Here is a 144,179-nt window from a genome sequence, read left to right as displayed (position 1 = left end):
CATCATTTCAGGCCATCTATCAATTACCTTTTAAGAGAGTTCACATATATAAACACATCTCACACTTGGTATTTAACCAATGTGGTATCTAAGCTTTTACTTTTCCTCAACAATATTTCCAAGTAGCTTACTTTGAGCATTAATTTCTCATTCATCACTTAACCATTTTGAGCATATGATATACCGTTGTAAAGGTCTCATGGAGTAGAATATGAAATCATAATTTTATGATTCAACTCTCCACCTTTACCTATTGAGAATATGCCTCAAAGTTCCCATAAAAGTAATTTTTCCAACAGTGTTCTCCTTCATAAAACAGGGTAGCAGCTCCTCTAAATGAAGCGTCTGGAATTACTTAAATTATTAGTATTTTAGATCAAATAATCGAGTTAAATTCTAGATTGAATTATTATATATTTTATTATAATTATATAACACTCCCAATGCTGTTTTCTAGAATTTGATTTGTAGACCTTTGGTCTTGACTTGTTCTATCTCTAAGATTTGTATCAGTCTTTGTGAGTATGTATATGTAGTCTTGTGCTTTGTCTGTATGTATACGTAGTCTTGTGCTGATTGTAGATTTGCTGAGGGCTTTCCTTTCCTATGTATGGTTTTCCCACGTCCAAAAAAAGACCCACTTTGACTTGGCCAAAAGAATTTCACTAAAAAAACAAAAGGAGAAACGAAATTACCTTTCTCAAGTCTCACCGGTCACTTCCGAATACTTTCTACCTTTTTTCTCTCTTCTTTCCCGCTTGCCAAACATAAAAATGAGTGCCAAATTTTCCTTAATATTCAATCAAGCTTTATATATATATATATATAGGCTTTAATTCAGTGTTTTCGAATTTCATTATTTTCGCTTTCCTCTCAACGACCAATACTTGAGTGACTTTGGATCAATCAAAGTCGAAGGATTGGCGACGCTGTGGAGACTTAGCTCTTTACATCAAAGCAACCAAAAGGAGAAAAAGATGGAGCGGCTCATCTCTGTTTGTTTATGGTTGATTTTGGCGTTGCATTTGGTTCTTCGAGTTGCCGGCAATGCAGAAGGTTCTTTACCCTTTTTTTTTTATTTGTCTTTTTCATTTTGTATTCCAAGTTTTTTATTTCACTTTTTTAAAATTGAATTATTATTATCTAACTAAACTTATAGAATTCAAATTAACAACCTGAAAATAGAATAATTTTTATTTATTGGTATATTATTGGATTGCCGAGAAAAGATAGTATGAAATAGATATATTATATCTTTTAATAGTTTAATGGTATCAACATTTTGAACTTGAAAAAATCAAATCTAAATAAAAATTTTAAAATGCAGAATAAAATTACTGATATGGCATTAAACTATTAGAAATGAATAATATTTCTATTTTATACCATTATTTCTCTGGTAAACTTTGATTGTTTGTTGGGATACTCATATTGATACCATTTACATTTAATTCTGAATTTGAAGTTGGATTTAGAATATTAAATTTTAGATAAAATGAAATTTGGGAATTAACAAGGGCATTGATTTGATGAAAAGTACAAAATTGATTAAATCAGATAAAAATCAATTGAATTGACTCTTATAAATGATTAATACTTTTGATTTTTCAAAATTTTAATAATCTATTTGCTTTTAGCCAATTAAATTAGTTAAACTAATTGAACTAAATATCCAACTTCCAATCCTACTCTATTCCATTATACCAACTTATTGGGGGTTTTTATTTTTGAGTGATGTAGTGAAATAAATGGTTTTTTCTTTCTTTCTTTTTTTTGAAATCTCCCACTTTCACAACTAGAGAAATAAAATTCTCTGAATTGCAATCATCCATAATAGATTGGTTTTGTGATGGTAATAAACAGGTGATGCTTTGAATGCATTGAAGAACAATTTGGCAGACCCTAATAACCTGCTTCAAGATTGGGATCCAACCGATATCAACCCTTGCCAATGGTACAATATTACCTGTAATGGTGAAAATAGTGTGACAAGAATGTAAGTTCACTCGTCTTTTATGCTATTTCAGTAGCCATTTTCTGGTTCGATGTCTTAATTTTTTTTTTTTTTTTGTGTTGTTAATTTAGTGATCTTGGGAATGCAAAATTATCTGGGAAATTGGTTCCAGACCTGGGGCTGCTTTCCAATTTGCAGTACTTGTAAGTTAATAATTCTAGATCTGGTGTCACTATTAGCCCACATTGTTTTTTTTTTCTTTCCTTTGAATTTGATACTTTTTTTTAATTTCTTTTAATTTTTTATTATGTTTTATATACATTTTTCATCACTCTAAATTTTCTTTTGAAAATTTTAAATTTCATTGATAGTGCATCAAATATTTTCTCATAAACTATTAATAAATTATAAATATTTTTAAATTTTTAAAAAGAATTTTAAGTAATGATAGTGGTACAATTTCAAAGTATCAATTCGTTATAGTTTAAGGAAATCCAGGTTCAGAGACCAATTTGAGAAAACCTCTCTATTCTAAGATTAATTGAATAAAAATTAGGGTTCAAAGTGGAATAAATTTTCAAGTTTAAGTACTAAATGTTGGTTTATCCCTCAGAATAATTAAAATAGAAAATTTGGGTTTTTTTAACGCATTTGTCACCGTGCACTCGTTGTAATTTGTACGGTACATCGATTCTTTGGGAAAAAATTTGCAAAGTATCGTGGGTTGGAAGTTGGTAAGCCTCAACAATATCCATCAAGATTTTACAGATTCAATGAAGTGAGTTTATTTTATATGACAGGGAGCTTTATAGTAACAACATATCTGGGGAAATCCCAGAGGAAATTGGAAATTTGACAAACTTGGTGAGCTTGGATCTTTACTTGAATGTTTTAACCGGCCACATTCCGGCTACTCTGGGCAAGCTCAGAAAACTGCGTTTCCTGTAAGAACACATTTTTTTTTTTTTTGCTTTGTTGTAATGGTTGTTTTGGTATATGGATAAGCCTTTTTATGCATCGATATGTTGCTAGCTAAAATTAGATAAGTAAATTGTATTGTTGTGGTTTAAGGTTTATCTAGCGTTTTTTTTGAAAAATGCTTTTGAGATAAAAGTATTGTTAAATAAAAATATTTTACAACAAATATTTTTTGGCAGCAGAAATATAAAATTTTAATTTTTGTTTAAAAGTATTTTTGACCCAAAAATATTTATAAGAAACAATGTTAAACTGGCCTTAAATTAGGTGAGCTCGATCACTTGAATTGTTGTTAAAATTTAATCAGTTCAATCACTATTTTTTTATTAGTTCACAATTTGTTTTATTTTCGATTATATACTGTCAATTAAACTGGTTGATGGGTCTTAGAAGAGTTGGTGCCATTGCTTGTGCTAGCCTAGTATAATACCAAAATGTATATTAGATTTAAAATTTTATATAAAAATTAATTAATATTTTGGTTATTATAGTAAAATTAATTGTTTATTATATATAGTGTTTTGGGTTTAAATATTATTATGATCAAATTTTTATTGATTTATTAAATATAAAATAATAAAATATCCTCATCATATTTTAATAATTTTATAATTAGTTTAATCGAAAATGGAAGGTTTATATGAAAAATTGAAAATAACTTGAGTTGTTTAGAAGATATGTCGAAAGTTAAATTCAGGTATTAATCTAAAAAAAAAAATTAAAGATAGGAATTTAAAAATAAAAAATAAAAAAAAATGAATACATAACTAGTCATCTTTAATGTGGCATATAATTGATGCTTTCTTTTTGTGGAACAGGCGTCTCAACAACAACTCCTTGACAGGTCAAATTCCTATGGCCTTAACTACTATTGATACACTGCAAGTGCTGTGAGTGTTGCTATCATATATATATATATATATATATATATATATATTAATCATTATTTTTGGATTTGGATATTGTGGGTATTTTACTTTAGACAATATAAAAAAGATTACAAAAATAAAGATTATTTATAAAAATAGTAAATTTTTATAGTAAAATTAAGTGTTAGGCAACACCCATTTAAAAATGATCTCATCATTATCTAATTAGTCAAACTGAAAAAATTATGTGTCGTCGCATTATCAGGTATAAATATTTGTTTTTAAAACACTGAACAAATATCGTATGGTAAAAGAATATATTTTAAAGTCGATGAGCTTTTGGCTTATCCCAAGACCAAAACGTTTGAGCGGGGAAAGGGTTTTTATTGAGGTTTATTTCTGCTTTTAGTTCCTCTACTTTCTTAATTTCTAAAATTTATATTCTCTACCTTTATTTTGAGAAGTTTAATTTAAGAATGTTGCATTTTAATGTTTAAATATCTGATTCAAAAATTAAAAATCAATTGATTCATTTGGATTTCAATTTTTAAATCAAAAGTAAATAGATTTTCGAAATTAAAAGTAGAGGGATTGGGAGTTACATTAGACCACTTAATTTATGTATTTCTTTAGGTATAATGACTTATTTGGCCCTCCAAATTACAAAAAAAAAAACAGAAGGTTATTTTTTACCCTTTTAGTTCTTAAACTTGTATTTCGTCAAATCATTCTAAAATAAATGAAAAAATTATTATTTTTAAATTATAAAAACTAAAACGGATGATAGTGATTTGGCCCTCCAACTATGGAGGGCTAAAAGATTTTTTTTTAAAGTTAGAGGCCAAATAAGTCATTATATATGAAGGAAAATAGGAATTCAAAAATCTAATTTAACTATTAATCCTCTACTTTTATTTTCAAAATCTATTTACTCATTTGATTTAAAATTGAAATCCAAATGAATCAATTGATTTTAATTTTTAAATCAGATATTTGAAATTTTAAATTAAAATTTTCAAAATAAAGGTAAAAAAGTAAATTTAAAAATTAAGTAAAGGGTCTGAAAGCAGAAATAAACCCAAATAAAAACCTTTTCCCCACTCAAGCGTTTTGGTCCGAATATCCATTTCAGATAAGTACAAAATTTTAATTACATTTGGTTCTTCAATGTGTTATGTGGTATCATTTTAACATGCTAATTTTCTTTTATATTTGCATGGTATTTGTTGAATATTTAAAGAAAATATTTGTATTTTTTTTTGGTGTTGCTTTACGACGGGGAGGCACCATTTAAAAAATTATTATTTTTAACTAAAATGATTGGATAATAATAGGTTTTATTTGGGCAGGTGCTGCCTGACACATTGGCGGCACTTAATTTTATTATAGAAAATATATCATTCTCGTAAATAATCTACAACATATCTTATTTTCATAATTAACTTTTATTGTATTATCTAGGTAAAAAACCTGAATATTGTTTTTGGTTTGTCCAGTTCAAAGCAAAATAATAAAAAAAAAATTATAAAATTCGGTTCAATCTATATGTACCAGTCTGTGAATCAACCAGTTTTTTATCACTCTCTGGATCAATACTCCAATCGATTTTTTTATCTAATTAGCGAATCCAGTTCAGACAATACTGATTTTAATCATGTGATGCAGGGATGTTTCAAACAATCAACTAGAAGGAGATATTCCAGTTAATGGTTCCTTTTCACTATTTCAGCCTATCAGGTTTTTCTTTTGTGCTGATCTCATTTCTGCTATCACTCTCTTACTCGTAATTAAAATGGTCAGTCTTGCAGTGATGATCACATTATTTCTTCTGATATTCATATAAGCCAGAATTTTCATGGATGCGATTCTATTTTTCTACTGGAATAGTGCGCACTAATCGAAATGAATAACTACATTGCTTGTAACTCATGACCCTAACCTCCAGTGCCTGTTGTTGCACCTCTTTTCCACAGTTTCAGTAATAATCGACTCAATTATCCTCTTCCTCTACCACCACCTCCTATGCCATCTACAGCTTCAACTTCATCAGGTTTGGTCTCCATTTTATTCTTATATATGAACTTCTATATGATATATAATATAATACATGGATTTGATTGCGCAATTGGATAAATATAATTGTTTATATATGCAATATGAAAACGTAAATTAGTGATACATAAATATCGGTGTTAGTGGTTTGTGAAAATTGAATCTCGTCAAATTATCGTGTATACAATTATATAGAATCAAAATTCATGTAACATATTGTTTATTAAATCTAAAGTTCATTTGTAATTTTTTTTACTAACTTTAAGGCTTAAATTTGAGATTTAGTGGAAAAAGTTAAATCCACTTTTTTTATATGGGTAAACTACAAAAATAGTCACTTTCGTTTGTCTCAGATTACACTTTAGTCACTTATGTTTGAAATGTTACGTTTCACTTATGTTATTGTTTTGTTACGAAGTGGTCACTCTACCGTTAAACTCCATTACTTCCCTAACGGCAGTCCAAATGGCAGTCCAAATGGGTTTTAAGTGCCAACTTGGATGTCCAGTTGTTGAGATAAAAATATATTTTTAATTAAATAAATTTAATTTGGACTACCAAGTAGGACATCCAAGTTGACATTTAAAACTCATTTAGACTGCCACGTAGGACTGCCGTTAGGAAGGTAATGGAGTTTAATGGTAGAGTGACCACTTCGTAACAAAACGATAACGTAAGTGACAAATGTAACATTTCAAATATAAGTGACTAAAATGTAATCTGAGGCAAACAAAAGTGACTATTTTTGAAATTTACCCTTTTTATATTTAAAATTCTAATTCAGCCATTGACAACATTAGATATGTTTATTCAGAAGTTAATATAATTTCTTAATTAAATTAAATTTATTTTTTAAAAATAACAATATTAAGTAAGAGGAGTGGAGTAAATCCCGAATATCTGACCGTCGGCATATTTTGTTAAAATGTTATCTTTGTATTGGCAGGTAATAGTGCCGTTGGTGCTATTGTGGGAGTAGTTGCTGCATCTGTTGTGTTGTTTTCTGCTCCCGCAATTATATTTGCTTAAAACGACAGCGTCTTTCCTTTAGTGTAATTGGATTAGTGATTACATTTAATATAAAGTTAAATTACTGTTTTGCATAATGATAGATATTCAAGAGTCCAGTGTAATTACACAGTCATCGTAATTACATGTCAAATTTAAATATGCACTTTGTTGAATTTACATTCACTTTTTTAATTTATCAAAATATCTAAAGCCAAATACAGATACAGACCAGACCAGACCAGACCAGACATTGTTATGCTTTTGAATACTAAAATAAAGCAACATCTCCTCTGTTTCTAAACAGCAAAGTATACACTTTAAAACCAAACATAAAGGAGAACAAGAATTAAAATTAAAAAATGGTAGGTAGATAGCATGGTAAATGTAATTCTCAGAAGAAAGCTCATATGGAGATAACAGTACTGTTCCTTGAGATTAGAAAATTAGCCAATTCAACAAGTCTATAAAAACAAGTATATTTGGAGAATTTCATTTCTTTACATTATATACAAGTATATAATATCGATACTTCTGGTAAAATAATCAAGTGCAATAGACATACAATAGAGTATTGTGTTAACCAATACTTAGAAAGTTAATGCTAAATCAGATTCCTATGTATGCTGATGATGGAACTAGATATTAAGGGCTTGACAACTTACTAGTTCAGAAGATCCGGCCGTCCTTGCCGCTATAACCCTCCAGGGATTTATTTGGAATGCTGCAGCAGATTCCACAGGCTCAGCCTGCAGACTGGAGGAGTTAACTGGTGAAGATGACGAAGCTGATGGTAGTGAAGTTAAATGGTTTTGCACATCAGTTTGCAGGACTGAGATATTGTTGTTGGAATCTTTAGTAATTACATGAAGCTTTCCTAGTAAACCGGCAAGCAAATATGGAGTCTCCAAATCTGTGAAGTTTGGAATGGGGACCTCTCCTACGACAACTTTCCAAGCATCGTCTTGGTAATCATATACCTTGATGGTAGCATTTTGAAGAGAACTAGATGGATCAAGGGCATACAACTCACCGCCCACAATGACACTGAATTTTGTTCCTGCCTGTTTTGCAGGCCAACCGTTGCCCATGCCGACTGGCATTTCAGCCCATGAATTTAGTTCAGGATCGTATACTTCCCCTCCAACATCGACAAAAAAAGGCCAGCAATATAAACTCTGAGGCACAAACAACCTTCCCTTATATGATGTCATACCTGTGGCGATGGGTTTGAGTAGATCAGCCAGAAAGGCAGTAGGTAGAAACTGAGCTTTCGAAAATGGCATGCTCGGTATTTGGGACCATATACTGGTATGAGGATCAAATACCTCAGCGGACTGAAGTGGAGTTAATCCACCACGACTAGTAACGCCTCCGACAACATAGAGCTTATTATTTAAGATACCAGTCTTACAGTAGGCTCTACCAGTCAACATTGGACTTACTTCACTCCACGAGTTTAGAACTGGATTATACTGCCAAACACACCTCAAAGCTGAAGCTTTAGAGAATCCTCCTAACACATAGAGGCAGCCATCAACAGCACCAATGGAGCACCCACAGAATCGCATTCTGTCCAAGCCATCCTTCCTCCCAAGCCAACCCCTTATGACATCCGCAATTTTTATGCTCGATCCCACCACGTTCCACATCCGAAGGCTAGCTAGACCTTTCTTGGATTCATCTTCAAAAGCAACATTTGGCATTGGAGGCAACCTCTGCCATCTTCTAGACAAAGGGTCCAAACCATACCACAAAAGCTTGTCACCTTCAATCTTAGTCAACAAATAGAGCCATTCCTCTGTTGTTCCAATTTCTTTCCTTATACTGAAAAGTTCAGAACTCATTATGGCAGCTTTCCAGGCCCTTGACACTAACCTTACATTTAAGTAATTAATCCTTGGAATTCTGGCAAGAATCTGATAGGATATCTCATCAGGAAGGCTAGGAATCAATCTAGGGTTCTCCTCACAAAGACATGATGACAACTTCTGCCTCTTGCATGTTTCATCACGTGAATCAAAGGGCTCACTCATTCCAGTCCTAGAACTATTTAGGCTTAACAATGCCCCCATTAATATCTTACTGCTTGCAATATATTAATATATCAATGCCAGGCAAATCTACCCAAGCTTTGATGGCTAGAGATTTTAACCAACACTGAAAATATCCAATTTTCTACATGAACCTGCTCTAAACTGCCAGCACTCTATCTCGTATCTGAGGTAAAACGATCTATTTGAAGGAAGATCGTCCAAAAATAATCTGAACCACCAAACTAAAAAGAATTAGAATTTAACTATCATCTGTAGAATGGAAGCTCAAAAGAAGGGAAAGATACCATCCCCTTTACGAATTATATAAGGTGCAAAGGAACTCGAATTATGTACAATCGGAAAGTTTTCTAAGAAAGCAGATGAGCAAAAAGAGATCCTCTTTTTCCGTAAAACTGAGAATTGAAATAGTATCATTCTCAAGTTAAAATTAGATAACTAAGGGCAGCAAAAAATTCTCAGCTTAATTTATCACAATAAAAGTGGTCTGATTTCAATCTCTCTCAATGCATTTGCCATTGCAACCTATTATACCACTAGCATCAAGCAACCCCAGAAGGAAAGAGTGCCATTTGAAGTACAACAACAGTGAAAATGAATGAGCAAATAACATCTTAAGCTTCTTAGAGCTCTCAGAGACCATAAAAAATGGTACCCCATTTCTTAATTTTGCCGATATAAAAGCCAATTAGACTCAATGTTGTGCTAACTCAGGCAAGTGCATAAGATTTTTCTCCCTAGATGTTAACCAAAATCAGAATAATAGCGAAAGAAAATATTATGAATTTACTACTTAAGTAATCACCAAAAAAAGAAAAACCCAAATTCCCAATTACAACAATTCAACAACAGTTCACAAGAATTTCTCAATTAATTATAAGAAAGGGGAGAAAATCAGGTAAACGGAAGTAAACTACAATTATCCACAATCAATTGAACACCCATGAAACAAAATGAAAAAAATAAATAAATGAAACGATCACAGTAGTTCTTTCGAGAAATTACTAATAAAACCGCTTGAAAATTCATATAAACATGAAACCCAGAAAACCAAAACTGAAAGATAAATTTTTCTTAAAAATTGGAAGAAAAAAACACCTTAATCGTTGCGGGAAGGGGAGACGCCAAAAGACGATTTGTTGAGGAATTTCACGCCATCAATTCGCAATTATCCGATAAAAAGAACCCAAATTCTTTTTTTTCCCTTTCCTTTTTAATATAAGATTCGATTCTTTCTTTAATAAATTTGCATTCAGCTAAGAATAATTCTTTTTTTCTTTCTTTTAACAAACGGTAAAGGCTTTTGATAAGTTAATTAGGGATCGAAACTTGAAAACTCAACTTATTATTTAATAATGAATTTTTATTTATTTTATTTTAATTATAGAAAGTCTTAAAAATATTAAAATTTTTTATTTTATATCTATTCTTTTGATATAATGACTTATTTAGCCCTCCAATTTTATAAAAGAAATTATTTTAGCCCTTCATTTATTTTTTTCGCTTCTTTTAGCCACTTGAACTCTTATTATTTATCAAATCATCCCAAAATGGATGAAAAAGATTAAATTAACATCATTAACTTTGCTGACACCCATGTGGAAGTACACTTTATTTTACATTAGTAATTAGTTATTTTACATTAGTAATTAATTAAATTTTAAAAATTAAAAATATTTTTATAATTTTATGCTTTTTCAAATACTTTTATATTTTTAAATTTTTATATTTAAAAATTAATTAATTGTTAATGTGGCAATCCATGAAATCAATAAAGTTAACAAATATTAAATTTTCTATCATTTTAGAATAATTTGACAAACAGCATAAGTTTAAAAGTTAAATTAAAGAAAAATTAAATGGCAAGCTAAAATAACTTATTTTTATAAAGTTGGGAGGCTAAGTAACTCATTATATATATTTTTTTATTTTTTGCCTAAACTGATAATGATGTTAAAAGAAGGATTGAGATGAAGTCGAACTAAAGCATATGTGACACTTCCAGTCAATTTGAACACTGTAATGGCCCAATATTGCCCGGTCCTATAATAAAATAATAAAATAAAAATAGTCCAAAAAACCATAGTGTCCAGATTACAAAACTAATAAGCCCAATTTTTACAATGGCCCATGTCCCTAAGCCCGATTATAGAAGCCCAAGTAACCAGCCCGATAGCCCTTGGAACCCTAGCCGTACGCCTCAGCGCCGCAGCGGCTCTCCTCGTTCGCTCGTGCCAAGCCTCAGCCGCCTCCGAGCCGAGCCGCGCCACCCACCTCCCTACGCACCTGACTCTGCTCTCCGTACCTGCAAGAGACGCACAAAGCGCAGCAGAAAACAGACCACAAAACGAAAAGAGGCAAAAATCGACAGAGAAAAGCAGAAAAAAGAAAATAAGAGAAAAAATAGAAAAAATTTTGTATTGATTTTTATTTTATTTTATTTTATTTTCGGGTTATAAAAACCCCAAAGTTGTATCATTTTCGAGGATGTAATCAGAATATAAAAAAACTTACGAAATCAATACAAAAGAAAAACACAAAAGGTGATTTTCTGGGTTTTTGGTTCTTTTTCATCTTTATTTTGCTATTTGTTATTCGTTTTTTTCTTTTTTTATCTTGGTATTCATGAAACATTTGTAAAAGAGGGAAATAGAAAATAAAAGGAGAAGGAAAAGGTTTACCTTAGGGCCGAATCCCGGTTCTCTCTGTCGCAATCGGAGCAAGAGCGAGGGTTCGGAGACCTTTTCCGATCTGTCTTCGGTAGAATGGCGCGACTGGAGTGAAAGGACTACGTTTCATTTAGTTTTCTTTTGTTCTGTTTAGGGTAATATCAATTTGAATGTAGGTTTAAAGGGAATCATTGAAATGACACCGTTCGGGCGGATTAAATGGCCCTGAAACGGTGTCGTTTAGGCCTTGACCCGACCCAAGCGATTAGATCCGCGTGTTCTGGTGTTGGGAGGGATATTTGCGCGGTCAGCCCCTTCCCTTTTCCAGTATTTTCAAATCAGGCGTTTTCTTTCTTTCTGATTTAGCCCCACGTTTTGTTTTAGTTCCATTTTGGTCCGCGCAAAGACGTTGCGTTTTGGGGATGGGGAATATTTCCCTTTTGGTCCCCGTGTCATTCGCACGTCGCGTTTTGACCCACCGTTTTGTTCTATTTTTTGATTTTTTCCTTAGATTTTATTTAACTTCTAATCTAGGTCCTATTAGTTCATCTTAATTTTATATATATATATATATATATATATATATATATATATATATATTCTTCTAGGAATTCATTCCTTAATCTTATAAATATTTCCATGATCTTCTTAATATAATTTATACATCCATTTTCGTTGTTTTCATTCTCGCATGTATATTTGTGTATAAAAAAATTCAAATTTCTGACGAATATGCTTTATATTTTATATATACATATAGTATTTTAATAGTATACTTACATGTATAATAATATACTGTTAGTAACTTCAAATGTTTTTCATAAAAGCTTTGCTTTTAAGTTTGTTATTTTCATTTTATTTATTTAACTTTTGTACATATTATTGTTGGGTATATACTATTAATTCTACTAGGTTTTATTCACATAAATTAAGGCGTATACATCAATTTCAAGTTGTTTTGCTTTTATTTTACTGCGTTTTATTCTTTAGGGTTTTTAAAATCCTTCATTATATTTTATATATCCTTACTAAATTTGCATCAGATATTTGTGTTATTTGTTGTTATCGTTCTTTTCTCGTCTCATTTTTATCGATTATGAATGTATGAGCTGCTTAAATGTTTATGAATGTTTGTATAATATGATCAAAGTTGATACTAATATTTGCTTTATTAGTTTAATTGTCACTAGCTTAAGTTTAAATTTTATCATCTTTTATATTACGTATGTCATTGATTAATCATATCCTTTTTGTGAAAGTTTATTTTTTTAAGCTCTTAGTCGTTTTATTTTACGATCCTAAAAAAGGGGGCTTGGTGTTTATTTTCCCGAGAGAAACGTGCCCTAACTTACTGGGCTTCGATTCTTCTCGATAATATTAGACAACCAAGTGCTCATTTTTATTAAAGCCGTACAAGTATTTAAATAAAATTCATAAGATTTCAGAATGTTAAATCCTAACTTATTGGATATGACGTTTTGGTATCTCGATTTCAAAAACAAAGGCAATATGTGATGTTTAAGGATTTCGAGAAATTGAACCCTAACTTACTGGGTTCGGGTTTCCCAAATTGACTTGAAAAATCAACTATCCTTCTTAAAACACATGATCTTCTTTAAAAGAGGACAAACCTAATTTCGAAGAGTAAACTGTCGCGCTCTAACTTACTGAGCGTGGCAATCTATCTCTTTGGAATAGGTGAGTCTTATCACCCAATTCACTTCATTTGAATTTTCTTTTTAAATGACCGTATTTTAAAATATTTACAAAATTTCGATATTAAGACATTAAATAATCAATTCGGTACCAATTTTGGACGTCACGAGGGTGCTAACTCTTCCTCGTGCGTAACCAACTCCCGGACCTATTTTTTTAAAATTCGCAGACCCTAAAAAATATTTTTAAGGTGACCCGATCACACCCAATAAAGGATCGATGGCGACTCCATTTCCATTTTCAAAAATCGATACCCATTTTTCAAATTTCAAAAAAATGGTTTCGACAAACACCATATTTGATTTTCTTGTTAAAATATACTAAACGAGTTCTGATGATCTGAGGATTAGATAGAAGTGAATGGAAGTAAAATTTTGAAATTTAATTTTTTGAAAATTTAAATTTGTAAACAAAAACTAAATTTTTTTGAAAATTTTGGAGTCGTATTTGGAGTTCCGATGATCTGGAGTTCTATTTTGTGTCGTATTTGGAGTCGTGTCTTTCATTACTAAATTGAGAGCCTTTTATAGAGGCTCTTACCTCATTACATTGTCTTTCTTGGGGAATCTAATCCTATACATTATTTTTCTCTTCCTATACAATTATTATTTTGAAGACTATTATTACAACTGCAGAGATTATATTCTCTGAATTACAAAACTTTTGTAGGTCGTTTTTTCTTTGTAGTGAATCTTTACAATTCATCTCTGTCTTTTGTTTACAGAGAATCACATCTGTCATCTTCGTCTTTTTTTTGCAAAGAACTACTCATGTTTATCTTCACCTTTTATTTGCAGAGAATCACTCATGTTCATCTCCTTATTTTTTTCTAGTGAATCTTTGAAGGTTGCAACCTTTTTTTTTTCTGGTTTTCGTGATTGTCACCAGGGATTTAAATTGCGGTCGCGGTCGCGTTTTCGGCCGCGTCGCGTTTGTCGCGGTCGCGGACATAACGGACGCTATTGCAGTCACTGCGGGTATCGCGATCGTAAATTTTTTTCAAATTCGTACAACTTATTGTAAAACATAGTAATTATAATTATAATTATAAAAATTCACTTTTAATGATTTTTAGAGTGTTTTCTAGCACTTATAAATTTTTATTAATATGATATGAGAACACAACTTTATATATAAAGTCCATGTCATATTAATATATATATATTTTTAAATTTAATAAAGAAATTTTCAAATAATTATTTTAAAACAATTTTTAACAATGGACAGGTGGATAAAAGCACAATTTACATGCCTATTTTCTAGTGGTTAAAATGGACGGTGGCTGCCCCTAATTAATGAGTAAAACAAGAGTCAAAGAAGAAACAAAACAGAGCAGCATGCCAATTGCCAATAAAGCCACAAACCAAAACAAAAACAGAAAAATTAAAAGAAAATGAAACGATTCTTTCTATTCCCTAACCCTAACCAGTAGCCTCCAAGGCTCCAAGACTATCAACAAAAATGGCCGAATCTCTACTGCTGTTGAAACTTGAAAGTGTGAAAAACCAGGTAAAGGAATACTGGCTTAGAACTTAGAAGGGCTGAGAAAGAACTGGAAGAAACCTAGAAGTACTTCGAAGAGGAAATAGATGGGTTTGCTTTTCAGATTCAAGTCCTCGGCGATCGGCTCGGCTCCTTGCTTTCATCTGCTTGTTGTTTGCCCATATATAAGCAATTTCATATTTCTTTTCTATTGCTTTTGAGTTTTGATTACTTTTTTGTTTCTTTGACTTCTTTTTACTTTTTTATTATTGAAAGCTCTCGATTTTGCACTTTGCGGTAGGGAATATATTCCTTTTGTTTTCAACATGTTTACATCGATTTTTGTTTGAGGATGACTTTTTTTAATTTCTTGTAACGGAAAATAATGGGAATAGCGGCCCGTTATTGCCGCAATTGGCCGTTACCCGTTAAGTTGCAGCCGCGACCCACCGCTATTGGTGTGACTCCGCTTCACACCGCTATTTTCAGCAAAAACGGTTTCGGACGGTGCCGCTACCGCTATATAACGGCCGCTATTCTGATATCGGCCCGCTATTTGAATCCCTGATTGTCACTGTTGTGGTGTCATTTGCAAGATCCACTATTTTGATTGAAGATGTTGAAGATTTCTTATTTCTGCGTCAAAATCCATTGAGTTGAGTATTTCAGCCATAAGCTTTTTATATTCCTTTTTGGTTTTGGCCTAAGCCAACAATGTGCTAACAACCAATTTGGTTTGAAGAAAACTTGCAATGGTTTGGTCCATGGTAGCGAACTTGCATAATCTTGAGTTTTTGTTGAAAAAAATTCAAATATTTGGAATCATATTTTTCATCATTCAATTTGTCCCACCATTTCATTCTGAAGTTTCGAACTAACAATAGGATTCTCATGTATTGATCTTGTTCATAAACATAATTCCAGAAAGCAATCCAAGAAATACACAATTTTGAGAAAAAAATGAATTATTTTGTATATGTGTTTTTGGTCTAGTCTGGTTTTGGCTGGAACTTGTCAAAAAACTTGGGTCATAAAATTTAAAATTGTTTTGGTAGGATATCTAAAGAAGATGGTCCGTACTAGTTTCACCATTCTTAAAACCAATTTGGGAATTTGAATTGGGTGTCACACTTGAAATATATGAGCCAATTGATGCGTCGTGAACCAACTAAAAATTTGACTAAGGCAAGTACACCTATCAATAAATAGTATAACTACAATGAGTAAAAATATCATTCCCACAAAGACTAAAAGTACTAGTAATTACTGTCTTTCTATTATTTAATCGAATAAATCAAGTGATTGATTAAAAACTAAAATTAACTAAATTAATTAATTAACGAACACAACAAAGAACAAATCACGAAAATAAACAAATAACAACCAAGAAGCGAAATAATACTTGGCTAAATTTGAACCTATGCTTGATCCCTTTCAAGAATAAGGTCTCATTTTAAATTCTTCTTTCGCAGACTTGAATATGATACTTGGCTAACTGAATCAACACCCTTCATTTTTCTTACCAGACTTATAACCGAATTGTAACCCCAAAGTATTTAGTCACCTTAGTCTAACCTATTAAGATATTATAGTTAATAGATAATTCTTAGCGGACTAATGCCTACTCTGGTATCCCTTAGCGATCTCCACCTTTGGTAGTCATACATGGTCATCCCTGTTGGACTTCTATTTCTTCCGCTAGTTTTCGACAAACTTTCCACTTAAAGTAGTTCTCCGCGGACTTCCTCATTTGATTGTCTTCACGGACTTTCTACGTTACAAAGTTTTAACCTAACATCCTCTTTCTCTGTAGATCTCTAGCAAAATTTACCAATTAGACAGTTTGCGTGACCATCACCTCAAAATGATTCTTAGCGGAAGATTTCACAACATCTCTAGTGGATACTTGTTCAAGAGTGTCTCCGTAAGAAATACCCATTCTTTCCCTATATGTAGCGATAAGGCCACTTATACTACTTCCTCTCACTGTCGACATTTGGCAGATCCCATTATAACAGGCTTATCTGTATTCTCAAACACTTCTACCCGCTTTTCTTCTCTTCTTAGTTTGGTGGATTCTCTTACTATCCTATTTGCTCGTATTCTCAGACGTGCCACAATCATCCTATTATGCTACTTGTCACACGAGGCATATAGTCATTTCCCTTTTTGTGCCCTATCAACTTCCTGGTCCATCGTCTGGCAGACTTCATTTGTTGCCATAGCTCAGCTATGGTCTTACATAATATGATATCATGTTTACTGTCCTAGCTATGGTCTTACATAATATGATATCATGTTTACTGTCCTGGTGGACTTTATTTGTTGTCATAGTTGATAGACTGTCGTCACAATGTCACTCTAGCGATCCAATAGATAACCACTCCATGATTCTGCCAAACTCTATTAAATCCCATAACAATCCACCTATACCTCCAATACGCCCATTTTTCTACCTTCATCTACCTCGCCTAACTAGCTTACAACAGCCCGTTTTCAGTGAAATAAGAACAGTGGTTTCAGGACCACAAATTTAAGTCCAGAAGAAGATTTATTTTAATATTATTTTATGGTCTACCGTATGATAGGAATATCGTATAAAAATTTTGTTAAGAAAATTTTACCGATTACATGATTAATTGATAAAAGGACCAAATTGCATAAAATGCAAAAGTTGAGTTCTAGTATGTATAAGTATCAAATAGCTATGGAATTCAAAATTTGAGGTCCTTATATGGTAGATAGACCATTAAGAGGAGTTAGTAGATAAGTATGATGAATCATCCATGGAAAATTAAATAAAGAAAATGATAAAATTGGAAAGTAAAAATAAAGATGATAAATAATAAAATAAAAGAAAATATCATCATATTATCATCTTTCCTAAATTAAAAATATGGAAATCCTAGTTATGGAGACTTGAGTTCAAGCAAGTTATTTTGGCTCAATTGGGTGAGTATTCAAGTCCTGTTTTTAATGATTTTCATGTTTTCAAAATCGTAATAGCTTAATCTAGCTATCTCGGGGATTAATTTGTAAAGTTATCAAAGTATAAGATTTTTGCTATTTTATGAAGTTTTATGGTAGAAAATGAAAGGTTGTTGATAGATAAACAACTTTTGTAAAGTGAATTTTGATGAAATTGTGATTTAGGGACTAAATTGAAAAGATATAAAATTCATGGAAAAGTTCTAAATTTTATAAATTGCATGGGCTGCAAATGTTATATGTAAAAATCTGCTAGGCTTGAAATAAGGATTAAATTACATAAATTTCATTTTTGAGCCTAGGGATGAATTTGTAATTAATTAAAAGTATAGGGGCAAAATGGTAATTTTGCCAAGAATGTGAATTGAATTGAATTGAATTGAATTGAATTGATTATGAATTGTATTAAACTGAGTTAAATTTACTTGTATAGATCCGGATAGACTAAATACGGAGTTAGATCATGGAAAAGAAAAAGTATTGGATTAGTGGAAATTGCATACACGAACACTTGTCGAGGTAAGTTAGTGTAATTAAATTGTGTATACTTATATGTTTGAATTGAATGTTGTATATGTAAATTCTATAAATGTCACATATATGAAATTGTTCACATATCCGAAAATGTTCAATAAATATTAAGTTTCATTTGGATAAATGATATTCGATGGATACAAGGTTTCTGAATTGGTTGTGGTCCTGCATGTGTTGCAGACACACCACAGCTCGAAAGAGTGTCCCGTTAATAGCTCTCATGAGTATCCCGATATATGGCCCTCTCGAGCTTCCCGTTATATGGTTTTTGCGAACTTTCTGTTAATAGCTTTTTGGAGCATCTCGATTGGTTGTGATCCTGCATGTGTTGCAAACACACCGCAGCTATTATGAGTGTCCTGATTAAAGGCTCTTTCATGAACTTCCTGATATATAGCTCTCCGGAGCTTCCCAATATTGGCTCGTTTAAACTTCCCGATTATGGCTCTTATAAACTTCTCGTTGTATAACTCGAATGAGCTTCCCGTTACATGACTCACATGAGCTTCCCGTTATATGGCTCGAGAGAGAGCTTCTCGTTTATGTTCTCGTATGAGCATTCCCGAATAAGAATTAACGAATTACAGATTTGTACACTTCGTATGTACTACCCGTGTAACCATCGATATTTTGAATGATTTAACGGGAAAAGTTCTGACATGAGATATTATGAAATTGAGATGAATTGTTACAAGTATATATATACTTAGAATACAAGGATATGATGTATACATGTTTCATGGACACTTGATATGAAAAGTAAATGTATATAGAAATTGGATATGGATGAGCTCATACATATTTCTTGATATTCATATGAATTACATGACTAACATGCTTAATTAAGATATGTGTTTAGGCGATTGGCCAAATTGGTTTGAGCATGTTTATTTGCTTACATTAAATGTGAATTAATTGGTAAGTTAAATTCCTGTTATACGAACTTACTAAGCTTTAAAGCTTACTCTATTTTATTTCATCTGTTTTATAGTAATTCAGAAGCTCAATTTGGTTGGAAGCTGGTCGGAGCAACATCACACTATACCTCGGCTCATTTCGGTATAATTAGTAAATTACTTTTGGTTATAATGGCATGTATAGGTTGAATTGGGCCATTAATGGCATGTATGTGATTTTGGTTGTAACTAGCCATTGGAATGGCTTTTGATAGATATGTTTTGAAGAGTATATAAGAGTCTATACATGGTTGATATGTGTTTGAAATGGATGAGTGATGGAAATCATATGGAATAACTGATGAATGGATGAAATGGCATATTTAGTACAAAGATGTTTTTATATGTATTAGGTTAACTTGATAAAAATGAAGACTTGGTCATATGTATTAATATGTCATAAATGATACTTGGTATTGGCTTGATTTGGACGTATTGTATTGGCTTGAGAATATGTTTAAGTGTTTATGTAGGTGGAAGGAAAATTTAAGTGAGAAATATAGCTTGGAAATAGCCCTATTTCTTCCACACTGGCAGAGACACGGGTGTGTGTCTCAGCCGTGTGTGACACACAGCCTAGCACATAAGCGTGTGTTTTGGCCGTGTGTCCCCAGCATCTTAAATATTTTAAAACAGAATGCTCAAAATTGATCACACAGCCTGGCACATGGGCGTGTGGCTTGGCCGTGTGACCTAAGTCAGAGAGTTATACGGGTACGAACACAGGATGGGACACGGCCGTGTACCCTATTTCGAATTCCCACACAGCCTGAGACACGGGCGTGTGTCCTCTACGCCTTGGAAAATTTTTGAGATTTTGCGAAAAATTCTCTGAGTACCCGATTTAGTCCCTACTTGTTTCTAATGTATGTTTTGGGCCTCGAGGGCTCATATAAGGGACTTTATGAATAATATCTAATATGAATGTTAAAAAATATGAAATGTCTGTATTTGATCTGTATATTCTAGTAATGCTCCTAACCCTGTTCTTGTGACAGATATGGGTTAGGGGTGTTACATAGCTCTTTCATTACTTCGCATACAATAATCATGCATATCACTCAAGTCATTAAACTTATTACTTATTACTATATCAAATAGTTCACCATTGTTTACTTAGTGAATTCATATACATTTAACATCTAGCATACACATTTACATGGTAATGTTCATACTCAACATGCTTATTTACCATTTCCATGCACAACAAGAGTTTCAGACAAACTCAAACACAAACAATTCAAATATAGCATTTTTAACGATAATCCTAGAGGTAGAGCACAGAAACTCGCTTGAACTCATTTATCCTCGTCAACTTAGCTTTTCCAAATACCAGAGCCTCTATTGTCCTGGATGCTAAGCGCGAAAACCATATATCGGTTAAATCGAAGGCATTCAAACCTTAAAACCTAGAACTCACTTTACAGAAACTTATTATGAATCCTTACTCTCACCCTTCCTCGAATCCACAAGTACAAAAAGATGAGAAACTTATCAATTTCATAGATTCTCTACTTTTAAACCTCAAATCTCACGACTACTGCTCTATTAGCTAACTATCGACAATCATTGTGTCCTCCACTATGGAACCAATCGGTTCTATCCTATCCCAACATGAATTGAAACTTAACTATTTGCCCGTCAATAACACACTTATGACAAGGTCATTAGACGAGAAATGATCGAGTAGCTTTTGTAATGATAAATAATTGGGGAGAGCTCAGTCACGATACTATAGTAGAATGACTTCATAACTAAATGAGTTTATAATTAATAGTTTAATGACCCAAAATTCATGGGCATCAGAAAAGTGCAATATTGGGCCTCCGTCTTAGTGAAATGGGTTCGTAAATAATTATTAAAAATATTTATGAGACTAGTGGTGTGCCTAATTAGGTGAATTTAGCTTAATTAAGAGTAATTAGGAAAAAGGACTAAAGTGAATAAAGGGTAAAAGTTGAATTGTCGATTAAAAGAAAATAAAAGGACCAAAATGGCAAATAAGCCATTTAGCATAAGTTGAGGCGGCAAACAATTGTTTAATTAATATAAAAAATAAATTAGTTATAAATTTAATTATGTTAAATTATAATAATTATATTATAATTAATAAAATAAGGACAAGTGTATGGTGATGATAAAACACATGTGTAATAAATATATGTAAATATTTGTAGTATAATTATTTATTTACTTATATTTTAAATTAAAGATATTTATTATTAAATTAATTTATTATAAATATCATATTATGAATTGAATTAAATTAAAGCCAAGTGTATGGTGATAAAAATATACAAATGTAATAATAGTATTTATACATTTGTAATATATTTATTTAATTACTTTTAAGTAAATAGATATTTATTATATTATATTATTATTATTATTATTATTATTATTATTATTATTGTTGTTGTTGTTGTTGTTGTTGTTGTTGTTGTTGTTGTTGTTGTTGTTGTTGTTAACTAATATATATATAATAAAGTAAATTAAAAACAAATGAGAAAAGAAACAGAGAGCAATTCGAAACAGGGGAAAGAAAAGAAGAAAATAAAAAGAAAAGGAAAAACTAGGGTTTTGAAGCTTAAATCTTTAATTGGTAAGTCAATTAAGTCCTTTTTACTTAATTTTGATGCTTTAGAAGCTTTGGAACAAAGTTTTGTTGAAATCAAGTTGAAGTTTTGGAAATTCTTAGGTTTTTGAATATAGTTCATGTTGAACAAATTGATGAATTAGGGTTTAATTGATAGAAATTTTAGTTAGAATTGATTAAAGGATTAAATTGTAAAGTAAGCTATAAGTTTTGCATGGTAGGGACTAAATTGCAAGAATTTTGAAATTAGGTATTTATGATGAAATTTAGATAGTTATGTCTAAGTTTGGTTGAAATTTGAGTAGAAATAAAGTATGAATTAAGATAGGAAAGTAAGTGAATTTAATTAGGACCAAATTGAATTTACGGTAGAAATTGAATAGAAATTGAATTGGAAAATATAAATATTAGACTTAAATTAATATTATATTAATGATTATGAAAATTATCCTAATTTTTCGTAGCTAATATCGGACCCGAGGTATCCACGAAGAAAGGAAAAGAAAAAGTGGACGAGGAGTAGACACGAGAATCACGGTTTGTATTACTGTAATTCAAATCTAATTATTATTAATTATTGTGTTTTAATTGAAATGCATGGTAAATAAATAAGATAAGAAATTTGGTATGATAATATTGTTTTGAATGGAGTTGATTTCAAGTGAATATGATTATTGAAATTAAGTATTGATATTGAATTGAATGAAATTAGATTGAATTGTGATTATATGTGAGCAATTGAGATGAATATTGAATTAAGAAAGTGAAATTGAAATGTGATTATTGAATAGAAATTGAAATGGTTTGAATTGAATTATTGAACTATTGTGGTATTGAACTGGAATATTGAAATTGGTGATTGATATGGATTTTATTGGAATTGAATTGAAAAAGTGGAAATTGATATGTGATACTGATGTTGGAAGTGAATTTGCTTATCGAAATTGAATGAAATATTGATTGAAATGTGAAATTGAATCAAATGGAAAATATGAGATATTGTGATTGAAATGGCATTAATTGAAATTGAATTGAGAAATATATATATTGAATACCCTATTAACTAGTCGGGCTGAGTCGGATATAGTTGGCATGCCATAGGATTTGGAAGAGTACGAGATTTATCAGCTTTGCCGATCAGGCACTTTATGTGTCGTATTTTAAGCACTTCGTGTGTTGTTTCAGGCACTTATGTGTCATATACTGATCAGGTACTATGTACTGTTTTAGGCACAATGTGTCGTACTGGTGTGTTTGGTTGGATCCGTGTATCCACCAAAGTCCGAGTCATGTTAATAGGGGGAAAATAAAAGAATTGAAGTAAGAAATGATATTGAATTATGAAATATGTGAATATTTGAAGGTATATTGATTGGAAATTAAAAGCGATTTGAATTGAACTAAATTGATTTGAAATGAGACATTGAATTGAGATGTGAAAATGAAATATAAGAAATAATGGTTTGATGAAATGCATGAAATGGATATTGATATAGTAAGAAGATATATAAGTTAAAATGAAGAGAAGTTATTTAAAATACATATTATTAAAATAAAATTAAAGTTTAAATGCATGAATGATTTATTAAAGGTAAAATAGTGGTAAGATTTAATGTGTATATATATATATATATTGTTTTTACCTTAAGTATTTGAATTATCGTAATACCACTGGGTGTATACTCAACGTACGGTTTGTTTCCATGCGCAGATTAGATACATAAAATTTTTTGAAGAGTTGAATTTGAGATTACAAGCTTTCGTCTCATCACATATTCAAGCAACAACATGGTATGTTTTCAAATTTTGAATAGAATGGCATGTACTTAGGAAAAATATTAAGTATGTTCCAAGTGTCCGTTTTTATGTTCAAATTTATTAGTAATTAGTCAATAATTAATTCGGCACCAAATGTAATATTCCTATATCAAGTTCCTTGAGTCGAACATGGTATAGGGGTGTTACAAATAGGTGAAAAGCTAGAACTTAATTATAAATCATTTGAGCCCTAATCACATATGTCCAATCGGTCCTTCCGCTAACTTGTTGAAACCATAAATGAATTGCATGTTGAATCAAATGAACAAAAATGAATAGAAATGAGTTAGAGAAATGTGTTATATTTGGAAATGAATGTGGTTTCTCACTAAGTACAAGAATGACACGAGAATTAATTTAAATTTTTGAATTATTATTTAATTAAATAATTGAAGTTCGAAAATGAAATTAAATTAATTGATCATTGTGAATCCATTAAAGGTATAAATTAAATATAATTTATCATAGGTTCTTTTACGGTAAAGTTGCCATGATTTTAACGAATTTAGAATTGGGTTGGAAAAATTATTTAATTGGAAAATTAATTTAAATTAATTTAATAAATAATGTATATTTTGAGAAATAGAAAAACATTTACTGGGTTGAATGAAATTATAAAATGCTAGATTAAAATTTTATGAATCACATATAATTTGACCTAATATAAGAGAGACTCGAATCTCCATCATAATACATATGAGCGGAGCCACACTCTATTAGCAACCCCTCTTTGGGATTGGTTTTTTCCTATTAAATATACATTAAATACATTCTACTAATTCAACTAGGGTTTCACTTTCTCTCATTATAAATAGATGGTACCGGTATGACTAAAAATATAAGAAGTTACACACAACTTTTGAAATACCGTTATTCTCCCTGAAAATAGAGAGAATTTATCTCTAAATATAAATTCTATTTTCTAGGAACAACAAATTTACAGATTTCTATAAGAAAGAGATATTTACTTTCCACCTGAAAGTAAACAAAAATCATTTTTGGTTCTGTGTTTGATTCAAAAGTGTTAGAGCCCACACTAGAAGTAGTTCATGGTACGAGAATAATGAAGAAGGTCATTCGGTTGAAAGTCAAGAATGACAATGATCAGTCTAGCCTAAAATAAAAGTGTGATTTTGGGAAAAAAATATTATTATAAATATCACAAACCGACTCGATTTTCATATTTTTATTTTTCCGCTGTGCAAGAAAATCATTTACGAACTGAATTTTTTCTAACATAAACACTAAGTGGTTTGAAATCGACTGAGGCTAATCCAAAACATATATATTTATAATTTGTTCTTTAAGCTTTTTGATGATGGCTCTGTCTAAGAATTGGATAGTTTCATATTCCTTTTGGATTTGTAATTTTTTTTTCTTTTGTTTTTATAACATAACTACAAAAGGCATTTAAAGTTCGAAATGTTGTGTTTTTATAAATTTGGTTTATGGGAACTCTCGGAAGAGTTCAATTATCACATTTTTGGGGAACATTTCCATAATGTTGTAGTTCACTAACAGTGTTATTGGAGGTAAGCTTCCAAAAGAATTAGTTCTCCTAAGGGAAGGAAACATCTTTTTGTTTTCAAATTTCCTACAAGGGGATTCTACTATCAGAACTTTTCGATTACTAAAATTGCGTACAGAGATACTTTGTCCTTAACACACCTATCCCATGGCTAACTGGACTGTTTATCAATATTTAGCAAAAATAATAATACAATAATAAAGATAGTTAAACTAGAATTCAGAAATATTGAAAACAAATTTGAAGATTTTCAAATTTTAGAATTACATATTCCTCCTTGGCTTGGATACCAAACGAATCTCGAGGATCTAAGGATCAGGAGATGAACAAGAGTGATTCCCTGCAAACAAAAGAGAAAGACGAACACAATGATTATCTACAAAGAAAAGATGAAGATGAATAGTAAAGATTTTCTGACAAAATTCTCTCAAAAGAAAAACGATGATACACAGTAGAGATAAAAGTTTTATAATTCAAAGAATATATTCTTTGCAATTGTAATAATAGTCTTGAAAAAATTATGTAAGAAGAGAAAAAAATCTTTATAATAATGTAAGAGATTAAATTCCTTAAAAAGACGTTGTAAAGAGGTAAGAGCTCTCTATAAAAGGCTCTCAATTTAGCAATGAAAGACACGACTCAAACATTCCCTTGAGTAAAGTTTCTCCAAAAAAATTCTTAACTTTAAAATATCTAAGTTTTATTTCAAAATTTAAAATAAAAAAATCAAATTTAATTTTTCAAAAGTTTGTTAACTTTTAAAATTTTAAGTTTTTGTTTTTAAAAATTTAAATTCAAAATAAATCAAATTTAAATTTTCAAAATTTTAAATTTCAAACGTTTAATTCCATTCTATCCTCAAATTCTTGGGACTTGTTTAGTACATTTTAAAATTTAATCTCTTAAAATACAATTTTGAAAATTGTAAAATATATCGATATAATTTAAAAATAAAAATAATGAAAAATTTTATTAAAAAATGAAAATTTTAGTTAAGTTTTAGAAAAGTTCAAATAATAAAAATAAAAATTTAAAGAATTGAAAATTTTAATTATTAGAAATTATGAGAAAATGTAAAAAAAGTAGTATATATAAACTCTAGAAAATTACGATAGTTTAAAAGTTACAAACATTAATAAAAATTCAATAATTTGAAAGAAAATTAAATTAAGAAAATTCAAAAGAATTTAAAAATTAAATATATATTAGAAAAAATTAATATTTTAAAAATAATTTTGTAAAAAATAAACAATATATAATTTCTAAGATTTTCTTACAATTTTAAAAATATAAAAAATTAAATTAATATTCACTAAACTAACAATGGTCAAAGGTGGTAATTTTCTAAAATGTTTGATTTTTTTATTCTTTTATAATTTTTGAAAGAAATTACGTCAGGTGTTACATATTAGTTGGCTGAGAGTGTCATGTGGTACGTTCTAATTGGGCCACAAGTCAATCGATTTTTGAACACAATTGAAACTAAACCAATTAATGGAATGTAACTTAAAATATCAATATGGACAAAAAATAAATAAATATTAAAGTGAGAAAAATAGTAAACTTTATGAGCCAAATCATGTTTTAAATCTTATAAAAATATTTAATTAGTAAGTTATTCGACTTGAATTAACTTTTTTTGGTGGTGACAAAACTTATGAATATCATTTAGACTAAATCGAGTTAGTTTTTGGTTAGGTTAAATCGGGTTTTAAATTTTTAAATTACTTCATGTATGAATCAAATTTGGTATTTATCATTTCAAATTCGAAAATTTAAAGATCTTACTATTTCATATTCGGATCATTCGGATTTTCCAATTAGATTTTCCTTAAATGGGTCATTAGAAGATTAACACTTAAGACAATTAGGTCTAGTTTAAGTTAGATTAACTTCGTTTTATAAGGAAATTAAATTAGGTCCAATTCAAATTCGTATGGGTGAACTTAAAAGTGCAAGGAGGGACCTGGTTCCTTTATTAAAATGGTACAATTCCATTTCTAGTACCTCTAAAAAAGTTAATAATTAAATTTAAAATTTTTAGCATAAAATTATGATTTTGATCTCTCCAATAATTTATATTATTATCTTGACCTTAAAAAATTTTAAATTCGCCTCTACAGATTCATATTTAGATTGATTTTTCGAATTTGAATAAAAATTGATAGATGAACAAAATTTCAGGAGCATGGTAAAGCTTTTACCATTTGGCACATTTGTAAAATCTTAGTGACAACTCCCATTAGTGTAAGTTGCAACTCTTAACTTCTATATTTCATGATTAAGTTTTTGTTTTGGTTATTTAACTAAAAAGGTTATAATCTGGTCACAAAATTATTCAAAAGTCTTCATTTAAGTCACCAAGCTGTTACAATTGATTATATATGGGTTTCTCTATTCGCACTGCATGCACCAATTGAAAGTTTTCTTTCCTCTTCTCTTCTACAATTTAGTTTTTATTCATGAAACAACTTTTGACGTTACATATCTACAAATCAAAATTCAAACATTATTTTTCTCTGATCTCTAACACTGATCGTTGGATTAACTTAGATCTAATATATGTTTTTCTTCTTGTCGATGGATACTGATCTACCGTATTAGTTACAAAATCGTCTATATATATATATATATATATATATATCATGGCATATTCCACATATTTTCAATCTAAACTTTTTATATAGAATTCAATAAAATGGGTGTATTTAGAGGATAGCATTACATCAAGACAAAAGGAAAAATACACTTTTCGTGGATGAAACAAAGCAATGTACTATTTTTTCAAAGGAGAACGACACACACCACTTTCAGAGGCCATACATTTCTTTTCCATTGGTGCCATCTACTATTTTTTTTTGTTTCTTTAAACATTTATATTAATAACTAATAAGATCATTTTTCATTTTTTTAATAAAATGAAAGATTTATAAATATTTTTAATAATTTTATTTACACATAATTACATAATATTGGGGTAAATTATACTACTAGTCACTTAATTATTAATAAATTTTTTCTTATCATCCAATTATGAAAGTTACATAATAGTCACTTAACTATTCAATTTTGTTTTTTTGTCACCAATTAGCTAATGATAATAGCTTTTAAATTGGCATAATAATAACTTTAACTCTCAATATTTCTGAATTATGTCAATTTAGTCTTAATTTTTTATTTAACCATAAACATTTACATAAGTTTAACCTTTTTTACTATTTTACTTTTTGTGACATTTAAGTAAAATGGGTTTTAAATATATACATTTTTTATTTTTTTAAATTTTTATGATTATTTATTTATTGTTAGTTCGATGGTCGAACCGGTCGAACTGATTGAATTGAGAATTAGTGGTCTAACATATTCAACCATCGGTTCAATTATTAAAATACTGAATATAATATTCTGATATTGTACCCTATCATCATTTATTTATTTTTATTTTTCAAATTCAGAATGTCACATCATCAAAATCTTAGAATTTTCAAGATTAAAGATCAAAATAAATCTAATTATCAAGTTTAAATATCAAAATGAGAAAAAAAAAACATGTATCAAAGCAAACGTAGCTATTAAGTTCGGGGGTCAATGTCTGCTAAGTTGAAAGACAAAAGCTATCCTTTTTTTATTTCACGATCACTACATTCTTAACCAGTGAACAGCTGTTTGAAAAGAAATAAAATATTTGTAAATTGTAGGTAGCAGTTAATTTAATAAATGTCGGGCACAGCTTCATCATTGGGATTCTCAAAAGGTTTTTGAAGTTTTTTTATGGTAATTGAAAGGTTAAATTCTGTTTTTCCATTTTCTACCATACTCAATTTAATTTTATATTTTAATTTAGTATAATTTAGCCTTTATTTTTATAATGCAAATAGTTAATATTTTAATTATTTTAATTAAAATAAAATGATGTTTTAAATAAAATTTCATGTTAATATTTTAATGGAAATAATTAAAATTATTAACTATTTAAATTAAGTGATAATGAACAAAATATGTCAAATTAAAAAAATATATAGTTTAAATTTGAACACAATAGAGGACCAAATCAAAATTAACCTATCTAAAATCACAAGTGAATTATCGATAAGAAAAAAATCCACCATATAGTTATTTTAATTTTCTACATTTTATAATTAATTAGAAATTCAATATTTATATTTATCGATGGAAAATTGGACGAAATATAAAGAAAATAATTAATATGGAATAAAAATATAAAAATATGTTTCTAAGAATGCCTACAGATTTAAGAACATCCTTACGACTCAAGCAATCTTCATAAAAGCATTAAAAAAACCGTCATTTTATTAATTAATTTAAAAAAATGTTAAAAATATTATTTATTGCATTTGTAGTTTTGCATGCTTTCTCCACTTTTTTTTTTCTCTCTAATTTTTCAACCTTTTTTTTGTGTGTGTAATTCCTTAAATAAAAGTTCATGAAGTGGTGCAGCAGTTCATGCAAAGATTTCTCTGTTCAAGGAAAGAAAGTTCAAATTTATCTCTCTGTGTTTGTCTCAGATTCAATGAATCTGGACATGGTTTAATCTTCAATTCCTCATGTTGGGACATTAATATATATATAATGATGATGATGATGAATGCAAGCTTCGTGAATTGTAAGTAAAATTCCTTGGAACTCTTTCATTGTCAGAATTTTGTTCTTTGACTTTGCAACTCATACAAATGCTTTCTTTTCTTTTTTTCTTTTTGACAACTTGGCATGATGATGATGATTTCACCATGGATGGTGGTCATATAAAGTTATATATATATTTTTACAATACTGAAAAGAACAATCTTTTAATTTGGGTGACTTTTTCTTTTATCCCTTTATTTGAGAATGTGGGGTTGTATATAGGTTTCATTTGTGTTCATGCTTCAGAGTTCATAGGATTAAAGAATGAAATAAAACATTTGTTTTATGATTCTTTTAGAAAAGCTTAATCGAAACCCACTTTCAGTTTTTTACCTGTTTGATGATATTACCCTTAAGCTACTATGAACTTGTCAAGAGAATACAAAATCTACCAGACTTGTTAAGGGTCTATAACTATTTGTTGATTAAAACATGGGCAGATTGTTGTGTTCTTTCCATCTGTTTGAGGACATTACCAATCTGTTGTGTAGGACAATATTATTCTTAACTATTATACATTGACTGTCTTGAATATATATTTGTGTCAATATTCTTTTTGCTTATCAAAATCTGAAATTAGATATCCCCTACTATGATGTAAAAGCCTTGTTGTAGCGGAAGAAATTAGGGGTAAGTTGGCTATTTGACTTTTATAGGCCTTAACTAGTGAAGCACCAACTCACAAAGTCAACACTAAACAAATGATATGGTTTATGTTGATTATGCAAATATAATTAATGATTCAACATGGATGATCCCCTTTCAAGTAATACCAAAACAGCTGTTATATTCAACTTGTCAAAGTTTATGAATGTAGAATAGATGAGAGCTAGATTCATTTTCTTGCATGACAAAGTCTCCTTTTTGACATTAAATAGTTCAGAAAATAGGGCTTCTTGAACTCTTATAAATAGGATCTCTCCCCTTCTATGGTCATCAATTAGCTGCATTGATCAAATTAGACCTTTTTATGTTAGTATGTTTACTTAAATGCATTTATGTTCCTTAAGTTCAATATGATTAAAATTGAACTGTTGTGTACTAGGCTGCTAGTGTTTTCTTTACAGGTCTTCTTATGAATAACTACTTCAAATCATGTAGGTCATAAACTAATCTCTAGACGGAATGAGTCATCGAGTCGCTGATGCGCTTGGCTACAAGGATATGGATAACATCAGTGCTGCTTCATCACGTCACAACTCGGAGAATTTGCCATATGTTCACAAGGTAGGGGTACCCCCTAAGCAAAATCTGCTGAAAGAAATTGCAGGCACCCTGAAGGAAACTTTCTTCGCCGATGATCCTTTACGCCAGTTTAAGGATCAGCCGAGGTCGAGAAAGCTTGTGCTAGTCTTCCAAGCACTGTTTCCTATTTTTGAATGGGGAAGGAACTATAGCCTTTCTAAATTCAAAGGTGACTTGATTGCTGGACTTACCATTGCAAGTCTTTGCATACCACAGGTATCCCTGTCTGCGAGTTAATGTAGTTGAATTTTCCATTTTCTTCTTCTTTTTGTTTCTAATATACTGTAATTTACATCAGGACATTGGATACGCAAAGCTTGCCAATCTCGACCCCCAATATGGATTGTGTAAGCTTCTTTCTACTTATTAAGACTGTATTTCCATGGTGGAGTGGGAGGGAATCATACTGATTTTCGGATTGCATTGCAGATAGTAGCTTTGTTCCACCTCTTATTTATGCATTCATGGGAAGCTCACGGGATATCGCTATTGGACCGGTGGCTGTGGTGTCTCTCTTGCTTGGTACTCTCCTGCAGAATGAGATCGACCCATCTGAAAATCCGGTGGACTACCTACGCCTTGCATTCACAGCTACATTCTTTGCTGGTATCACTCAATTCACACTTGGATTTTTCAGGTAATATAGCCAATGCCTTATGATTTATCAAATACCTGTTTTGCTTTATCCTTTGAATGTTTCATCATTATGGTGAAAATCCGGGTTTATATTGTATATGCTGAATGGTTGGTGTGATCAATTTCAGGCTAGGATTCTTAATAGACTTCCTATCTCATGCTGCCATTGTTGGCTTCATGGCTGGTGCTGCTATCACCATTGCCCTTCAACAACTTAAGGGTCTGCTCGGCATAAAAAAGTTTACGAAGAAAACTGATATTGTCTCCGTCATGCGCTCAGTTTGGAGTGCAGCACATCATGGTGTAAGTGATTACCATCATACTTTTGAGGCATTGAACATGTTTGAATTCGGCTAATCGTAATGGAAACTTTGTTGTACAGTGGAATTGGGAAACTATACTAATAGGAATGTCCTTCCTGGCGTTCCTCTTGGTCGCAAAATACATTGTAAGATCGTAGTTCGTAATTTTTTCGTTCATCGTATATGTAGAAAGCTTTCTTCATGTAATCATGACGCTGTATGAAACTGAGCAGGGGAAAAAGAAGAAGAAACTATTTTGGGTGCCCGCAATTGCTCCGTTGATTTCGGTTGTCCTCTCCACCTTTTTCGTGTACATCACACGAGCTGACAAGCATGGTGTTCAGATTGTATGCATAATCCTTTCTTCTCTTCGATTTATTTACGAGCCTTGGCTTGTTGCAAAAGTAATGAAGATTCATTTTCTCAATGTTTATCTTCAGGTGAAACATATTAGGAGGGGAATCAACCCATCATCTTTGAATGAAATATTTTTCTCTGGAGAATATCTTGCCAAAGGTTTCAGAATAGGTGTTTTAGCTGGTATGATTGCGTTGACGGTATGCAAATCCAGCCCCCTTATTCCTTGATTTTGCTTAAGGAGATTAGATCGTAATAGCCGTGTCTTTCATCTTTTAGGAAGCTGTGGCAATTGGAAGAACATTTGCTTCCATGAAGGACTACCAGTTGGATGGAAACAAGGAAATGGTAGCATTGGGAACAATGAATGTCGTCGGTTCGATGACATCTTGTTACGTGGCCACAGGTACGAAAACAGAAAGTCATATCCGTCACGATTCATCACCTCTTTCAGATTTATATAATCAAATAAAATGTTCCAATATCAATCATCTACATGCTCGAGCAGGATCCTTCTCTCGCTCGGCAGTAAACTACATGGCTGGATGCAATACTGCCGTATCTAATATCGTGATGTCCTCTGTCGTGCTACTAACATTGGAACTCATAACTCCATTATTTAAGTACACTCCAAACGCAATACTTGCTTCCATCATTATATCTGCAGTGATTAGCTTAGTAGACATTGAAGCAATGACCCTAATATGGAAGGTCGATAAGTTCGACTTTGTTGCTTGTATGGGAGCCTTCTTTGGTGTCGTTTTCTCTTCCGTTGAGATCGGCCTTCTAATAGCGGTGAGGAACATAAGTAGATTGTTGACATATTCTTAAGTTTTTTATTGATTTGCCACACATATCCACCTATATGATCCATGTTGTTGTCGCAACAGGTCTCGATATCGTTCGCTAAAATCCTCTTACAAGTTACAAGACCTCGAACCGCGGTTCTCGGAAAGATCCCGAGGACTACGGTCTATAGAAACATCCTTCAATATCCAGCTGCAACGAAAGTTCCTGGCATACTCATTGTTAGAGTTGATTCTGCAATTTACTTCTCCAACTCCAACTACGTAAAAGAAAGGTTAGCTTTTCCACATACATGAAGTAACAAAAAGGATGTATAGACATTGACAGACTGCAAACTTTTTGCAGGATTTTGAGATGGCTGGCTGATGAAGAAGAACAACTAAAAGAAAGTTCCCGACCCGGAGTCCAGTATCTCATCGTCGAAATGTCACGTAAGCTGTCTTCGATTTTTCGTTTTCCGGGTTCATCAAACTGTCACTTACTTTATACATTCTTTTTCAGCCGTTACTGACATTGACACTAGTGGCATACATGCCATGGAAGAGTTATTCAGAAGCCTTGAGAAGAGAGATGTTAAGGTAACATACATCAAGATTAAACTCAAAAGATTTGTAATGGCATCCATGCCATACGTGCTTTTTACTAAGTACTATCGTTCATGCATCATACATGCCATACTTTAAATTGAGTACTATTGTTCATATCATACATCATGCATGGCATACATTAAACTAAGTACTATTGTTCATGAATCATACATGCCATACATTAAGCCAAGTAATATTGTCCATGAATTATACGTTCTTTTTGCATCATCCATGCCATGCATAGTTTAACTAAGTATTACTGTTCATGCATCATACATCATACGTGGCTTACATTAAATTAAGTACTATTGTTCATGCATCATAATACATTCTTTTTGCAGCTTGTTTTGGCAAATCCAGGGCCAGCTGTGGTTGACAAGCTCCATGCATCAAAGTTTCATGAGATGATAGGGGAAGATAGGATCTTCCTCACCGTGGAAGATGCAATTGTAACATGTGCTCCAAAAATGGATTTGGAACCATAAGTTACTGTCGAACTGAATCAGAATCCAAGTTATTCGACACGGTTCGGTACACAAGCTCACACAAAGAAGCTTGTTAACGCAAAATTCTGAAGATACTCATATTGAAGAAAATGGGAAAAATAAGATTACAGTGAATAAATATCATACGGGGCTGGGATTCAACAGAGTTTGTAAAAGTGTAAATTTTACTAGAGGGTTTTCTTTATTATTCTCAGGTTTTCCTTTAAAGGGGGCATTGGGAATTTTTTTACATTTTCCTTTATTTACATACATGCCAAGTGAATTTACTTAACTTTTGATCATATATAATGTGTGTTTTTAAGTCCATATCCTAAATCCCCATCTAAATGTTAATCAATTAATTTATTGATATAATATTTACTTAACAATGGTTGTTGATCATCCATGCTTGCAAATTGTGGTGAATATTGAAATATAATTAAGAGTAGTACAAACTCCAATTTAATACATATCGTCTTTTTAACAAAAGCGGCAAATGAAACCTTATATAATTTTTCATCAATCATCATTTCATCCTCATAATTCATTCCTTTAAATTAAACATTAAATCTACTTACTTTCATGGATTGTTAATAAAATTTATGATTTCTCTTGAATCCAACAAAGCAATATAGCTAACTCCCTAACAAAATAAAATGAGCTTTTATTAATTCAAATATCCGGTCCAAGTAATAAATTTATATGAAAATAATAATATTAATAAGTTAATTTTATTTTAAATAATTAATTGACCAAGTAATTCGGTTTTCTTTTGCACCTCAAATTTAAATTGCATTGAGACATTTAGCATTAACTTCAAAACATAAGAAAGATCATGTCATCAACTTTTACATATTATTATTTCGTAATGAATTTGAGCCAACCATTTGATATGCATCAATGAAGCATAGAAATACCTAAGCATTATTACATTCATGTAAAAGTAATACTCTTTCATGCCTTTTTGTTAGCAGTTTTCACATAATTTTCATGTCCCAATCTTGTTGTAGGGTCAACTAGAATGGAAGAAGTTTCAATATGGGGTTTGACCCATGAGAACATACAACAATCGATCTATCTTGGTAAACTCAATTGCGCATATGCTCCCCTAGAGTTTCATTTTTCTAACTTTCACTTTATGTCCCTACGATTTTCTTTTTATTGAAATTTAATACCTCTTGCGCTATATCAGGTTATGGGTTTTATTTTTAATCTTTTTTTCTTCTTTTCATTGAAATTTTGTTCCCCACGTTGAGATCATATTTTAATTTTTATTGTTCTATTTATAAAATTTCTCAATATAAAGGTAAAAAAAAAGTTGTGATAGGGACCTGTATTTTATTTAGTTGGATAATTTAGTTGGATTTCATTAGAGTAATAGAATTAATTAAAACAGATAATAGGTTTTGTTAAATGACACAAACCCCTCGAAGTTGATCATTTATCAACTGTAATTAAATCATTTTCAATAAAAACAAAAACACTTTAATTGTAATTTTTTGTAATCTCTTTTATTAATTTAAAATTAATATATAATAAAATGATGATAATATATATATTTTTGTGTTAAAACCTTTATGCTATTAAATTTGATTTCTAATAATAATATTTAATATTAAAATTTTGATTTATATATAAATTGTTTTTATTATTATTCTATACTTTTTGTAAATTATTTTTGAAAAAAAAATCATTAACGCCTCTAATTGATGTATCCAGCAAGTTGGGTGTATCCTTAATCAATGACTTGACTATTTTCTTCGTCTATAACTTTGATCAAGGCAAAACCGAGCTGCAAATTTGGTTGGACACGAAACAACCAAATTTGGACCACTGCGTTTGGCTTCAGGCTATCCCTGTTGTTCTTCAACACCTTACTGTAATCTCCATTTATAATATATGACAGGCTCGATCCGATGTTCCACTTAGCCAAGTTCACTGTAGATACACTAAGGCATGGTTCTACAAAAGCTACTGCCATTTGTCTTTTGGCATTAAGCATTCTCTCTTCATCTTCATTTAGGAATGTACTCTTAATTTGTTTCAAAGATATTGAGAAACGATTCTGTTGAGACATCAAATCAGTAACTTGAAGAAATTTTTGAATGATTATCTTTATTTCACTTCCACCCAAGTCTTGAATGCAATCATTGAATGATTGTGGCATATCCGAAAGTGGTTCCAAACCCATTTCCATAAACTTTTTCGGATCTTCTCTCTTTCTCTAATTATTAATCTTTTGCTTCTTCTTTTTGTTGCCGCTCGTCTTTTGATTCTTCAACTCCAACTTCATGACAAGATTTGAGACCCTCTTTCTCAACCATCCTCTTGTTCTTCATCTCCGTGACTAGACGAGCTGTAAATTTGGATAATACCATCTAAGTTAATTTCTATAGCTTCTCGCTTTCACTAGAAGTAGATGCTTCAACACTATTCAACAGCTCCAGCCATGGACGATCACCATCATCAACTTTCTCTTTACCCTTTAACTTGAACATCTTCGATTCTTCAAAACTTATTTCAACAATTGTAGGAGCCCAATTTTGCCCGAGCCCAATAAAAAAAACCAAATAATAAAGTCCAATTACAAATAGCCCAAAATAAAACAAAAGAAATCTAATGGCCCAGTGGCCCACAACCTAAACTAAGTTTTCAAAAAATAAACAACAAAAAACCCTAGCCGCCGCTCCTCTCTCATGTCTGAGGTCTGCCACCGCCAATTGCCCCTGTCCCATCGTTGACTCTAGAGACGCCTGCAAATACGGAAAAACAAGAACAACAAACACGCAATGGCAGCAAGAACAGTAGAAAAATAGAAAAATAACATTGTAAATCGGCTATAAAAAGCCTAAAAAACAGATTGTAAGGAGGTTTTTTTTTTAAAAAAATCGAACAGAGATGAAAGCAATCAAAAATACAAAAAAGCTAATACAAAAAAAAGGTGATTTGTTTAATTTAATTAATTTATTTTTTGAAAACAAATAGAAAAAAAAGAAAAGGAGTTTTTTTTACCTGTTTCGGTCGTCGGAGGGATGCAGAAACCGAAAGGTCTCTTTACTTTCGGCCCGATTTTGTCGAGATTTTAGGTTTTTTTTGGCCCAAAACGGAGTTCTTTGTAAAGAGAGGGTTAAAAATGGGTTTTGGTAATTTTTTAACCACCGAAGAAGGCGGTCACCATTGCTGCCGACCGGCAGCCACGACGGAGGTCCGTCGTCCCCATGGCCGGCCTAAGAAAAAACTTTAGAAAAAAAAAGAAGGGTTTTTTTCAAAAACAAAGGAAAAATTGAATTTTTTGGGAAAATTTTAACTTAAATAGGGTATTGAAACGACGTCGTTTTGGCCTGGTTCTATAAACCCCAAAACGGCATCGTTTCGGGCAAGATCTGCCAACCCGACCCCTTCAGGATCCACGCGTTTTTTAAAAGGGGTCTAATTTCTGCTTTGGCCCTTTCGCTTTTTTGCTACTTTTCAATTTAGTCCTGTTCATTTTTATTTGTTTTAATTTTCTGCCCATAATTTAAATCCCTGTGCAATTTAGTCTCCTAACCCACTGTGACCCCCTTGGGGAGTGACGCGTGTCAATATGAGGGGGATAATTTCCATTGAACGCCCCTAAAGTTTTTATCTTATTTTAATTTAATCCTTCAAGTTATTTTTCTTTATAATTTAGTCCTTTATTCCCTTTTCTTTATTTATTTTACGATTTATGCGTCAAGTTTCTCTTAAATTTCAATTTAATCCCTTATTTGGTTAATTTTGCTTCTTTATGTACTATATTATTTATTTTAGTATTTAACATTTATGTTATTTATATTTTCTTTTATTTACACATTTTATTTTTATGTTATCCTTGTTATTATTTTATTTACTCGTTTTATTATTATGATAATAGTTACAATATGATTATCGCTATTATTATAAACCGATAGTCTTATTACTATTATAGTTGCATTATTATTTACCAACATGTTTCTTTTATTTTTATTTTCTCATTCATTTTATTTCTTTTATTTATTTATTTATTTTTGCTTATTATCCTAATATCGTCATTTCACTTTTTACCTACATGACTATTTCATTTTATTTCGCTATCACTATTCCACGGGTCATATCACAATGTATATATCATTTTTTACTTTGCCCAAATAAATGTATATCGTTTTAAAAGTTACATTCGTTTTACGTAATGCATAATAAATATTTAAAACCGAGGCAATGTTCATTATTTTTGGGATTCGAGGAGTTGTGTTCCTAACTTACGAAGTCTGACATCTTTCTAAAACTAAAGTAATCGAATATTTATTTTATTTATTTATTTTTCTAAAAAAGAATAAAAACAAGATTTAAAATAAGATCAAATGGTGATTGTTCTGGTTTTCGAGGATTCCAAGCATCGTGCCCTAATTCACGGGGTACGATCTTTTCTCCTCAAATAACTCGTAATAAGGCCTTTTCGTAAAATTTAATTTAGCTAATTGATTTTAAAGAACATCATGCAAACAAAGAGGGATCATGGTTTAATTTCTCTTTGAATTTTCAACTTCCAACATCAAAACATCAAGTAATCAACTAGGTATCAATTTTGGGCGTTATGAGGGTGTTAATCTTTCCTCATACGTAACCGACTCCCGAACCCTTTTTTTTGGATTTGTAAGACTAAATATTATCGTTTTAACAAATCTAACGTTTTATTACAATGACCGAGTTTTGAGGTGATCCAATCACACCTAAGTAAAAAAGGTTGGTGGCGACTCCATCTTAGTTTTCAAAATAAAGTCGATTTCAAAAAGATTTCGACAACAATGATAGGTTTGTTCACAAAAAAAAACTTTAGTATGAATAAATTAGTGCCTGTTTATATATATATTCGGAGTTCTAATCCGCACCTAACTTTGACTCCTATATCGTATTGAAGTGTAAAAAACCTTTTATCTTATCCAGACTATTCGGTTTTGTTTTTCTCTAACTATATAATATTTCCCATGATTTTTAATCTTCCAAGGCTTCCATTTTTATTTTTAAAAATATTTGTTAGGGATTTGAGGGTTAATTGTAAATTTTCCTAAAAGTTTTTTTTTTATAATTTACGTGATCATTATATGGCCCAATATAAACTGATTCTTTGGATGAAATTTTTGACCTTGTTCTCTAGACACTATAGATTGTAGGCAGAGTTTTTCTTTTCCTTTTTATTAATGATTATGGTTAAAAAAGTAATGACATGTAGAAGAGCTATGATATAATTTCTCAAAGTGGGGTCATAGCCCTCTAAAATTTTGGGAAAATATCATTATACCCTTTAAAAATTTTGAAAATATCATTAGACAAATATATAATGTATGACCATAAAATAACAATGTTCACGCTTTGTCATTTTGATGACTTTTCTAAAGATAATATTTTATTATACTTTTCAATTAATGTTAATCAGCTCTCACATGTTCAATATAATCTCAAACGATTTCATTGAACAATTATTCTTCACATATTGATCATAATCCCAAACGATCTCATTGAACAATGATCCCTTCTTATTACATCATTATAATCTCAAATGGTTGCTTCGCCTTCGAGGCAAACTTAATTTCAAACGGTTGTTTTATCTTCACTATGAGCGTAATTTTAAGTACTTACCAATGGTTGCAATGCTTACGATGTCGGTGTAATTCGAAATAGTTAATTACTGTAGAAATTTTATATAAAAATTGATATCATTGTTATGCTCTGCTTGGTGTTTAGTGGATTGTTTCTGTCAGTGTAAAACATAGACAGTTACTAGGCTTCATTGTATCATCAAAGTTTATTTGCCAGTAACTCTTTTGCAAACCATATATAGGTGGGGGCAAATAGAACCTCAAAAAAAGTGGTATTGATCTACGCCTCGAAACATTCATTAAATTCTCATAAGTTTGTTTTTATCCCCATGCTCTAACAGATTTTGATATTAGTATCCAGAATTGTCGGAATCTATTTATAAGCATTATTGGAAATTATCAAGATTAATTTTGTTTAATTATAAATTTTAGCTTTTTACTTTATTAAAATTGAGAGGTAGTCTTTATATTTTAATTTTTCAAATCTTAGTTTTTATATTTTACGAAAATTAAAAACATATAAAATTTAGCTTTTTCTTCTTTCTTTTTCATTTAAATTGTTGAATTATTGATTTTTCCCCTAATTTTCTTATGTTAAATAGTTTCTCTTCTTCTTTTAATATTAAAATTTTGATTTTAAACTTTGATAATGATATGAATAAATTGATGAGTTGGATTTTGCGATAAATGTAACACTCAAAAATAGGAGGTTAGAATTTTAAAATTTACATCAATTAAATCCTAACCTGGTTAAGAGCTTAGAAGAATTTTATCTACTACTTTCCTTTTAATTTTTCTGCACTAAGGAACCATGGTAAAAATAGATTATGTATTCATTGTTGTAGAACATGACCATAAATGGTCAAGCATGACTTATTCTACTTTTCTTGCCCAATATCGATTCACGCCTCTTCCTTTATATTTCCTTTTAAATCCGGTCAGGTGGCGCCCCAATTTTGGTAAAATTTCAGTAACGCCCTCAACTTTGGAAAAATTACAAAGTTATTGCTTCAGACTATCCCTATTGTTATTCAACACCTTAATTTCCATTTATGATATTGTAATACCCATTTTTGCCCGGCCCATAAACCAATCATAAACCCAATAAAAAATAGTCCAATTACAATGGCCAAATTCGTATTGAAGCCCAATCACTAAATCCAATTACAATACCCACATAACCCAATATCCAGAAAACCCAATCAGCCCAAACCTAAACCCAACTACATCTAGCCCAAAACAGAAAAAGAACCAGAAACCCTAGCAGCAATGGCTGGCCTCCAACGCCGCAGCCACCAGGGCTTTCCCTCGGCCTCACGCGCGCCTCTGTACGTGCCACGTCCACCTCCGTACTCCAGTACCTGCAGCAAACAAACAAGCCAAAGCAGCAAAAACGGAAGAAGACAAAAATAGCGAAAAGGGAATGAGATTTTGATATTTTTCTCTTTTTATTACCGAGTATTTTCGATATAAAAAGGGATGAAACCAAACGAAAGAGGGGTGGGACGAATATTGTATGAAATCCTTGAAAGAAAAGCAATAAAAAACAGTTCTTAAAGGTGATTTCAAAGTTGTTATTTTTCTCTCTTCAATCTGTTCTTCGTTTTGATGTATATATATATAAGTAATAAAATAAATAGAGGAAAGGAGAAGGAGTTTTACCTTCGTGGGTGCGCCGATGAAGCCTTCTTCTCCTCTGGGTGAATCGGAGTTGAATGGGCTGAGGCCTAGGATTTGAAACGGCAAAGAGCGAGGGAAAACGGAGAGTTTCTGGATTCCCGACCACCGCGTACGGCGGCGCCGTCGCTGGCGACCGACGGCCGACGCAGTGGTTTGGTGAGCTGGCCAGCCGGATTCTGGGTTTTGAAAGAGAGAGAGAGAGAGGTTTCTCTGTTTTTTTTTTGGAAAATAAGGGAAGAAATGAAATTTTTAAGAAAAAATCTGGTTTTATAGAGGACCTAAACGGCGCCGTTTTGAGCCTCAACCTCAATGGCCAAAAACGACGCCATTTGCCCATAGCAACTCGCACGGTGACCCGACCCGGGGAGGATCCACGCATTTTTGTTGCGTGGTCTATTTGCGCCTTCGATCCCTCCACTTTGCTCCATCTTTTTAATTTCATCTTTGTTTTTTTGTAATTTTCCCGCACGAATTTTGAATTTATTTCAATTCGGTCTTGATTTAAATGCTGCGTTTTGAGGGCACGGGATTATTTCCCTTTTTGGTCCCCAATATTACGTGCGTATTCTAATACGACCCTTAGACATTTCTAATTGCATTTTCTTTCCCTTAAATTCGGATTTAACTTTCGATTTAGTCCCCCTTGCGCTTTTTAAAATTACTTAACTATTATTATTATTATTATTATTATTATTTGTATTAGTTTATGTGTTTATTTATTTATGTACATATATCATTATTTTATTATTTACATTATTACCTTAAGTTTTGAATTATTATCATATATTAATAGTTAGTTTCATTACGTATTTTTATGTAGTATTATTTTATATTATAAATAAAATTGCATTACCACTTTGGATTTATTATACATTTGTTTCAAAATTTATTGCGTATTATTGTTTAATCTTCATTATATATTGTTATTATAAATATACGTATATATATGTATTATTTAATGTACTTTGATATATTTTTATATAATACTTACTTTAAAATTTATTTGGACATTATTATTTTATGTAGTATTTATCTTTAACCGTATTTTTAATTTATTTCAAATTTTCATTTATGTATTACTTATTTTAAATTTATTTTAATATATAATTTCCTTTCTTTCATATTTTTAGTTATTTCAAACTTGTACATTGGGTTGGTGTTTGTATTAATTCACTTGTTTCTTAGTATTTTTATTACTATTAGCTTTTAAATGTTAATGTTGATACCTACATGTGATGTGAAATTATTGTCTTTATGCGTATGGTATTTGTTTATTGGCATTCATTTATTATTAGTGTTTATTAACTTATATTTTGGTTTATGAATTATCGCCTCACGTCGTGCATTGTTATTCCATTGTGCTTTATTCGTTCAAAAAGTCGTGTTTAATATGGTTTAATATCAAAACCGATTTATTCAAAAACTTTCAAGATAATGCAAAGTTCGGTATTTGGAATCTTCGAAAGAATTGAGCCCTAACGTATTGGGTTCCAATTTTCCTCGTTGAATCTAAATAATCGAAGATTTTCTTTAATTAAAACATAAATAAAAAGCTCATTCTCGGGAATTCGATACGTGGTGTCCTAACGCATTGGATGTTACATATTGTTTTCTCGAGACGAGGATTTTTCTAACAAATGAAAATAATGGCAATATTCGATATTTAGGAATTTTGTGAAATCGAACCCTAACTTACTGGGTTTTGATTTTCTCATTTGACCCAAATAATCAAATACCCTTCTTAAAATGCATAGGTTTTGAAAATCGAGAGATAGACTTAATTTTGAGGATTTAAAATGTTGCACTCTAACTTATTGAGTGCGACAATTTATTGCTTTGAAATAAGTGAGTCTCATCATCCAATTTATTTCATTCAAATTTTCTTTTCAAAGGATCCTATCTTAAAATCGTTTCAAATTCTTGACACTAAGACATTAAATAATCAATTCGGTACCAATTTTGGGCGTTACGAGGGTGCTAACCCTTCCTCGTGCGTAACCGACTCCCAAACCTATTTTCTCAAGATTCGTAGACCTAAAATCGTTTTTAAGGTGATTCGATCACACCTCATTAAAGATCGGTGGCGACTCCCATTTGCATTTTCAAAGTCGATTCCCGTTTTTTTTCAAATTTTAAAAATGGTTTCGACAAATATATGACAGGCTCAATCCAATGCTCCACTTGGTCAAGTTCACCATAGATACACTAAGACATAGCTCTGCAAAAGTTATTGCCATTTGTCTTTTGGCATTAAGCATTCTCTCTTCATCTTCATTTGGCATTACCCCTCTAAAATTTTGGGAAAATATCTTTACACCCTTTAAAAATTTTGAAAATGTCATTAGACAAATATGTAATGTATGACTATGAAAATGACAATATTCACACTTTGTCATTTTTATGAATTTTTTAAAGATAATATCTTTATTACACTTTTTCAATCAATGTTAATCAGTTCTCACATATTCAATATAATCTCAAACGATTTCATTGAACAATTATTCTACACATATTGATCATAATCCCAAACGATCTCATTGAACAATGATTCGCCTTATTACATCAATGTAATCCCAAATGGTTGCTCCATCTTCGAGGCAAACTTAATTTTAAACGATTGTTTTATCTTCACTATGAGCATAATTTTAAATACTTACCAATGGTTGCAATACTTGCGGATTACCATAGTTTTTGTAAGAAGAAATATATGTAAATTTTCTTAAATCAAATTGACCTCATCCGCAAGACAAAAATTTTACTGTTGCTTTTATCTCAAGAAAAAATCATGTTGTAATGTTTCCTTCAATTAGAAGAATTGTTATCATAAACATCTTAGTCACATTGTGGGTCTCATCAGGGACATCTTTATATACATTTTTCAAAATTAGGCAAAGGGAATCCAATCACCATACACATATTTGGGCTCATTCTCTCATCAAGGGAGCTCTTCAATACTTTTCTTCCTCATTCCAATCATGGATGGATCTATGCCTTACACTAGTGAATCATTCTAAAACCTCATCACCTTCTCTACCTCATTGAAACTTTACATCAACATTAAGCCTAATCCACATCAAACTTGGTTTACTAAATCATAGTTTTGTGCAAAAAGACTTATTTTATTCAAATTGATTTGAAAATAATAATATTTAATACTAATTCAGAAGATATTTGATCCATTATCCATATGGGTTTTATGCACCATTAGTGAATAATAACATGACATTTCATCATTGAATAAAATAAAAATAAAACTTATAAATAAAAATAGTAATAACTTTATTTAAATATAATTTAATATTAATTTATTATAAATAAATGCAAAAGTAATCCTAAATTCAAGACCCTAAACTTTAAATTTAACACCTTAAATCTTAAACCCAAACTTTAAACATGCAGATTCATAGAACTTCACAATCATAGTGGATTCATACAAGCGGACTTTGCCGCGAACTTCATTTGGCAAAATCTCATATATAACTTTAACATAAAGCTTATAAAATAAGTCCAATAGACTTTCATATCTTTCACAACTTTCATATGCCTTGACCATGGACTTACTTACACATATGTGGCTTATAGCCTTAGACTCCACAGAGTCTCATACATACATAAAACCCACATTGGTTTATCATAATTATTTGCGCATATATCTCCATACAATCCAACTGAACCTCTGCAAAGCCTAAAACTATGCATATACATTATTCGTACTATCCATCCGAACCTCCACAAAACCAAATAACATGTGACAAAGAGTGTTCAACATGACATTTCTTCATCTTTCATCCGCCAAAATAGTCCTCCATATCATTCATAATTTAAACAGGCTTGTAGCAAGCATTCAACTGATCATTTTATCGAAAACACAACACATCATACCAAAACATAGCATCATGTGAACCATGAAGAAGATAACGTCATCAATAATTATTTTTCCCAATGAAAGTTTATCAAACAGTGATCTGAAAAGTATAATCGAACATGCAATTGTAAAACAATACTTTACATAAACCATCCATGGTAATACAACTCATCATCAGCAGAGCATGAAAACAACCACAACATGGAATTACAATACTATATAGATTTATATAAAATAACCATAGAAAGTTTGAGTTTAGAAACTCACCAACAAAATACCTAGGTTGACACAGTTTACACCTGCTTAGCCTTCCCTTTATCACTTGAACCTCCTCTTTCTTGGTTGGCTAAATATAACAATTATATAAAGATCAAAACGAAGATATATATATATATATATGTAAGAAACTTTAATCCATATGCATGCAAAAGAATTATAATTGATAACTACAACTTTAACATCACAGTTCAAAATTATTTATGTTGAAACCCCCAGACTTTTCTTCTTTTTTCTTAAATCGAAACGTACATAAGAGTTAGAAGGATTACCAGATTGCTAAATTCTCAAGTATTTATGCTAATAGCTCAGATTCTTCCTTTCATGCAACTCGTTTCTTAGTTTTTTTAACTTGCAGAATGAACCAGAGAAGAAAGAGATAGAAGAATAAGAGAAAAAATGAATATCAACATGAAGAATCCTTCTTATATATAGTCTTTCACCACCGCTTCCTTTAATCCCAGGTCAGACAGTATAATTAATACCATTAATCATAATTTTTTCCACTAACAAAAACTTTTAGTTCTAATTTAACGAAACTAAATTTTAAGATCTAACTATTTACCCAACCAACCCACAAAGTTCACATAATTACTCTAAAACCCGCTTGAATAGAAAATTTTCTAATTAAGTATTTAGAATTTGAAGTACTAAGTACAATTGTAAGTTGAAAATTCTTGAATATAAACAAACTTGAAGGACTTTTATGAAAATATAACTTGCAAAATGCCATTAAAAATTATATTACATAGATATATAATAAATGATATGCTATATATGATAAAGTAATAGTGTAACTTTTTAATTTTACAAGGCTTCCAAGTTTTCTATTTTAAATACTCCTTAGGGATTAGGGGTTAATTGTATATTTAAAAATAGTAATTTTTAATTTACCTGTTCTATATATGGGTCTAATTTTAGTTTTAGACTTTTAATCATGACATTTAGATTTAACCTTTCTATTTTAATTTGGTATAATTTATTTATTTTTATTTTATAATGTTATTAGAAAGTTTAAATTGATAAAATATTAGTTACTGTCATTAAAGTGATGACATGATATTTATTATTTTATTAATTTGGATATGCTTACAATCTTAAATAAGTAAACGATCAAGATGAAATCATATGCATGGTTTTTTAAACTGGACTAGTGGTCAAATAAGTTAGGCCATTATAGTTCCTGAATCGATTGGTCTGATTGTCGATCTGATTTCAATTAAAAAATTATAAAATTTGGTTCATTTGATTTTATACTAATTTATAAGTCAATTGTTTCTTTTCTTATTTTAAATTGATGTTCCAACTATTATGATTATATGTGAAAAGTAAAGTAGAGACTTAAATAAACAAAATCTCTTCTATTACAATGGAATGCAGAATTTATGGGGATTTTTCTTTAAAACATTTTAGATAGATTTTGATATTAGTATCTGGAATTATCCGAGTTATTTATAAGCATTATTTGCAATTATCAAAATTTATTTTGTTTAATTATAAATTTTGGTTTTTTATTTTATTAAAATTGAGAGGGTAGTCTTTATATTTTACGGAAATTAAGAAATTAGTTCAATTATTAACAAACACAATAATTTTAGCTTTTCTTTTCTTTCTTTCTTTCTTTCTTTTTTTTTTTTTTTTTTTTTTCATTCAAATTGTTGAATTATTGATTTTTCCCTAATATTCTTCTGTTAAAAGAGTTTATTTCTGTATTAATGATTTAATGGTAAAGTTTAAGACTGTTATTCAATTAAATCCACTTTTTAGTTTTCATAAGTTACAAGAATTAAATTTTGACAATTAAAGTAAAAAATTAATTATTTGATTTTCATAAAATAGTAGAGTGAAATTTTAGAGTGATTTACCAGAAAAGGCCCATTTTTTAAAAAAATTCTGGAAATGAGTCATTTTTGTTGAAATTTACGAAAATGGGCTGATTATACAAAAACGCGCCAAGCTGGTGTCGTTTTCAGGGGAAAATTAGAAAAGTGCATCCAACTCATCACTTTTTCCCCCTGACCAGTAAAACGCGTCCAAGCCAGCGCGTTCCCCCCTACGGTCACTTGCAATGGCTATAATAATTTTTTATTAAAAATTTGTTCGTGTTCACTATAATTTAGCAATGGCTAGTTCTCTAATCCATCTTGATAACAAGCACATCTTCGTCAACCAATTGCAAATGGTAAGAAAAAAATTTAATAATTTTTAATCTTTTTTAAATTTTTTTATTTCATTGTTATATTTTAACTTAATATTTTTTTATATTTTTTTACGTAAATAGTTGGAAGATCGAATTTTACAATGTCATATTCGTAATTTACCCAGTCCTCCATCACCGTTGATCGAAACATACTTGAGGGAAGTCGATTTTTGACACGTAGCTCTTATAGGCTAGGGGTGTAAGTTGGACCCAAAACTTATAAGTGCATTGGTGGAGAGGTGGAGACCCGAGACGCACACATTCTGTCTTTCATACGGCGAGTGTACTATCACTTTGGAGGGCATGTATTTATAGTTGGGGTTACCCGTAGACGGGTCAGTAGTCATTGGGTCTATTCAGTTTGCTGATTGGGGAGTCGTATGTTTAAATCTTTTGGGTGTAATTCCGGAGATGATTTACGGAGGTTGGATCAAAATGGCTTGGATACGAAAAAGTTTTGCGGAGCTGGTTGAGGATTCGACTGAAGTCTAAAGAGAACGATGCGCTTGGGCGTACATCCTTCAGATCATCGAAGGTATCCTGATGCTGGATAAGTCACGAAATCTCGTCCATCTAAGGTGGTTGCTGAAACTCGTTGATTTTTGAAGAGCGGGCGAACTCAGTTGGGGGTCCACTGTGTTGGCGACATTGTACCGGGAGATGTGTTGAGCGGAGTAACCAGCGAAAATCAAAATTGGTGGTTACCTTTTACTACTACAGTCATGGGCAATCGAGCGAACTAACCGTATACATTCCCACTCGTAACAAGGTAAAATTCAGTAGATATCGCCATGATTAAATTGATTTAAATTTAAATTATTATGCTAATAAGTTATTTAAATAGGTGGAACCATGCGTCGAGTCACGTGGGATTACCTACCGAGCTTCAATATATACGCCTTCTATTAGACTAATGATCGGAAGCGGAGGTATGTATTTATTTAATTTTAAACTATATACAAATAACGTAGTCGATTTTGTATTTAATAGTATATATATAAATAATGTTTTTTATCACGTTAATACAGTTTGAATAGACACCATATGAGGATCTGAAAATTTGAGCAGTAATCCCCGAGGAATTCTTTGTGGTAGTGTACGCAACCGTTGAGATGCACGAGACTGATAAAGTGTTGCGACAGTTCAGATTCTAACAGTCGATACCCGTGGTACCTCAAGAGCTTGATGATCTGCATCGTATCGACTTACGATGACTATATGAGAATTGGCCGGTATTTCGCTCGCAATATATCAACATGTAGAATAATCGATATGATTTTTTTACCTACTCACGAACCTATTATTATTTCAGAGTTAGCATACAATCCGGAGTACATGCCATGGTTTAGGATCCATAACAAGCCATATTTGTACAGGGAAGAGGCAAGGTGTCAGCATCTCCATATGAGTAGGCCACGACTGGGCCTTTTAAATCCAAGGGGTGGCAAGGCGAACCCATCATCAACGCCCACGCAAGAACTGGCCCCGATGACCTCAACATCGATGCCCACACCACCCCCCGTTCAGTATGTACCATCTTATTCTAGTGCGTATCCTAACCTTTTTATTTTCACACAAGTATAATATATTGCACCACATTTTTTTACTTCTAATCCTATGTCAGGTTGGACTGTTGGTCATCCATCCTCGATGTGGCACACGCCCGAGCCATCTCATTTCTTGATGATGCTGATGCTTACGATAATGTATAGGCCATCTATGCATGAGGCACCAACGAAGAGTCCACTTGTTATCCCATTGGTTTATGGAACTCAGCATAGTTACACACATTCGTCGTTTATGACGCAAACACCTCCAGAATCTTTGTTCTAGCAATGTGAGTCATCTTTCCAAACACCTATTTATAGACCGGAGGATACATGATGGCAACCGATAATGTAAGGATCACAATTGACCGAAGGCGAAGAAAAGGAGCAACTAAGACCACAACCCCACCCAGAAGTTAAACCCAGAAAGAATTCAGTGCGTAACCGTCAACCACCCCTATGTGGCACAGATTCTAACTGGCATATGCATTGATTAATTTTATATTGTATCATTTAAGAAAATAGAAGTTATTTTGAATCTTTTTGTACACTGTCTGATTTTTGTACCATTCACATTTAGTCAAAATGGAAATTTACTTTGATTTTTTTTTCACATATTATAGCAAAATGAAAATTTACTTTGATTCTTTTCACATATCAAATCATTCGAATCAAACGAATGACTTGTATGGCCGAGCCTCTTGTGTGGTAGTTCTGCAAACTCCAACCCATCCTCTGTCGATAGATCGACATTATGCATGTGGGCTGGAGAAGAGTACGCCGTGAATCATGGATATTCTTCTTCTTCTTCTTCTTCACCCCCTTCACCATCTTTGGTTCAGTTAGAACAGGCTCTGTTTCAGAAAATAATGCAACTTTTGAACCGTTGGCATTGGGCTCCCGGGATGGATCCATATCAGATTCATTGTCATCTTCATTCTCGAACCTACCAACATCTGCCATGTTGGAGGTCCCTTCGTCGATGGACGTCGTAGGGAGTACATCATCCCTTCTCATGTACATGTCAGAACGTCTAAAATTACATGTCGATTACCAATCACTGGAAGTTACTGCCATTCCCCAACAAGTATTCCCAACGTTGAACATTGATCCACCAAGGTTCATGTCCCATCCACTAACTGAGTGTCGTGCAGGGGTCATATATTTCGTTCTACCACCAAAACCTGATAGTTCGAGGTTCTACCTCCCACGATTGAAATCTAAGGCCGAGATAGATGAATGTTTTCTTATTGATGATTCTGAGATATCATAATGGGACCTTTCTAACAAAGTGGTTAGATTATCGACATTTTCAACCATTCTCACCTCTCGAACAGGAAAAGATGTTGAAGTCACAAGTCCTTCAACTGGCCTTGAAAATTCCACATATAACTCAAGAAACGATGATCCACTGTCGATGTGCATCTGCACCATCGCCTCCAAGCTCCGAGCACCTTTGATAGCGAATGCATCATATCTCGCAGGATCGACCGAAGCACAAAATCGATACTTATGAGACAATACTCTCATTGTCGTAGATCCGATGATTTTTTGCCTAATTCTTTTCTGAGGTTCTAGCAACTCTATGTTCTGGTTAAAATCCAGTTACGTTGTGTTCTCCCATAAAAAAACCACTCCATTCTCGGTGTTACGGACTTCACTGTCGTAATAAATAATAACACTAATCTGTCCACTCATTTTTAACCAAATCATTTGTTGAGAGAATTTCGAAACAAAAAAATTATGCAAAAAAATATAATGCTTCAAATAAATATTAACACGAAAAATCAATGCTTATGCTTGCTTTTTTTTACAAATAGTATCATTGCTCCAACTTATACCTTCCCTACAAACTTATATTATTCTGAACTTCTTCAAATTCTATTTCTCCAACTTATGCCACCAGAGGCTGAAATATGAGTCATTTATAGCCCAAGGGATAACATCCCATTCGTTTCTGTAAAAATGCCCTGAATAGTAGGGGTTGAAATTTGTAGAGAAAAAACGCTCCAAGTAGGATGCATTATCAGCAGCAATACTAAAAAGGGCATCCAACTGGAAGTGTTTTCAGTACTTTTGCTGATAGTGCATCCTTCTTGGAGCATTTTTCTCTACAAACCTCAACCCCCACTATTCGGGGCATTTTTTAGAAATGTTTCAGATATCTCGGGATTCCCGGGAGATTTTTTGAAAACTCATCTCGTCAAATTTTTTTTTCATAACCCTTAAACCCTAATTTTTAAACACTAAAAACCCTAATAATAAAATCCTAAACCCTAATTAACATACACCCAAAACCCTAATAATAAAATTATTTTTCCTAAAACCTTAAAACACTAATTAATAAACATTTAAAATTAAATAAAACACTAAATGTAACAACCTGGTTTTGACCCTAATCGGAATAGTGGTTTCGGGACCACAAATTCGATTTAGAAAAATATTTTTATATTATTTTCTGTGTTCATTATGTGTGAATTTATTAGTGTGAAAATTTCGTGCTTTAATTTTGTCGTTTGAGTGTTTGATTAAATAAAAAGGATTAAATCGCGTAAAATAAAAATTTAGGGGTTAAAGCTAAAAGTATCTATTTGTTGTTGCCTTTTTATTTGGAAGGTTTAAACATGCAATTAGACCATTAAATAGTTAGTGGATGGCTAAGGACAAAACTAACCTTATTATATAAGTTATATTTATTTAAATAAGGTTAAATTAGTAAATTACAAATATTATAATATATGATTGTTAAAAAAAACATAAAAAAAAACATTAGATGATTATCATCTTTCTTAGCCGAAACCAAGAAGGAAGAAAGCCATTAAAACCTAGTTAAGTTTCGGCCATATTCAAGCTTAAATTCAAGGTTCGTTTTGTTCAGTTATCGATAATTTTTACGTTTTTGAGATCGTTGCTTTGTGTTCTTCAAAACCCATGTTTTAATTTTGTGAATTGTTGATGATTTTGAAATGTGCCATTGATGAATGCTTGGACTTTGTGATAGTTGATGATGAAAAATGAAAGATATGTGATAGATTAATATGTTTTGTATTGGAATTTTTAGTGAAATTGAGTATATAGGGCTAAATTGTGAAATTAAATTTTTGGGGACTAAAATGTGAAATAAATGCAATCTGTGGACTTGTATGAGAACCATGAATATTCGGCCCTTGTGTGGTATGGGCAAATTTTGTATAAATTGTGTTTTATGCAATAGGGAGTAAATTGCAAAAAGTGTAAATATTAGGGGCAAAATAGTAATTTGTCAAATTATGTGTTTTTGGATTAAATTGAATGTGTTAATAAATAAATTATCTTATTTTGAAAATATTTAGATCGAGAACCAAAGAAATCGGAGTTAGATCGGGGAAAAGCCAAATTAGTCGAATAATCGTCCGACTTCGATTTTCTATCGTCCGAGGTAAGTCTAATAGCAAATGTATGTCATTAAATTAGAATATATATATATATATATATATATATGTTCTATAAGCTGAATTTTATGTTCTATAAGCTAAATTTTATGTTATGAATTATATAAATTTGTTAGCGAATGTATGTTTTAAGTTTAATAAGTTGAATTAGCTTTGTTATTTTCATATTATTAGCGGGATATACAAGTAGAAATTGGAATGTTGAAATTTTATTTTACAAATATTGAATATGTTATATCAGCATGCTTGAGTTTAATAAGATGAAGTTAATAGTATATATTAAATAAATATATGATATTGTTCGAATGTGTAATACAATTTCTTTAAGTTGAATTTAATGATATAAATTGTATGTATATATGTGGTTCGAATAAATGATGCAATGTTTTGAATTGAATGAAATGATATGAAATATATATATATATATATTTATATATAAGAGGTTAGAATGTAAGATACAAGTTTCTTTGAGTTGAATCTAATGTTAATAATTATATATAATTGTACATGTGAATCGAAAATAGGATTTGAGTTTCTTGAGTTGAACTTAATGTTGTGAATTATGTATATGTGGTTCGAATGTGAGGTTGCTATGAAGAGTTGAATATAAAACAATTCTTATCGAGATATAGTTTTTGAGAAAGATCTATGTGTGTTATAAAGATTTATATGAAAGATTAACTTTGCATCTCAGTTATTCAGGCTATGTGCCTAGCAAGCTTAATGCCGGTGAAATAATTCAGACCTTACGTCTAGCAGGCTTAATGTCGGTGATACATTTCGGACTATAGGTCCAGCAGGCTAAGAGCTGGTGTACTGAATTAGGTTTTAAAACCTAGCAGGCTAAGTGCCGGTGAATCTGTTCAAATTATGTGAGAATATGCAATTGATATATCTATAATTTTGATTATATGAAATTGATGAATACATAAACATTCAGTTTTTATATACTTGGTAAGTGTATACCTACATTCGGGTTTTGCATTGGTTAAATATAATTGTATGCTTTCGGTATATACAATTAATAAAAGCATATGTATATTAGGTAATATGCGATTGTTGAATTTATAATTACATATGGTGATATACGGTTGTTCAATATATATATATATATATACAAATGATTATATAATGTGATTGGTATATATAGCATTCGGATGTATGCAGAAATAAAGATGCATACACATTCGGTTATAAAATTATTAAACATATGATTATATATATACATAATCGAATATTTACGTAAACGTGTATATACATTCGATTTAAATTGTTGAATATACATGTATGAAATCGGCACATGTGAATTAGAAGTATAAATGTGCATTTGATTCATGTAGTTGATAAGTAAAAATATAAGCTTTCGACATATGTATTTAAAAGATCATAGACATGCATTCAATGAAATGCAAATGATAAGTATATTTGGAAATTTCATATGCAATTAGTGATTATGTATGTAACTTGATTTTAAGCATATAATGATTATACATATGTTTGTTTATATGTATTTTAAATATGTTATAAACTTACTAAGCTATAAAAGCTTACTTTGATTGTTTTTGTTCATTTGTTTTATAGATTTTGGTGATGCGTTACGAGCTCGGGGATCATCAGCATAGTCTATCACACTATCGACTTCTTTTGGTATTTTGTCAAATATTTGAACTCGATCTTATGGCATGCATAGGTTTGAGTATGATGTTGGTTAGATTTTGATTGTAAATTATAAATAGCTATGCGAAAATGATTTAATTTCCATGTTTTGTGATCAGTTTGGTTTTAAAAATGGTTGTGTTTGTTTGGTAATGCCTCGTAACCCTAATACAGCGACGGATACGGGTTAGGGGTGTTACACTAAAATCCTAATTTAATAAACCCTAAACCCTAATTAAACAATTAAAACCCTAAAAACACGGGGGAAAACGTGCTAACCTAGATGCGTTTTTCTTTAGCAGCTGACCTGGACGCATTTTATTGGTCAGGGGGAAAAAAGCTCTGAGTTGGACACGTTTTTTTTTTTATTTTCCCCTAAAAATGGCACCAATTGAGCGTGCTTTTGTATAATCGGCTTATTTCCGTAAATTTTAACAAAAGTGGCCCATTTTCATATTTTTAATAAAAAAAAATGAGCCTGGTAAATCACTCAAAATTTTATAATTAAATCAATTGATTTTATTTGAATTCTAAGAGTTATTTATTTTTGCTAACATTAATATATGTTTTCAATATCTACTTATAGGGATTAATTACTAGCTTCTCTTCTTTTGATTTTTAGCTTTTCATAAAATTATTCATAATTTTTCTCTATCCTTCAAATAAAAATATAAAAGCATGTTTAATTATATAATATATTAATAAATTTGAAAACAAAACAGCTAAAATATGCAATGTTACCATTCGTAATGCATTTTATTTTGAAGATAAAATTTTTATTTTTCATATTTAAAATTTAAATTCAATTGTTAATATTATAAAAATGAAATGTTTTAAATGTAGAAATTTAAAACATGTTTTAACCAAAAAATTACAATGGAAATGATGAGGACAATGGAAAATTAAGAGAGAGATATATTTTTTACATGTGGTTAGATTTGTGGCTTGGCCTGAAAGTTTGCTTGAAATAATAGGGTTTGGATTAAAATATAGGCTCGAAAAATGAGTATGGAAAAAATGATGTCTGCTTTCTAAATAGATCGGGTCTCGGGTAAGCTTTTTTTGTCCGGACCAGTTTGGCCCAACCCAAATTTGTAAAAAGAAACTGTTTTTTTACTGTTTTGCCACTATTTTTTCATTATTTTGCTATCATTTTTTGTTGTTATTGTTTGGATATTATATAACTCTTTTTTTATTATTGGTTTTGGTACTATTTTAGAGGTATTTGCTTTCTAAGTTGCACTTATTTTAATGTTATTTAAGTTTTTTTTTCATTTGTTAGGAAACATTTATTTTAATGTTTTTAGTATATTTGATGTATTATATTTTTTAAATTTATTTTTATATAAAAATTTTAATACAGGTGGACCAAACTAGAATTTTAACATTTTTATCTCCATCGAACTTGAGAAAAAGTTTAGGCCCATTTTTTGAACTAAACCCAAACCTAGAAAACGGGCCTAAAATTTTTACTTTCCCAGTCCGACCATAAACAACAGTAATAATTCATATTAAAAATAAATATAGATTCCTCTTTTCCCATTTCAATCTAAAGCCTTTAAGAAGAAAATTAAGTAGGCAATAAAAATCATATCAATCCTCCAATTAACCAAAGAAAACTAGAAACACAAATGAGAAACATATATATATATATATATATATATATATATATATATATATATAATTTGAATTGGTTCCAATATTATTTGAAAATCTATTTAATAATTGGATTTTGATGTAATTATTTGTAATTACATATGTTTAAACAACTATTATAATTGGTGGGTTTCACGAATTAAATGTAATTGGAACACTCTAATTGTACTATTCGATTTTTAGGAGGAGTCTAAGAACCGAGAGTAATTATGCGGTAAATTATAAGAAATTATCAATTACCTGTGATTTTTCAAACACATATATTATTTAAGTTTAAGAAATTAGTTTTATACAAATTTATAAAAGTTATTTTATACACTAATAAAAAAATTTAATTATAGGATATATTTCATTTTTAAAAATAGAATTATATATTTATTATTGGACCAATATACTTTGTTATTGAACATATCAAATATAAATATTTCACACAACTTTTATCTAATAAAAATTAAGTTTATAAAAGCTATATTATAAATTCTATATTATTCTTGTATAAATACGTATTTGAGCACCCTAGCATAAGTCAATTGCTATATTGTAATCTACAAAGTTGGTTATGCATATGCAAAAAGTTATATTGCACCATATCATGGGGTACAATACCCTTTGAGATAGTGGAGCTAGACACAAGCACTAAAGACGGCTTGTGAGCTATTTAATTTGAAACATTCAAAGTTCTGAAATGTGGATAAGAAGATATTTGTTATTCTAAAGGGAATACATATTAACACCCTTGTCGAAACCATTTTTTGAAAAGGGGTCGACTTTTTATTTAAAACGAAAATGGAGATGGGAGTCGCCACAAATCCTTTTAGATGAGGTGTGATCAGGTCACCTCGAAAAGTGGTTATTTTTAATAAACGACTTGATTTATTAAAAAAACAGTTTTGGTCCACGCAATTCATAAAGATGGGTTCGGGAGTCAGTTACGTACGAGGAAGGATTAGCACCCTCGTAACGCCCAAAATTGGTACCTAGCTGATTAATTAGTGTCTTAGTGTCGAAAATTGAAAACTCAAAAAGAATTTAAAATACGATCCTTTGTTAAAATATCGCTTAATTGAATTTTTTTTAGAAAACGACATATTTCACGTTAATCGAGAAAAAGAACTATATCTCGCAAGTTAGGACACAATGTTTTAAATCCTCGAAATGAGAATAAATAGCAAAGGCTTTATTTATTTTAAAAGATATTTGATTATCTCGGTTTTATAAAGAAACCATATCCCGTAAGTTGAAACACGAGCTCTTTAATTCCCGAGATTATTAAAAAACTTATGTTAAAAAAAGTTCATGTATTCGAATTTATCAAGAAGATCGAAACCCGTAAGTTAGGGAACGACTTTTCGGACTCCCAAAATACGAAACATTGCTTATTTAGAACAACATTTTTAATGTATTGGGTAAAATGTGATACTATTTTGTAATAAAACGTGAAATGAATTACGGTGTCGATATGCATAGCAGAATAACAATAAATGAATTAATGTGAACGACAATATGAAGAATAAAATAAAATAAAATAAACAAACCAAAAATAAAAAACAAATAATAAGGATAATGAACTAAAATTTAAAGCTAAAGACATAATATTGTATAAAACAATTTAAGAATAATATTAACAATAATAATGATGGTATTAATAATAATAATAACAATAATAAAAATCTAAAAATTAAAAATTATATGAAAGGATATAAAAGATAAAATGACATAATAAAATAAATGTATTTAAAATATTTAGATAAATAAATAAAAGGAAATATAATAATGCAAAAATAATTAATTTAATAATATAGTAATAATAATAAGTAAATAAATAAAAGGAAAATAATAATGATGATAATAGTTAATTAATTAATTTAATAATAACATAGCAAAAATAACAAAAAGGACAAAATTCAAACTTTAAAAAAAAATTGGGGCAAATCAGAAATAAATAAAAGGAAAAGGACCAAGTTGAACGCGCGGATAACAAGGAGGGACTAAATGGGAAATAATCCCCACCCTCCAAAACACACAGCTTCAAGGTGGACCAAATTGTAAATTGAAATAAATTATAGGGCACAAATAAAAAAATGAAAGGAACTTAATTGCAAAATAATTAAAAAGCGAAGGGCTAAAGGTGCAATTAGCCCTTCCGTTAAAAACACGCGGATCCTTGGCCGGAGCGGGTCGGGACTTGGGTCAAAGCCAAAACGACGCCGTTTTGGCGCCTAGAGCACTGGCCCAAAACGACGTCGTTTCATAGGGCTTATTTAACTCAAATTTTTTTTAAAATAGTTTCATTTCTGCACTTCTCAAAAAAAAAAACCAAATTTTTCCCTCCAAAACCCTCTCCCCTTTTTTAGAATCCGGCCATCCTCCGGTGAACTCGCTTGCTTATTAATGGGTCATCGGCGACACTCACAGATATCTGGCCTAAGGCCAAAAGTCGCTCTTTTTTTTTGTGAAATCGAAGAGAAAGGGGTAAGTTTCTAAAAAAAGTCGCTTTTTTTAGTCTTTGAGAAAGGATAAGCATTTTAAATGTGAATTAAGTATTTGGAGAGAAAGTGTGAATAATGAAAGTTAGTAAGGACTCAATTGAAAATTTTTTAAAGTTGAAGGATTAAAAGTGAAAATTGACCATTTTTTAATAAATATTATTATGACTGTGATATGGATATGTATTGATACGTGGAGTTGGAAAATTGAGATAGGAATTAAATTGAATAAAGTGGAAAAGTACAAGGACTAAAGTGTAATGTTCTCATTTTATGGAGGAGGGACCTAAATGCAATTTTTTCATCTTTAATTGTTATTTAGAGACAAAATGATGAGATTAAAATCTCATATCTGATCAGGTGAAAAGTTTGTGAAAAATTATGGAACTTAAGGTTGAAAAGTGTTGAAAGTTGATTGGTTGATGGAATATATGGACTAAATTTATATATATATATTTCTACAAAGGTTGAACAGAAGTTGGGCAGCAAAAATAAAAGGGAGGGAAAGAAAGAAAAGGGAGAGAGTGTGTTTGTTAATTTCAGTCATGGAAACAACTTAAATGAAGTTGAAAATGAAAGGAAAGTTAGGAAAAGTGAAGAGAAAGGTTAATTTCAAGTGAGGAAATAAGTAAGTACTTAATTAAATTCAACTCATTATTTTAATTTAAATATTTGAGTATTTAAATTTTAATATGATATAACTAAATAAGATACGATTAAGATTATTGAATATATATATATATATATATTAAATTTAGTAGTGAATATGTAATTAAAAGTATGTTAGTAATGTAAGAAATGATAAAGTGATAGTTTAGTGATTAGTAAATTTTATGAAACTAAGGATTGAATTATAAAGATTGAAAGTTATTTATTTGTCATTGATTAATAAGTGAATAGATGTAGAATAATGAAATCATTATAGAGAGGACTAAATTGTAAAGAGTTTAAAATTTGGTTTGAAATAAATATTGTGATTAAAGGTTTAAATGAAGTGAAAAGTTATATTAAAGTTTTATATAAATAAATATTGAACTTTCATGAATTTAGAGATTAAATTGTAAAATATTCAAAAGTTACTATGTGTACTAAAATAGTGAAATAACTATTTAAGTAAGTGTTTTATGAAAGCAAAGTGTTATATGAAAGTGAATTAAAATCTTAAATGTAAAAGTATTGTAAATATGTGATATTTTAGTGTCTATGTGAATTAATGTATGAAGTGAGGATGTAGTGCATGTGGTTATGTAAGTCAAAGTGAATAAGTAATTTGATACTAAGTGATATATGTGATATGTCAGGTATGTTATATGAAAGTGCTTAATGCCTTAGTGAACTCAGAGGAAATATGATATATGATAATGAAATGATTTTGGAGTTGAGAGGGGTTGAGGGTTAGGATAGGAACTGAGTTGGGGATACGGGGGTTCGAATGGGATTAGGAGAGAAGTATTGGGTTATGTGACGTGTTTACTGGAGTTCCTATATATTTTTCTAGAGTTTCGTTATAGGTCAGGAGTACGTGTTTGGCCTGGATCTCTTCAATGTATCAAATGTTTTGAATTTCTCTAAGATTCACTGAGGACTGCAAAAGTGATATGTGGAAGTAAAAGTGTTATTGAGATATATGTGTTTTAGTAATACACGTGAATTAAGTGTTAAATGAAATATGTGAATTAAGGCTCCGTTTGTTTCACTGAAAATGACTTTCGAAAAATGATTTACTTTTCTAGAAAAGCTAATATTTTTTATGTTTGGATGAATTTGTATAAAATATTTTCATTGTTTGGTAGATTTCTTAAAATATTTCATAAAAGTTGTTTTCAATGAAACAAACATACATTTGAGATTTTTTTATTTTTCATTGTTTAATTGAATTTATTTTATCTACAATTTTATATTTTACATTATTTTTGCATATATTAAATATATTATGTTAAATTGATTCATTACAACGTCATTTTTAATTACATGACTACCAAGAAAGTATTTTTATTTAAAATGTGACATCAACAAAATTGACAAAAAGTTTAACGATGTCAATAATTGGACTTGATTTTCAAATTTGAAAAGTAAAGGGACTAAATTCTTGAAAATAAAAGTATAAAGACTAAATTGCAAATCTGTGAAGTGTACATAGACTTATGACATATTTTAACATTTATACTAATAAAACATTTATTATTAATATATTTATAATTCTAATAAATATTTATTATTAAAATATTGATATTGAATATTTTCAATAATATGTGAATAATATTATTTAAAATTATTATTTTTAAATTTTATTATTAAAATAAAATTGAAATATTAAATTATTTATTAAAATAATAAATTATATTTATTATATTAATAATTTATTATATGAGTAAATATAAATAATTAAATATGTATGTTTAATAATGTTGAAAATATAATATTTTAATAATTTTAAACATTTTTAAAAATAAAATAAAATTTATTATCAATATAATAATATTAAGCTTGATTTAAATTAATTTTTATATAAAAATAAATTATCTATAGAGGAGCTCTTTTTTGGAAAATAACTTACACTTTTCAAAAGGGTAAGTCATTTTATAGGAAAAAGAGCTGATTTTACATTGACCTGTAAGTCATTTTATGTTGACCAAGTTATTTTCTGTGAAGCAAACACAGGAAAATACAGAAAATATTTCCCGTAAAATCTTTTACATGTAAACAAACGGACCCTAAGTGTTTATGTTATGTTTTTCATATGAGAAAAAAAAAACTTTGATATATGAATGTGAAAGTTAATTAGTGACTGTATGTGTTAAAGTAAAAACAATAAGTTATAAAGTTAATTAAATGATTTTACGTTTTGGAAATAAATTAAAAGTTTGAGTATATTAGTGAAAGAAATTGGGTGAATAAATATTATTAAAATTAATTAAATTATATATATAATATGGTAATATTGAATTCAGTTGAATACTTACTTAAGCTATTCACATAGCTTAACGCAAACAAACAAGTAGGTGAAAAAAAGTAGATAGAAGACACGAGAAGAACTTCACGAGGATCACATCAACTCTTAAGGCTTCAAGACTCTTTTGTTATATGATTTTGGACTTGGAAATGACATAGTCTTTATATGTATAGAAAAGTTAGTGAAAGGTACTCAAAAAAGTTGAGAGTTATGAAATTTTAATTTACTTTGTTGAGCCAAGCTTTAATTTTACGATATTAAATGTAGTATTTAGAGATGTTTAATGCTTAAAATGAGCTTAATAACATTAAAAAGAAGTGTCAAATGTGAACTAGCCATTGATGTGATTTAGTGGCCAAATGTGATATTCGTTGCTCGGGTTATCGGTTTAACCCAAGTAAATGGTGTTATAAAATTGCATATGATCCTTATTTTTCTTGTTAATTTCATTTGCAATTAAATATTATCAACAATTTTCTTGGACTAACATATTAATTTAATTTTAATTTTGTTACTTTTTTTCTCAATTATTATTAATAATTTTATAATAATTAATATTTTTAAAAATTTAAATTATGTAAATGTATATAATTAAATTTTATCGCTAAACACGACATAAAAATTACTATATAAAAGAAAAATTGTCCTCCAAGTTGAATCAAACTCTAGATTTACATACCAAACAATATAAATAATACTTATTATCTATTGTATAAAGTTGAAACGAAGTTCGAATTAAACCTACAAAAGGGAAACTAGATGATCACCAACATTCTAAACATCAAAATGGTCTCTCATATGATAACATTTCACTTTAATACCCTGTGAATAACATAACTATGAAACCTATAACAAGAGATCCCATTGAAACAGAAAGCAATGGCCAGCCTGATCCACTAGAAGCCGGTGGCGGTAGCACTGCTCTTCCTCCTCCTGAGACCGTCTTTGGCGCACCTGCGAATGTCGATGGTTGCACACCTACAAATTTGGTAGCAAATTTTAGAATAGGTCTAACTATGGCGTTGTAGTGTCTTTACTAAGCTGAAATTTTCAAATAACAATTAATACATTTTTAACATTTTCAATATACAATATAGTTTTACTTAATATAATTAATGCAAAATAATACTATTTAAAATAATAATTAATTAAAATAATTAACTTTAATATTGATTAAGTTTGATGATTAATGTGCTTGAAATTTTATTTAAGTAATAACTCTATTTTAAAAGCAGCATAATTTTTTAACTAGTAAAAATTTTAATTATTTTTAAATATTTAATTATCACAACTTTCATTAAACAGTATAATTATGAATTAATACGATGGAAAATAAATAGTATTCACGTCAGTTCAAAAGATTTTCCAAACACATGTTTTTATATATATTATAGATATAATATCCAAAAATATCAAATTATTATAAACAGACTATCCGAGTAACCATCAAGTAGAAGTTATAAAAAATAGAGCTCTATTTAAAAAAAATAGAGAAATTAAATTAGTTCAAACTAAAATAAAAAGATTAAATTTTAGAATAGTAGAGGGACTAAAACAACAATTAAACCTTTAAAGTGAAGAACATACCTGGCGCACCAGCAGGTGTAAGAGATACTGCCAAAGAAAACAAAAAGTAAATACCCAGGTTATTAGCCATCAATTCTAAAACTCAAATTCCATTGTTTTCTTTTTAATAAGTTTCATAAAATTTAAGTTTTGGAGTGTTTTGTCTCGATTAGAGATTCAACCTTTAGATTTAGTCAAATATTCAAATATCATTAGTATAGTTTAGGGTTGTTTATTTACTTTGTCATTGTTGATGAATGCATGCATGCTTAATTTCTTTTGCAAAAAGAAAACGAAGGAAAATTAACATAGATCGAACTCAAATTCATTCTTTGCATGGAAGGAAAATTAATTTTACATTAAAAAAATGTCAATGGAATAAAAATTCCCACTTCCCAAACAAAAACTAACCAAATTTTCCCATCAAAATATTTGTTTTAAAAGAAAAGGAAAAACCACTCACAAGCGCATTTAGGGACAGAAGAAGCGGAGATTTTGCAGAGGGCCGGCAAAGTGAAAGCCTTAGTGAGATTCAACGGAACGCCGAGAGAAGCACTTGTTTTAAAAGCCTCACACAAGCACTCGCCGTTTGTATCGAGCACAGTTTTCAAGCCAGAACAGCAGTTTCCTTCTGGCTTTGCAACCTGGCTCCCGCTCGACACAAACGACAAGCAATCGGCCATGTTGATAAACAGGAACGTGCAGTCCCCGGTGGAGGAGAAGGAAGGCGACGGCGCCGCCGTATCCACGTGGATGTGGGCGCCGCCGACGGCGTAGATTGAGAGAACGGAAAGGATTAAAGTGAGAGAGAATTTTGAGACTACCATTATAGAGAGAGGAAACGAACGGGGATTTTTCGTCAGTAAAAAGAGAGAACTAAGTGGGGGATTCGATGACAGAGAAAAATGAGAAGCATGCCCTAGTGAAATATCATTAGTCAAGTCAAACACAAATTTATAACCCGAGTTGAGACTTATCTCGATCGGAATGGTTGTTGTTGCGGTAAACAACTTATAGGTAGTGGGCTCAAGAATGAGGCTTTAATATTAATGATAAAGGTTGAGGTTTTAAGCTTTAAATTTACATGTTCAAATCTCGTCATGCGTTATTGTTATATGTATATCTTGAATCCCATTAAATCTTGTTGTTTTAGATGAGTTTTGTTTAGTTATATTTTGATTTTATATTCAATTATACTTTGTATTAATTTAATTTTACGATATAGTTGATTGATTATGTATTTATGATCATTGTAAACCCTAAATAAAAATGTAAAATTGTAAATTCAAGTGCGTTTTAAGTAGGTAATCTTTTATTTTTGAAGTTGGTACGATTTAATAAGTATATTGATAACACAATTAAGTTATTTTTAAAACTTTTAAGTATGAAGGCTAATCTAGAACATTCAAGTATAAAGATTAACCACATATTTTGTTTTATTTATATGAATATTTTTAAAATTGCTATTATTTTAGATATTTATATCTTTTAAATATTATAACCTATGTGTATAAAAATAAAATATAGTATGGTATTTACATAATTTTAAAAATATTTAGAAAAATCAATATAGTAAGATATTTATATCATTTAAAAAAAAATTAATCTCGCGAGTACAAATACGATTTTATCTATTATCTTCCACATTTGGCAATGAAACCTACCATTTATGTTATAAGAAAACGTATCTACTGGACCTATCATACCATACATGACAAGATTTTGAAACCATATCGTTTAAATACCAGATAAGAGCTGTAATCAGTTTCAAACGAATCTTAGCAACATAGTTATAGATTATAAGAGGGTTTTGATTTGTTTTGATCCAAATTGACAATAATTCTCAAATCATATAAGAAGGCTCCAATTATCTACCTCTGATATTTCACTAAGTACATATTAAATATAACCACTATCTAGAGGTGCTCATGGGCCGGGCCGGGTCAGGCCCAGAGAAAAATTTTGGCCCGCGTCCTAGGCCTGAGCCCGAAATATGAGCCTGAAATTTTGTCCACGCCCGACCCGGGAAAAAATTCCTAAGCCCGAACCTGGCCCGGCCCAGCCTATTTTTTAATAAACACCAAAAATTTATTTTAAAAATAAAAAATAAAAAAAGTATTTTAAAAATATTTTAAAATTAAAAAATAAAATATATATCAATTATCAAAACAAAATGTCTAATTTCATCGAATTCTTGTATTTTACAAATATAGCACGAACCTATATTTATAGTGTACCAATTGATACATCAATATATTTACCACTAAACATCAATTTTCAATTCAGTAATTATTCCACCGAAAGGACACAACTTTATGACCTTCTTAAATCCTACGAAATAAAAAAAAAAAGTATTTATTGACAAATAAAATTTCGTCACTGATTTAAAATATAAAACTACCTATTGGATACAACGACGAAATGTACATTGTCGCTATAGTGTCGTGTTGATATAAATCTTTATCGACGGTAGTTTTTGTGTCGACATCTTAATTTATATTTGACAATCATTTTGTCACTAAAAATATCATCAATTATTTTATCCCATTAACCTTTTTTTACCGACAATTTTGTTACCAAGTAAATTGCCAAGCAGAAAATGACCAAATGTCGTATCTTTTTTTGCAAAAATAAAAATAAAAAAATGCCTCACGCCATTGATGGCTAAAGTGCCACCACTTTCTCTTCTACAAAATGGCCATTTGTCATTTTCCTTCTTTCTTTCTTTTAATTATGATAATATATATATATATATATATATCCATGTTTTGCATTTTAAAATTTATTTAAAGTTATGTATTATTTTAATTAAACACTTAGAATTATCAATTCATAAATTGTATTTTAAATAACAAAAAAAAAATTCATACAACAAAATGAAATAATTAGTTAACTTGTATAACCGAAGACCAACAGTTGCAATTTGTAGGGGCGCCATAGAATCATTCTTGTTTCAACTTTAATCTTAAAGCATGCATCATAGTGATAAACCACTATTCTTCCTTTGTCCACAATATATTAAATTCTCATATGAAAGGCACTTTTTAAAGCCTTAAGATTGTTAGAAAAAACAAATAATAAAGATTGAAACAAGAAATTATGAGGCAAGGTGAAGTGAGGTGTAGTGACTGCTTACCATTAACCATGAGGTTGAGGGTTTGATCCCTGTTCGTGGGAATAAAGCACATTTATCAAGTTCCTCTATTATAAGGACCAGCTCAAATTAGTCCATCTATTATTAAATGGATCGAAAAATGACTTGAAGATTATTTTTTCATTTGTAGCTCAACTCCAAACAAATTATTTCATTTGCAAAATCATAAAAACTTGAAAATGTTATCTAAATGACATTTTAAAACAACAGATGCTAATTCTATTAAAATTTGATATTATTATTTTTTACTAATACAATAATTTAATTAATCTATTTAATAGTATAGAATTAGTTTAAATCAATCCCTATAGAGGACTTGCATGGTACTTTCATCATATATAAAAGGCATAACAATTAATTTAGCACCTAATTAAGATTGATATCTTTGGTTATTTTATCCTTAATATTTTTTTCATCTTTTACCTTTAAATTTTAATCAAATTGCATTTTATTTGGATGGAAAAGTGATTCAACCATTGAAATTTAAGCGCTATTGAATTGATTGTTTGCGTGGCAATTAATCCACGTTCTCAAAAAATGTACAAAGATCATTAAACTATTAGTATATTTACATTTTGGTTATTCAACTTCAAAAAGTTATAAAATGATTATTGAATTATTTAAAAGTTTTCATTAAGTCACTGCTTTGTCAAAATCATTGTTGCATGACCTTATCTATTCGTACCGCCTACATAAAGCTCTCCTTCTCTTCTTTTCTACAATTTAATTTTTTTTTATGAAACAACTTTGGACATCACAAATTTACAAACAAAATTCTAAACAATTTTCTTCTCCAATCTCCGACACTGACCATCACATCGACTTAGATCTAAGATATGTTCTTCTACTTGATGAGTGCTGATCCACCATACCGATCATCGAGCCGTCTCTTAGATCTTGCAAGTTGAATTTTAAATAATAATAAAAAACTGAACAACACGGTAAATTAAATAAAATTTTTCGAATAATTCAATAATTTAAATCAAAACTTAAGAGAAAATTTGATATGATCTAAACAAAAAAAAAAAAAAAACCGTAAACCTTAGGGCTAATTTAACAACGTAAGATTGCCTCCCTTGAGATTTCCTAAGCAATAAAAATCCAAAAGCAAAACGGTTCAAAAATCGTCCTTGTTTTTGCCTTTCATAGCTGTAATGGCATTTCTCGAGAATATATATTTATATATTGACTTTCAAAATATACGTTATATGTTTTATACCTATTAAGATTAAATCCAACACAAGTTTCACTAAGTACACTCACCTATGGAGTCTCCATTGCTTCCCAAATACCTTCTCATTGTGATTCTTTTCTCACATTACAGCACCACCATAGCTCAATACGAGCAAGAAAGGGACACCCTTTATGCTCTCAAGCACACATTCAACGACCCTTTCTTAAACGATAACTGGAACGGCCTTCACTGCTATGAAAACAACTCTTTCTGGTACGGTATTCAGTGCATCAATGGACGAATCACGTCGATATTGCTGGAAAATAGGGGGTTATCAGGGAACCCAAGTGCTGTTTCATTGGTTGTGCTTTCTGAATTGGTCACCCTTAGCTTCAAGAACAATTTAGTGTATGGGAACATAATGGATTTCTGTTACAATCACAAGTTGAAAGACATTGATCTTTCGGAAAACATGTTGGAAGGACCGATCCCACCTTGTTCGACCAATCTCGAGTTGCTGCGGTCATTGCAGCTTCAACAGAACCATTTGAGTGGTATGATACCAGAGTTCAACCAAGCTGGTTTAACAGTTTTCAATGTCTCCTACAACAATATCAGCGGCCCGATCCCCGGAACGACCACTTTGAGGTCTTTCACCGCTGATTCGTACGCTAACAACGGCCCTAACATGTGCGATCCATTGTGCCATTTCAGCGAAATTAACACACCAACACCAACAGAATCCAAGAAGGAATCCATTGCAATCGCATTCATGGTTCTCGACATAATCGGTCTAGTCACCGTGATTTTGCTTTTGGTTCTCTACTGTAAGAGATCTAGCAAGTTCAAGAACCTGATCAAAAGACGCCATTTTGAGGAAACCAGCGATGGTGATGGAATGAAGCTGGTTTTCATGGCGGATGATGGAGGTTTCGAGCTGAACGAGTTGATGGGGGCCGCTGCTGAAGGGTTAGGGAAAGGAGTTTGCGGGGATAGTTATAAGGCTACGTTGAATGATGGGGTGGCTGTTGTTGTGAAACAGTTGAGGGGGTTGAAGCCATTGATGAGCAAGGAGGAGTTCATGAAGATGGTGAGAATGATTGCAGATCAAAAGCATCCCAATTTGCTTCCTTTAATGGCGTATTGGTGTTCCGAGGATGTGAAGTTGTTGGTCTACAGATATGCCAAAAATGGAAACCTCTTCAACCGCCTTCATGGTGATCAAATTATCAATTATGTCTTCTTCACCTTCTCTATAGATAGGGATAAATTAATATTTAGTCCCTTTGGTAACTTTTTTATCCACATTAGTATTTGAAAGTATGATGACCTGTGATTTTTTAAATTGTGTCATCTCATCATTTTTATTTTCTTAAAATATATAATTATTTATATTTATTAAATTTTAAGTGATGACATAGCATAATCTTAAAAGCATCACATTATCCTATTTTAACAAAATTTAAATTTTAATATTAAATTAAAAATTATTAAATTTTAAGACTATCGTGAATAAAAAAGTTTCAAAACTAAGATAAAAACTATTATATATATTTTATTATTTTTTAATATAATCCAAAAATACTTAATAACAAAGAGTATTTATGGATTGAGTCCAGGAGTGGTTCCAAAATTTAAGCTCAAGGCCACCCAAAAGACTCGTTTAGTGTTAAAAATAATAAAACTTCATTTTCCTTTATTTAATTATTATTATATTAATATAATTTTTATTTTATAATTTTTATTATTATTTTTAAACAGTAAAGCTGGCACCCGGCCCATGACCCCTAATAGAATTTCCTGACCAAGACACATAATGAAAATGCAGGCGGGAGAGGCAGCCGGGACCGGATTTCTTTCAAATGGAGCTCACGATTGACCGTCGCTCGAAGCGTGGCACGAGCGTTGGAGCATCTTCACCTCAATTCGAACCCCTCCCAATGCACCGTCCCTCATGGCAACCTGAAATCAACCAACATTCTCCTCGACGACGACGGCGAAACGGTTCTCGTCTCCGATTATGGCCTCGCTTCATCCATGGCCCTTCCCGTCGCAGCTCAACATATGGTCTCATATAAGTCACCGGAATACCAGACATGGAAAAGGGTTTCGAGGAAATCCGACGTGTGGAGCTACGGCTGCCTCCTTTTGGAATTACTGACGAGGAGAGTCTCGGTTCACTCGGCTCCGCCGGGCATCAATGGCGTGGATCTTTGCAAGTGGGTCAAACGAGCTTTTAGAGAAGAATGGATTGCTGAGGTATTTGATAAGGAGATATCTATGGAGAAAAACGGTACTAAGGGGATGGAGAAGTTGCTGGAGATTGCTCTCCGTTGCTGCGATGAGTCGCCGGAGAAACGGCCTGAAATGGCGGAAATTGCAGCGGAGATAGATGCCATAGAGGCGGTTGAAGAGGATCACGGAGCTGACTTATCGGCGGTGCAATCGTTAACTGAGGAGGGTTTCTCTATGCATGCATCGTCGGCGATAGTGGATAGCAGCGACGGGATAAGTTGATAGGATTTTTTAAATGGTCAAATTCTGATATTGGTCCTTTAACTATATTCAAATATGAGATTTAGTCCTTATATAATTTTTTAGCATTATGATAAACTTAGCTCCTAATGTTTACTTTTTTTCATTTTGGTCCTAATCTTTTTTCCTTTTATCATTTTGGCCCCGCCATCAACTTTTACTCAAATTGCTTTTTTAGATGAAAAAGTTGAATGGACCATTAATATATTAACAACACTAACATGGCAACGTGTATGGCAGAATGTGTACTTCATAAATTTAAAAATATAATAATAATTTGAAAAAATCAACAATTGTCTATAAATTTTAAAATTTTATGAACTTCTTTTAATTTTGTTGATTTTTTATTTTTAAAATTTATGAAGTAGGTATAGCTTGCCACACATGGTACCACATTAGTGTTGTTAAAATTTTAACAATTTAGAGCACTTTTTCATCTAAAATAATAATTTAACTAAATTTTAAATGTTGAGGACTAAAGTGATCTCACAAAAAATTTAAGGGCCAAAATGATAAAATAAGTAAACACTAATGCTAGTATAAACACATGTTTTAAATAGTTAGATATAGAGTAAAGAATAATTAGTACAAATTTAAACTTAAAATTGAAAGGACTACACCTATGGCCCCTCTGAAATAAAGTTTATCATATTTTTTCTCAATTTAATCCATCTAAATCTATTAAAAATCTCCTTTTCCACTAAGGAATTGCATAGTCAGCAATTCACATATTTTTTTCCACCTAAGAAAAGCTTGAGAAACCATATGAAAATTCCAAAAAAATCATAAACCCCCTAGAAAATACTGCAAGGAAAAACAAGCACAGGCAGATAAGGTGAACACAAAAAGAAAGCATGAAGGAGGTTTTCAACCTAGGGCTATCTTCAAGAGTTTGAGTCTTTTGCTCAAAGATGAGAGATAGGCCCAACCAAAACTATAGTTAGATCGGACAGCCAGAGAAGTGAGTCCAAGAAGGTTACGGGTTTAGACTTTAGGTTTGGATTCGTGAAATCCAACACCTTTTCGAGATAAAATATTTGGGGATCAGAGAAAAGGACATAGAGCCGACCCGAGCAATGCCATTTTGTGGTCGAGAGCAGTGATGACAGTGATAGGCGATGGTGTTGCCGTTCAAAAATCGAAGGGAAAGAGAAAGCCATTCATCTTGGTAGGAGTGACTATTATAACTGTGAATCTTTTCCATTCTTTTTCCCTTTAATTGCAGGTTTAGAGATTTTAAAAAGTAAGATTGCTTAATGACAAATTCTTTCCGTTCCTTTCTTCTACTATTTCTTATCTCTTGTAAAATGAAGTTTGATAACAAGAAAAGTGGTGTCTGATAATCAACCCCCCCCCCCAAGGTTTTCAATTGTTTCAAACAAAAAAGAAAAAGAAAAACGATTTTCAAACCTTTCTGGCTTCAGTCATTCACAAATGGGGTTTGATTACAAGAAATTTCTTCAAAATATGGTTGTGTTTGATTTTTTTCGAAATGAAGGAAACTTTTGGAATTTTGTCTGAATGGATTAGAGTTAATCTAAGTTTAGTCAATCCGGTTTTTAGTTTTTGTTATCTTTTATTTTTTTTATTTTTCATTTATTTTAGCTTAATTATTACATTGGAAATCAGGTGAAGCGACTGGTGCCTGACATGGATTGTTGAAACGGTAGTGACTATAATAATGGCAACTTTTGCTTCAATTCGACAAATTAGCCGGCAATTTGTCAAAAGGTTTGCTCCATTTTCTCCTCTCTCTCTCTTTTTTAAAGGTTTAATTTAGTTTACTGCTTGCTTAAAAATGTATGAATTGAAGGAAAAGGAACATTTTGATTCTTAACCAATTTTCTTTTAACCTTGAATCTTTCTTATGTTTATCAATTTTTCTTTTTCAGTTTTTTGTTTTTGATGATTTTGTGAACCTTTTATAGTTAGTGTTAGAGAACTTGAATGCTAAGCTTTACATGAAGTTTTCTTTCATTTGCTGCAATTAAGAGACAGAAAAAAAAAGAAATTTGAAATTCTGAGTAATGTTACGTTCTTTATTAACATTCAAGAGATATAAATTCTAGGTTTGAGAGAGGGACTATAAATCTATGATGTAACTTCTATTATATATATATATATATACACCTTTGACTAAGGAGACACCTTGTGAGCTAGGACGCCTGCGAGTCCAACAATTCGCGAGCTCAAAGACCTTGTGAACGTGAATTGATGAGACCATATGTCTGACACGGATAGGATATCTGTCATTCAGATGGCGCACATATCCATTGGCAGCCTATATCTATGACTAGTCATTAGACATGATAGCCCATACCTAAGGCAATAAGTCATTAATAGATTGGCTAAATTCCAGGGAGTTCGGAACCAATATACAAGTGAAACTGACATCTTGAGAACTATCAGAAACAACCCCTTGAAAGTTTATTGGCATAAAAAAAAGGGGCTAAGAGCCTAAGACATTCTTCCCTCTAGCACTCTCAACTCTCTTCTCTCTTCTCCAATTTTTTCTTGACATCCACATTCCGATTATCTCAACCCTCTCACAGCTTTCCCCCATGGGTGAACCATCACAAACTGCCGCAACCTCCTCCTTGTATCAACTATATATATAATAGGATTTTTTTTTCTTAGATAGAAATTGTAAACTCTAATCTGTCAAAGTTTGTCACAGATATTATTTTGCTTGATATTGCAGGGAACCTTTACTCAAGTTCTGTTGTTTTGTCCAAAATGAGTCCTTTTTTCCTAGTCCATGCCTTGATTGTATCACATTTGCGAGCCAGAGAAGCTACAGTGCTGTGAGTACTTCATTACATGCACTATGTGTAACCTCTCCTGATTTTTCATTGTTGGCAAAGCAGAATGTACTTCAGCATCACAACATATTTGCTAAATGGTTGATTGCAAGATATTTGAGTCATGCATCAATTGAGCTAAAGACAGATGAGGATGTTATCAGGTTTTCTTTTAATAAGTCGGTTGGTAGATTAGCCTCTACAAACAGAAAGAGAAAAATGTCTAAAAAGGCAAAAGTGAATGAGCTTCGTTTCTATCGTCTAAAGGCCAAAAAGAAGATGAATTCGCCAAATCCAGAAGTTAGGATTAGATATAAACTCGAGAAGGTTAGATAGCTTCTCATTTTAACTATAGTTCAGATTTTTGTTAAGAATTGTTATCATTTTCTTGGATATGAGCTTTCTTAGTAGTCACTAGTAAAGTCTAACATGTTGGGTTTTTCCTCCCTTGTTCTCTCTTTTCAAGTTCATCGTAACTTAGTTATATGAATTTATTCCAAAAAGATATGTCTTTGATTGTTAAATACTCCAGGCCAAAAGAAAGGAAGCATGGTTGATCGAAAAGTTGAGAAAATATGAGGTTCCCAAGGCCCCAGCTGAAGCATATGATCCTGAAATTTTAACTGAGGAAGAGATACACTACCTAAAGCGTACTGGTGAGAAGAAAAAAAACTATGTTCAAGTTGGAAGACGAGGAGTATTTGGAGGTGTTGTTCTCAATATGCATCTGCATTGGAAGAAACATGAAACTGTGAAGGTCATTTGCAAACCTTGCAAGCTAGGGCAGGTTCTTGAATATGCTGAAGAACTTGCTCGACTTAGCAAAGGCATTGTGATTGACATCAAACCGAACAATACTATAATTTTTTACCGTGGAAAGAATTACGTGCAACCAAATATTATGTCTCCAGCAGATACCCTGTCTAAAAGCAAAGTAATATTCCTTGGCTTTCTTGGATTATCTGTTTATTGCGCATATATTTGGTGTTTCCTAAATTTTCCTCCTTGAGAATTAGTTGGCGGTATTTTGTGTGATTTCTCGTTTCCATTCATTCATGCTAGCATCAATGCATAGAACTACTAATGCATCAGGTTTTTTTTTTTATTTTATGTTTTGTGTGTGTACAAAGAAAAAAGGTAGTTCGGCTCTGTTTGTCTTTGTGGGTATTTATGCTTCAAAGTTATGACTGGAATTTTAGGCTGGTTTAGCATCTTAAGACCTGTAGTAGTTGGGGGTTTATTTGTACTATAGTGGTAAACACAATTCAGTGTTACTCTCATTGTCATATTGTAATGCATCTAAATAAATATTCTCTCTTTAGTGAAGTTGTTTTCTGTTCGACAAGGATACTGTAGTTTACTTGTGGCTCACTCATTAAGGAGAGTTCAACAGTTCATCAGTCTTTTATTTGGATACGTGATATCAATACAGGTTACCTTTTTCTATGCAAATATTGCAGGCTCTGGAAAAATACAAGTACGAACAATCCCTAGATCATACAAGTGAATTCATTGAGAAGTTGGAGAAAGAGCTGGAAGAGTATCTTAAGCATAAAGCTCGGTACCATAAAGCAAAAGAGAGTGAGCCACAGGATTTCGCAGTAAGTATATTACAGCATCAATTACAAAATTATTGCCACATTTCGGTTTCCCGAAAGCATCCTTATGAGTAGATTTGGACTTTTGCTTTCTAATCATTTTATGTTGTTGCAGTTATGCATTTAAAACCCCTTTTCCAAAGTTACATGATCTCAGTGTATGTGCATCAGCATCTATCTGTTTCACTTGTGTCTCATGGGACGAGTAATACTTTTTCTGTGTATCTGTGAAAGTGGGTAATAAGCAGACATAAGGATCATAGAAGATTGCAAATAATGACTTTAAGAAAATTCATTTGGGTTTTGTTACAAAGAAAAAGAAAATTGCAAATGTATACACCCTCCCATTGTTGCCACCAAAGCCTTATTGTTTTCTCGTTGCTTTGACCACAAAAGGAAATTGATTGAGCTTATGGATTCTATAATTCTAAAATAACTCCTGATTATATAGTTTGGTGAAGGAAAGTATGTTGATTAAGTCCGGTCATATAGTCTCTTTCGGCCTATTGGATCTCCTGGCTTAGTATTTGTTATGATATGTTCATTCTCCCATTTTTTTAGGATTATATCTACTTGTTATTGTTTCGAACGTGATTGATATATTTGACACATCATGAATCTGTTTGTTCAGTTCAATGCTTTCTTTTATCCCCCTCTTTGATCAAGGCTTGTCTGTTTTAATGCAGGACGATAATGGATGCAACTCAACTTTGAGTTAAATAATCATCCTGGATGGTACAGACCGCAATCGAAACATCGATAAGTGTTTTATTCGGTTCATGAGATCAGCTTATTTCTCATGCCGTAAGCATTCAGTTAACTACATAAAATGCATAGGGAAGTCCATGCTTGAAATATGTATATTACTTAGCTCCATATATTTATAATAGCTAAGGACATTGATTGGAGCAAAGCAATGGGGTTTCTTCCATGGGGTACGGAAACAGTCCCGTCATCTTGGACATCCGGCAACTCCCGTTTGTGTTCTTTTCTGTTGGTGACCCCAAGAATTGCTTTGCATGGATGATTTTGCATACAGCTTTTCCATCTTGGAGAACTGTCAGCCATGGTACTTTAGGGTTTTTATATTTTCAGTTGAACTGAGATGGAGCTTCACTAAAGATTTTAATTCACAAGTTTTGGCTGAAATGGATTGTCACCTAATCTCTTTTTACTTGCAGTTACTTCTATCAATGGAAACACACATTTATGTATATAGGGTTAGTATTTGAAACAACACTGCCTATTTTCCACAAACAGGTTCAAATGCTATTGATCTCTCTTTCTTTCTTTCTTTTTTTAAATAATTTTGTATTATTCTATACCTTTCATCGAATTAACCTTACTTATTTGAGTTTTTGAATTCAAATTCTACTAGCAATGTATGTAGTAATATTTCACATATCTATACTTCTAAAAACTATATTATTATAAGTGATTTTATTTTTATATTTTATATAAATTTGATATAATGTATTTATTATAAGTTATTATAATTTTGAAACTTAAACCTTATATATGTAATCTATATCTATTTATTCGATTATTTAAGTTATTTATTGAGTTTGTGTCACCTATCAATCATGTCGTCATGTCGCAATTCAGTTAGGGAATTATCTAAAAAAATTATTTTATTTGCCAAGTTATGTGATTATTTGAGTGTTTGCATTTTATATTTTTATAAAAAATTATTTATAATAGGATTTGAACTAAAGATATTATGCATAAATTTATTTTTCATTTATCATTTGAAACCAAGTAGTTTTTTTGTTTTTATACTGAAATTCTAATAGATATATTTGTTATTTACATTTTATATATTTGTATATTTGTGTATATTAATAATCTTGTTAGTTGAGTTAGTGTCACAAATTAACTCGACACTAACTTAGAATTGATGATAAAATAATGATAAATAATTGTAGTAATTTAGTCTTCTTAATTTGTGTGCTATTATGCTTAAATTTTGTTTTTACTCACAATTTGATTTTTTTCTTAATTTTAATATTGTACATAATTAATGTGTTACTATTAATTAATTCTCAATTATATTTTTATTATTTATTGTGTATTATTTTTAAACATATATTTTCACTAGTATATATATGCAAGTGATAAGATTTTAGTTATATATTGAACTCTTAGTTGATTTGGTAACTCAATAACAACTTAAAATATCATTGTTTTACATTTTACAAAGTTTTGAGAATGTTTTATCTTTTAAATAAAAATAAAAAATAGGCATTCAATGATAATTTAATTTAGTACAAAAGCATCATTTATAAATGTAATATATTCTAATACATATATATACATGCTTTGCATTTACGTGCGCATTCATTGAATCAACCTCCTTTCATTTCCTCTAAATTAAAAATAAATAAACTCAACAGACGAAAAAGAAATTTCAAGAAATTAAAATTAATTAAATTAATTTGAATTTGAGTGTTTAAATCGTTTATGAAAATATAAGTTAAAATTAAAATAATAAAAATTAACTTAAAAGTTTTATATAAAAATATTGTTTTAAAAGACGCCATATAAAAGCAAAACTTATTTTGTCAAAATAAATATAAAAATTAATCAGAAAACCGATAATTTAAATAATCCAAAAAGAATCCATATTGAACTGAACTCATCCCATGACTTTCTTTTTCTTCTGAAAAGAATTTCAATTTAACCTATTAACTCAATTTTGAAGGGTACTCAATATTTGAACTAAAGCATAAAATATCAATAAAAGGCTTATATAATATCAAATTAAAATATGAAACTTCTTTCATATCCAAATAAATATGTTTATATGTATGTAAGTATGCTCATGCTGCATATGGAGAGAAAAATACATGCAAAAAGGGAATATGCCTTGTGATATTAAAAATAAAGCTAAATGTTCAGATTAAGGTAAAACTTTCCAATAGATGCTCACATAAACACCAAGCTTTTTCAAATGTGCTCAAATAACACTTCACCCCAATTAGTAGTACAAAATTAAATGAATGCTTACGTGTTTAAAATAAAACAGATGATAACCGAATCATATGTTATTCGAAAATTAAAACATAATTTTGAAACTTGAAATACAAGAAAAACCCTTATTTGTTAACTTCCAAATAGATTAACCCTATTTGAGGGTTTAGCCTAAAAACAAATCAATTGCTTTGGAAAAACAGACAAAACTTGAACAAAGTGGCACCAAAGCCAAGTAGATTACCATAAACCTTTTGCATAATACAAGCTACTGGGTTAATTTAGAATATATAATGGAAAGGAAACAAAGCAAAAAAGTGTATGTACCCTTTAAAATGCCATCTAAATGTGAAATGACTGGTTCACTTTCCATAGAACAAAGAAGCAAAAAACCTAACATAGGAGCATACTATGAGAATAAAAGGGGAAGATTACTCATATCACGAAGAATAATGTTCCACATTAGTTTAAAAAAAAAACATTGGAACAATAGACATTTTCAGTTCCCACCATTCTCAAACTGCATAAATGTTGTATCTTGTCGAACTTAACTAAAATTGAAACATCTTTCATCAAGTTTTTATTCATGGAAACAGTTTAAAATTATTCATTACCTATCTGGGTATTAGAGTAACAACCAATAGTCCTCACAAGATCAGACGATTAAGGGTAGTTTCTCATTCGTCGGCAGTCCCACCCTCTGGTTGAGCACTCCCTCCAACTACATAATGCCATGATCGATAGAATTTTGATTAAGCGCCATGTCCCTAGGAGTTTGCTATGTCAATAACTAGGCATAAATACCTGCACCATCTGCTGGGGCACAAGGAGATTTCCTGTATCGTGTTTGTTGTTGTGTTGGCTGAAAAAAGAGCAAAAATAATCATTAGCATTGTAAGAGGACTATACAAATTGTGTGAAAAGAGAATAACTCGCAGAACACGGATATAGGATATAAGAACTAATACGATTTATCACTGCTATACTTCCAAAACATGTATCAGGAATAAAAAGAACAGGAAGAAAAAGCAACCTACAAGTCTACAACCAATATATCATCCTCAAACCCTTTCATTTTTCTCTTTCCTAAAAGTGAAGGATAGAAATTGCAAACATGAACTGCATAAAAATCGTCATTACAACATGGTTCTGGATATATCTTGTATAAGAAATCATAAATTTGCTCAAGGAAAAAATCATCAGACAGATGCTCAGCATGATGTACGAGCCAAATTAATTATGTAGAAGTAACAACCAATATCCTCGTGTCAATAAAGTACCAAATAAAGGACATAATAAAGGTATTGGCTGAACGTAAAAATTTAGGTCATGTTAATGCAAATGCTAGGTTACAAAATTTCTTACATCATCATAAGTATTAAATCATAAAGCAAATAATCCAAAAATCCAAATGACACAATTGCCAGTGACTTAGTTTAACATGACGTGGAAAGACCTAGCACATGCAGAACCAATAAAAGAAAGCACTTTGCTCCAGTAGTTAAAGGTCTTAGAGGGTCTACATATTGCAAACCCTTTTGCTCCTCCATACATGTAAAAGTTCTAGTAAAGCTTGTTCACTATTTCCAAAACAACTAGGCCTATATGTGACAAAATTAAAGCCTTATTAAAGAACATTGAATTGATTTTAACTTTTGGCTGACTAGAGAATCCTACAAAAGTGTACCAGATTGATTTAAGCTTTCATCGAACAGACCCATCTTGCAGCATTAGCAAAGAAGTAGCTACTGGGTTTCTCTCCCTAATCAGAGAAGTTTACAACAATTCTTAAACTGCATAACTATATAAAAAATTCTTGCCATGTTTTTTCCATGAGATCTGGACCAAAGTATCTAGTTCAAGACGTCAAATTCGATTACACAAGGAGGGAATATTATATTAAATATTTTTTTACAAGCATAGAATTAATACCTGTAATTTGGGACGGAGGGCTTCAAGTGGTCCTTTGGGCTTCTCAACACCTTGCTGCTAGCATCCAAAAGCATTAAAAGATATTGAAAACTTCAGGTTAATCTGGATTCATTACCACTGCCATGCTAAAATAAAAAGACATAAAAAAGAAAGGATTTGCAGCAGGGTGGAGGGAATCATTAAAATACCTTTCCAAGTGCCCAATCAGCAGAATCGAAGTAGGCACGTTCATGGTCCTGACATCAAAATGAAAAACTTAGATGAGAAACAGCAACGGCCAACAGCATAAGGAAGTAGTGGTTAAGGCTCTTGTTGGCACCCCAATGATCAAGGTTCAACCCTTGTTGTTGGCATCCCCTCCCCCAATTTGTAATATACCCCAAAAAAAAAGCATGGTCCAGAAACCCAAAACTTTTCAATTTTCCAGGAGTTTACCTTGGAGATTAGTGGTGGTTTCTTGGGAATAATCCCTCCATATTTTTTCTTTATAGCTGCCTCCTAAAATATACATAAAATGAAATAAGTAAATCAAAAGCAACTATAGAACTCCTGAGAATAAAATTTTAATCCTGTACGTAAATAAGATCTTTAACCAATCAAATATTCCACAATGAACCAAGATAAGAACACAACCTCATCTTGAGATGGTAGCGTGGAATTTTTGGACTCCTGTACAATTTGCTCTTTGGCACCCTCCATGCCTGACGTAGCTCCTTGTAAACCCCAGCCAATAGCACCTATGATAGCACACAAGTAATTTGCATAAAAACTTCACTAATGCTAGAAGTTCGACAAATTAGGCAGCATGAAAAAAAAAACTAGGTAGAAAACAAAATACAAAATTTTTGTAAACACAAGGCAAACATCATAAAAAAGGCTATGATGCAAGCAAAAAAAATTCTCACAGAATATCCATATCTACTCAATACCAATTCGTAACATAACAAGCCCCAAATAATTACTAAAGGAGTTCACCAAAATTCCAGAAAAAAATTGAACAAAAATTCTAAGCAGTATTTATTCAACCTATTAATGACTTTCCAGGCTTAAAATACAAGTATCCCATCCCTAAATATTTACTTGCTGAAGCATATATGTTCTGCATCAAAACCAATTATATAATTGCAGTAACAATGAAAAACCCCCAAATACCAAATATTTTACAATTAATAACATGCCAAAAATCAACAGTGAAAAAATTACATTACATTAAATTTTACAAATACTAACCATTAAATTTAATTAATTTGAGGCAGAAGAAATGAGGTCCTTACTTAAGCTAGAAATGCGAATTAAAAACCCTATGAATATCAAAACCTAACAGACAACCAAACCACAACATATTAACCAACTAAAATTAAAAGCAACCCTACATAAAAAAACAAAACCCTAGGTGCTAACAATTATTTTACAAGTTAATTCAGCAAATAAATGACGATAAATTGGAACTAAATTCAAAGATCGGAGGAAATAAAATGCGAAATTGAAAAATAACTAAGTACCTGAATATTTTTCAGCACTCTGAAGGGATCGGAAATTCAAAGGAAAAGATTTGAAAAATGGCGTTTGAAAAAGAAATACAAATATAAAAAGACTGTTGAAATTTTCGGTGGAGTTGTTTTATTTTAATCTATTTATGATAATACATGAATATTTTAGATTCTTTTAATCTTGCCACCAATATTTATCTATTTGTTTCAAATTACCCCTTTTATATGTACAAATAATTTATGTTTTTATGGAGTAATTAAATGACTTGCAACTACATATATGTATCCGGAAGGCCCGCGGGAAATTTAGAAGGGTTTAAATAAAAATATTATATTTAAACAATAGGTTGGGGAAAAAACTAAACCCATTTAAAAATATTAAGCTTAAACGTTTAAGACTTGAGCCCGTTCGACCTATTTTTTTATGTTTGTAATATACTATATAATTTATAACACAAAAGCTAAAACTATAGTAATATATAATAGGACAAACCACACTCAATGCCACTAAACTATTAGTTAATATACATTTTGGTCACTTAACTTCAAAAAGATACAAAATAATCATTGAACTATTCAAAAAATTTCATTCAAGTCACTAAATTATTCGAAAGTTTTTATGTGAGTCATTGGACTGTTAAGTTTCTTTTTAAAAATAAAAAATTCAACTAGTGAGCTCCAAGTGGCGATTCGACGATTGGTACGGTAGATCAATACCTATCAACAAGTAGAACACACCTTAGATCGAAGTCAATATGACGATTAGTGTCGAGGTTCGAAGAAAAAATTTGTTTGGATTTTAGTTCACAAATTCGTGATGTTCAAAGTTATTTCATAAAAAAAAAAAACTGAACAATAGAAGAGAAAGGGAAAGAGAGCTTTTGATTAGTGTAGGTGGTGCAAGCAAAGAATGTCATATAACAATGAATTTAATAGCCTAGTGACTTAAATAAAAACTTTTGAGTAGTTTAGTGACCATTTTATAACTTTTTGAAGTTGGGTGACCAAAACATAAGCTTGCTAATAGTTTAGTGATCTTGGGTGTAGTTTACCCTATATAATACCATAACATAACTAAAAATTAAAAACTAAAAATAGAATTAAATATAATAAATAAAAAGAAATATCATTCGCCAAATCTATTAGACACCGTTCTCAAATGACTTTATCATGATAGATTATAGTGATGATGATAGATCCGAAATAATAAGGAGGATAGACTATCTGATATTTCAGTTATTTGATCAAGTTGATAAATCTCTGATTTGTTTCTACATTATTCTAGTATTGCAGTTACTGTCATTTTGTCTTTATCTTTTTTTGAGATTATTCTGCAGGCATGACATTTGTTAATTGGTTTGTACTAAGTGTCATGTCTTTATATTATTATTGTTCACGGTTCCTATTAATAATAATATTTTTTTAAATAATTATTAAATATTAAATTAAAATAATATAAATATTTTTTAAAATTCAAAAAATAATATGAACGAACCTAAAATGAGCTTGAGTTAACTATTTACAAATATAAACAGATTTGGATAAAATTTTAGACTCATTATATAAATCAAATTAAATTCGAACAAGCATAAATTACGTTAATATCATACTTAAACCTAACTCAAATCCAACTTCACTTATAAACACGAGACTACATGAAATTGATTAATTGTAAGGATACGTATTAATTTTGATGAATTAAATTCAGATAATTTTATTAGTTTTTATAAAAGCAATTTTTGTTCATGTTTTTTGAGGGAAAATAATTTTATTCATGCTAGAAGTTTAATTTATTAAAATATTTAATTAGTACAACTTTATTGCTGTACTTTTAATTTTGAAACCGTTAATTTTAGTCTATATATTTTTGAATTAATCTATTTTAGTTCTTATATTTTTCAAATTCTAAAATTTCAATCAGACCTAAATAGTATCGCTTAATTGTTTAGTAAATTATGCTATTAATCTTGTAATATGCGTAAAGTTGTAGATTTGGTCAATGCTTTCCATTTTGATCATTCTTAATCCATGTATTTTTGAATTTTGAAATTTTAGTCTCAAAATAAATGACAATTGTTAAAGTCATTAACTAGCTTTTTTGTGTGTGAGTATTATGTGGAATAACAAGCTAACATGGTATTAAACATGTGATAATGTTTGCGACATAATAGTTTGGAAATAATAGGACTTAATTTAATAAATTTAACATCCATCCTTTGATCAAGATTGAAATTTTAAAATTTGAATAGTACAAAGATTAAAATGACTAAATTAAAACATATGAACTAAATTCACGACTTATACATAATACATAAGCTAATAACAAAATTTAACCTAACATAATGCACAAATCAAACGAATGATATTATATAAATTTATCTATGGCCTAACCATTTGTCAAAATTCAAGATCAAGCTGAAATTTTGAAGAGTTTTAATGAAAATATTAAACTTGAAAATAAGTTTCCATAAAGTTAGAGTAATCATATTTAAAATTTGGATTGAGCTCGAGCTCTAATATTAAAACAAAAAGTCTAAATTTGGTTTGCCTCATTTACGATATAGGCTAAGCTTTGTCTAATTTTTACTCACATGTATGTGTACAAACAAGTTTAAGTTAACTATTTATAAATATGCATAGAATTGAATAAAATTTGAAACCTATATTTTGAGTTAAAATGGGTTGGATAATTATGTATAATATTAATATCATATAAAGGCCTAACCTAAACTTAATCCGATCCAACCCAAAAATAATTTTATATAAAATAAATAAAATGCATATTAATATTTTAACTAATTAGTTGATATAATTATTTTTAAAATAAATTGATCTATAGATTTAAGATTTAAATCTTAATATTAGGTACTCACCTAGCTTATAATATACTTATATATTAAAGTAGTGTTCATGTTGATGTCCATCTGCTTAAATTTTATATTTAATCTCTAGACTTTAATTTCTAATATAACTTGGTCTCTAAATTTTTATAATGTTATTAATTAGTCCAAATAGTTAAGATCATGAACTTTTCAATTAAAATATGACTTGATTACATATAATTTGAAAGTCTTAAAGTCTTAGAGATTGATACGTGGTTTCCCGTTTCCCATTTCTTTTAAGGTTGCATTGCCTTTTTTTGGCATAATTGCATAAAATACCCTCAACGTTTGGGAGTTTTTGGTTTTGTGCCCTTGACCTTTTTTTTATTGAGGCCATCAACATAAAGATCTTTTCACAAATCAAACCATTTTTAACAGGAAACATCAGTTGACTATTAGTCAAGTACCGGTTAACATAGTTGTCTATATAGCCTGCCAGGTTGACGTCTAAAAAATAGAATTAAATATAATAAATAAAAAGAAATAAATAATTCGAAAAAACCCCAAATCATCCCAAAAAACTAAAATTCCTAATTTTTGAAAACCCTAAATTATGAAATCCCTAAAAATTGTAATTCACAAATCGTCGTTGAATCCCTAAAATTGTTACGATAAAAAAAGCTCCAACAATCTCCGATCTTCAAAAAATCCGCGATAGCAAAAAAGTTTGATTGCAAAAAAAATCTTAAGGGAAAGAGAGGGAGCCAAAGACTGATATGATTAGGGCAGAATCCGTGTGACACCCCAAACACGACCGGGATGGACCGACCCAAATTTGAAGCGTTACATTAGCCACCTAAGTGACTCTCCGACTAACGACCCACCCATACCTTATAACACCTCAATCTTATCTAAATATTAGTTATCTATTAATGCGGAAGCAGATTATGAGTCAATTTTAAAATTTTCCTATGTAATTTAACCTAATGGCATTTTTGTCATTTTACTACCTATGGTAAAACTAACCTGATTTTAGATCTAAATGTTTACCGACCTTCTTTTAATCAAAATTATGCAAGCCTAAAAATTTCAGCTTAAATTGAGTTCGTTTGCTATGTCTAATTCAAGTTTCATTATTGTGGACTAATTTGTAACAAATACAAACCATCAGGATCTATTCTGAGTTACAAATTAAGTGTGTTTCTATCAAATTCTACCCATCAAGAGACTAAACATAAAATTTAACCAAGTTTCCTTATCATCTAGGGCTCTAATTAGACTAATCAATTATCAGAACTAAATTGTAACAAAAACAAATTAGAATACTAATTTAAAAAGACAAAAATTTAAAACCCCAAAAACCCACATGACCGTGTGTCATCAAATGCCCATGTTTGCGTCGTGAAAAACTTTTTGGCAGGTCGCACACACCCGTGTGGAAATCCCACACGCCCGTGTGTGATAGCTCCAGTTTCCACACGCTCGTGTCACTTATCCGCAAGCTCGTGTTCAACCCCTCACATGCCCGTGTGAAAATCACTGCACCTATTTTTGCGAAAAACTCGTTTTAGAACCCTGTTTTGCATAATTAAATGGCCAATTTAACCCGGATTTAACTACGATTAACTAACATACATATACACACAACTTCAATTGAATTTATTGACATCAATTAAGCATTAATTAAATAGAATTAAGCAATTAATTTCACGCACATCAAACACCGAATAAATCAAACAAGTGGCGTACCTTAGTCGCTAGTAACCCACTCCATGGAAGCTTCAATTAAACAATCGTTAGTATAAATTTCATGCTTCACACACCATGTTATCAATCACCATGTTATCAAGCAACAATACACCCTAAATCATTCAATAATTAAACTCAAACATGCGTCAAAATTATTACAAAACCATCCAAAATAAATGCCCAAAGTCCAATTACAACCGAAATCAACTAATTCCCGGGAGTTCCACAATGCCTGACTACAGTTTCTAAAATGTGCAATAAAATCTCTATTAAGCCTAAATCTCTTGGAACTCTCTTGCTCGGCTCCTCAGCTCCTCAAGCAGGTCGATTATCTGCACGAATTGTGAGTGTGTGATCTTTAAAAAGCTCAGTGAATGTTAATAAAAACACAAGTAAATTAACATCCAATTCATGCTTAATTCACACACAATCATTCACCAATTGTCAGCCAAAATAATTAAACATGTCAATTTAATTTCCATAAGTATTTTCAATACCAAAAATCAATTATTCATGGCTTTCAATCATCAATTGATATAGCAACAATCACACAAAAATATATTGTCATACACTTCTCATGTTTAAACTCCCACAAATATCAAATATAGTTCACCGAGTTGAGCGGGCCGAAGCACACGCTCCCTTATAGCGCCTCAAATAACCCATTGAATGGAGACTCATGCTCAACACTCCCTTATCTGCTCCAAACAAATCAGTCCACCTAGAGCCATATGCTCACAATGTCACAAATAAATGTGAGTACCCACAAATCCTATGGCATGCCAACTATATCCAATGGATCCACCATGTATGTTGCCAATATATTCAGTCAAACATAGCATATAAATCAGTCATTATTGTACTCGATTTAATATGATAAAATGATTATGTATAACTTGTAACATAGCCATTTAACATCCAATTAAATCAAACAATTCATTCATAAATTTCCCATATTCAGTTACTAATTGTAACACCAACATGCCATGATTAAAAATTTTAGTACACATGCTTAAAATCATCCTTAAAATTAATCTAATTAAATAGCATAAGACCACCCAAAAACTCACTTACTATTTTTTTCAATACAAATTCAGTTTTTGCACAATTAATACCAATCTTACAAAATCAACCATTTATCCATAATTAATTAGGGTACTAATGAAACATAATTGAGGGTCAATTTACCAAATCATCCTTAGAAACACTCGCCACACAATTTTATTCTATCACAACAAGTGATCAACTAGGCAATTCCAAGCTTCAATTTCGGTTATCTCGATCCTCTTCAAGATTCGAAGCTTCAACAGAGGTAAAGTAGACATTACCACCTTTCCAAAGCTAAATTAAACACGAACTTTAATTAAGTATGCTAATCAAAATCATTTCACAAAGATACCTTATCGGATTTGTAACATCAAGTTGAAAACTCGATTCCTCACAAAATCAATCTCTCCAGTCCTCCTAATCACTTCCAAACATCAATATAAACCAAATACACATAACCTAAGCATCAATTTCACATTTAAATCAATTTTACAAAAATCCAAAAAATCGATTCATGAAGATAATGAAATTCAGATTTCTTCAAATTACCTCACAAATCATGTTTAATCTTGATAAATAAGACCAAAAACCTTTTAATAGATCCATTTTGAGTTGGAACATCCATTGATTTGTGGATTTCCTCTCAAAATTCAAGATCCATCATTAAAGAACCATGTGTTCTTAGAAGAAGATGACATTGATAAAGAATCCTTTAATTGACTCTCAAATCATGTAAAATTGTTTCTAGTCTTCATAATAACAAGTTTAGGATTGAATTTTACCTTTGATTCGCTTTAAATTCATTGACTGAAAATCTTGATTTAAGAAGCTTGAGAAATTTCAGAATATTTTTGGCTACTTTTGAGAATAATTTCGAGAGTATTTTGAAAAGAAAATTAATTGGATTTATTCTCTGATGATAGATCTTTAAAACCATGCAAAGAAAAATGAATTTAATAGCTCTCTAATATGATGTAAATAGTGTGAAAAATAGGCTAGATGCATTGTGTTTAAAACTGAAACAACCTACCAGAATTTAAAAATTGGGAAATTTGCCTAATGGCCACTCCTACATTTCCCTTGTTTTGCCATTTAATCCATTCCCTCCAAAATTCTAAATTTTAAGGTTTATTTGCCAAATAAGTACTCCAAAATTTCCCTTATTTTACAATTAAATCTAATTTAATTAATATTTAAATTTAACTCAAATTAACCCCGAATAAAAATTATTTTAAAATTTTTTTTCAACCCAAATTAATTATTTTCACTAATAATTATTTAAGTACTTTAAAATTAATTTTCCAAAAATATTTTTATTTTTTCGGATTATTGTTTAATCAATTTTAGATGAAATTAACCTCCTAAATTAAATTAAAATTACTAAAAACCCCATAAATTCCTAGTTTCACACTCGAAACATGAAAAATATACCCGAAACTACTAGACTCAATTTAGGGATATTACACTCCGTAACCCAAATCGAAAGGTAGGTGATTTCTGATTGGGTTTTTTGGGAAAATGTTATGGTTGTTTTTTTAATTTGGTATAGTGTAGATACCCAAAATCGAAGGGTTAATGACGACAATCTAGGGTTGTTGTCTGTTGAAATTTGTTAGTGTTGTCGATTTTTTATGCGATAGTGGGTATAAGATGTAGGGACCGAACTAAATAGAAAAGTAATAATTCCAAGTAAAAAGCTTTTGAAATATGTTTGAATATCAAAAAGGGTGGATGCCTACTATGTTCTGTTGTTTACTTTTAGTAATGTCTTAGTGTTTGTTGTGTATTTAAAGAAGTGGTCTCTACATTGTTTTAAATTTTGTTTTTTTTTTTGCTAGTTTTGTTGAGTAAATTGTTTGTTTATGCTTGCAGATGTCGTGGGATGAGGAAAATTACCTTATTTTGCATGTGGGTGGGCACTTTATCAAGGATCCATATGGTAGATATGTAGGTGGGGAAGTGATTAAGCTTAAAGAGGACCTAGACACAATATCTTATTTTGAATTATGTAATATAGTGAAAATTAAGTTAGGGTTTCACACTGTCATGTTAGTATATTTTCATGAGCCTGGTACAGTATGGTTACAAAATAATCTAAGGGTGATTTATGATGACATTTTCACAATAGATATGTTAGACTTTTGGGTCAAGTTTAAGGAGATTCACCTATATGTTGAACATGAGGTGGATAACCCTATAATTGTAGATGATATATTATTATTGACTGTTGGGGAAAGTGATGTTGAAGGAGTAGAAGCTGATGAGGAGGGTGATGTTGAAAGGGTAAATTTAGATGAAGATGGCGTTGTAGAAGGAGTACAAGTTGTTAGGGAGGGTGATGTTGAAGGGGTAGATTTAGATAGGGATGGCGTTGTAGAAGGGGTACAAGCTATGGGGAATGTGATGTTGAAGGGGTAGAAGTTTATGAGGAGGGTGATATAGAAGGGATACAAGCTGATGGGGAGGGTGATGTAGAAGGTGTACAAGCTGAGGCAGATGAGTATGGTGGTGGGAAAAGTGGTAGGCAAATTAGTTTAGTATCAACTGTTGGAGAAGACAATGATAATGGTTTTGGATAATCTGTTGGTGATGAAAATGCTGTCGATTTTGCAACATCAGATGGAGTGGACAATGTTGCTACTGCATTTAATGGAGAAGAGGAGGATGAGAATGAGACTGAGGTATGGGACTTAAATGAACATGGCAATTTGGTTGGGTCCAATGAAGATGAAGAGCATGAAGATGGTGAGAGAAGGAGAAGCAAGTTTCCTTTATACAATGACTGGTTTGATTTGTTAAAATTTAGTTTGGAAATGTTGTTTAAGGATAGCAAACAATTTAAGAGTACAATTCGAAACTACTCCAAAGAATGTAGAAGACAATTGAAGTTTCTTAAGAATGAACCGAAAAAGGGTTGTTGTGAGGTGCATTGCTTCCCTTAACTGTTTATGGAGAATTTTGGCTAGCTACAGTCTTGTTGCCAAATGCTTGCAAATTATAACTTTTTAATAGGAGCACCATTGTATGGTTAGTTTTAAGAAGAAAATAGTGACTACTGCTATGATTGCCCAACATTTTGAAGCAACTATCAAGGATCACCCTAAGATGAAGCTGAGGGAAATTCAAATAATATGTGCTTTAGAGATGCATATAAATGTAAGCATTGATTGTTGTTATAGAGCTAAGAAAATAGTGAAGGATAAAATGGTTGAGAATCATAAAGAGGAATTTGGTCAGTTATGGGACTATGTTCATGAGTTAAGATTAAAGATGCCAGGCAGCATAATAAAAATGGTTGTTCAAAGGGACAGTAGACTTCCCTCTTCATTTTAGAGGTTTTATGTGTGCTTTGATGCACTAAAGAAAGGCTGGAAAGCTAGGTGTAGGCCACTTATTGGGCTAGATGGTTGCTTCCTAAAAGGCCCATTTAAGAGTGAATTTCTCACAGTTATTAGAAGGGACTTAAACAACCAGATGTTCCCTATTGCATAGGTTGTGGTTGAAGTGGAGTGCACTTATTCATGGGCTTAGTTTCTCAGTCTTCTATTAATTGATTTGGGCTTGGAAAATAGGTATGGGTACACAATTATCAGTGACCAAAAAAAGGTTAGTGAATTAACTAATTTAGGCTTGGTCTTGTCTTTTTATTCTTTTAAGTATAATTAACTATATTTTTCTAATAATCTATCTTGTTCATGATTTCTAGTAAATTGTGAAGTCCACGATTGAAAGGGAGTGGGGGGAACTATGTGTAACACTAGAGAAAAAAATAAGGATGCTTATGATAATTTGATGAGAAAGTCTCCAAAGATGTGGGCTAGGGCTTTTTTGAGGAACTACTTGTAAATCAAATACAGTTGACAACAATCTGTGTGAATCATTTAAGTCGATTCCTAATTTTTATCTCATATCATGACATAAATAAGTAATTCTTATTTATTGTATCAGCTCAAAACCTCGCTAATTGATCTTTACGGTGCTTCATCTATCAATTAGATCTTTATCCATAGAATAAAGTATCTAGGCATATATATTTCTTCATATTTTGACTTCTATGAAGTTTTTTTTTGTTACAGCTGATAAAAATCATTTTTTGGACGATGCAATATGTAGAAAGCATTGTAGAAACTAGGTTCAAAAGTATTATCAAAATGCTTGAGGATATTAGGACCAGGATGATGACTAGGATAGTACAAAAAAAGAAAGTTATGTAATGGATGGAAGTAAAATTATGGTTCAGTGGTAAAAGCTAAGTTCGATACCAACAAGGAGGACTATGTAAAGTGGCAATTGATATGGAATGGTGAAAATAGATGTGAGGTGAGGAAAGGAAGTTATCAATATACAGTGGACCTAAGTCAAATGATATCTAGTTGTAGAAGTTGGCAGATTAGTAGGATCCCATATGCCCATACATGTGCTGCCATGTATCACCTAAGGCTCCAACCAGATGACTATTTGCATGAATGTTATCACATTGAAACCTACAAGAAAGCTTACTCATTTCCAATGCAGCCTATAAATGGGCTACATGATTGGGCAAAAACTGGTATTGAGCCAGTACTACCTCATATTAAAAGGAAGATGCCTAGGAAGCCTAAAAAGAATAGGAGGATGGCCAAAGATGAACCAAAGAAATTGAAGCCTGGCCACTTGAGTAGGAAAGGTCTACTTATGACATGTACTCAAAGTGGCCAACATGGCCATAACAAGCGGTTCTGTACACAAGGAAACGAACATGCTAAACATGTATAATGTTGTTCTTCACTTATATATTGAGTAAATTTATTTTGTCTAACCATTTTCATTATGGTCCATGTTTTGCAACAAGATGCACAACCACCCAAACAAAAAGGGAAATATCCCATTAAAAGCTCAACTACCTCAGATAAATCTAAGGGAAAGCAACCTAAGAAAGGCAAAATACATGGAATAGGGTTGTATATAGACTTGATTACTAGGAATCAAACATTTTATGTGAGTTTTCTTCTTTTTAATATTGATCAAACATTGTATATTGTTTTGATCAACTTAAAATATTATCACAGTTTGGTAGAACCACAAGGAGCATGACGACAAGTTCATCTAAGGATGGTAGTGGACAAACTTCTTCAACATCCAAATCGCCAAATAACAAGAGAAAGGCTCCTCTCGACCATCTCGGAACACAAGAATCAGTTGCAGGAAACATGAGTAAATCATAGAAGAAATGGTTGTCAAGGGTGAATGTTATTTTGTCATATTTTGAGCCTACAACCTTCTGGTTTTGGAATACACCAAGGTTGAATGTTATTTTGTTGTATTAATAACCAATATATTGGGTTTTTTTTTTTTTTTGCTGATGTAGCTAAATATAGCTCACTTAGTATGTTATATTTGTTACATCAACTTGTTTTTGGTTGGTATAACATGAATGGTGTATAGGCTAAATCATTACCTATGGAAAGATTTTGTAAAGTGCATTTATCCCAATTGTAATAGGGAAATTGTAACACCTCTTACCCGTATTCAACTCCAGAATAGGGTATGAGGCATTACTAGAACACTTACACATGTAAACGTATTAAACCGAGTTACAAAATTTCATTCAAATTTAAACTCTTCAAATTTTTAACATGCTTTTATAATTCTTTATAACATATCCTCAAAATATTATATTCATAACAAATAGGGCCTACGAGACCCGATACTTACTTATGTAATTCAAAGCTCCATTTCCATTTTATTCAATTCACAATATTTCGTGTTCACAATTCAAATTAATTTCTCAATCCAATATATATATTTCAATACCACACTCTCATACTATGAAACTTTATTTTCCCATATGAGCTTAAACAATGATCATCACATATCAAAGACAAATGTTCTTGACATTTCCATCACATAAACCGAATTAATCAGTGCAACTCAATGATATAATCATCCATATATCATTATTATCATATATATATATATCAAGACTAAATTTCTTATACATTTGGTCAATTGCTTTTCAAAACCGCAATAGTTCCTTCGGTACCAATACGTATTTATCATTCAATTTAACATTTACCGATTATAATCGGGCATATGACCATTATAAACAATTATTTCCTACATTTTATTGTCCTCCTCCTCCTCTCCATTCTACATCCTTTATGTGTATATCACATTTAAACAGCATTAACTATAATTTCACTATTCACTAACATGTATATTCAAAGCTGTCTATTCGAGTCACAGTCACTAAATTATTTTTATCCGGAGCTACAGAACTCCAAATTAAGATCCGTAAATTTTCTCGGAAACTAGATTCACATATATTCTTACCATAAAATTTTCATAATTTTTGGTTTAGTCAAATAGTACAGTTTATTCTTTAAAGTTTCCCCTGTTTCACTGTTTGACAGTTCTGACCTCTCTTCACTAAAAATTAATTATCTCACTGTACAGAATTCGGATATAGTTTCCGTTTGTTTCTCCTAAAAATAGATTCACTGATAATTCTAAACATATAAACTTTATCCCATAATTATTTTTGTACAATTTTTTACAATTTTCCAGAGTCAAAACAGGGGATTCCAAACTCATTCTGACTCGGTCTGATTAAACTTAAAATATCTCAAAATATATAACTCTTTTGCTTTTTCTATTTCTTTTATGTGAAAATAGACTCATTAAGCTTCAATTTCATATATTATTCAGCCTATAATTAAATTTCCACCATTTTGGTGATTTTCAAAGTCACACAACTGTTGCTATCTAAACTGTTTTGTTGCTAAATGTACTCTTTCATAATTTCACTTTTTCACTTTCAATCACAATTCAATTCAAAATTCACTTTTCCATTTCTAAGTCGATATTCAATTCAGTTCCACACCTATATTCATTATTCAATTACACTTAGTCAATTTCCGTTGAACACTCGGAATATACATGGATTCAGAGAGAATTAGCACATAAGTGTCAAGACCGACACGTGGCATGGGCTACCATCGACACGTGGCAAGCTACCATCGATATGTAGCCGGCTACCACCGATCAATAACACCGGAAATGTCCACGGGCTGCTCACACAAGCTGTCGTGTCGCAATACATGCTAGATCACCCAGCACCGGGACTCATCTGTAACACCAGAACATCGGTCTCTAGTGACATGTCACTTGTATCCACTTCTATTCCTAAGTTCAACCGGAATTTACACTTAACACTTTATTTTAAACACTTTATCACTTGAATAATTCATGAATAATTTTCCTTCCACATTCAATATTAATTCACATATCAAATATAATTCACAATTTATAAAAATATAACTATTATTTACACATAACTTATTTTGATGCAACAATATAAAAATTTAGCAATTTAGTCTTTAATCTTTCCTTTTCTCCGGTCAAGGTCGATTCCACTTCTTTCTTGATCTATAATAACACATTTGACTTATTTAGTACTCACATTTATCAAAACAGTCATTGACTCAAACTTTGGTAAAATTATAATTTTGCCCCTAAACTTTTACATATTTACACTTTTGCCCCAAAGCTCGTAAATTAAACTTCATCCCTTATTCTTATGTATTATGACATGCTGAACATTTTTTCCTTCTATAGAAACATCAAATTTCAACTCTAACACTTACTTATGAACATTTAGTATTTTTATCGATTATGTCGTTTTACTCGTTTTCACTCAAAATCGCTTAGCAAAAGTTGCTTAACATAATTCTAAGCTTCATATTCTATCATGAAACATCAAAATTCACACTTTTCATCTATGGGTAATTTTTCAAACATAAATTCTAGCTCGAATTAATGGTAGAGATAGCTTAAGCAAGTTATCGGGATTCGAAAAATACAAAGAACAAGAAAAACGGGGCTAGAACGGACTTACCATGAAGCTTGGAAGATGAACAAACCCTAGCCATGGTGTTCCCTTGCTACATACGGCCATGAAGAAAAGAATTGAAGAAGATGATAATTTATTTCATGTTATTTTGTCTTTATTCATTAATTAAGGCATTTTACCAAAATGCCCTTAAATAGCTTAATTACTAACCATGTCTATTTTTGTCCATAAATAACCAATGGTCTAATTACCATTTAAGGACCTCCAATTTAAAATTTCATAATAATTAGACACCTCTACTTGTAGAACTCAACTTTTGAACTTTTTACAATTTAGTCCTTTTGACTAAATTGAGTGCCCAAACGTCGAAATTTTCGAACGAAATTTTTACAAAATCATTCCGTGAAATCGTAGACCATAAAAATATAAGAAAAATAAATTTTTCCTTGTCAGATTTGTGGTCCCGAAACTACTGTTCCGACTAGGCCCAAAATCGGGCTGTTACAGAAATCATATGATTAAATGATCAATTTTGTTTTTCAATCTTATGTTTCTTTCACTGCATTATTTACTAATCTAAATTAAATTACATAAACAACAACCACAACTGGTCATTAGTTCCAAGCATAATGTATATCAAGGTTCCAAATTACATAAACAACATATGATGGAAAATTTTACATTCAATCAACATTTCCAACTGCTAGCTGCATATTCCTCTTACCACTATTGCCAACAAATAAACCTATGGTGATGTATACAATACATAACATGGAGTAACAAAATAATATCTTATATATTGACTTCTCCTTCTTGATAACTTTCATTTTTTGCTTCATGGTCATCATTTTGTTTCTTAATGCTAGCTCTCCTTCAACACTACAAACTGGTCTACCTCCTTCGACCTCAGTGTCAACAGCACTACTGCCACCATTATGGCTACCATCAAATGCAACCAAACCCATAACATTCTTTCTAAGTGCTAAATTATCCTTTGAAAGATTTCATTCACTGTCGCGCAATTGATGCAGTAACTTAGTTGCACAGTCACATATTTGTCCATCCTACCACTTGAAGAACTCACAACCATCATCCTACAAATAAACCTAAAATGAGTGACAACAAAAAAAATTTTAAATCATAAACCCTCAACCTAGGGAAATTTTTGAAATCATCCAAATTGAGCTGAAGTAGAAAATAAAATTCTTCTTCACTTACCCGAAAATCTAAACAACCATAAAATCTCCTCCTCGGATTTAAATCGCTCCATGAAGTGTCTCTTGGAGCTAACTTATTGTAGTGACATTTTACTGCTTCCCCATCATACACATACTTCCTCCGCGATGAAGAAACAATATTTGCATACCTCAATTTTTTCCTCGAACCATTCAAACCATATGATTCCCAATTTCTAGACTGGCTATTCAAACTATGTGATTCAAATTTGAGAAAAAATCTTGAATCCATGATTTCAGACGACAAGGAAGAAAAATAGCAATTTCCTAGAGTTTGTGGGACTTCACAATTTGGGAATATGGTATTGAGGATGTAGAAAATTTCCTCAATCTATGATTCAAATTGGAGATTGCTGAAGTTTTTAGGGATTTCACGATTTGAGGTTTTCACAATTTGGCAATTTCAGTTTTTTTAGGACGATTTCAATTTTTTTCTATATTATTTATTTATTTTTATTTATTATATTTATTTATTTATTTAACACATCATCCTTCAACCTAGCCAGTCACATAGACAACTATGTTGACTGACGCTTGACTAACGGTCAACTGACGTTTCCTATTAAAAATGGGTTGATTTGTGGAAAAATCGTTACGTTGAGAGCCTCAATAAAAAAAAGGGTTAAGGGCACAAAACCAAAAACCCCTAAGCGTTGAGGGTATTTTATGCAATTATGCCTTTTTTATATAAAACATTGGTCAAAATTTAATTTTGGCTCCTAAACAATGTTGAAATTTGTGATTTAAATTTAATAAAATAATTTTAACGATAGTAACAATTGGACTTGAATTTTTAAATTCGAAAACTAAATAATTAAATTCTTGATACAAGGATTAAATTCCAAATGTATGAAATGTATAGGGGCTTAGAGTATAATTTGTCCTTTATATTTTTACTCTATAATCTAATACAAACATATAATCAATCCAAGGCGAAGTGTGGGCTGGAAACCATACTAGTAGCTATATATAAAGGACCTTCCTGCATTGACAAGTGGGTCTACTATGCTTTCTTTTTTTGCATTATAAATAAATTGTTAAATTTCAATTTTGATTTCCTATTGTGCTTAAATTTGAAATTTAATTCTTATACTTTAATTTCTAACATAATTCTGTCTCTAAAACTTTATAATGTTATTAATTAGTTCAAATAGTTAATATTATTAACTTTTCGATTAAAACGTTATGTGGTTATGTATAATTTAAAAGCGAATTTTTAAGTCCCAAAAGTAGAGGGGTTAAATTCTTGAAAATAAAAGTTGGAGGACTAAATTCTAAATGTACAAAGTATATAGAGACTTAGTGTCATGGTATTTTGAATTAGATTGAGAACTAACCAAGATATTGGTATGGAGAGAGGCATCAAATCAGTTAGCCTGTGAATTTATACGGATCGATTGAACCAAGTTAAAAAAACTAGTTGAACAATTTTTTTTAAATTTTTTTATGATTTTTAATGATTTATTTAATTAAATTGTACGAATCAGTGGCTTGACTGGTTCGACCACATGTCCAGTTTTGAAAACCTTGCTTAAATATTTTCTTTAATCTTCAAAATTTTACTCTATAATTTAACACGAACAAATAATCAAAGCTCACAAAACATGGTTGACTATACTAGTTAATATAAAAAGAAGGGATAATTACAGAAATTACCTCTATGCTTTAACAAATTTGTCAATATGATATTTGTACTTTTAATTTTTTTAATGTTATACTTGAACTTTGATTTCTGACTACTAATTTGATATTTCGGTGATAAATATTAACCTAATGCAACACATGGCCCATTCAGAGGCAAACACGTGGGATTATGTCATAACTATGTTGACTTTTCACTAATGCCTTAGGTTTCTCCTAACAATTCATCCAAAATCTTTTTCTTTCAAAAATTAAATTAAAAACTTCCTAATTTATTAATTTTAAATTTAAAACTTGTTAATTTATTTGTAAAATTTATTAATTTCTTCGAAATTCCTTTTAGATTTCTTTGGAAGTTTAATTTCTTTGTTTTTACTTTATTTTATTTTTATCACATGAATCACAAATTAAATTACTTATTTTCTTTATATCTATTTAAAATATAGATAATAAATTTATTACTATTAAATCTATACAAAACATGATACAAGTAAAAAAAAAAAACTTAATTAGTAGTGAACTATACATGATTAACCAACTAAACAAAGTTCATTCAATCTTACACCATTTAGAAATTCAGTTAACAGCATCGCGGAATAATAGTTAACTGAGTTTTAACTCGATTGACATGAGCATACATTGTTCGAGTGCGCTGAAGCGCATTATCCTCCTATTTATGAGTTAAAGAGGGACTATGAGTAATTCTAGATATTATGTCAAAAAGAACAAATATTATCAGAACCAATAATAAAATTATTATAAAAACTTTCAAATATATTGTTTTTACAAAATTCAAATCATTAAGCTATTTAAAATAATTCAATTCAAAGTTTAAAAAATTGACTTGAAAAATACCAATCATGATTTTTTGTTTAAAATACATGGACTAAAATTGATTGGTTTAAAAAATATATACACTAAACTTAATAAATTAAGATATAAAGATTAAATCCATAATGTAACACCCTATTTTGGTCCGGGTCTAAAGGACCCAAATTACAAATGGGCTTAGGTGGCCCAAATTCTGAAATGAATAGAGGCTCAAATGCCATGGCCCAAAACGAATAAAGAAACCCTAGAGTTTCTACGGAATGCATCAGCGCCGTAGCCCCTCCGCGCCGCAGTCAAGAGCCGAATCTCCATGCGATCTTCACCTGCACAACAAGGAAAGAAATAAACAACAAAGATAGAAAGAAAATCAAAGATTCGTAAATCGAATCAAACAAGATTTGTTTCTTTCTTTTATTTTTCATTTGGCTATAAAAAAGCCATGAACATACTGTAATAGGGATCCGAATTCGAAATCAATAAAGAAATAACTACTTTCTATCAAAAAAAGAGAACTCAATACAAAGCAAAAATCAGTCCAAAGGTTTATTTTTACAGCTTTTTTTTATTTGTTTTATTTTAATCTTTTTTTTCTTTCTTCATTCGTAAAATAAATAAAATAAATAATAAAGGGAAGAAACAACCTGTTTGCTTCTGAAACGGTCGAGGGAGCCACCCCCGAGGATCAGTGGCTGAAAATCAAAAGGTTTCTTGACATTTTTTAGGCTTTTTGTGGATTTTTTGAAAGATTTGAACTCAAATATGGGCTTAGAAGGGTCGAGAGGGCCAAAAGGGTTATTTTCTCTCTTTCTGGCCACCGCAGACGGCGGTGCCGACGCTGGAGATCGGCGGCCGGCACGGTGGCCGATGACCGGTCGATGACCAGGCCCTGGCCGGAGAACAGGAGGAGGGAGAGCTTTTGAAGGGTTTTTTTTTCTGTTTTTTTAAGTGACACGGAAGAATGAGTTTTTTTGGAATTATTTTGGCTTAAATAGCCTATTGAAACGTCGTCGTTTCATTAGGCCTCCCCAGGTGCTAAAACGGCGTCGTTTTGAGGAGGCCGATCCGACCCGTCCTAGGATCTGCGTGTTTTTATGCGGAGGGGCAAATTGCACTTTTAGCCCCTCCGCCTTTTAGTATTTTTATAATTAAGTTTTTATATTTTTAAATTCGCCCTTTTATTTATTTTCAATTTCAATTTAACCCTACCTAAACGACGCCGTTTTAGAGGAGAAGGGAAAATTTCCCTTCCAGCCCCTCTATGTAATTCGCGTGTTCAATTTAATCCTTTGAGTTTTATTTATTTGCAGACTTGCCCCCAGATTTTTCATACTCAGTTCAATTTAGTTTTTATTTTTTATTTTTTTAAATTAATTAACTTCCATAATGTAATTATTTCTTTTATTTTTTTGTAATTAGTTTTTATTTATATATATTTTTTGTTTTTATTTATTTATTTATATTTTTTAAAACTAATATTTTTATATGTACGTATATTTATTTTTAATATTGTAATTATTATTATTTAATATTTATATATACATATACTTTTATGTATCCATTTATTTTCCTATATATATGTATATTTTCTATAATGTAATTATTAGTATTATTATTTATATGTACATATGTATATATATTTTAACAAATGTTTTATTTATATCCATATGGATATTTATTCTTTAAAAAAGCTCAAATATATATATTTTAAACACCTATTTTATAATCTATATATGTTTATCTATTTTTCTTTATATTCATAAATATTATGTATTGCATACATATATAAGTTCCATAACCCAAAAATTTATTTGTAAATCATATGTATATTTTAATCTTCATAATTTCTATGTTCATATTATATATATTCTTTTCTTCATTTATTTTGTTTGCTTTCCTCATTCGTTATATAATTGTGTTTACATTTAATATTTTGCATGTCATGGATTATTGTCTTTTCATTTCGTTTATTTATTTGTTTATATTATTTTTATGCCATTGATGTATTTATTATTGTTGTATTTATTATTATAGCATTTGTACATATAATTTAACATTACGTTATCTTTTCACTCAAATTTAGAAATAGAACTTTTTAAAATAGAGATAATACTCGTATTTAGGATTTTCAAGAAAATTGAGCCCTAACGTATTGGGTTCCGATTTTCTTCGTAAATTCTAGCAATCGAGGATTGCTCTTTAATCAAACAAAACAAAACTTGTCATCGGGAATTCAATAGGTTGTGTCCTAACGTATTGGATGTGACACGTTGATTTCTCGAGACAAAGATTTTTTAAAAAAAATACAGGAAATATTGAATGTTTGGGATTTTAGGAAATTGTGCCCTAACGTATTGAGTTGCGATTTCTTCATAAATTTTAAACAATTAGATATTTTCTTAAATTTTATACGAGTTTTTTTTTGACCAACTCATCTTGAAGAGAATAAAATGTTGTGCCCTAACGCATTGGGTGTGATATTTTTCTTTTCAAAAAGAGAAAGTCTTAATAAATAATTTAATTTAACTAAGGATAGTATTTTTTAAACTCTCGACTTTAAGACATTAATTAATCAATTTGGTACAAATTTTTGGGCGTTACGAGGGTGCTAATCCTTCCTCATACATAACTGACTCCCGAATCCATTTTTCTGAAACTCGTAGACCAAAGTCGTTTTTAGGTAACCCAATCACACCTTAATAAAATATTGGTGGCGACTCCAAATTTTCATCGACAACTAATTTTTGTTTTTTTTTTCAAAAATAAAAATGGTTTCGACAGCTTGGCGAATCCACTGAGGAATTTTTTTTAAAAAGAAAATAAGAGAGTCGAGCCACAAAGTTGATTAATTTTTGTCTTATGGTCGAAAAAATGAAATTCATTTTAAAATCCTCTTGCATTCATGCTTAATTGATTTAAGTACTTTAAATTATTTTGCATTGTACACTATATGTACTGGATAATTTTACCCTCTAAGTGGGATTGAGAAACTATTCCTTCGAGAGGTTTTCACCTTCGTATAGGATAGTGGATCGCTTTCGGGATACATCAGTACCTATGCCTTCGTGAGGTTTTCATCTCCGTATAGTCATAGGGAAAATGTGTCCCCTGAACTGAACTTGATCTATATAAGCCTATAATGGGTGAAGATCAAGGAATCTGTTGGTTCGGGTACCTTTACTTTAGAGTCAAACCGCATATAATGAGCCTTAGGAGCTTGTCTTAGGTAAAACCACACTAAACCCTAGTAGATGTCCTAATAGACGTTTTACTCTTCCTTGATTATATGCTTATATTTGATACTGACTTTTGTGTTTTATTTTGTTTGCATGACATGGCATTTCATTTCATCATAAAAGGCGTCAGTTCAGATTCAGTTGCTAGATAGAAAGCTTGTCATGGAAAAAGGGTTTCTTGATAAAGTGGAAGACAATGCGGCTGTCCGAACTTGGTCTGAAACAACGCAGCAAGAAAAGGGCGATAGCCTGGCCGATGGGTATGTATCGAAATTATGGGATTTTACTCGTATCAGTATAACTCAAAACAATTTGCAGGAGTTGAAGGAAATCTGGGATCAGTGGGATAATGAGGTTAGACAATTATTTTATGACAATTATGGGGATTTGCCTTATTTGCTTGATTTGAAGGTAAACAAGCATTTGTTTCGAGCCCTCGTCCAGTTTTGAAATCCTGCTTACAGCTGCTTCACGTTTGGGAAGGTCGATTTGGTGCCTACGATAGAAGAATATGTGGCTTTACTCCGATGTTCAAAGTTTCAAGTGGACAGGGTTTACTTGAGAGCGGTAAATGTGCCAACCTTTTCAAAGAAGCTGATGGGTATAACATGGATGAATGAGCAGTGGGTTGCTGCACGGATTAAGCAAAAGGGGGATAGTAAATGCGTTCCTTGGAGAAGTTTGAAAGATGCAATTCTAACGCACCTAGACGTGAGAAAGAGGTTAGATGTCTTTACTTTAAGTATATATGGCTTGGTTGTCTTCCCCAAGGCCTTGGGGCATGTGGATGAAGCAGTCACCGATTTATTTGACCGGGTTGATAAGAAGGTTACACCGATTCTGACAATTTTGGCAGAAACCTTCAGATTATTGAGTGTATGTCGAAAAACAGGTGAGGGCAGATTTATTGGATGTGCACAGCTTCTACTTGTATGGTTTCACAGTCACTTTTGGAAGGTGGATAAGGTTTCGTATCGGGTTTTCTCTGAAAATTATTCACCACTAAAGGAGATAGTAGCTACGCCGAGGAGAGACGACATTTCGGAGGAGAAGTGGATGGCAATTCTTTAAAATCTTCAGGAGGAAGACATTGAGTGTAGAGCTCCTTGGTTGCTTCCAGACGAGATCTTGTATCGGTGTGGTAATTTCGATTGGGTTCCACTACTTGGGATTTGGGGAGCTATTGGATATGCCTCATTATTGGTGCTGAGACAGTATAGGTCAAGACAATTTATACCTGTGACCCAAGGGATAGCTGATTGTGAATTTTCGTATAAAGATGATGGTTATAGAAAGAATATTCAAGAGATGTCTAGCGCGTGGAAACAGATTCGTCGAATAAAAAGGTTAGTTGTGGGTCAGAAAGCTAAAAGAAAAAAGGCGAGTTAAAGGATAGGGTGATCGTGTTGGAAGGATCTCTTCGTCAGCATCGAAATCGAAATTTCGCAATAGAGTTGAAAGCAAGCTTGAGCAAGATTGAGGAAATGAAGCAAAGAATCGAAGAGCTAGAAACGGCGTTGCAAAATTGTGAAAACCGTATCAAGCACTTGAAAGCAAATGAAAATCGTAGTAAGGAACAACTACACTACTTTTAGAACCAAGTTAGGAGTAAAGATCATATTATGGAGGAAGCTGTGGTCCAGATCCAAGAAGTAGCGGATCACGTACAAGCTTTGGCAGTACAAGCAGACATGTTGAGTGTGAAGTATGAATTAGAATCAGATAGGGGGCAGGAGTTGCTGTGTTACTTAGGAAGATTAGAATGCTGAGCAATAGGACAAAGCTTTATTTGTAATTCACTTTATGTAAAGAAATTTGCTTTCTAGTAAAGTTTTCTTAAATGGAATTGAATTAAAATTGACACCCTTTTTGCATTCATGCATTGCATTACTTCATATGCATTTAAAAATATTAAAAGATTCTAATTAATTTAAATCACTCCTCAATTAATCTGGAAACCAACCAGCCTACTAAACACTGCTACGGTAATCGATCAAAAACTAATGACATGGATCAAAGGATGGAAAGGCTAGAACAGTCCCAAAAGGAAATACAGGAGCAGCTTCAAAAGCAAATGAATGAGTAGCAAAAAATAATTGACAAAATGATGGAATCTTGAGGGAGTATGATGGCTCAGTTAACTCAATGGTTCAACAAGGGAACTGATAAAGGAAAGGGCTCTGTGCTCAATGTTGAAGAAGGAGACAATGAGGGACCTGTTTATCCTCTAGACTTTACCCCCAGCAAGTTGAGATATACCCGCGTAAGTCCTCTGTTACCATTAGGCTTCAGCAATTTTAGGACGACGTTGCAACGCTAATGAATCTTCAGGCAGGATCAGGCTCTAAACCCGAAGTCAACCTTGTTAATCCTGCTATCCCTGACTTCGATGAAACGGCTGGGAAGGAGAAAATGAATGATGAATTACCAAAACAGCTAGAGGAAAAGTACAAATGGCTGGAAGAGAAATTTAGAGTGATGGAATGTGTGGAAGGCTACTATAGGATGGATGCTAAAAAATTGAGCTTGGTTCCAGATTTAGTACTCCCTTACAAATTCAAAATGCCAGAGTTTGAGAAGTACAACGGAACTAGTAGGCCCGAAGCTCATATTACCATGTTTTATAGACGAATGACTGGTTATGTCAATAATGACCAACTCCTGATACATTGCTTCCAGGATAGCCTCACAGGGGCAGCATCCAAGTGGTACAATCGATTGAACCGTACCCAGATTAATTCATGGAGAGATCTAGCACAGGCGTTCATAAAGCAGTACAACCATGTGACTGACATGGTACCTGATAGGATCACTCTACAGAACATGGAAAAGAAACCCGGTGAGATTTTTAGGCAATACGCACAGAGATGGAGGGAGGTTACTGTCCAGGTTTAGCCATCTCTTCTAGAAAGAGAGATGACGATGCTTTTCGTAAACACATTGAAGGCCCCATTTATTACACATATGTTAGAAAATGCTACTAAAAGCTTTTCTGACATAGTTATGAATGGCGAAATGATAGAAAATGCTATCAGAAGTGGGAAGATAGATGCTGGAGAAAGTAGCAGAAGGTCGGCCTCGAAAAAGAAGGAAAATGAGGTCAACAACACAAGTTCATATTCAAAAACGATTACGGTGAATCAACTGGGAAAAGTGGCTGTTAACCAACAAGGATCATCAAAACGAGGATCCGACACAAGGTAAAATACAGCGAAGCTTCAATTTACGCTGATCCCGATGTCGTATAGGAAACTATATCAGAATCTATTCAATGCATATGTGGTTTCCCCTTACCATTTAAAACCTCTGCAACCTCCGTACCCCAAGTGGTATGATGCAAACGTACAATGCGATTATCACGCAAGAATCATAGAGAATTCTATAGAACATTGTACGGTGTTCAAGAAGCTGGTAGAAAGACTCATAAGCATGGGTATTGTTAAAGTGGATAATTCGCCCAGTACAGAGAATCCGTTACCTAATAATAATGAAAGCGGAGTGAACATGATAGGAGGTAACATGGGTAGGAAAATCAAAGAAGATATCGCAGAAGTAAAGATTCATTTGATATGGATCTAGAAGAAGATGGTAGAAAGTGGGTTGTTTGTTTTGGATTCAGAGAGAAGCTTGAAAAGGATGGAAAATTACTGTGAGTTCTATCATGAGGAAGGACATGAAATTCAAGAATGCACAGAATTCAGAGCCTTGATTCAAGGCCTGATGGATAACAAGGAAATGGAGTTTTATGAAGAAGCTAAGGAGGAGGGAAGTATTTGCACATCCGAATCCACAAAGGTTCCAAGAGTAACTCAGCCTGTGGTCATCGTCTCGCGACCAAAGAATGATGAAGTGAGAGCGCTAGTAATGCCAAGGATCATAATAAAGAAACCTGCAACCTTTTCTTACCAGGATAGTAGGAAGGTTTCGTGGAACTATGAGTGTAATACAACTGTCCCTAGAATGGAGACTACAAAGGACCAGGATGGGAGTACCGATCCAGAACATGTGAAAGGAAGGGTCATAATAGTAGAATAAGAGGGAAAAATAGCTAAGCCTGTCAACGAGCCAGTAAATGAGGAAGAAGCCGTGGAATTCCTTAAATTCTTGAAGCACAGCGAGTATAATGTTGTCGAACAGTTGCATAAACAATTGGCTCGCATATCCGTACTAACCTTGCTCTTGAATTCAGAAGTACACCGAAGTGCGTTAATGAGGATGCTAAATAAGACATATCTGTCCAATGATATTTCTGTCGGTAAGTTAGATCGGTTGGTCAATAATATTAGTGCTGATAATTTCATATTCTTCAATGATGATGAAATACCTCCTGGGGGCGTGAGATCTACTAAAGCTTTGCATATCACTACACGATGCAAGGGGCATATTTTGCCAGGAGTATTGATTGACAATGGATCAGCTTTGAACGTGTTGCCATTATTCACACTCAACAGGCTTCCCATAGACAATTTGCACATGAAAACATGCCAAAATATGGTAAGGGCGTTTGACGGTACAGAAAGAAAGGTCATGGGAAGAATTGAGATACCCTTACTGATTGGCCCAACAGTTTACGAGGTAGATTTTATTGTGATGGATATCAAACCTTCCTACAATTGTTTATTAGGAAGACCATGGAGGCATTCGGCGGGGGCAGTACCGTCATCATTACATTAGAAGCTGAAGTTAGTGTCAGAAGGTCGGCTAGTGACAATAAACGCCGAAGAGGATATAATAGCAGCTGTATCCAGTGAGATACTATATGTGGAGACTAATGATGAGTCAGTAGAATGCTCATTTCGATCTTTGGAGTTTGTAAACGCGGTATTTGTTCCTGAAAGAAGCAAAATTTTAGTGCCTAAATTATCTAAAACTATAGAGATGGGTTTGCAATTGTTGGTAGGAAAAGGAGCTTTACCTAGAAAAGGGCTGGGGAGATATCTTCAAGGGAGGATTGAGGTGCCAGTACTGAAAGGAAAGCAAGATCACTTTGGCTTAGGATACAAGCCAGACAGAGGACAGAGAAAGAAGGAGCTAGAAAAAGATAGGAAAGAAGAAATGCACGTCTAAGTGGGGAGGAAACCAAATGGGAGCCAATGATAATTCCACACGTATCCAAAACATTTGTATCTGGAGGAGTTATTCATGCTGAGAGAAAGATACCGGTTGGGGAAAGCATTGAAGAGACGTTGGGAAATATGCACATCAATGTCATTCATGAGCATGAGAATGAAGAGAGGAGCTGATTAGATATTCGTCCTTATGAGCCTGGGAGTGTTCTAGACAATTAGACTGCGGAAGAAATACCTAAAGTCTTTAGAACTGTCTCAGAGTAATATTCAAAACAAACTTGTTGTTTTAGCCTAGAAATAATAAGAACTCTTTTGTGAAATAGGCTTATGTTTGAATATCATTATTTTAATAAAACATCTTTACAATTGTTTCGAGCAAATATTTTTTCATTCTTTCCATACAAGTAAATATATTTTTTTCATTTATAATCATAGCACAAGTAATTGTACATAAATTTATACATTCTTTTGTAACCATATTAGGTCCCTGTATATCAACGACGTGAATGACGCCGCTACAAACTCAGAGTGTCCTTTTGAACGAAACATGTGTTTAGAGGGATCACACGACTTTGAAGGTGATGAAGATTGTGGTTTATCTCTGGACTTGTTGAGGATGGTAGAACAAGAAGAAAAACAAATCCTACCTCACAAAGAATCAATAGAAATTGTGAGCTTGGAAGAAGGAAAAGATGTGAAAATTAGAACTGAGATTTCCACAAAGACAAGACGAGACCTCATTGAATTACTCCAAGAATTTAAAGATGTCTTCGCGTGGTCATACTAGGATATGCCCGGATTGAGTATTGACATTGTAGTGCATCGCTTACCTATAAGGGAGGATTGCAAGCCAGTTCAACAGAAGCTCAGAAGAATGAGGCCTGATATTGTGCTTAAAATAAAAGAGGAGGTCAAGAAGCAGTTTGATACTGGATTTTTACAGGAGGTCAAATATTCTGAATGGGTAGCCAACATCGTTCCAGTTCCCAAAAAAGATGGAAAAGTACGAATGTGCGTGGATTACAGAGATTTGAACAAAGCAAGCCCAAAGGACAATTTCCCATTGCTACATATTGATACTCTGGTCGATAATACGACGAGATATTCGCTGTTTTCCTTTATGGATGGGTTCTCAAGATATAATCAGATAAAGATGCATCCGGAGGATATGGGAAAAATTACATTCATTACTTTGTGGGGAATATTTTGCTATAAAGTAATGTCATTCGGATTAAAGAATGCAGGAGCAACATATCAGAGAGCCATGGTAGTCTTGTTTCATGACATGATGCACAAAGAAATTGAGGTATATGTTGATGATCTGATCGCTAAATCTAGAACAGAGGAGAAGCATGTACAGGTCCTAAGAAAATTGTTCTTAAGACTAAGGAAATTTCAGCTCAAGCTCAATCCGACAAAATGCACTTTTGGAACCAGGTCAGGAAATTTATTGGGCTTCATAGTCAGTGAAAGAGGAATCGAGATTGACCCAGACAAAGTTAAGGCAATACGAGATTTACCACCACCACGTACTCAGAAAGAAGTTCGAGGTTTCTTAGAAAGATTGAATTACATTGCTCGATTCATTTCACAGTTGACCGGGAAATGTGATCCCATATTTCGCCTTTTGAAGAAACATAATCCTGATGTCTGGAATGAAGAATGCCATAAAGCCTTTGAAAAGATAAACCCTTGATTTTGTATTTGACGGTGTTCGATAACTCTATAGAAAGCGTGCTGGGTCAGCATAACGTGATTGGAAAGAAGGAAAAGGCGATAAACTATCTTAGTAAGAAATTCACTGATTGTGAAATGAGATATTCGCCTATCGAAAAACCATGTTGCGCCTTGATTTGGACAACCAAGAGGTTGAGGCAATACTTACTCTATCACACGACTTGGCTAATTTCAAAATTAGACCCTTTAAAGTATATGATAGAATCAACGGTATTGAATAGAAGAATGGCCAGATGGCAAATCTTGCTATTTGAGTTTGATATCGTATATGTAAGTCAGAAGGCCATCAATGGGAGTGCGATAGTAGACTTCTTGGCTAGCAGAGCTTTAGAAGATTATGAGCCTCTAGACTTCGATTTCCCAAATGAAGATTTGATGTATGTGGCAAATGCTGAAGAGGATCCCAAAGAAAATTATTCTTGGAGATTAAACTTTGACGAAGCATCGAATGCGTTAGGCAATGGGATTGGGGCAGTCTTGGTGTCTCAGAATGGAGATTATCATCCTTTCACCAGTAAATTGGACTTTGATTGCACTAATAACATGGCTGAGTATGAAGCTTGCATCATGGGTATACGGACAGCCACAGAGTGGAAAATCTAGACATTAGAAGTGTACGGAGACTCAGCATTAGTAATATACCAACTAAGAGGAGAATGGGAGACAAGAGACCCTAAGTTGATCCGTTATCGGAGATTGGTTCTGGAATTGATCGAATGGTTTGACAACATTACCTTCTGTTATCTCCCACGGGAAGAAAATCAGACGGCTGACACTCTTGCTACTTTAGCTTCTATGATTAAAGTGAATCAGTTGGAGGACATGAAGCCCATTCAAATTAGTATTTATGAGATCCCGGCCCACTGCTACAGTATTGAAGAAGTGGAAAGTAATGATCGTCTCTAGTACCAAGATATATTACTATATGTGAAGAATCGTGAATATCCTGATCAGGCAACGGAGAATGATAAGAGGACATTGAGGAGATTAGCTATTGACTATGTCCTAGATGGAGAGATTCTATACAAAAAGGGAAAGGATCGAGTACTGTTGAGATGTGTGAATGCTGTGGAGGCTAAGGAAATTTTAGAAGAAGTCCATGAAGGTATTTGTGGAACACACGCCAATGGATTCACCATGGCTAGACAGATCATGAGGTTCGGATATTACTGGTCCACCACGGAAGGAGATTGTATTAATTATGCCAAGAAATGCCATAAATGCCAAATTTATGGGGATAAAATGCATGCGCCTCCCTCACCTCTTCATGTTATAACTTTACTATGGCATTTCTCCATGTGAGGGATGGATGTCATTGGGCGAATATCACCGAAGGCTTCTAATGGACATCGTTTCATTTTTGTGGTTATTGACTACTTCACTAAGTGGGTAAAAACAGCCTCATATGCTAATGTCACGAAGTCAGCAGTCAGTAAGTTTTTGAAGAAAGAGATCATATGTCGATATAGAATGCCTGAAAGAATCATATCTGACAATCCGTTGAATTTGAACAACAGCACAATAGCAGAAGTCTGTGAACAGTTCAATATCAGACACCATAATTTGTCACCGTATCGTCCAAAAATGAATGGTGCAGTAGAGGCGGCCAACAAAAATATTAAGAAGATTGTGGAAAAAATGGCTGAAACTTACAAGGATTGGTATGAGAAGTTACTGTTCGCTCTTCTGGCTTACCGAACATCTGTCAGGACTTCTACTGGAGCAATACATTTTTCTTTGGTTTATGGAATGGAGGCAGTTTTACCTATTGAGGTTGAAATTCCTTCTCTCCGGGTATTGGCTAAGCTAAAGTTGGATGAGGCCGAATGGATCCAATCTCGATATGATCAGTTGAACTTGATTAAAGAGAAAAGACTAAAAGCTATTCGTCATGGTCAAATGTATCAGAAGCGAATGATGCGAGCTTATAATAAGAAGGTTCGTCCCAGAGAATTTCATGAGGGGGATTTGGTTTTGAAAAAGATCCTCCCTTTACAAAAGGATGTCAGAGGGAAATGGATGCCAAATTGGGAAGGACCTTATGTTGTAAAAAAGGCTTTTTCTGGAGGTGTTTTGATTTTGAATGAAATGGATGGTAAAAACTTACCGAATCCTGTAAATTCTGATTCAGTCAAGAAATATTTCACTTGAGGGCAAAAGAGAAATCAAAGTGAAAACCCGCAAAGGGCGCTTTGATCCCTAAAATAATAATAATAATAATAAAAATGGAGAGGCCAAGGCAAAAACCCGAAAAGGGCGCCTTGAGACCAAAGGGGGTTTGAGTTGAAAACCCGAAAAGGGCGGCTCAAACACTGTCAGATTGGGGCATATGGTGATCCTGCTACACTTAAGTCAACAAGGAAAGGATATACGACGTCTTGAGGGCATCGACAAAGTGCTGTAAATCCCCTAAACACATGTTAAATTCAGAATGGTTCTTGGTTTGCACGGAGAAGTTCAAGCGGCGATATCCAAGGCACCTAGTCTTCATATAACTTGTACCGAGTTTGTTTTTCTTGTAAATACCTCATTCTTCGATGTTCTTGAATATTTTTTCTTTTCAAGACACTCGCTATCAATAAATTCATTTTTTATTATTCGAGTTATCCATTAAATTAATTCATTTATTAGTCAGTATCTTGATCTTTGAGCAAGCATGTTGCATTAGAATAATGATTAATGGACTAAAAAACTTTCACAAAAGGAGTTTTGCATATTACTCTTGGAATTTCTAAATAGTTTAGTAACTTGAAACAGGACTATTGTTTAGAACGTACCAATTTTAAAAGTTGAAATGTCAAAGAAGGAAAGTCTAAATCAAGACTGTTCTTTCGGATTTTACTGTCCAAATGTTGATTGAACGAGACGACAAGAAATCTTGATTGGTGACAACGTTTCAAGGAGTAGAAAGAAGTTTCCTTTAGAAAAGAAACTCTTCGTTTGCACATAAGAATTTAGTATGATACTTGAGGAATGGTGTAAAGAACCAATGTGTTTCATGATCCGCATCCTCGAGGGAGGATTAAGGAAAAACCAAATTTTACGTCCCAGTAGATTGAGCTTTGAAATTCACAGTGGGGGCAATTTGATGCCAGTTGAGCAAAAGGCGTTGTAGCACATCAGCGATAAAGCCTTAATAAACTTTGGAGTAATGATAACTTGAGTGATAATGAGGGATCATTCTCGAAAAATGACATTATGCATTCATTCAAATGTCATTCATACATGTCTAGTTAGGAGCATTTGATTCATTTTGATCATAGCGTCCTAATCACTAGGCATAATTAGGCTCATTATACAGGTCAGGTTCCCCAGAGGATAGATCAGTAAAGATAGCAGATCTTGCTTTCCTGCATTGACAGCGAAGCAGATTGAAGATCGCATCTAGTCTTATCTCCCTGAAGTTGCAGTGGAGCAGACTAAGTAAGCAAGTCTTATCCTCCTGAAGTTGCAGTGAGGCAGACTGAAGATGGAAAATCTTATCTCCCTGAAGTTACAGTGGAGCAGATTAAAGCCGATAATCCTATCTCCCTAAAGTTGCAGTGGAGCGGATTAAAAACACAGATCTTATCTCTCTGAAGTTGCAGAGAGCAAATCGCATCTAATCTTATCTCCCTGAAGTTGCAGTGGAGCAGATTAAAGCCGATAATCCTATCTCCCTGAAGTTGCAATGGAGTGAATTAAAATCAGATATTATCTCTCTGAAGTTGCAGAGAGCAGATCGCATCTAGTCTTATCTCCCTGAAGTTACAGTGGAGCAGACTAAGTAAGCAAGTCTTATCATCCTGAAGTTGCAGTGAGGCAGACTGAAGATGGCAAATCTTATCTCCCTGAAGTTGCAGTGGAGCAGATTAAAGCCGATAATCCTATCTCCCTGAAGTTGCAGTGGAGCGGATTAAAATCACAGATCTTATATCTCTAAAGTTGCAGAGAGCAGATCGCATCTAATCTCATCTCCTTGAAGTTGCAGTGGAGCAGATTAAAACCTGGGATCTTATCTCTCTAAAGTTGCAGAGAGCAGATCGCATCTAGTCTTATCTCCCTGAAGTTGCAGTGGAGTAGACCCTAGAAATAGAGCATATCGTATCAAATTCGTCTTTAAGTTGCGGCACATCAAGTTGAAGCTACAAGTCTTATCTCCCTAAAGTTACAGTGGAGTGGATTGAAGCATCCAAGCTTATACCTTTGAAGATGCAGTGGAAGGGAACGAGGCTACTTGAAGAAGAAGAGTACCAAAGTCCAGTACGACCGGGCAAAATTGGGCATTTTAAAGTCTTTGCTCCGTTCCTATTACACGATAACGAGCAAAGAGGGGCAATTGTAACACCCTATTTTGGCCCGGGTCTAAAGGTTTCAAATTACAAATGGGCTTAGGTGGCCCAAAATCTGAAATGAATAGAGGCTCAAATGCCATGGCCCAAAACGAATAAAGAAACCCTAAGGTTTCTACGGAATGCATCAACGACGTAGCCCGTCCGCGCCGCAGTCAAGAGCCGAATCTCCATGCGATCTTCACCTGCACAACAAGGAAAGAAATAAACAACAAAGATAGAAAGAAAATCAAAGATTCGTAAATCGAATCAAACAAGATTTGTTTCTTTCTTTTATTTTTCATTTGGCTATAAAAAGGCCATGAACATACTGTAATAGGGATCCGAATTCGAAATCAATAAAGAAATAACTACTTTCAATCAAAAACAGAGAACTCAATACAAAGCAAAGATCAGTCCAAAGGTTTATTTTTACAGCTTTTTTTTATTTGTTTTATTTTAATCTTTTTTTTCTTTCTTCATTCGTAAAATAAATAAAATAAATAATAAAGGGAAGAAACAACCTGTTTGCTTCTAAAACGGTCGAGGGAGCCACCCCCGAGGATCGGTGGCTGAAAATCGAAAGGTTTCTTGACAGTTTTTAGGCTTTTTGTGGATTTTTTGGAAGATTTGAACTCAAATATGGGCTTGGAAGGGTCGAGAGGGCCAAAAGGGTCATTTTCTCTCTTTTTGGCCACCGCAGACGGCGGTGCCGGCGCCGGAGATCGGCGGCTGACACGGTGGCCGATGACCGGGCCCTGGCCGAAGAACAGGAGGAGGGAGAGCTTTTGAAGGGTTTTTTTTTCTGTTTTTTTAAGGGACATGGAAAAATGAATTTTTTTTGGAATTATTTTGGCTTAAATAGCCTATTGAAACGACGTCGTTTCATTAGGCCTCCCTAGGTGCTAAAACGGCGTCGTTTTGAGGAGGCCGACCCAACCCATCCTAGGATCCGCATGTTTTTATGCGGAGGGGCAAATTGCACTTTTAGCCCCTCCGCCTTTTAGTATTTTTATAATTAAGTTTTTATATTTTTAAATTCGCCCTTTTATTTATTTTCAATTTCAATTTAACCCTACCTGAACGACGCCGTTTTAGAGGAGAAGGGAAAATTTCCCTTCCAGCCCCTCTATGTAATTCGCGTGTTCAATTTAATCCTTTGGGTTTTATTTATTTATAGATTTGCCCCCAGATTTTTCATATTCAGTTCAATTTAGTTTTTTTTTAAATTTTTTTAAATTAATTAACTTCCATAATGTAATTATTTCTTTTATTTTTTTGTAATTAGTTTTTATTTATATATATATTTGTTGTTTTTATTTATTTATTTATATTTTTAAACTAATATTTTTATATGTACGTATATTTATTTTTAATATTGTAATTATTATTATTTAATATTTTATATATATATATACTTTTATGTATCCATTTATTTTCCTATATATGTATATTTTCTATAATGTAATTATTATTATTATTTATATGTACATATGTATATATATTTTAACAAATGTTTTACTTATATCCATATGGATATTTATTCTTTTAAAAAAACTCAAATATATATTTTTAAACACCTATTTTATCATCTATATATGTTTATCTATTTTTCTTTATATTCATAAATATTATGTATTGTATATATATATAAGTTCCATAACCCAAAAATTTATTTGTAAATCATATGTATATTTTAATCTTCATAATTTCTATGTTCATATTATATATATTCTTTTCTTCATTTATTTTGTTTGCTTTCCTCATTCGTTATATAATTGTGTTTACATTTAATATTTTGCATGTCATGGATTATTGTCTTTTCGCTTCGTTTATTTATTTGTTTATATTATTTTATGCCATTGATGTATTTATTATTGATGTATTTATTATTATAGCATTTGTACATATAATTTAACATTACATTATCTTTTCACTCAAATTTAGAAATAGAACTTTTTAAAATAGAGATAATACTCGTATTTAGGATTTTCAAGAAAATTGAGCCCTAACGTATTGTGTTCCGATTTTCTTCGTAAAATCTAACAATCGAGGATTGCTCTTTAATCAAACAAAACAAAACTTGTCATCGGGAATTCAATAGGTTGTGTCCTAACGTATTGGATGTGACACGCTGATTTCTCGAGACAAAGATTTTTTTTTTAAAAAATAAAGGAAATATTGAATGTTTGAGATTTTAGGAAATTGTGCCCTAACGTATTGGGTTACGATTTCTTCATAAATTTTAAACAATTAGATATTTTCTTAAATTTTATATGAGTTTTTTTTGGACCAACTCATCTTGAAGAGAATAAAATGTTGTGCCCTAACGCATTGGGTGTGATATTTTTCTTTTCAAAAAGAGAAAGTCTTAATAAATAATTTAATTTAACTAAGGATAGTATTTTTTAAACTCTCGACTTTAAGAAATTAATTAATCAATTTGGTACAAATTTTTGGGCGTTACGAGGGTGCTAATCCTTCCTCATACGTAACTGACTCCCGAATCTATTTTTCTGAAACTCGTAGACCAAAGTCGTTTTTAGGTGACCTAATCACACCTTAATAAAAGATTGGTGGCGACTCCAAATTTTCATTGAAAACTAATTATTATTTTTTTTCAAAAATAAAACAAAATTACAAAAATTAATAAAATGATTAGACCAACTAATAATATCATTATAAAAAGTAGATAGATCAAATTGGTTAAAATATATTCCAACTCATTGTACTTTTTATATATTTAGAACTTAGTCCATTTATTTTTATATTCAAAAATTTAGTGCTTACATTTTTTATTTTAAAAATTAGGTTCAATTATTAACATTGTTTAAATTATTATTGCGACATTTTGAAATTAAAAAATTACTTGATTAGTGGTGTAACAGAAAACATTGTTACGAATCTAAATTTAATAAATAATTTTAACAGTATTAACAATTAAATTTATATTTTTAGACGTAAAAACTAGAGAGATTAAAAACTAAAATTTCAGTATCGTAGAGGGACTGCAACTCCAGTTAGACCTTTTAACTTTTCCGCTCTATCTTATATCCTTTTTTTTCATGGTTATCTGGTTCAAGTTTCAACTCCATTAATGGATTATTCAATAAAAATTGAAAAAGAAGGTAAAAACCAAAAGTACACCTGTCGGACCAAAGGTAAGAGAGGACACCTGTGACATACAAGGGACATTACGCTGTGTCCCCCACCCTTCCCCTTCACCTTTCTCTGCATCTCTGTCTTGGCCGTTTTTGTATCTTTTTCTTGTCCCGCTTTACGTCAATTTGTCTAATCCCTCTTTCTTTTTCTCTTTGATCATAGTAAACAACAAAAAAAAAGGGAAAATAAGGCAAAGAAAATCTTTCATCCATGGTGGGTCTTGGCGATAACAACAATCCCAGTTGCCAAAACAACATCAGCAGCAAAGCAAAAGACAAGATGAAGAACAAGAAGAAGAAGCGTGGGGGAAGCAAGAGAAAGATGACGGCTGAGCAAACCTCGGCTTTCAAATCGGTGACCGAATGGGTTTATTTAGACCGGCACCACCACCCCAATTCTTCTTCGACGGCGGGTTTATCGTCGTGGGTGGTGGATGATTTTGGTGTGCAAAAGAGTTTGGGGAGAGGGACGGAGAAAATGGTGTTTGAATTGCATTCCCATTCGAAACACAGTGATGGGTTCTTGTCTCCTTCTAAGCTCGTTGAGAGAGCTCATGGCAATGGGGTGAGTCACAGAGCCTGGGTACTTTTTTTTTGTTTGTCATAAATCTACATCTGATATGGGTTTTAGATTTTTTGAATGAATGAATGAATAGCCGCCCATGATGTGTTTGATTGAATTGCTGAAATAGAATAGTAGTGATAGTACTTTGTTGTGTGTGAATCTGTTGGGAATTCTGTTCTTGGTGTGTCTGTTCTTGATGTACATTGTTTTTATTCAACTGTAGATTGATTTATATGGTTTGAACTCATAAGGCTATGTGACTGTACTGAAGGCTATGACTATGGCTATGCCTTCTGTTTAACATTTAAAAACCTTTACTTTTACAGGGTTCTCATTCCTCATTTTTCTTGAAATATTTATTCGTTTAGGTATGGGACATGATTGTACCATCCGAGTCAAAGTAATGTAGACTGACTTCTTCTGTCACTTGTGTTCCAAGTTTGTAATTTTATTTTTCCTAGTGCTAGTCTTTTTTGTTGCTTACAAATTTAAAGGCTACTGTATACTATTTAGTAGCTTTAGTTATGAAATCTCTGAGGATCCATATCTTTGTATGTTAGTGGTTCATTGATGGTGAAAATGGGCTATAAATGTATAGATTTTGATGGTGAGTAGCAAGAAGTGGCTATAAATATTTGTTAGATTGGCATTTCAAAGGAGGGTGTCAGGGTCATGGATGTAGGAGCTTGGTCTAATCCAGGTCAAAACTGCTTAGCAATGACCCATGACAGGTGACAAAAATTTATGTGTTTAACAGTAAAGATTCTCCTGTTTGTCTTGAGTAAAAAAATTGTACTATCTAACACTTACGTCCAAGTATTGTAGATTTTCTATAAAAAAAAGTATGGTGAGACTGACTTTCATGTGTCACTTTTGCTCCAAATTTGTAATTTCATTTTTCCTAGTGCTGGTCTTTTTTTCTTGCTTTCATATTTAAAGGCTAATGTATACTATTTAGTACCTGCAGTTCTGAAATTTATGAGGTTTATTGATGGTGAAAAATGGGTTATAAATGTATAGATTTTGATGGTGAGTTCCAGCAAGAAGTAAGCTGCAAATGTTAGTGAGATTGGGATTTCAAAGTAGGGTGTTAAGGGTTATGGATGTAGAAGCTTGGTCTACTCCACCTATGAAGTAAATAGATTCTAGGTTAGGCACATAAATGGTCAAAACTACTTAGCAATGATTCATGACAAGTGACAAAAATTAATATGTTTAACAGTAAAGGTTCTTCTGTTAATCATTTTCTTTTTAAACACAAACACAATCATATGACTGAAGAAACAGAAAAGAAGTTTCTGTAATTGAAAATAGGACAGGTTTTTGGTAGTTTTTTAATGATGTTATTTGCCTTATTTTCTTCTTTTTGAATAGTGAAATATTTTCTTCTTTTTTTTGGTTTAAGCCAGTTTTGTTTTAACAACCCTTTTACTGTGACATTGAACACTCTTTTTGGTTTAATGTTGCTTTGACTTTGCATTTGAACAATTCCTTTGCACATGCATGCATGTATGTATGTGTCTCTAGTGTGGTTTGTTTTCGGTATGTGTGCATATACCTTTTGCTTGAGTTTGTAGTTTCCGGTTATTGTCCTGATAAAATGGACTACTCAGACTTATGTTTCTTTGGTTTGGTAACTTTGGCATTTTTATCTAGGAAGCTGTTACAGAAGAAACACACTATGGAATGGCTGAATTAAGCTTGAATTCCCTAGTATATCTGAACTTTGAGAATAAAAGGCAAATTACGAAACCAATTTCTAGTATTTTAGGAAGAATTCACGGATCCTTTACGTGGAATTATCTATTTCTAACATATTGTAACTTTGTAATCTTCGTATTTATTTCTTTCTACTGTTTCTTTGAATAAATTGGCAGTTTTACATATCGATTCTTTAATCCCTTTTAAGTAATTGGAATATGATTAGCATATTGTGTTCAGAACAGGTGAAAGTTCTTGCTCTGACAGATCATGATACAATGTCTGGAATCACCGAAGCTGTAGAAGCTGCTCGCAGATTCGGTATCAAGATAATCCCAGGTGTTGAGATCAGCACCATATTCTCTCCAAGGTTCTTGTTTGATTAATACAATTATCATCGTAAATGAAAAAAAAATATTTTATTTGTAGAATCAGTCGTAGAAGTGGCTCGCATATTGTTTGGTTGTTTTCTGTGTATTTCTACACCTCTTATGTTTCATTTATTGATTCAAAAGCAGAAATCCTGAAATGGAGGAACCAGTGCACATCCTTGCATATTACAGCAGCTGTGGGCCCACGAGGTACGAGGAGCTGGATAAATTATTGGCTAACATAAGGGAGGGACGTTACGTACGTGCTAAGGACATGGTTTTGAAACTCAATAAACTCAAGCTACCTCTTAAATGGGAGCATGTTACAAAGATTGCAGGCAAGGGAGTGGCTCCTGGGAGATTGCATGTGGCTCGAGCTATGGTTGAAGCAGGTTATGTGGAGAATCTAAAGCAAGCTTTTGCAAGATATTTATATGATGGAGGACCTGCTTATTCCACGTAATCTTTTCTTTGTATCTTTTCCTGCTTAACATGTTCAATGCATATTTCTTCACGTTTGGTGATGATTTATGAAGAATTTGTTTTGGTCCTTGTTACAGAGGAAGCGAGCCTCTTGCAGAAGAAGCAGTGCAGCTGATATGTGAAACCGGGGGTTTAGCAGTTCTCGCTCATCCTTGGGCACTAAAAAACCCGATTCCTATCATAAGACGGTTAAAAGATGCAGGCCTTCACGGAATGGAGGTTTATAGAAGTGATGGAAGACTGGCAGGTATTAGATTTGCTGTCTTAATATCCTTTCTTTAACATCAGCATGTTTTCATTTGCGAACTTGGACAAAAAAAAATTAGAATCGTGCTCATGGTAATGCTCCATTATTTTCATACAGTTGCACAATTAGATTCTACACCTGCATAATTGCATATTTGCTTTAGGCAAAGATGATCCAAGACTGCTGCTAGTTAAAAGCTTTTTACGTCTTTTGGGTTTACACTTTACAGCATACAATGACTTAGCGGATACGTACAACCTTCTGAAGCTTGGAGGGTCAGATTATCATGGGAGAGGTGGCCATGGTGAGTCCGAACTAGGAAGCGTGAACCTTCCAGTGGTGGTTCTGCACGACTTTCTTAAGGTAGCTCGACCTATCTGGTGCAGTGCCATTAAGGACATTCTAGAGGGTTATGCAAAGGAACCCTCTGATACAAACCTCGCCAAGATAGCCAGATTTACAAGGATGGGCAGTTTCAAGGGAAGTACTCCCTTGAGTTGTGGCAAGGACTTGATTGATCGTTGTTTAGCATCGTGGTTGACTGCAGAAGAACAGCAGAATGATGAATTCGAGGCCATTAGGTTGAAGCTTTCCCATGCTACGATCAACCTCAGTGGAGTTCAAGTTCCTATAGAGACCAAATAGTACTTGATTGGAGGGAAAAAAAAGAGATTAGGTACCATTTGATTCTTGCCATTGTTGCAAAGATAAAGAGCGAGTGGCATATTCCTTTGGTTTTGTTCAAATCTGAACTAGAACTAATCATATTTGGTGATTCAACCCGTGTGTATTTTTGGTTTTATTGCCTAATTATAAACCATGTACCATCTATATCTTGCCTTATTTTTTGTTCTAATGCTTTGCTCTCTAGAAGTTCACTAATATCTCTATTATTTTTATTTTCTTTAATTATTAATTTTTAAAAAAATATATATTTAAAAATGATAAAATATTCCCGTGCCAAAAAAACCCTACTATTAACTATAATTTACATTATAAATTTTAATTTTAATTTTAAATTTTCAAATAAATCAAACTTTTGATTTAATTAAATTACATCATTTAACTTTAATTTTAATAACTTAAGTCACTTATAATAACAACGAAATAATTGAATCTAGATCGTAAAATAACCTTCAATAAAAATGGTATTGCACTGGATGTTAAGGTCCTCACATCAAGGAGGTTATAGCTATTTGGAAAATCGAAAAAAGCCATACAAGAAAGGGGACATGATTTTTTTCCCTTTTGGGGTTTCAAGTTAAAAAAGAAGAAGAAAGGATGAAGGTTTTGTCAAATAATTTCGGTTACTAGAGAAGTCACGAAAGTTTAGGGAATATTCAAAAAGAAAGCAAGGAGTGGAAAGAGAGGAATCTTTCAAAGTTATTTTTAAGAAAATTAAATTTTCAATTACTTAAGAATAAACTCATAATTATTATTCAATCGGAAATTAAATTATTTTAAGAAATCATTATTCAATTGATTATGAGTTTATTCTTAAGCGTTTTTTTCCCATTTTCTAATAATTAAAACAAAAATAAAAAGAGTAAGGATCAAATTGACAAAACTATAAAAATTGAGGAGCTAAATTTGCAATTGTACCTAATCTTTTAATAAGTTGAGTAGCAAATCGAAAAGCAGAAAACCAATTTTGAGCAAAAATTAGAGAAACTAAATTTGCACAAATCATTAAGTGAATAATAAGAATAGGTATATTAATATATTATTAAGTTTTTTGGTGTTGCCATTAAATAGTATTAGTAGAGAAAAGTTTCAGACAAAATATGCAATAATTTTAGAAACTGCTTGGTGTTAATAAGAATTAAAACAAGAAAAATCAATTACAAATTACAAGTGCATAGATAAATTATATTCTCTTTAAGACTCTAATATATGGGGCAAACCAGACAATTTCAGCAATGATTTGAAGGACCAATGTCATACACTCTTCGGAATAAAACAGCAGCATGGATGGATCCCTATGAATGCACCAACAATTTAGCATCCGAACCATCGGAAAAGAAAAAGAACTATCGTGTTGAAAGCCAAGAAAAACTATCGTGTCGAAAGCCAAGGTCGTGTGTGGGAATAAACGTGCAGACAAAATTATCTGAATTTTCCAATTTCCATCTTTTTCTTCATCCTTCTTTGACCATGGTATACGAACGTGTCGATTATCCCTGCGACTGTGAAGATACCTGAATGGGAAGTAATACAATCGCATTAGGACTAGGTTCAGTCATGAATAATTTTATTACAAGTCTTCGTTTTTTTTTTTTCTAAACTACTCTTACACGATACATATTCGGACATAGTATGATAATATGACCAACCGTCCACAAATATCTGACATTCAAGTAGGAAAATATAGTGAATAGTAATGATAGTACCTCCGATTACAGCACAGATATTGGTGATGAAGTGCAAAAATGAACTATGCTCCTCCTTAAAAGTGACCTGCACAAGGAAAAACGAAATGTGATGTTATACCGTGTTTTTCTAGATGTTTTTAAGTTAATATCTTTAGCAAATCAACATTAGATTATGTTTCCCTCTCTTACTTTTCGATGCATATCTTTAATCACCATTCAAATGTATCAGCTTCTGGACTCTGATCGGGTCCTATGCATGTGAACGGTGAGGAAAGATGTATATAAAAATAACAGAGGGAAACCAAAAACCTTGCAACAAGGACTACCATGAAGCTTTAAGCAGGCAAAGCACACGAGACTTTCCAATATACGCAGACTACCATGTTTATCTAAGGTTTTAGGGTTCAAGTGAAGAGAAAGTAAGAAAACAACTTAAAACAAACCAAACACGAGACAAGACGACAAAATGAAAAGCAACTATGCGGCTCGACTTCTCATTTTTCTTTAAGTACTCATGTCTGACAAAATCCGGACATGAATATCAGGATATCATACCTCCAAGGGCCCTCAAAAATATGGAAAAGCTTGAAAGAAATTGAACATGCTTGTGTAAGACATATCCATACCCGACCCACACCTCCAAGTCAAAGTAACATAAACAAACAATATGGAGAATAAAAAAAAGATTCTACTGACAGCAGAAATTACCTATATCGTCATGAAACTACACTACAGATACCTTGTCGAACATGAAAGGAACCTACCTTGATCGGAGAAAAGTCATAGTAGAAGAAAACTCCAGGTTGAGAATTAGGGCTAATGTACTCCAAATCCTTGAAATGCTCCGTCACGGAATACTGTGCAATAGGAATGCTAGCAAATCTCAGAACATGATGCTATATATATGATAAAAAAAAATGTGATTCTTATTCTCAATGTGCCAACTTTCAAGCAGTACCTGATTCGAGTTAACAGTGCGGCCTCTAATGTCAGTATATATTGTGGGTACAACCTGCAATATTAAACAAGATATTGGTTGAGACAAGTCCGTGCATTGGCTCCATGTATGTGAGAGAGATCAATACTCTAAAATTTTTTCATTCTTTCCAAAACTGATTCCCCCAACCTACTGCCATTGGCATGAAAATGACAGTGAAGTCGCAGGATAATGTTAATCTGCCAATAAAAGAGCTTAAAAACAAGGAACATTCATAGATACTTCAAAATACCAACCTTGATGAAGTACTGGTACATCCCATTTGAGGTTTCATGGGTCCAATGTCCCCTAAAATAGTGATAAGAAATAACCATTAAAAAATTTTAGTACTTGCATTTGGTTTCACTTTCATATTGAAAAGGAACATACCGAAAGAATAAATAAGTCTTTAAAGAGTGAGAGTGCCATGAAGAAAAAGAAAGAACTATTACCCATCAAGAGGATTTACCACACCCGGGAAGTATTCACCAAAAGCTAACCTATTGATTCTGTGACTTATCTATGTTGTACACCACAAATATAAAGTATCAGTACCATTCAAAATTTGTAACAAATGTAAAGCATATATATAAATATATATATCAGCACATAACAGTTCCATTAAAAAATGGAACTTAAATACAAAGATGGGTCTCACATTGTAACTGTCCTTATGGACAGACATCAAGTCATCAAAGAAAATGTTCGACTGATGAAAAGTTTTGCCAGGTGCAAAATGAAAATTTCCAGCAACCCTATTAACTTCAAGAGATCCTTGAACATTGCATCCTTCACCCTCCTGCTCTTTTATCCTTTCGAAAAAGCCTTCTCTTTTGCACTGGACAGCAGAAAAGAAAAAAAACAAAAGAGAGTAAAAACCGAGAAATATCAAGACAGAAAGTTCAATTTGTTTTCCTGTTGTAGGGAGCAAGAGGATGAAAATTTTCCAAAATATAAGATCCCATCAATTCTTAGCACATGCAGTACATAAATACCAAACAGCACCAAAACAATACTCAAGGAAAGAACTTGCAAAGAAACCTGGTCAATCAAGTCTGCATTAGTCATTGCCCACCCTTTTCGACGATATGCGTCACGAACCTCTTCGCAGGAGTTACAACAGTCATCATCTGACTGCACCATAGTGAAGGGAAAGAGAAAACCTTTCATAAGTGGTATGCAAACAATAAAATAATTAGCAAGGATGTTACATATGGGATAAGCATTCCAGTTAAGCTTGTATAGCAACCTTAACATCATTTTATCATACTAATTTCAGTAGTGTCTTCAAGGATAAGCCAGAAGTAAAGATTTACAAACTGCACAAAGATTAACTTAAGGGGAATTTAGCTCCCAAAGGGTGAAAAAAGCTGATATATGAAGTATACTTTTCCTAATTATCGTTTCTAGTATAGCCAACTTTTTAAGAAAACACTAGGTTGTTCTAGAGTCGATTTGTATTTCACATAGAATGTTGTAGTTTCTCCATGATCTTTAATTTTAATACAATAACAAGAGGTTCACATGTATAGCAGAGACAAATTTAGAGAAATAAACTACAAATTAATGTAACAATCACAAAAAAACAAGTATCCTGGTTTTAGAGCAATAAATAGTTTCTTGAATATCTCATGAAAGTTTTCCAGCCAATTACCAGTCATCCATTTAATTGATGTTACTCAACATGCTCCAATAACAGAGTGAGAAAGAGATAAGGACTTCTAGATATAGTACATACCTGCTCTGCACCAAAGCACGAACCACAATATGTCTCATTTTGTTCAAGCCTGCCACCATGTCTCTGCAGAGGTTTCTCAATCTGAAAGAAAAAAGAAGAAGAAAAATGAATTAGGCCAAAACAAACCAAATAGAGTTAATGACATAAACAAGTAAAAAGAAATACGAAGAAGACTATTTAATTAAGGAGTGATACCATCAAATGCCAATATGTCAGAAACTTAGGGTAAAGGAGATTGCAACATCTTACTAAGGGTCCTTAGTGCAAAAGTATACCCGTCACATGTATGACCAGTAATTAACAATTAAACACTCAGATAAGATTAGCATCCTAAAGCTGCTATCTTTCCTTACTGGTTAACAGAATAAGCCTGAAAACCTCGTTTTTCTTTCTTGCATGTTTATTTTTACTTTTCCTCGTGTTTTACCTTCAAAATCTAAACCCAGAGGAACCTTTAAGAAAAAACAAAAGTTTTCAACATCTTCTCGATTCTGAACTTCAAACCATTACTTAAAAATTTTCAGTCACCACGGGGACTGCTGCTGGTAGATCTGTTCTAAAACAGCCGATATGCATTAGAACTTAAAAACTTATATTCTCTCTTTTCTTAAATAGAAATATAATACTAAAACATAGATAATAATCCATTGTTTCCAGTTTCTTATCTTCTCTTACCAAGTTAAATGGCACTGAGGATTAACAGATACACACTCATGAGGCATAGAAGACTATTTTAGAATTCTTTGATATCTCCAACTTTCCTTAAAAACTAAGCTACATAGCCTATTGGTGGAATATGTTTGGCAAAAAGCTCATTATCTTTGCCTAGAAGAACTTCACACTATTTGATCATGTGCCTCAACTATAGTTGTATTAGGAAGCACAAAAAACTTCCCTTCGAATATTAAAAATCATGTCTTCACTTTCTTTTTAATACTTTATATCTTTCAATTGTTCCTATCTAGCAAATTGACAACCTTGTAACACATCATTCTACGGTACATAAATAATTTCTATTAAAGGCAAGTCATGCTTCAAAACCAAGAAATGCAAATGCAAACAAGAAGGGCTAAAGAATTATATTTCAAATACCTTTGGTGCTCCTATACCATCTGGCTTGGATTCTATCACATCACCGTTAGTATTGATTCTTTTCTTAATTATATCATGTTTCTGCACATAGACATTGCAAGTTCACGAATGGAAGCAGTTAAAATAAATCAAAATAAAACAGTTAAAACAGTGAGCAATAATCATCTGAGCATCTGCTGCACTGCACATACTATGTCAAGATGTTGCTCGCCACTGATATCCATAGCATCAACACTGAGTATCGAACAGGGAATTGCAGGAAAAGTGACATCAAACTGCCAGTCCAAACAGAAATGGGGTGTAAACAAAGCATCAAATATTGTTTTACTAATACATTTAAACCACGAAAACAAACAAACATGAAAAATTTTCAACATAAAAGGCTCTAACATTTGCTTTGAGCATTCCGCATCAGTAGTAGATCAAGTAGAAAGTTTTAAAAAATATTATGATAACGCACACACAAGACATAAACTTGAAACAACGTATAGAACTAACTTTTAGAAGTCAACAAATTTGGAATATGAGCCCAGGAAAGTCGTTTAACAACAAGTGGGAAGAGAGATGGTTACATTTATGCGTAAGGTTTCCCCTCTTGAAGTATCCACCAATAGCTTCGTCTCCGTAACGGTGTGCAGGTACAATCCTGCAAAAGAAAAAAGCAGTCCACATAATCACAATACTCATGATAGAAGAATTAAACATCACCAGGTCCCAACAACAAAGTTATAATTTTGTATTAAAAACATATAATGAGGATTTCATTCTAGTCTAAGTTGCTTAACTTCCAGTTAATTGCTTATAAAATTAACACCTTAAGTGAAAGACCAAATATAAAAGGCAATTAATGTAGCTTCTAAAATACCTGTATCTACATTTGTACAAAAACTTTTATACTCACTTACTCAAAGATCTTACCTTTCAATTGAACACACACACACGCACAAAAAAAAAAAAAAAACCCAAATTTGTAAAGTTATATATACATACAAAAATTCAAACGACCCGAATTTGCATATGCAAAAATAAGATCAACCTCAAATTTGCATATATAAATATAAGAACAACCCAAAATTGTAATGTTCATATTCATAAAAAAAATCAAAAGAAATAGAACAAAAGATTGACTTACTGAATTCGGAAAAGACGAGTAAGAGTATGGCAAGAGAAGAGACAAGGGTGATAATGCCACCGGAAAGTGAACGGGTGAAGAAATCTTCATTGACTTTCGGGTAGGCGTCTAAATTCCGTAGCTTGCTTAAGACGGTGTTCTTCATGGCTAACCCCTTTTTCTCCGGCGTCGGAAAAAAAACACTAAACAGAAACCAAAAAACAAAGATCCCCAAGCTTTGAAACCCTCTAAAGAAAGAAAAAAATTTGGTCTAAATTATATGTTTGCTTGTGTTTTTATAAGAAAATAACTAAATAAATTACTATGTACAGAAAGAAAAAGATGCTAATCCAATTAAAGGTTGGGTTTTATTTTTATTTTTATTTTGAAGACGGCGGCGCTTACGAGAAAGCCAGAAGGAGAGAGAGTGAGAGAGAGGCCGTCGTCAAAGGCTACCCTCTGGTACTAGTTTCAGTGAATTTACATAAATGGGCATTAATCATGGAGTGCAATCAAATGGGTCAAAAGTCCAATTTGATGTGTTAAAATGTCGAACCGCGTTCATATTTGGGAATTGTTCTTTCTTTATTCTTTTTTACTAATTTCCACTAAAGGTAATTTTTAATTTTAGTCCCTTTATTATATTAAAATTTTAATTTAATCCATAAAGTTAACACTATTAACTATTTTAATATTTACACCAGCAAGGGGGCTGGCAGGGGGCAGTACCCTAAAATGAAAACCTTTTCATTTAAATCTTTTAAAACTTTTAAAATTTTAAATTAATAAAGGTAAAATTACAATTTAACCCCTAAAAATAATAATAAATTGATTTAATCTTTTAAAAATTATAAAGATATAGATTATTATAATGATGAAATTTTATTTTTACTATCGTAAAAATTATAAATTAATTTCAGACCGCTAAAAAATTTTCTAGCTTCGTCGCTGTACATCAGCATTTTAATCAAAATGGTCCTTCAACTAACTAATAACATTATAAAAAATATCACTAATATAATGATATTATAAAAGTAAAAAAACCAAATTATATCAAATCAAAGTATCAAGAATAAATCTCAAATTTGAGCTAAAACCTGTTTAAAGTCTGAACTACCTCTACTTAAGCTTGAAATCTTGTCGATGATTTCGACAAAAATGTTAAGCCCCCAAGAAAAAGAGAGAAACTAAGTACATTTAAGATAAGAGTTGGACTTAGGCTTTAACATAAAAATTAAAATTTTAACAACATATAATATAATAATGTAAGCATTAAAAATATGAACATGTTTTAGTAAAATTTGAGATATATATTTTAGTTAAATCCAGTTTAAATAAGAGAAACCTACCATTAACAACTAATTTGAGCATAGTAAACTAACAAAATCATAACTAACCATAAATAAATAGATAAAATAACAGTTTACTTTTTGTCCATAATAGCCTTGGAAATTTGTAACTTTTTCCAATTTTAGTCCCACATTATCACATAGATTAAAATTAGGAAAAGTTGTCAAATTTTAAAAGTAATGTGAATAAAAAAAATTCAAGGAGTAAGTTGAGAAAAATCACCAAATTTAGGACTAAATAACTATTTATCCTGAGAGAAAAGAAAACATTCACACCTTTCCTAATCGGGTTTTGTTGGCAGAATGAAGAACACTGATTTTCTGTGTGAAAATTCTTGTGACAAAAAAAAGAAAGGAATTTGTCCTGTTTATATAAATGTACTGCTTTATGGCATTGTTTCACAATTTAGGAAAATATTATTGTCCCAACTTGTAATTTGTTAGTAGTCTTGGTTTTTTGTTCCTTGTTTAATTTATTGCACTTCTTTTACACGTTTTCCAACTTTTTCCTTCATACAAAATATAGTTTCATTAACGCTTTTTTTGTTTTTTTGTTATTTCTTTTGTTGTTGGTGTGTTGTAGAATTTATCATGGGTGGAGCGACACAAGGCTCGTTAAAAAAGTGAAATGACTTTAAGTAAAAATATAAGTTTAAAAAACGGTTTACATAAAGAATAAGACCCATTTTCTAAACGGGTTGGGTCTTAAGTAAGAATTTTTTTGCCTGGGCTTGACTTGAATTTGGCTAAAATTTTTTTCTTTTGTTTTTTGTTGTTTTGATATCATTTTGCTATTATATTGCTAATGTACAACCCTTAGTTTATTGCTAATTTTGCTACTATTTTAGAGACATTTGTTAGCTAAGTTGCTAATATATTTTTAATTTGTTGGAAAATATTTGTTTTAAATTTTTTAGTGTATTCTATATATTATATTTTTTAATTTTATTTTCATATAAAAAATATTAATAAGGACGGATAAGGCTAGACTTGGGTTTAGCATTTTTTATCTGGGTTGAGCTTGGGCAAAATTTTAGACCCATTTTCTGAGTCGAGTCGGGCTCAAGCATAGAAAACGGGCTTAAAATTTTACATCAGCCCAACACATGATTAGGTCTAGTGTGTTGGTTCTATACTTTTTTATGGGTTGAATTATTTGTTTAAATTCGAATGTAAGGATTTTAGTAAAAATATTAGGTCTGTTTAAAATATGGGTTAGGTTCAAAAGTTTAAATATTCAAAGCTCAAAGTCTGACATGGCCTGACTTTTTTTTATAAGTTTGTAATATATTATATTGGAAAAATATTTGGTATGCTGCGAGTGAAGTTTTTAGACTCCATGAGAAGGATTATGGGGTTGACGAGTGTTTTACAATGATATAGTAAAATATTTAAAAAAATAGATACATGGCCATTTTTTAAGACTACTTGTGGAATAAAAAAAAATTACACTGCTAGCATAACCAAACACTCACCCTATCATATTATGTTTTTTTTTTTATGTAGGTTTAAATCTGTCAAAAGTCCATATACTTTTTTAAAAATTAAAATTTAGTCTTTATACTTTAAATTTGAGATATTGAGTCTCTATACTTTTTTCTTTTTTTAAAAATCTTGGTTGCTTCATCAATTTTTGTAACCTCCCCAACCCGGCCTAGACGTTAGGCCCGAATTCGGAAGATTATATTGGCCACTGAGATGGCCTAGCAAAATTATCAAAATTTATAAAACAGACATTTTAAAACATTTGTTTATCTTAGAAGAAAACTTAGCTTATTTTTAAAAAGACTCACTAGTGGACGTAAATACGATTAATCTAATATTTTTCTTGAAAAAGGTGATTACCATTGAAAACTTAATTAATTTTTATTTTATTTATTAGTCAAAATAAATTTATAACATAGCAAATGAAAAAGTGATATTTAGTTTTAATTAAGTACAATCAAAATAGTTTTACGCATAGATAATTTAAATCCGTCTTTCAACATCCTAAAATCAAATTAAATGTCATGCATGCTAAATAAACACTAAACTTAACCTAAGTCTCATGCCACAGTTTAAATAAAATATTACAGTATTTGAATATCGGAAAATCTCAAATAATAAATCTCAAACATTTCAATAAACAAAACCGAGCCGAGACCCTTTGGATGCCTTGCTTGCGTCCTCACCTGGTAGGTTATATGTAGAGATGGAGATAACAAAGAGTGAACTATGAAGCTCAGTGTGAGTTCCATCACGAGCAAAATCAGTGCACCCGCATAAGTATACAGAAACACAACACATAGAACAATTCACAATAGCAAATTCAGAATATCGATATTTCAAATCACTCAACCATTGTATATAAGTCATCTCAGAAAATCCAGTTTGAATGCACATGCTTTATAAATGTCATGCAATTTCGGTTTAACAAAAAAAATCTACCCCATTGCTACACGCCACAATGGGAGTTCCCTAGAACTCCAACCACCAACACACTGGATTGTGGTTTAACCACCAATAGTTCGCAGATAAACTGCTAATGACTGTGGACACAACAAAATCCCCATAGATCGAATTTGCCTCTAGTTGTGGATACACAACAAAATAATGCAGGTAAAATCTGCCACTGGCTGTGGATGCACAACATGTTTGTAGGTAATAGCTGCAAAAGGGTTGTAGATGCACAATAAAACGTTGCAAGTGGAATCTACCTATGGTTGTAGGTACACAACAAAATAATGCAGATAAACTGCCAATACTTCCTCTGTTCATAGTGTCTCACCCCGTGCAATGCAATATAACATGCTCAAAATAGATCAATACGGTAGCAATCTATATGCTTATAACAATTCGATATAATAAAAAATAATATACTTATAACAGATCGATTCAGTAGTAAAATTCATGCTTATTATGTTGTCGGTTTAACGGTAACACAAGGCATGTTGTATGCACAATTCTCAAATACAGAAACAATAGTTATATGTATTAATCACAATTCACGCCAATATATAAAATACTAATTTTATCAACCAGATCATGACTTATAACATTATTCATATCATCGGGGTCTTAATTGAATAAAATAAAACACTAAAAATAGTTCAAGAATCATTTAGGGGACTTATAACATTATTCATATCATCAGGGTCTTAATTGAATAAAATAAAACACTAAAAATAGTTCAAGAATCATTTAGGGACTAAACTGAGCAAATCATAAAATTCTGAGCAAAATTATAAAATTTGAAAGATAAGGGCACATGGCTGTGTGCAATGCCTTAAGTCGTGTAGAGGACTTGGCCGTGTGGCAGGTCGTATGAGAATCGAATATCATAAGGTTTCAGGCGGGAGGTCTACACGCCGGGGTGATTGGTCGTGTGGCCCTAATCCGAGGCACGATTTGTCCTAATTCGCTTGTCAAAGAACATACACCTTTCACTGATAGCCCGAGCAACTTTCCTAACAATCAAATCTGATTTGATTCACCTAAATCGGGTCCTTCAAATGACATTTATAAACAAGTTAACGATTGATTTCAAGATTTATTAGGATTATCAAAAGATTCGGCAAGAATAAAAAAAAGATTGATTAATCGAATGTAAGATTAGCGTCGGATAGAAATATTACGAAAATTTGGGATCTAAACATTGAAAACGAGATGTACTTACCAATTCTTAACAAAGGTAGGGATGTTATTGACGACAATTATAAAACTGATAAAAAGAACTATTGAATGGAGGATGATTTGAATCGAGAAAGCAAAATAATTATCAACAATTAGGATGCAAATATGGTGTAAATAAAAGAGAAAGAAAATAAAAAAGAGAATAAATAGAAAGATGAAGGGAAAATTCTATTAGGATTTGAAAATGGGCAAATTGAAATTCTAATTAGGAAAAGAAGATAAAAAGATGGTGGAATTTTAGTTCTATTAGAATTTTGAGAAGGAGCAAATTATAAATTCTAATTAGGAAAGAATTGGTTAAATTCCTAGGTGTACTTGCAATTTTCCCAATATTTTTCTGAAATTTGATATTAAAATGAAAGGGAGGAAAAGAATGATTGAACTTGAGTTCTCAAGGGGAACTAATGCTTACCCAATGGGCTATTGCACATTTTTTTGTTTATTTTTACGCTTAATCATATTGATATGTTTTTGGGGTGTTTTTGGTGAAATTATGAAATAAAAAGGGAAGGAGAGACTCTAACTTAGGACCTCCAAGAAGGATTCTAGCATGCTAACCATTAAGCCTAAATCTATTTCTTGTTTAGCTTTTACCCCCAATAGTATTTATTTTAGTGTGATTTTTATTCAAGGTTGCTAAAAATTAAAAGGAAAAGAAATGGAAGGAGTGATGTTTGGACTTAAGCTCTCTAGGAGAATTAATGCCTTAACCATTGAGCCTATTGCTCATTTCTTAACTTAATCTTATTTCTTAATTGTATATATTTATTTCGAGCTCAACTTACCTATTCTTTATTAGCTTATACATTTACTCAAACTTTTTAGTAATCTATTTAACTTATAGTTCTTAGCACATTCCATTTTAGTTTATTTATATAACAATTAATACTCATAGTCAAGTCTCATTATTAATATTTTAATTCATTTCACCCTTTTCCAATTAGATCCTAACTTAATTAAAACACACCATTTTCAAATTAAACTTTGTAATCAAGTTTTGTTTTAGATTAATTAATATAACAAAACCCGATTATATTATTTTAATACTTTAATTAATTATTTATGACCTTTATTTTCAATATCTATTTCAAATCCTCGGTTTATTTTATGAACGCACGAAGATAACCTTTAAATCGAGGTGTGACCACTCTCGATTTTGTTTTTTTTCCAAACCTGATTCTTCTAACTCCATTTTTGGGATGTGACCAGAGGCGAAGGCAGAAAATTTATTTAAAGGGGCTGGAATTAAATTTTAATTTTTACGATAGTAAAAATGTAATTTCATCATTTGAATAGCCTATATCTTTATAATTTTTAAAGGATTAAATCAAAATTTTATCATTATAGGAGGGTCAAAATGTAATTTTACCTTTTTCAATTTAAAATTTTACTAATTTAAAATTTTAAAAAAATTCAAGGTCATAAATGGAAAATTTTCCATTTTAGGGGGCCGGGCCTCTACCAGCCCCCCGACTATGCCTCTGGATGTGACAATTTTACTATTAGAATCGTTGATGTATGTGATTGTTATAAAAAGGTAAATAACTCTTTTAGCCCTTAATATTTACAATTTTTTTTGTCAATTTTATCCACTTACACGATGTAAAACTAAAGTGGTTTTACACTATTCCATAACTTTATTTATGATTACTATTTTAACAATCCAATCATTGAATTTATCAATATATTTGTACTTGTCATGCATGTAAATTTTTAATTGATCCGATATTCTTATCATATAAATCTAAAATATTGTCTACATTAATATATATTTAACGATTGAAAACTTTTTAGATAGAACGAATAGTTAGAAATTTTTATTTTATGCCAAACTTAACATGCATGATCTATATGAATGAAGTATGAAATGTTATGGTTGGATTGTTAATATGTTATTCGTAAAAAAGTTATGAAAAGGTGTAAAACTACTTAAGTTTTACTCCGATATAAGTGGATCCTCTCCAATTACGAAAATTGTTTTAAAATAAAAGTTTTTTTCATATTTTTAATAAAAATATAAAATTGTGGAAATTAAACCTCTTTAAATTAAAAATAAAATTATTTTAAATAATTTTAAAAATATGAAAAATATAAAAATTTCCAAATGTTATAAAATAAAAGGACAAAAAGTAAATAACAAAGAGAATGAGAAAGCAAAGAGAAATCATATTTTATTGATCAATCAGAATATTTATGTAATACCTAAATTTTACCCGGCCCTTAATAAGCAAAAACAATAATGAAAAGTCTAGTGTTCTTTACAAGTCCAGAACAAAACAAGTTGGCCCAGAATACAAGGCCCAAAATACAAAAACAGAGGCCCAAATCCAGTGGCCCAAAGCAGCGGCAGAAACCCTAGGGTTTCCGAGGTAAGCTTCAGCCGCCGCAACCCAAATCTTCCACACAAGCCGAATCTCCACGCGATCTTCACCTGCACAGCAAGAAACAACAAAAAATGGCAAGAAAATCAAGATTGCAAATCAAATAGATATCAAGCGAGATACTAGAAGATTTCTTAACTTTCCTTATTTCATGTTTGCTATAAAAGCAAACTCGAAATATTGTAACTAGGGATTCGAAACCAATAAGAAAAACAATCATTTTCACAGCAAATAAAAAACAGAGAGCTCAATACTGAGAAGGCAGAAAATCGATCCAAAGGTCTATATTTTTTCTTTCTGTTTTACTTTAGTTTACTGTTTTTTTTATTTGCATACAAATAAATATAAATACAAAAGGAAGTAAAACAACCTGTATTCGAGTCCCAACAGTCGCGGACGGCTGAGGAAGTCGTCTCCGAGGATAGACGGCCGAAAACCGAAAGGTTTCTTGAGATTTAGGCCCTTTTCATCAATATTTTGGCAATTTCGAGACTAGATTCGGTTTTATAGGTTTTGAAAGGGCCGGATCTGAGGTTTTCGGCTTTCCAACCACCGCATTGGCGGCAGCGTTGCCGGTGGCCGGCGTGGTGGTTCCCTCGCCGGATTTTGGACTGGCGTCCGGAGGAAAAGGGGAAGGGTTGAGAGTGTTTTGGTTTTTTTTTTTTTTAAAAGAGGAGAAAAATGAATATTTGAAGGTTTTTTTGGCATAAATAAGCCTAGTGAACGGCGCCGTTTCACTTGGCCTCCCCAGGTGCCAAAACGACGTCGTTTTGGGGAGGCCGACCCGACTCCGACTCCGACCCAGCCTAGGATCCGCGTGTTTTTGAGCAGAGGGGTAAATTGCGATTTTAACCCCTCCGCCTTTTAATATTTTTACAATCAAGTTTATTTTATTTTAAAATTCACCTTTAATCTATTTTCAATTTTAATTTGGTCCCTATGGAACGACACCGTTTAGAGGAAAAGGGGAAATTGCCCTTGCAGTCCCTCCATGATTATTCGCGTGTTCGATACGGTCCTTTGGGCTTTATTTATTTGCGGATTTACCCCAAATTTTTTTAATTGCAGTTCAATTTAGTTTTTTTGTTATATTTTTTTTCTTAAAATTAATTAATTCTAATAATGTAATTATTATTTTTTATTTTTGTAACTTTTATATGTAATTATTTTTTAAAAAAAAATCTATATATATGTATATTTTATGTACTTTTTATTTTTTAAAACTAATATTTTCTCATATTTATATATATACTCATTTTTTAAATTAATTTTGATAATGTAGTTATTATTTAATTATTTTAATATATTTTATGTGTATATGCATATATATTTTTGAATATTCCATTATATTTATATATATACATACGTATACATCTATGGTTTTTATTTTATTTTCAAAAATGATTAACTACCTACTTATATTTTTAACACATATTTTATAATTTATGTATATATGCATATATTTATATTTTTTGTTTTCATAAATGCATATATAAGTTTTATAACCCAAAATTTTATCTCAGTAAATCATATGTATATTTTTAATCTTCATAATTTCTATGTGAATATTATATACCTTCTTTTCTTTATATATTTTGCTTGCTTTCTTCATTCGCTATTTAATTGTGTTTACATTTATATTTCTTTATTCATTTGATATTTTGCATGTCATGGATTATTGTTTTTTATATATTCATTTCGTTTATTTATTTGTTTATATTATTTCTATGCCATTGTTGTATTTGTTATTGTGACAATTATACATGCATTCAATATAACATTATGTCATCTTTTACTAGAATTTAAAATAGAACTTTTCAAAATAGAGATAATACTCGTATTTAGGATTTTCAAGAAAATTGAGCCCTAACGTATTAGGTTTCAATTTTCTTCGTTAAATCTAACAATTGAGAATTGCTCTTTGATCAAAAATAAAATGAAAAAGCTTGTTGTTGGGAATTTAATATGTTGTGTCTTAACGCATTGGATGTGACGTATTGATTTCTCGAGACAAAGATTTTTTAAAATATATATATTAATAAAGGAAATATTCAATGTTTGAGATGTTGAGAAATTGTGCCCTAACGTATTGGGCTGCAGTTTCGTCATAAATCTTAAACAATTGAATATTCTTTTAAATTTTACCACACAAATCTTTTGGACAAACTCATCTTGAAGAAATAAAATATCGTGCATTAACGCATTGGGTGTGATGTTTCCTGTTTCAAAATGAGGGAATCTTAATAAATAATTTAATTTAATTAAGGATCTTATTTTTAACTCTCAACGTTAAGACATTAATTAATCAATTTGGTACCAATTTTTGGGCGTTACGAGGGTGCTAATCCTTCCTCGAACGTAACTGACTCCGGAACCCGTTTTTCTAAAAACTCGTAGGCCAAAAGTCGTTTTAGGTGATCCAATCACACCTTAATAAAAGATTGGTGGCGACTCCAAATTTTCATCGACAACTAATTTTTGTTTTTTAAATAAAAATAAAAATAAAAATAAAAATGGTTTCGACAATTTACAAAGCTTCTCCTAAGTCTTTATTTATAGGTATAAGAAATATAAATGAAGTAGAAATCTACTTCTAATGGCTATTAGAATTTAAGGTACATCAAAACTTATCTTGATCTACATGGACATCCACTTAATAAGATATTCATAACACTTCCCCTTAGATGTCCATTGGTAAATAATGTGCCTTGTTAAAACTTTACTAAGATAAAAACCCCGTGGGAAAAAAATCATTGTGAAGGAAAATGAGTACACATATGCATAATACTCATAATATGCTGCCTCATTAAAAATCTTACTAGGAAAACCCAATGGGACAAAATCTCGGTTAAGGGAAAAAGAGTACAACGCGTATTTACTCCCCTTCATGAAAGCATCACATACTTTTTTATATCTACATATTCAATCTTGAATACTAGTTTTTCCAATGACTATTCGAATGTATTTGCTAAGCATTTATATTACCATTCTTTTGAAAGTCATAAGTGAGGGAAATTTTGGGGGAAATATATTTTGATCTCTTCAGGAGTTTCAACAATAATCATAGTAAACTTTAATAATGATTCTTCTATAAAAACACAAATAGGTATTTTGGATTATTTTATTATCCTCCTTCAACTACTGTTTACCACATATGTTTAAATTACTTCAATTCATATAAATGAAGAATTTCTAGAAAATTTCAATATGCTTCTAGTATTCTAAATCTTTCAAGGATTTTAATATAAACTTTACTATATAGTGATTCATAAAAGGTTGTAACAATAACCATTAGACGCAAGTTAAATCTGTAACACCCCTAACCTTTATTTGTTGCCGGAATAGGGTTACGAAGCATTACTGAACTTTTTAGATCAAACACGAACATTTTATATCATTTAACATACATATCAGAAACTAATCATAATCACTCATATTGTCCCTTATATAAGCCCTCGAGGCCCAAAATACACATTTGAAATAAATCGGGACTAAACTGGGAACTCAGAAAATTTTTTAGAAAATATAAAAAAATTTCAAAGTAGCAGGGGACACACGCCCGTGTGGCCAGGCCGTGTGTGTATTCGAAATAGGGACACACGGTCGTGTCTCAGCCCATGTCCAAATTATGGTCCATGAAAGCAGCAGGGGCATTAGTCAAACCAAATGGCATTACCAAAAACTCATAATGACCATATCGAGTTCTGAAAGTAGTCTTTGGTACATCACATTTTTTAACCTTCAATTGATAATACCCAGATCTGAGATCTATCTTCGAGAACACTGTGACACCTTTGAATTGATCAAACAAATCATCGATACGTGGAAAAGGGTATTTTTTTTCTTTTTGACTTTATTCAACTATCTGTAGTGTATACACAATCTCAAAGAACCATCTTTCTTTTTCACAAACAAAACAGGTGCACCCCAAGGAGACATGCTCGGTCTGATAAACCCTCGGTCTAACAACTCTTGCAACTGTGCCTTTAGTTACTTCAATTCAACTGGTGCCATACGGTATGGTGTTACTGATATCAGAGTAGTTTCAGGAATCACATCAATTACAAACTCAACTTCAGGATCACGTGGTAAACCCGATAATTCTTCAGGAAATACATCGGCAAACTCACTAACAACTGATAATTGATCTATCTTTGATTTTGAATCTCGGTTATCAAGAATGTATGCTAAAAATGCTTCATTACCTTTTTGCATCAATCTCTGAGTAGAAAAAGCTGAAATGATTCTAATAATATCTTTTGGATTCTCAGACTCAACTGAAATAATCTCTCCTATCTGACATTTCAAATCAATCCGTTTTTGTCTGCAATTTACCACAACATCATGCAAAAATAACCAATCCATTCCCAAAATAACATCAAATTCTCGACAGGGTAGCAACATCAAATCAGTAGGGAATTCATAGTTTTTCACTTTCAATGGACAATTACGACACACTAAATTAACTATCACACTTTGACCTAATGAATTAGTAACTTGAATATCATAATCAGTAGATTCAACAAGTAACTTCTTTTTCGCTACTAATGCAGTGCAAATATAAGAATAAGTGGATCCATGGTCGATCAATACATACACAGTAACATCAAAGAGATAGAATGTACTAGCAATCACATCTGAAGTAGTGCCTTCCTATCTAGCTTGAATGACATAAGTACGTGCAGGTGCTCTAGCCTTTGACCGAGCAGCTGTAACACCCCTAACCCGTATCCATCTCCAGAATAGGGTTATAGAGCATTACCGGAGTTTACAAATTAATTTACAGACATTTCATTTTATCAAGCATTCATATTTAAAATCAATCAAAATCAAAACATTAATGAGCTAACGTTGGCCAATTTAACTCATACATGTCATTATAACCAGAATCAAAACATCCAAAATTACCGATAGAATTAATGGATAGTGTGATAAACATTCATACATCCATTCAATGCATTATTCCCCTTTTTATCAAATATATCAATGTTTCATCAATTTTCATACAATGAACATTCAAATCATTTTCACATCAATAACATACATTTCAAGCATTTAAGAATATAATTCAAGTTACACGAACTTACCAGACTAAATTGCAGAAATACCAAAAATTTAGGGACATTTTCGTAATTTTTGATTTTCCTCGAATTTCCACCCAATCATGATCTAAATTAATATTTCATTCAATTTATTAATTTAAATAATAAAAAATTAATTTCATGCAATTTGGTCACTTTTTGACATTTTTACCAATTTACCCTTAAAATATTACTTTTATTCAATTTAGTCCTTGAACCTAAAACATGCAAATTGGCCATTTTAATGAAAACTCATGCTAGTTGAATAATCATTTATTTTCCTCCTCCTCCTCTCCATTCCACATCCTTAATGTATAATATGCTTATATGTAACATTATCTATAATTCCATCATTTATTTATATATTAATTCAAAGCTGTCCAATTGAGTTATAGTCACTAAATTATTTATATATCGATCTAAGAAACTCAAAATTAAGATCTGCTAAATTCCTATGAAACTAGACTCACGTATCTTCTTACCATAAAATTTTCATAATTTTTGGTTCAGCCAATAAGTACATTTTATTCTTTAAAGTTTCCCCTATTTCACTGTTTGACAGTTCCAACCCCTCTTCACTAAAAATTAATTATCTCTTTGTACAGAATTTTGATGATGTTTCCATTTGTTTCTATTGAAAATAGACTCATTCATGATTTTAAACATATAAATTTAATCCTATAATTATTTTTATTAAATTTTTGATGATTTTCCAAATTCAGAACAGGGGAACCCGAATTCATTCTGACCTTGACTCACAAAATTTATTATATCTCATGATTTACAATTCCATTACTTGCACCGTTTCTTCTATGAGAAACTAGAACTAATAAGATTTAATTATATATGTTTTTCATCCTCTAATTCGAGTTCCACAATTTATGGTGATTTTTCAAAGTTAACCTACTGCTGCTGTCCAAAACTGTTTTAGTGCAAGATGTTGATTACTAAATTTATAACTCCCTTATTCCCTTTCTCTATAATATTTCCCATCATTTTCACTTATTTACCTTCACTAATATATCAAGAACATAAGACTTTATTAAAGAAAACTCTACTATAACATCATTTCCATACTTTTTCAACAATAACAAACTTAAAAATATATTGAAATCTTGATGTTCTTACCTTATGCTATTAATTTCAATCTTTAACTTTATTTTCTCTCTCCTCCAGCTTCTATTTTATGAATCTAACTTGACATTTTAGCTTCCCATTGTCTCCTTATTATTTTTCTCTCTTGGAAGCTATGGAAATTCTTTTGATTTCTAGGTGAAAATAGTGAATTTTTGGTGAAAGGACCAAATTGTAAAGAAAGCAAAAATTTCTTTCTTTTCTTCTCTTCTAACGTTGGTTGCATGGAAATATGATGATTTTTTATCATCTTTCCTCCCTTTTATATTAATCATTTAATAATAAAATAATACTAAAAATCTTAATAAAATATTAATTAAATAACATTTATCTAATTAATTAATTAAAAATATCACAAACATCATCGTTACCTTCTAGAATTCTCTCTCTCTCTATTTGACCATTTTGTTCTTTATAATCTTTTGAAATTCCATCCTTGAGTTATCACTTAATTTGGTAAAATTACAATTTAGTCCCTCAAAATTCTTCACCTTTTCAATTTGGTCCTAATTCATCCATTTTCCTTAGTTTCTAGATTATTCCACCCTTAAATATTTACACTATTGGTCCTTTAAATTTTTTGTATTTACAGTTTAAGCCCTCAAATTTTGAGTATTTACTCTTGGGCAACAAAACTTTTCTCAATTTTGCAATTTAATCCTTTCTTGAATTAATATGTCATAATATACTTCCTAATGTTGACATAACTCAATATTACCATTTTTATCACTTTATTTCCTTATTTTACTATATCAAGGATATTATCTTACTTTCTTACTGTAGTAATTTTCGGGGTATTACAACAGCATCTTTCATACCCGAACGAGCAGTCCCAGTGGCACTATTTTGGCCCGAACGTCTACTTTTCTAAGAAGTAGCCAATTGCTTTTCTTTCTGCTCTTCATCCTCTTTTTGCAATTGAGGACAATTTCGGATAAAATGATCAGTTGGTCCACATTTATAACAAGCTTCCATTCTGCCTCTACATTCACCAAGATAATATTTCCCGCAAAATCTGCATTTAGGTTTCGAAGTATTTTTCACACTACCCATACTAACAACTAGTCTAGTAGATACCCTTAAATCATATTGAATCATCTTGTTTTTATTTGAACGTTCAGGCACTGAGGTAGCTTGACTAAAATCATCTTTAGTCGTTTTAGCCGGCGATACTGTAAATGACTTGGAAGAGCCTTTTTTTATGAAGTTCTCGATTCCGTCTACCCCGTTGCATCTTTCTGTTATACACTTCTTCCATCTTCTGTGCACGATCAGACAAGACAACAAATTCTTGTATTTTATTTCCTCCAATCATAATTTGAATTTCATCATTCAAACCATCTTCAAACCAGATGCACATTTCTTTTTCGGTTGGAAGAATTTATCGAGCATATTTACTGAGGTATATAAATTCTCTCTCATACTCAGCTACTGATCTATTTCCTTGACGTAACTCAAGAAATTCTCTCTTTTTCTTGTCTAAATACCTTTTACTGACATATTTCTTCTTAAATTCAGTTTGGAAAAATTCCTAGGAAATTTTCTCCTTTGGCACTACAGCCACTATTGTTGACCACCAGTTATATGCTTCCTCTTTCAATAATGAAACGACACATCTTAGATAATCATCAAGGGAACAAGCCATTTCTTCAAAAACTCTTATTGTATTTTGAAACCAATACTCAACTTTAACCGAATCATCTTCTGACCTACCCTGAAATTCTTCAGCTCCACACTTTCTGAGTTTCTCAATTGGAGTACGTTTACTAGATTCAGTCACTGGTGGAGGTGAAGGTGCAACCGAAGGCACTACAAGTGGTACAGTAGGGGGTGGAGGTTGTTGAGCCAGATTTCTTTGAGCCAGATTTCTTTCTTGCATAAATTCACTGAACCACTGATTTGATATACCCAAAGAAAATATTTTTAAGTTCTTGTTCTTGAGCTAGAGGAATCGGGACATTACTACTCGTCCCATGTTCAAAAGTTGGTGCTTTACTATTAATCTCATCATGGTCAGCACGTTCAAATCCGTCTGACATCTTTACAATCTATAAGAAAACAAAGGTTAGATCAGATCATACACATCATACTATCACAGATTTATATGCATGTATTTCTAGACATTTCGCGCGTTACGTTCAGTCTGAGAATCGTCTAAACTGTAATTTTGATACCACTAAATGTAATACCCCTAACCCTTATCTGTCGCTAGAACAGGGTTACAGAGTATTACCAAACTTTTCAGATCAAACATGAACATTTTATATCATTTAACATACATATCAGAAACTAATAATAATCACTCATATTGTCCTTTATATGACCCATCGAGGCCCAAAATAAGCATTTGAAATAAATCAGGACTAAACCGGGAACTCAGAAAATTTTTCAAAACATATCAAAAATTTTCAAAGGAGCAGGGGACACACACCCTTTTGGCCAAGCCGTGTGGCTCACACGGTCAAGAGACACGGTCGTGTCTCAGGTCGTGTGGGTATTCAAAATAGGGGCACACGGTCGTGTCCCAGCCCGTGCCCAAATTAGGGTGCTTACTGGCTTAGGTTACACGGCCAAGCTACACGCCCGTGTGCCAGAACGTGTGAGCATATTGACTTGTAATATTAAGATGCAGGGGTCACACGGCCAAACCACATGCCCGTGTGCTAGGCCGTGTGAAAAAATCTTGGGTATTCTGTTTTGCAATTTAATAGATACAGGGGACACACGGCCGCCCATGTATTAGGCCGTGTGCCACACACGGCTGAGACACACACCCATGCCTATACCTGTGTGGATGAAAATATACCATTTCAAGGTCACATTTCTCACCCATTTAGGTATCAACCTAATCACAACATTTTAACACATTAATATACCACAACAAAGCAATCAAAACAAGCCAAAATCATGTTTTATACACAATATATATCTTCTCATATACCCTAAATACTCAAGGTTACCTATTTAGTCCATTTAACAAATTTCACTAGGGATTACTACTAGTTAAATACCTATAAGCATATATTATTCACACTCACATCACAAATTTACTTCATTACTGAACCAAAATATATTCCTAAATTGATTATGTAAACAAAAACATCATTCATAACATCTATACAAACCAACTGTGATATAATCTACATCAAACCCTATACATGCCATATAAACCATATTTAACGCTTTAAAGACTACTGGAATAAGCTGGATAGTGTGACTTGATGTGCTAATCTGATCTTCCGACCTCACGAAAACCTACAAAGACATTAAACAACACAAGTAAGCTTAATGAAGTTTAGTAAGTTCGATGGGTTAAACATAAGTCTTATCGAACCTATTATAACAAGCCAAATAAATAAATTCATTCATGATAACTCCCTGCCATTCACAACTTCAATTGATGAATACACTTGTTTCAAATCAATACCAATAATAAACAAAATGTCTTTCAATTTCAATACATAAATCACTTACCAAATCTTCCCAAATCGAAGAACGACTTACGGATAAGAGTACATCGTTTTCAGAAGCCCGAAGGCTAAATAGAAGCTCATGAGAGCTAAACAGAAACCCATAAGGGTTGAATAGAAGCTCGTAAGAGCTGAATAGAAACCCATAAGGGTTAAACAGAAGCTCAATAGAGCTGAACGGAAACTCATATGAGTTAAACAGAAGCTTGTGAGAGCTAAACGTAAAGTAAACACGAAAGTTTGCAACAAATTCTAAACTCAGTTTACTTGGGTAATTTGCTGTCATTTTCCTCCAATGCCGTCAATTTGTCGAATGCTAAATGTACTCAAATCTCGTGTTCTATTTAATCTGAATATTCAATTCAAATTTATAACTTTAACAATATTTTATTTTCAACAATAGAATAAATATATAATACCATTCATCAATTCAATATAAATATTAAAGTTTAATCGTGCGAACTTTGTAACACCCTAATCTCGAATACGGAGTACTTGAATACTAAGGCATTACATCAGGTCACCGAAGTAGCCTAACAAAATTTTCAGATAATTTTAAAACATTGAAATACATTTTATATAAGAGAAAATACCATACATAGTTTTACTGAAAATAGTAATAAAAGTAGTTATACAAAATATGTGGAGCTCCAATATTATCGTATATCAAAATAGTCAAAATAACAAAAATGATAAATGAGTTACAGACCTATAAAAAAATACAAGTAAGGCCTTAGGAATACAATGCCTACTAATAGATAAGGTACTATACTCTGAATACGTGATGCTAGGAATCTCTCATTGATGATGTTCCTTGGACACGAACAAAAGTCTACAAATCTGAACATTAAGACAATTCGAAGGCTGAGCTTTACAAGCTCAGTGATACACAACAAATCTACCATACTTCAAGCAATTCATAAATATAAGCATGCAAATCA

General features: G+C 31.7%; 9 protein-coding genes and 3 long non-coding RNA genes across 16 annotated transcripts; 5 read left to right on the top strand and 7 right to left on the bottom strand.

The window, feature by feature from the left end:
• Positions 1–704: 704 nt before the first annotated feature.
• Positions 705–7,041, top strand: LOC105782189 (BRASSINOSTEROID INSENSITIVE 1-associated receptor kinase 1). Its single transcript, XM_012606746.2, has 8 exons — positions 705–1,056; positions 1,864–1,996; positions 2,086–2,157; positions 2,755–2,898; positions 3,751–3,822; positions 5,467–5,538; positions 5,775–5,851; positions 6,800–7,041. The coding sequence occupies exons 1-8, from the start codon at positions 978–980 to the stop codon at positions 6,880–6,882; spliced, it is 732 nt and encodes a 243-aa protein (XP_012462200.1). The 5' UTR covers positions 705–977; the 3' UTR covers positions 6,883–7,041.
• A 231-nt stretch (positions 7,042–7,272) lies between these two features.
• On the bottom strand, positions 7,273–10,230 carry LOC105782188 (F-box/kelch-repeat protein At1g22040). The gene is made up of 2 exons (XM_012606745.2): positions 10,014–10,230; positions 7,273–9,126 (listed from the first exon to the last, which is right to left on the bottom strand). Exon 2 carries the CDS (start codon positions 8,934–8,936, stop codon positions 7,500–7,502), a length of 1,437 nt encoding a protein of 478 aa, XP_012462199.1. The 5' UTR covers positions 8,937–9,126; positions 10,014–10,230; the 3' UTR covers positions 7,273–7,499.
• A 656-nt stretch (positions 10,231–10,886) lies between these two features.
• Positions 10,887–11,768, bottom strand: LOC105782191 (uncharacterized). Its single transcript, XR_001129737.2, has 2 exons — positions 11,597–11,768; positions 10,887–11,220 (listed from the first exon to the last, which is right to left on the bottom strand). It is a non-coding gene; the product is annotated as an uncharacterized LOC105782191 (long non-coding RNA).
• Positions 11,769–29,692: 17,924 nt separating this feature from the next.
• LOC105782184 (sulfate transporter 1.2) lies at positions 29,693–34,556 on the top strand. Of its 2 annotated transcripts, none has more exons than XM_052626468.1 (14): positions 29,693–29,826; positions 30,948–31,307; positions 31,390–31,438; positions 31,521–31,728; positions 31,856–32,030; positions 32,110–32,175; positions 32,263–32,376; positions 32,470–32,586; positions 32,666–32,792; positions 32,895–33,181; positions 33,277–33,467; positions 33,539–33,624; positions 33,695–33,771; positions 34,122–34,556. In XM_052626468.1, the coding sequence occupies exons 2-14, from the start codon at positions 30,972–30,974 to the stop codon at positions 34,263–34,265; spliced, it is 1,977 nt and encodes a 658-aa protein (XP_052482428.1). In that variant the 5' UTR covers positions 29,693–29,826; positions 30,948–30,971; the 3' UTR covers positions 34,266–34,556. The 2 variants fall into 2 exon arrangements, with proteins under 2 accessions (XP_052482428.1, XP_012462193.1); XM_012606739.2 differs by lacking the exon at positions 29,693–29,826 and adding an exon at positions 30,675–30,818.
• A 6,176-nt stretch (positions 34,557–40,732) lies between these two features.
• LOC128036009 (uncharacterized) lies at positions 40,733–41,775 on the bottom strand. Its single transcript, XR_008192798.1, has 2 exons — positions 41,522–41,775; positions 40,733–41,220 (listed from the first exon to the last, which is right to left on the bottom strand). It is a non-coding gene; the product is annotated as an uncharacterized LOC128036009 (long non-coding RNA).
• A 20,648-nt stretch (positions 41,776–62,423) lies between these two features.
• Positions 62,424–64,002, bottom strand: LOC105782190 (non-specific lipid transfer protein GPI-anchored 31). Its single transcript, XM_012606747.2, has 3 exons — positions 63,639–64,002; positions 63,197–63,223; positions 62,424–62,587 (listed from the first exon to the last, which is right to left on the bottom strand). Exons 1-3 carry the CDS (start codon positions 64,000–64,002, stop codon positions 62,424–62,426), a joined length of 555 nt encoding a protein of 184 aa, XP_012462201.1.
• Positions 64,003–67,594: 3,592 nt separating this feature from the next.
• Positions 67,595–70,020, top strand: LOC105781344 (pollen receptor-like kinase 4). The gene is made up of 2 exons (XM_012605888.2): positions 67,595–68,720; positions 69,332–70,020. Exons 1-2 carry the CDS (start codon positions 67,595–67,597, stop codon positions 70,018–70,020), a joined length of 1,815 nt encoding a protein of 604 aa, XP_012461342.1.
• A 765-nt stretch (positions 70,021–70,785) lies between these two features.
• Positions 70,786–75,744, top strand: LOC105783593 (uncharacterized CRM domain-containing protein At3g25440, chloroplastic). Of its 3 annotated transcripts, none has more exons than XM_012609139.2 (6): positions 70,786–71,281; positions 71,668–71,769; positions 72,740–73,166; positions 73,372–73,773; positions 74,300–74,440; positions 75,124–75,744. In XM_012609139.2, exons 2-6 carry the CDS (start codon positions 71,720–71,722, stop codon positions 75,154–75,156), a joined length of 1,053 nt encoding a protein of 350 aa, XP_012464593.2. In that variant the 5' UTR covers positions 70,786–71,281; positions 71,668–71,719; the 3' UTR covers positions 75,157–75,744. The 3 variants fall into 3 exon arrangements, with proteins under 3 accessions (XP_012464593.2, XP_012464595.1, XP_052482431.1); XM_012609141.2 differs by having other exon boundaries at positions 70,787–71,206; XM_052626471.1 differs by having other exon boundaries at positions 70,789–71,206; positions 72,740–72,842.
• A 2,077-nt stretch (positions 75,745–77,821) lies between these two features.
• On the bottom strand, positions 77,822–80,420 carry LOC105784126 (uncharacterized). Its single transcript, XM_012609920.2, has 7 exons — positions 80,366–80,420; positions 79,973–80,076; positions 79,775–79,837; positions 79,528–79,575; positions 79,340–79,396; positions 78,212–78,269; positions 77,822–78,128 (listed from the first exon to the last, which is right to left on the bottom strand). The coding sequence occupies exons 1-7, from the start codon at positions 80,403–80,405 to the stop codon at positions 78,085–78,087; spliced, it is 414 nt and encodes a 137-aa protein (XP_012465374.1). The 5' UTR covers positions 80,406–80,420; the 3' UTR covers positions 77,822–78,084.
• A 13,248-nt stretch (positions 80,421–93,668) lies between these two features.
• On the bottom strand, positions 93,669–94,471 carry LOC105781892 (uncharacterized). The gene is made up of 2 exons (XR_008192664.1): positions 94,324–94,471; positions 93,669–93,854 (listed from the first exon to the last, which is right to left on the bottom strand). It is a non-coding gene; the product is annotated as an uncharacterized LOC105781892 (long non-coding RNA).
• Positions 94,472–115,353: 20,882 nt separating this feature from the next.
• Positions 115,354–119,693, top strand: LOC105783462 (uncharacterized). Its single transcript, XM_012608936.2, has 6 exons — positions 115,354–115,495; positions 115,659–116,060; positions 118,007–118,131; positions 118,280–118,591; positions 118,693–118,862; positions 119,092–119,693. Exons 2-6 carry the CDS (start codon positions 115,707–115,709, stop codon positions 119,505–119,507), a joined length of 1,377 nt encoding a protein of 458 aa, XP_012464390.1. The 5' UTR covers positions 115,354–115,495; positions 115,659–115,706; the 3' UTR covers positions 119,508–119,693.
• Positions 119,694–120,655: 962 nt separating this feature from the next.
• LOC105783573 (uncharacterized) lies at positions 120,656–126,698 on the bottom strand. 2 transcript variants are annotated; one of them, XM_012609114.2, is made up of 14 exons: positions 126,557–126,698; positions 126,173–126,354; positions 125,613–125,686; positions 125,232–125,315; positions 125,041–125,121; positions 123,949–124,029; positions 123,252–123,344; positions 122,869–123,048; positions 122,663–122,730; positions 122,468–122,519; positions 122,193–122,246; positions 121,999–122,091; positions 121,253–121,319; positions 120,656–121,060 (listed from the first exon to the last, which is right to left on the bottom strand). In XM_012609114.2, exons 2-14 carry the CDS (start codon positions 126,315–126,317, stop codon positions 120,969–120,971), a joined length of 1,164 nt encoding a protein of 387 aa, XP_012464568.1. In that variant the 5' UTR covers positions 126,318–126,354; positions 126,557–126,698; the 3' UTR covers positions 120,656–120,968. The 2 variants fall into 2 exon arrangements, with proteins under 2 accessions (XP_012464568.1, XP_012464567.1); XM_012609113.2 differs by having other exon boundaries at positions 126,173–126,399; positions 126,557–126,695.
• Between the last annotated feature and the right edge of the window lie 17,481 nt (positions 126,699–144,179).

Source organism: Gossypium raimondii, chromosome 13, assembly GCF_025698545.1.
Source record: "Gossypium raimondii isolate GPD5lz chromosome 13, ASM2569854v1, whole genome shotgun sequence".
NCBI lineage: Eukaryota > Viridiplantae > Streptophyta > Magnoliopsida > Malvales > Malvaceae > Gossypium > Gossypium raimondii.
Note: the sequence above shows the minus strand (reverse complement) of the source record. Positions and strands in the feature narration are given on the sequence as shown.

Coding starts and splice junctions, on each gene's coding strand:
- LOC105782184 (XM_052626468.1), top strand. CDS start 30,972: ATGAGTCATCGAGTCGCTGATGCGCTTGGCTACAAGGATATGGATAAC. Junction 32,176..32,262: donor TCTTGGTCGCAAAATACATT/GTAAGATCGTAG, acceptor GAAACTGAGCAG/GGGAAAAAGAAGAAGAAACT. Junction 33,625..33,694: donor TCTCATCGTCGAAATGTCAC/GTAAGCTGTCTT, acceptor ATTCTTTTTCAG/CCGTTACTGACATTGACACT.
- LOC105782188 (XM_012606745.2), bottom strand. CDS start 8,936: ATGGGGGCATTGTTAAGCCTAAATAGTTCTAGGACTGGAATGAGTGAG.
- LOC105784126 (XM_012609920.2), bottom strand. CDS start 80,405: ATGGGATACTTGTATTTTAAGCCTGGAAAGTCATTAATAG. Junction 79,576..79,774: donor AACCACCACTAATCTCCAAG/GTAAACTCCTGG, acceptor TTTTGATGTCAG/GACCATGAACGTGCCTACTT. Junction 79,397..79,527: donor CTGATTGGGCACTTGGAAAG/GTATTTTAATGA, acceptor TTTGGATGCTAG/CAGCAAGGTGTTGAGAAGCC.
- LOC105783593 (XM_012609139.2), top strand. CDS start 71,720: ATGGCAACTTTTGCTTCAATTCGACAAATTAGCCGGCAATTTGTCAAA. Junction 71,770..72,739: donor AGCCGGCAATTTGTCAAAAG/GTTTGCTCCATT, acceptor TTGATATTGCAG/GGAACCTTTACTCAAGTTCT. Junction 74,441..75,123: donor GTGAGCCACAGGATTTCGCA/GTAAGTATATTA, acceptor GTTTTAATGCAG/GACGATAATGGATGCAACTC.
- LOC105782190 (XM_012606747.2), bottom strand. CDS start 64,002: ATGGTAGTCTCAAAATTCTCTCTCACTTTAATCCTTTCCGTTCTCTCA. Junction 63,224..63,638: donor TTCTGTCCCTAAATGCGCTT/GTGAGTGGTTTT, acceptor TTTCTTTGGCAG/TATCTCTTACACCTGCTGGT. Junction 62,588..63,196: donor TACACCTGCTGGTGCGCCAG/GTATGTTCTTCA, acceptor CCAAATTTGTAG/GTGTGCAACCATCGACATTC.
- LOC105782189 (XM_012606746.2), top strand. CDS start 978: ATGGAGCGGCTCATCTCTGTTTGTTTATGGTTGATTTTGGCGTTGCAT. Junction 1,997..2,085: donor GAAAATAGTGTGACAAGAAT/GTAAGTTCACTC, acceptor TTGTTAATTTAG/TGATCTTGGGAATGCAAAAT. Junction 3,823..5,466: donor ATTGATACACTGCAAGTGCT/GTGAGTGTTGCT, acceptor CATGTGATGCAG/GGATGTTTCAAACAATCAAC.
- LOC105783462 (XM_012608936.2), top strand. CDS start 115,707: ATGGTGGGTCTTGGCGATAACAACAATCCCAGTTGCCAAAACAACATC. Junction 118,132..118,279: donor AGCACCATATTCTCTCCAAG/GTTCTTGTTTGA, acceptor ATTCAAAAGCAG/AAATCCTGAAATGGAGGAAC. Junction 118,592..118,692: donor GGAGGACCTGCTTATTCCAC/GTAATCTTTTCT, acceptor TCCTTGTTACAG/AGGAAGCGAGCCTCTTGCAG.
- LOC105781344 (XM_012605888.2), top strand. CDS start 67,595: ATGGAGTCTCCATTGCTTCCCAAATACCTTCTCATTGTGATTCTTTTC. Junction 68,721..69,331: donor CCTCTTCAACCGCCTTCATG/GTGATCAAATTA, acceptor ATGAAAATGCAG/GCGGGAGAGGCAGCCGGGAC.
- LOC105783573 (XM_012609114.2), bottom strand. CDS start 126,317: ATGAAGAACACCGTCTTAAGCAAGCTACGGAATTTAGACGCCTACCCG. Junction 125,122..125,231: donor GCGAGCAACATCTTGACATA/GTATGTGCAGTG, acceptor GTCTATGTGCAG/AAACATGATATAATTAAGAA. Junction 122,520..122,662: donor GTGGTAAATCCTCTTGATGG/GTAATAGTTCTT, acceptor TCACTATTTTAG/GGGACATTGGACCCATGAAA.